At 42.7% G+C, this 144,179-nt stretch overlaps 1 protein-coding gene and 2 pseudogenes across 1 annotated transcript; all 3 read right to left on the bottom strand.

The window, feature by feature from the left end:
* Positions 1-24,826: 24,826 nt before the first annotated feature.
* LOC147432440 (AT-hook motif nuclear-localized protein 8-like) lies at positions 24,827-79,135 on the bottom strand. The gene is made up of 7 exons (XM_086492397.1): positions 78,391-79,135; positions 40,674-40,726; positions 39,188-39,319; positions 26,569-26,730; positions 25,502-25,699; positions 25,381-25,428; positions 24,827-25,218 (listed from the first exon to the last, which is right to left on the bottom strand). The coding sequence occupies exons 1-7, from the start codon at positions 78,887-78,889 to the stop codon at positions 25,123-25,125; spliced, it is 1,188 nt and encodes a 395-aa protein (XP_086348523.1). The 5' UTR covers positions 78,890-79,135; the 3' UTR covers positions 24,827-25,122.
* Positions 48,876-49,435, bottom strand: LOC147432441 (uncharacterized; annotated as a pseudogene).
* Positions 79,136-85,425: 6,290 nt separating the features above from the next.
* Positions 85,426-85,985, bottom strand: LOC147432439 (uncharacterized; annotated as a pseudogene).
* Between the last annotated feature and the right edge of the window lie 58,194 nt (positions 85,986-144,179).

The following is a 144,179-nucleotide window of genomic DNA, read 5'->3' as shown; positions in this document are numbered from 1 at the left end:
AGATGATGCGGCAAGAAAATTAAATGGTGATGAATTTTTTGGAGTTCGTCCCAGATTCTCCAGTCTTGCTCTACGCATTCCATTCCTACTCTATGGCATTCCAACAAAAGAAGTAGAGCTTCCTCAATTTTTCCTAGCTCTCTACTCCACACACCCTGATCCAGCAGACCAAAAATGATACATCAAGATAGTGGTTGGGCTCAGGGTTTTGGTATGAAGAGGAAACCACTGAATGGCTGGCCTGGAATCATGTGTTGCAAGAAGCTTTGAATAAAAATTAGGTATATGAACTAGTCAATGATCTTCATAACTTCTAGTGAAGGATGGGCCAATGCAAGGTGCAGCTACAAAGACTAATCAAGATCACAAAACAACTGCTACAACTCACATTTGAAGCTTTAAAGATTCCTAAGAAGGAACTTGCCAACAAAGCATCCTCTAAACCCCAATTCAGAGAGAGGGCAAAAAAAATTTGAGGCATGAATTAAATGCAATCAACCACTACCTCATGGGTGGATGCACACCATGGGACGTATCTCTCGCATCAAGCCAAGACAAAGCATTGACTGTATCCATGTCATCATGGCTACCCCAACTTTCTGAGTTACAATCCTCTTCAACATCCACGCGTGCATGTGAGTTTTTCCTAAGCTTTTTCACCCTTGACAATGCATTGCACACACTCACTTGCATCTCCTCATCCATCTCAACTTGTGAATCATCAAATCCCTAATCAAGACTACCATCACAACCCATATCAGTCAAAATCATAACTAGTAGGAAACTCAATGCCACCAATAGCATCATCATGTTACAAGTATCAATCTCAGCATCCCAAATGGGTCCACATTCCCACAAGTCATTTGGATACCATGTCAATTCATATGAATGAGGAGAGAAAATGTCAATTCATATGAATGAGGAGAGAAAATGTCACACATTTTCTCAATATGCACGTCATTTTCACCACCAGTAGGATAGCTGATAAGCATGTGATCCAAATACATAGAAGTATGAAAACCCTCATCTTCACAATCATTTTTATAGGAAACCAAATTAGCCATATCATTGCTCTCTTTGTCATACATGCACTCCGACATTTTTTCTTTCACAATACTACTTGCACATAACTCCTCATTAATATTGTTAACTGAGCCGATGTCAGTTAACAAAAGATGCTAAAGGCCCAATCCTTGCAAATGCACATCAAATGCAGGTAGGAAGAAGCATTGAAGATTGGAGTTAACATATTTTACATTTTTCCAAAATGGCCATGTATTATAATTTCCCGCTTTATTTCAAGCCATTGTAATAATTGTAATGTGTTACAAGCTCAATGAGAGTTCAAAGCTATAAATAATAGGTTAGGTAGTGTGCCTAGGTTACAGATTTAGTAATTTGTGGATCCCTAAAGGCCTTGGCACCCGGACATTGCATATTTGTACCCTAGGTATATAAGGCAGTGTTGTGTAATTGGAATTAGGGTTCTCATTATCATTTGTTGAGACCACTCTTAATTGAGAGATCACGAGGTGTGTGGCTATGGAGTCCTTGAGATTCTCCTTGATCATGTGACTTGATTAACATTAATCAATGCTTAATTCTCTTTCACTATGCCTCTCTCATACTCTCATGTGATTGTTGATGATGCTTGATTAGCTAGATTGCAACTAATTAGTGGTTAAACCTACTCTAATCTTGTGTGATTACCCTCTCTTCTTCGTGTGTGCATGTAGGTCTGATTGGAGTGAGGATGCTCAATAGATCTATGTGTGTGCGCTTACATGATGGGATTAGTGATGTGTGCATTGTTGCAATCATTAGTGTGTGCCATTGGGTTTATTTGAGGTGGAGAGAAGTGGATGTGGAGATTGCCAATCTTTGTAGCTTAGCTCCTCCATAGGCTAAGAAGCTCACATCGTAGAGTCTTCGCTCATGTTGCCATTATTAGATCACTAATTGTGTGAGTCTTTACATGCCCTAGCCGGGTAGCTCATCACTCTGGTTTGATAGTTATTGTTGGTCATTGGAGCTATGCTACAATGGTACCCCCCACATTTGGCATTGTTGTTGGGAAGCGATGGCCTATGTTAGTGTAATTATGGCATAATCGGATAGGTTCCTCACTATTTCTTGTGTATTTATTGTTTTGTGTGCATGAGGAAATGTGTTTTATTATCTCTAATTTGATACCAAATCTTGCTAATTGTGTGCCTACACACTCTAATTTCACACTAAACCCTTGCTAGATTCATGCTAACTTACACACTAATTTTTTGCTAATTTCACCAACATTTTGTGCTTATGCTTTGGAATTTTCCTAATTAGAGGCTTGGATTGCATTCTAACAATGCCGGTTTGAGCTAAGCACTTGACGATTTGTTGATTTTGGAATGCAAGATTAGGACTTTGGGGCTTCGACAAAATCGGCCTATACATTGTGTAATCAGCAATTGGATCGTGCCATTGGATTCAACATTTGTGTGATATGCATCATTGTTATCAAATTTGTTATTTTGAGCCTTTGATTTTGTGTGTTTGCATGTCGTCGTAATGCCGAATTTTTCCTAGATACAAATGTGCATAATTTGTTGGTTTCATGTGCTAATGTGCATCGTTTATTTGCTAATTGTATGCTTGGTTGGTCAATTGCAATTATGTGCACAAAAATTAAGTGTGTATGCACTCTAATGAGTGTGTGTACGCCTAATTTTAGGTGTGTGTGCACTATTTTTCCCTTGTGTGTGCACCTTAAAATCAATGTGTGCTTAGTAATTTTGCAAATGCAATGATTGATTTGTGATATGCTCATTCCCAATTAGAAATTTGTGTATTCAATTTGCAATTTCAACATGATTAACACTTGTCTGTAGGCACCTAAAAATTGCCAGTTATTAGCATGTGTGTGCCTAAAATTTAATCGATGAGCATGCTTAAATCGATGGTTGTTTGCAAATTTGATGTGTATAATGGTTAATTGCTGCATTTTTTAGCTCAAAATAGAGACTTACACACTCCGATTGTGTTATTTTTTTGCCGATTTAATTGCTTAGTTTTGGTTTTTATTGGCAAAATTAATTGGCAATTAAATTGATGTGCTAATTGGGTCTTGATGTGATTGCATTATTCCTCTATGTGGTGAGAATTTCCAAAAACAATTCGGATGTTTTTTGGATAATTTTTGGTAGTTTTTTACTAATTTTTGCATAAATTTTTTATTTATTTCATAAAAATTTGATAAAATATGATCTTGATGAGTTGTTTGGATGCGTATTTACGGCATGATTTTGAGCGCTTATGTGCCCTCATTGGTAGAGTTATGTGCATTTTGCTATTTTCGGATGATTTTGTCGTAATTGGTGTTTTTGGTAAAAACTTGTATTTTTGGCTTGCCTTGTGTATATCAAAAGTGTTTGAATGTGATTGTCGAAGATTTTCTAAGGTTTATGGAAATTTTAGATGATTTTCAGTGTTTTCGGCTAATATTCAAGCTAATTTTGGCATTTTTGTACATTTAAAAATTAAAAATTGAAATTTGGTTACGACTCCAGCGGTAGTTGTTTGTGAGCTTGGCTTACGCTTTGAAAATTTATCGACAGTCGTGCAGACTCGACGGTAAAAAAAATTTGAGCTCCGAGCAAAAATCAAATTTTGACAGCTTGTTTTGGGTGAGAACTCGCTCTTGTGGTAAATTAAAAAGTCAAAAAAAACCCTCCCCCAAGGCATCATAGGAGTGCTGAAGATACTCTCTCTCTTCCCTTTCTTTTTCTCTCTCATCTCCACTCTCACTCCCCCTCTCTCTTTGGTCGAAGAGGGATCCCCCTCTCTCATACCTTTGGACGCTAAGTAACACAACACACACACATTTTTTTAATTAAAAAAAGTGGTCGAATCTCTTTCTCTCTCTCTATACGCAGCGGCGCCCGTCGTGCGATCAAATCTTCATCTCTCTCTCTCTCTCTCTATCGTTTTCTATCCCTCTTGATGCACGCCAATAGGGTCAACTCTCTCTCTCTCTCTCTCTCTCTCTCTCTCTCTCTCTCTCTCTCTCTCTCTCTCTCTCTCTCTCTCTCTCTCTCTCTCTCTCTCTCTCTCTCTGCCCATAAACAAGGTAAATGGGCAGTCTATCGTGGCGGTAAGCCATCATCCAAGAGTTTTGAACTCCCAGGCCAACCCCCCCTCCACTTGACCCCCCTTAGATTTTGTTTCTTGTTTTTCCCTTCTTTCTTTTATCCCTTGATGCACCCTTAGTCCCTAACTGATATGTATGTGAAACCTTCACCTCAAAGAACTGATGTTATGTTTTGTTTTGGTCCCATAGGTCATATCTAACCTCCGTGGACGATAAATAAATCTCTCTCTCTCTCTCTCTCTCTCTCTCTCTCTCTCTCTCTCTCTCTCTCTCTCTCTCTCTCTCTCTCTCTCTCTCTGTGTGTGTGTGTGTGTGTGTGTGTGTGTGTGTGTGTGTGTGTGTGTGTGTGTGTGTGTGTGTGTGTGTGTGTGTGTGTGTGTGTGTGTGCACGTGGCATCCTCGATCTACACCCCCTTGTTTTTTTATTCAGTTGACTTTGCACACTATTTCATTTGAGTTTAATTTTAATCACTTTTTTTTCATTTTCATTTCATTTAAGTTTCATTTTTGTTTTGTTTCATTTAATTTAGTTTCATATCATCTCAATTTAAGTTGACATTTATTTATGTTTTTTTTATTTAAACAAATCCAAGAAATTTTTAAAATATCAACAAAACATAAAAACAAAAAGATCCAAAAAAAGGGGCAAAAATTTTAGAAACTTACCAATTAAAAATAACAAAAATTTCAGAAAAGAGCAATTTTTTAAAAAAAATGAGAATAATTCAAGAATTCAATAAAAAAGAAACAAAAATAGTATTGAAAAATGAAAAAAGAAGAAAAAGTAAGAACATCCATCAAAATACAAAAAGATCATCTAAAAGAAGTTTTAAAAATCAATAAAAATTCACCCAAAAAAATCATTTCCATTGGTACCTTACATACGATACATATTTAGAATCCCATTTTTAGCAAGACTTATGGATTAGGAAGCAAAGAATGCAAGTACTAATAAAAATATGATAATTTTCTTAGATTGTCCTGCATTCAAATATATCAATACAAAATGGCCAGAGTATGAAGAAAAATCACGACACATTAAGAAGGTGTTTGCTTGGACGGTGTGAATCCATTCTCCATGCGATGTCTCATAATTCCAAGAAAACGTCAAGTTAAAAACATTAACGTATATTTGACACCTCTAATTAATGACGTGGAAGAGTTGTGAAGAGGCATAGACGTGCTTGATATGTCAAAATCAAAGAATGAAAGAAGATTTAGAACTCGTGGAATTCTAGCATGGATTATACGCTTGATTTTTTTGGCTACAGGTTTTGTGTCGATACTGATTTGTGTGTAGCTAATATATAAAATTATTTTTTATTTTATTCTTTTTTTATCATTATGCTAGATATTTTACTATGGATGCAGGGTGCTCAACCAAATGTTATAAAGCTTGTCCCTCTTGTAGTGATTGGTTGAAATCTATGTATAGTAAGCATAGATGATTCTTACCAGAACATCATTTACTATGAGGAAGCACACAAACTAGACATTTTAATGGAAAGGTCGAGAATGGATGATGTCCAAAATGGATGAAATGTATTGATATGTATCAGAAGTGGATCAAAGGGTCCATCATCAATCCAAAGTCAGAGCTTGCAAGCAACAGAGATGATGAGTGATATTGAGGATGATCCACTTTAACTCCCTTTATCTCTATATGCTTTTCTTTGGAGTATTGGAAGGATTTGAAGATCACTCATCTTCTCGATCCTATGCATATATTCAAAAATGTAGGCTACCCTTTGTGGATACATCTTATTGCTTTGAAGAACATGAAAGTAGCTCAAAATGACTTAAGAGAAAAAAATTACAAGTGCAACTTATGGCCCCATGTTGATGATGAGGAGACAGGTCAAATATAATACACATCTGCACCACGGGTGCTTACCTCTAAAGAGATTAACATGATTAATCACACAATACAATATATCCACACATCCATGAGATATGGTGTCTCATTGAAGAATGTGTTCATTGTGGACAATACAAACTTATAGACACATGATTGATCTGATTTGATCAAGGTAACCCAATATATTTTTATTATAACAATTTCTTGTTCCAACCAATTGATACTAATTTGATCGTAAATTGATACATGTAGCATGTTCTCCCCCTTGTTATTGATGGATAGAGCCACAATGAGACAAGAACCATCTGGTTTTTGGTCAGTCAACTCTTCAAAACCATTACAAACAACACAAAAACTATTAGTCCAAGGGCCAGGACATGCAAGCAGTAAAGGAGTCTATATATAGATAGGGCCAAGGGCCTATATGTAGGATGCTTAGGTGGAGATAAGCATGTGGCAATCCCTATGTTCTTACATTGATATTAGAGCCCCATCAGAGCTTAGGGCTCTCTCTCTCTCTCTCTCTCTCTCTCTCTCTCTCTCTCTCTCTCTCTCTCACACACACACACACACACACACACACACACACACACACACACACACACACACACACATTGAGAAAGGAGGCAAGAGATGGGGGAGCAGCTTGGGTAAGAGGACAAGAGTTCAAGGTTTTCCTTGTCATGCATGAGGGTTGCATGGCATGCAATGACCTATTACATGCTCAAAGAGATTGACAGAAAACTATGCTTGCATGTTGGGGATGCTCAGGGGGAAGGGAATGACGTGGGAGTGGGGGCTTATGTATAGAATGGAGTCGTCATAGACCTACATCAAAGAGCACACAATTTGGCTCGATGGGGTACCTCCCTGTGCTCATTCAAGCTCGTCACAAAGCGGGCATGCCATCCGAGCCCCTTTAGAGCTGTAGTGAAACTCTCTCTCCCTCTTGTCATTTATAACTACACCATGGCCAATTTGGGATTACCTTAGTTTCACGCAAAGCTTCAAAAATATTTAGTTTTGGGCCTTTTTTATTGGCTAAGGGCCCAATCCCTCGCACATTCTTGAGCATCACAGTACTGAGCTTCTTAAGCAGGGCAAGGACCTCCGGCTTCGAGTTGATGGCCAGTATTTACTTTTGGCAATAGTAACAACAAAGAAATTGCAAATTTGACAAGAAGCTTCAGCAATTACAGATCTATGTATGATCTTTTTAGAACAAGGAAGGATGTTAAAGATTTTCCAAGTCATTTGGCTAGCTCAATCATGGGAAGATTGTCAATAACATGTTAAATTTTACCAAAACTTCACCTCAAACAATTGAGGCTCCTAAAGCTGCTAATTGATATCCAAAGAGGAATAGGAGGCTTTTTGGCATCATCATCAAAATTCCTTGGCAGGTTGCAAGAATAACGGGGTTTGGCATGGGCTGAGACAGCCACTTGACCTCGGTGAATAGCCAATAAGAAAGGTAAATTTGAAATTATTTTTAACATCTATACTTTCTAAATTTTGCAGAGATCTCCCAACACGACAAGCATGCATGGCATGGTTGATATGAGCACATTAGTATTCTACAGTTTCTTATGCTTCTTTGGGGCCTCTAAATATATAAGAGGCTATCTCAGTACTGATGCTAATGGTCTATGAATTTGCTAAGTTCTTCTACATGCCACTCAAAATGGCACAAAGTTGATGTGGTTAGCAGAGGCACTACGAAGTAGTTGGATTTATTTAAGAATCTCTACTCTTTTTGTGATGTTTATCGAACATAATCTATGAGACAGGTCATAGTATCCACAAAATGTCACAAAATCAGTATGCATAATTTCTTTGTTTTCATTTTTCATTTTCTATTTGATTGTATCAAATAGAAGACCAAGTTTTTGTTACCTCTTGGGTACAATTCACAACAAGCAAGACAAGTTTTCTTACATTATGGTTCTCTTGGCTTAGCCATTGAGAATTTAATCATGCATGGCATGTGAATCTCTTGTGAAGAATCAATAACCGTTTAGCATGGCAAGGAAAAAAAATGGGTTTGTTGAATCAATATGAAAGCCGTCGCGAGCTCATTAAGTCGATCAAGATATGATTGTACATTGTGAAGCATGGCTTCTCCACCATTAAGAAGTGAATGGGGTCTAGGAGGGCCTCTTTTATTTGCCAGTTTAAGGAAGTCAAACCTTTAGTATTAAGAAAGTAATCAAAGTAAAGCTTTTGGATTCAAATAGGCAAAACAGCTAGTTTATTTGAATTCAAAGTTTTCCCCCAAAATGGAATTTAAAATCTAGCGGGTAAAACCATATCATGTAAGCATATCTATGGAAAGAGATTCATGCGAGATTGCAGATCTATGATCTCCCCTCAAATCGGAGATCATATGTGGGAGCTATGGAAGGCCGAAAATCATAAAATTTTCCACCTCCTTTTTTGGGGGAAAAGTGCCTCCTTTGACCACTCTTACACATCTCTTACACACCCACCATTCTTGCACACATGGTGTACACCTATTTGTCAAAATGTTAATCACCTCCATAAGCTCATGGAAAATAAAGAGGCCCTCCTACACCCCATCCTCTTCCTAATGTATGTGAGGCATCCTGTATAGGCAAATCACACCATGGGGTGCTACGATTCCAATGCTAAGGTGGTAATTCAAGCAAGTCATCAATAAGAAAGTTAAATTTACAGTTTACACTTTCATTCTTGCAGAATTTTCTACAAAGCGATCTTGGCAAGCCAAAGTTGCTTCAGTCAAGAAGGGTTTTGCAGTCAGATGAAGTTTAATATCTAAGTATCATGAGCTATCTCCTTTCAATATTGGGCAATCTAAGGTACTTTTATGATTCTCAATAAGACGGACAATTCACTAAGTTTGATTATTTGTGAAAGATCAACATGATCGATATCAATTTGTCAAGATATCTCTATATCAACAGGAGCACCCGTTGTCTATGAGCATAGAGGCTTCATCATGTTTTATCATTCCCATGTACTTATGTGAAGCAAGGCTTAAATTTTAGGCATATTGCATAGAGGCTTCCAAAGTTTGGAATATGCTATCAGCATACAAATTTGGGGGGGGGGAGGGGGGGGGGGGGGTATATTTTCAACTTGTCTAAATAGTCCTTCTGTGGATGTCAGCATGAACCCAGCCAAGAAGGTTTATAGGGTACATATGATAGCTCTAAGTATATTAGAGCCCTTGGCTATGAGCTGGATTCAATCATAGATATTTTAGACACTATAACTATGAGCCAAATCCAAGGAAGAACAACAAAATTAGACTAAAATTCACTTTTAATTGAGCCTTTACTTTTGAATTTCAAGCCAGCTAGCCACATAGGAGCAACAAGGCTAGACAATTTTAAGCTATGCTTGTTTTTTTGTGTTTTAGCCTTTAATTTCGCAAAGATCTCCTATTGTGCAAAGCAACTTGCTTTGAAATACTTAATGAGATGCAAATCTTCTAGCATATTGTTGTGTCGTGGAACATTCATAGTGTGAAACATAATTTTTACCTCCCCTCTTATGAATTTGTTTATGTTGGATCAAGCACCATCATGTATATAGTGTGCTATGTGTGGGAACGGTTGTTGCCGTGTACATATCTTAACGGAGAGTTATGGCCCTCGATGCAGTGTCAAAAGTGTTTCTTAAATATAAATTATTCCTAATATACTGGAATTTCAATGGACTTAATGCAACGTGGTCGAGGACTCGTCTCACCTAGAAAGTTCAATGCAAACAATCTCAACCAAAAATTGCACGTTTTATGCGTGGCCGTAAAAGATATGTCCAAAGTTCTTTCCAAGTGCAAAAATGAGGTTCAACATGAAATATGAGACCATTGGGATTTTTCACAGATTTAGAGACTTTTCCTAGGTCGTTTGGGCATTTTTGGGCTAATAAGAGCTAAAATTGGCCATTCCAAAATTAGCATAAAATAGCTCAAAATTGTAAGGTGTGAGCTTTGTCCTAGAGTGGAAGTCTAGGAGAGAAGAGTGGAATTATCCCACATGCAATGATGCAAGGATGTAGAGCTACTTAAAGATCATTTCATAAATGAATAAACCCATTCCATTTTCCATTGCATCTCTCTTGTTTATGATGAGTTTGTGATGACTTAGCAAATACTCAAGATCGTGTTTATGAGTCCAAATTAATTGCTCTTGGAACCTAATTCCCTTGAGTGATAATCTAGCCAACACACACACTTGTGTGCACGATGTTTCCCTTTCATCCACCCTACCTAGCACAATTCCATTCTCATCAAGTGGTATCAGAGCTATGGTGTGCTAGCTAGGATTGTTGTTATGCATTTGTGTGTTAGGAATTAGCATTCCTTAATCTCTATTTTCAATAGCTTAATAATCCCAATCCCCAATCGTCACTTGGGCACGAGCATGCTCCACTACCCTCTAGTGATTACGTGAGAAGGAATTTTCATTTAGCATTTTGTGTGTGCGTGATTTTAGTGTGCACTTGCGTTCATTTTCAACCCACTTCGCATTATCATAATCAGTTATCATAAACATTATCACCTTGTGCAATTTATGTGTGGGCAAAGTCGTTGCCGAGAGCAATCCATAGAGTATCTACTTGCTTTAACCGGACTTCACATGCACAATTAATTAGCTAATTAATCAAGAATAGTGCTCTTCTCTCTCTTGAATTTTTGCAGAAGAGAAGCTCACAATTGTGTGTGTGTGTGTGTGTGTGTGTGTGTGATCCTTTTTCCTTTGCACATTAAATTTTGGGCATCCATTCTCTTTAAGTAACACCCCTTTTTCTTGCAACCCATGGTGGGAACCCCTGGTTTTGAGGAAGAGAGTCAACCCCTTTTTAAGGGGCCACACACGACATCGACCCAATTTTGAGCATCCACTGACTGGATTCCAAGCAAGCGATAAATTCCATTTCACTTTTTTTCGGGTCCGCCATAAGACGGGGCCTCGATCGGATCGTCTACCTTTGACCGTGCGGTGAATCTGTTGACTGCGCACCAAAGACCGGCCGCAAACACAGCTGCATCCCGTTCGATCTTGGACCTCGCTTGGGTGCCAAGCTGTTCTTGAACCCCAAATCGGGTCTCGCCTCATGGAGGTCCCCCTTCTCGCATGATGGCCTAGCATCCAACCTCCTGAGAGGTGCTTCTCCAAGGCCTGTTAAGCGACCAATCCCGCAACCAGAGCACCAGCCTCAGCCCATGACCTACAAAGGAAGCATCAAGACAAAGCCTTCAAAAATTTTAAGCTTATGCCGCTCACAGGGGCGCATTCGACGGGTAGGAGAATGAACTAAAACCATACCTTGGTGTCCAGTCACACCCACATCAAAACCTCGGTCTCAAAATTAGCAGCTACAAGCAAACAGGGACTCCAAGCCAACCTCAAGCTTCAAGTTTATCCTTCAGGCATAAAGCCAAAAGGTTCAAAAGGCTTCAGTGAGGATTTCTCAAAGGCCTTCAAAGAAGATCCACGGCTTCAAATTTAGGGCAAATTTTGGCTCAAGCTTCAAAAAGAAGCCAGTTTCCCTTGAACTCCGAGTCTCTCTTGAGATTCAAAGAATTTTTTCCCTCATTTAACTCCAAAACTTTGCTGCCAACCACAATTTTGTGCAATGTATGTCACTACATCCATCATTAAGGAGGATAATGTCATTGTGCTATTGTACAGAGTTCAAACACTCACCTTGGAGACTCTCCAAGTACAAAGACCGCTCCAAGGCACCATGGGAAATTTTCAAAATTCACTTCTAGGAGAGGGAAAATTGGCAACATCATCATCAGCATCCGCATTAGCAATTCTTTTACATGAGTATTTTTGCATTGCACTTGTTTTTCCAATAAAGCCTGATTGCACAACAAAAGGGGGAAAGAAGCACTTGTTTGAGGGGAGGACACAAAGACAAGACCATGAAGCAGTTGAAGACAAAGCATTGAAGAAGACAAAGGTGCTCTTGGATTAGAACGAAGCATACATTTTTCAAGATTTTGCTCTTGGATTAGAGTGTTTTTTTTTGCTCCTAGATTGGAGTGTGGCCGGATTAGAGTGTTATGTTGTTTGTCTCCTGGATTGGGGATGTATGTTGTATGTGCTCTGTGATTGGAGTGTTGTCTTTCTTCATCAAGTTGTAGCCCAAAGTTCAAGGGGAGGATTCCTCTTGTATTGACATCCTTAGTATCATGTGTCATACATCCTTAGTATCATGTGTCATACATCCTTAGTGAATAAAGAACCTTCATTGTATTGTCCTAGTCCAAACCTCAAGGGGAGGATTTGTAAGGTGTGAGCTTTGTCCTAGAGCATGAGTCAAGGAGAGATGAGTGGAATTATCCCACATGCAATGGTGCAAGGCTGTATAGCTACTTAAAGCTCATTTCATAAATGAATAAACCCATTCCATTTTGCATTACATCTCTCTTGTTTATGATGAGTTTGTCATGGCTTAGCAAATACTCAAGATGGTGTTTAGGAGTCTAGGTTAATTGATCTTGGAACCTAATTTGGTGGAGTGATAATCTAGCCAACACACATTCACTTGTGTGCACGATGTTTTTCTTTCATCCACCCTAGCTAGCACGATCCCATTCCCATTAAAAATGCCACATCAATGATGGTTTCATCCTTTCTCAAGCTGAGAATGAGTTTATAGAGCCAAGAATGAGCTCTTTTGGACATCTTAAAAAGGGCCTACAACAACTCCAAGTCAAGGTGCTAGTGCAGTCTCGTGCTATTTCCATTGCATGTTTGAGGCTATCATGCCACCAATTAGGGTTTTTCCTCTTGGAATAATCACTTGGTCTTTTCTAATAAATCTTTCAAGATCCTAAGAAATAATCATGATGAATAATTGAAGCGTAAATTTACGGGTTTTATCAGGGCAAAAAAGCACCATATCTATTTAATTGGGAGCGAGGCTATAACAAACCATCACACACACAAGAGTTTTGAGTTGATATTGGTTTTTTTCTAAAGTGATGATTTCATGGCTGGAGTTTTGGTCGTTTTGAGTGCGTTTTTAGCTTCAAAGGTTCTACAATTCACTTGATTTTGCTTCAAACCCTCATAGTCAAAGGCCCAATGCTTTCCTAGCCGCACAAAGCAAATCTTGACACATTTTAGGCGAACCCGACGTGAATTAGGTTAGGGTGAGGGCTCAAAAGATTCATTGAAGGTCTCAAATCAAAGATTCAAAGCTATGGGGCAACAAGAGTAACAAGGGATGTGGTTTGATCCGGTTACGATGCAAATGTTTCAAGGCTTTGTTGTGTTTATGCAACAACAACAAGCTGCTGAAAGAAGGGAGTTTTATTCAATCAAAGCCCTTCAACCAATGGTGAAGAAAATAGAACAATTTGATGGTAAATATGTAGCAAAGTATCTTTGTGGGTATGTAAAGAAGATGGAGCTACGTCGAGTGCCTAAAAGCAGATATGGCACAAAGTTTTGAGCTAGTTGTGGTTCCAAAGATCAGAGATCATATAAGGGAAATTAGAAATGAACATAGGGAGCATTGAAATTAGCCTTGAAAGAAAATTATTTCATGGAGGAATTTGAAAGGGTGACAAAGAGAACATTTCTAGAGTGGATAGCTCCGCCAAAAGAGAGACTTTCACCTACCAAACTTCTAAGGGAATTTAAACAGCGCTATGATCAATTGTCAAGGACTGAAAAGGCTACCCTAAACTCAGAGAAAACAAATCTCTTTTTCAGGCTATAGGGAAAGAGATTCAAGATAAGTTTGAATTAGTACTTGAGAGATTTTTTAAGACAAAGATGTTGAACAAGGACTTAAAGACTGATTGGAATGAGGTCAAAGATGTGGTATCACTACTAGCTAAGCAACAACAATGAAGAGACGAGATGATAGTCAACCCTACTCAAACCCCAAGTATTCTTGAGAGTTCCATAAATCCTCTTATTGTGGTTCCAAAGAGTGAAAAGTCCATCTTAGATGATATTGTTAAAAGGATGCAAGATCTAAATTTACCTTGGGTAAGGTCCTTGGCATAGCCAAGTGGGAGTTCCATGAAGAGATCATTGACATTATCAAAAGAAAATGAGTCTCTCTTACTAAAAATATCCATGTACAAGGTGAAGGAGAGACTTTAAATGCACAGAGTACAAATTTATGGTGAGCAAGGTGATGAAACCGTTGTTGCATATTGCGAGTCTAGAGGAGGAGTAAAAAAGGTTCGCTTCTTGGATGATGAAGATGAATTTGAGACAACTCACAACGGTTATTACTCAAGAGCCATTGGACAAGAGCAACAACAGAGACCCATATGAAGGAGTACGAGCGGAAGTGCGACGCGAGAGAGAGTGCGAGAGGAAGAGCACGACGATATGGTGAACTCGCTCTACTGTAATGTGTAGAGCATAGTGAGTTCTTATTAGGTTTTTTACAAAAGAATTTGTGTACATACCTGGCGGCCCGCCCACTTACCTGGGCGACCACATTGGGCTTTATACCCCAACAACCTCCCACTTAAAGTCCAATGTGGTACTTTAAGTGTGAGAGAAGCTACTATACAAGCTAATATACAAGAGATGTAGAGAAGTGATGTACTACCCTACACCTAACTGCTTGCGAAAATGCGCTAAGCTCTCTGAGGGAAGTCCTTTTGTAAGTAGATCAGCAGGATTTTCTGTGGTGTGAACTTTGACAAGCTGAATTTGCTTATCCTCGAGCATTTCCCTGATGAAATGATACTTCACATCCACATGCTTTGTCTTTGAGTGATAAACTGGATTGCGAGCCAATTGTATAGCACTTTGACTATCACAATATAACACAGGCATCTCTTCTTTGATTCCCAAATCTGTTACTAGTCGATTAAGCCAAATTGATTCTTTGCATGCCTCTGATGCTGCAACATATTCAGCCTCTGTAGTAGACTGAGTAACACAATCTTGTAATCTTGAACGCCATGATATTGCTCCACCAGCCAATGTAAAGACATACCCTGAGGTAGACCTTCGGTTGTCTAAGTCACCTGCATAATCTGAGTCTGTAAAACCCTTTACACTTAGCTCCTGATTCCCATAGCATATACGCATACTCTTTGTAGCTTTCAGGTATCTCAATATTCCTTTCACTGCCTCCCAATGTTTCTTGCCTGGGTTTGACATGTATCGACTTACTACTCCCACTGCAAATGCAATGTCTGGGCGAGTAGCAATCATTGTATACATCAAACTACCCACTGCAGACGCATATGGAATCTTATCCATTTCAGCCTATTCTTCCTCAGACACGGGACAATCTTGTTTGCTAAGTTTCACATATGGTGGCAATGGAACACTCAATGCCTTTCCCTTCTCCATATTGAAACGTTGCAAAACCTTGTCAATATACTCTGTTTGAGATAACCAAATCAACTTCTTTGATCTGTCTCTCTCAATGCGCATACCAAGTATATGACTTGCCTCCCCCATGTCTTTCATGTCAAACGATTTTGCCATCTTTGACTTCAAAGCTGAAATTTCTTCCAAGTGCTTGCCAGCAATCAACATGTCATCCACATACAAAATAAGGATCAGCCAACTACCATCCTTAGCCTTCTTTGTATATAGACAGTGATCGAACTCACTACGTTTGTAGCCTTGAGAAAGCATAAACTTGTGGAATTTATGGTACCATGCCCTCGGTGATTGTTTTAAGCCATAAAGACTCTTTAACAGCTGGCATACCCAATCTTCCTTGCCTTTCTCAACAAACCCTTCTGGCTGCTGCATGTAAATTTCCACATCTAAATCACCATGCAAGAACGCTGTCTTGACATCCATTTGGTGCAACACCAAATCTAATATGGCAACCAATGCAAGAAAGCATCTCAATGTAGTCATCTTGACCACCAGAGAGAAGACTTCATCAAAGTCAATGCCTTGTTCTTGCTTAAAGCCCTTGGCAACAAGCCTTGCTTTGTACTTTGGCTGACTATCATGAGCGGTGATCTTATACCTGTAAACCCATTTACAAGGTAGAGCCTTTTTGCCCTGTGGTAATTTAACTAGCTTCCATGTCTTGTTTTTATGCAGAGCTGTCATCTCTGACTGCATGGCCAATTGCCAATTCCCGGAGTCCTTCATTTGCACTGCTTCCTTGTAACATGAAGGCTCATTGCAATCAGTCAACATGACATAGTTCATAGATGGAACAAACCTATCAGGAGGTTGCGTGACACGTCCAGATCTACGCACAATAGGTGGCTCAGGCTCAGCCACAACCTGTGGTTCCACTCTATCTTGTCCTTGCTCCTCTTGAGCCCTGACATTTTGTCTTGCACGTGCAGGTCCATCTTCTTGGAAAACAACTCTTCTAATCTCCTCAACCCTCTCTGGTTTAGAATGATATTTGGATTCATTAAAGTGAACATCATTGCTGCGGACAACCTTTCTGAATTCGGGATCCCAAAGTCTGTACCCCATCTCACCAGAATTACCATAGCCTAGAAAGATGCACTTTCTACTCTTTGGCTCAAGTTTGTTCCTAAATTCCTTTGGAACGTGAGTATATGCCTCACAGCCAAAGACTCTGAGATGCTTGTATGAGGGCATTTTGCCTGACCATACCATCTCTGGCACTGAATCCTTCTGCAAAACCTTGCTAGGAGATCTATTTACAAGATGAACAGCTGTGGATACAGCTTCAACCCAAAACCCATTTGGCAGCTGTGCATTAGACAACATACTTCTGACCTTCTGTTGTATGGTCCTATTCATCCTCTCAGCAACACCATTTTGAGGAGGATTGTAAGGAGCAGTAAGTTCACGTTTTATACCTTTTGACTCACAAAAGTTCTGAAAGGCCTTTGAAACATACTCTCCACCATTGTCAGTGCGTAAGCATTTAAGCTTCTTGCCACTCTGATTCTCCACAAGTGTCACAAACGTTTTGAAAACACTAAACGCTTCATCCTTGTGCTTGAGAAAGTAAACCCATACTTTCCTCGAGTAATCATCTATAAATGTCATAAAGTAAGAAGCTCCCCCTAGAGATAGGTTAGGCATAGGTCCACACAAATCACTATGAACAAGTGCCAACTGTGTATCTCTTCTACTGCTTCTATGCTTATGTGGCTGCTGTGTTTGCTTACCATACAGACAATGTTCACAGAATTCAAAATCATGAAATGAAAAGCCAGGCAAATAACCAGAACGAGACAAGATTTCCATTCCCTTCTTGGACATATGTCCTAACCGGCTATGCCACAAAGAAACGTTCGGCTGCTCGGCTACATTGATTACATTTTTAGAGACATTTGATACATAAATCATGTAAAGTCCTCCAGACTTTACTCCATGTGCTACTGTCATAGAACCCTTGGATATCTTCCACATGTTCTGTCCAAAAGTGGTGACGTAGCCAGCATCATCAAGTAAACCTCTGCTGATCAAGCTCTTTGTAATTGCGGGAACATGTCTCACATTCTTCAGCGTGAAAGAAGAGCCATTCTGAAACTTCAATTGAACATCTCCAACACCTAAGATCTCACATGTCTGCCCATTGCCTAGCCGAACATGATCTTTAGTGGGCACGTAAGAGGTAAACCACTCCTTGTTTGGAGACACATGAAGTGATGCCCCTGAGTCTATAATCCAGTCACTCAGTGCATTTCCATCAGATGCTGTAAGAAGAGCTGAGTCCATTGTATTCTTCAAGAAGTAGATGTCTCCTGACACTAGACTGTCATCCACTGCAACAGTGTTTGTCACATTTATTTCTTGAATCTTCACTGAGGACTTGTTCTTCTCACCATGGTCTTTAGCTTTCTCTTTGCCTTTTTCTGCTTTCCATTCTCTGCAGTCTCTTTTCATGTGACCCTTCTTGCCACAATGGTAGCATTCTATGTCACTCTTGCCTTTAGCACTACGGGACTTGCTACGAGACTGATTCCTCTTTCCACCTTTGTACTTTTCTTTGGTCCTTCCCCTGACAACTAAGGCTGTTCCTTTGCCTTTGTCCATTGTCTTTCTATTGGTTTCTTCAGTAAGCAGACTTCCTTCTACACCTGCTATGTTCAAACCATCTGGAGGTGCAGAATTACTCAAAACTGTGCGAAAAGTGTCCCAACTTTTCGGCAATGTGATCAACAGGAACATAGCTCTAATAGGTTCATCAAACTTGACACCTTGAGCTGACAACTGACTGTAGATTGTGTTGAATTCATTCAGATGATTGGACATAGGTGTCCCTTCTTTCATCTTCAAGTCAACAAGCTTCTTAAGCCAGTATACCTATGAAGCTGCACTCTGCTTCTCATAAAGATCACTCAGCTTTAACCATGCTTGATAAGCCGACATCTCGTCTGCTACATTGAAGTAAACGCTTTCTGCCAAAGTCAGCATAATGGTACAAAGTGCCAATTCATCCATTTCGCTCCATTCATCTTCGTCCATATCTTCTGGTTTTATCCCCTTGAGCTTTATAGGTTTTATCTGCTTCTTTTGTACCAACACGTGCCAAATCTGCTTCTTCCACAATGGGAAATTGGTTCCATCCAGCTTCTTGATATTGTAAAGAGCAGTGTCCTGTGATCCAGCCATAGCTATGCTTCACAGTGGTTTACTTTCCTGGGAAAAATTCAGTAGAGTTTCCCCTGTAAACTGCCCTCTGAACCAATATCAACCTGTCAAATGAACCAAGAAAGCTTCAGATTCTGCATAAATTTCGGCAGAGTCTCCTTTGTAAAATGGCTCTGGTGTACTCAAAAAACAGACCAAAAAACAGCTCAAAAAAAACACTGTCTCTCTAACACTGTAAGCTGCCGATAAACCTGTCCTGCACCTGTACTGTCTCTCACTGTCCTGTCACTGTCCTGTAAGCATAGACTGTGACAATGCCTCAACGGCAGTAAAGCAAAGATGCAATCCCAACTGTCTAACTCACAGTCAATACATCCTAGCTGCCTATCTAAGGGTGCTCGAGGGATCGCTCCAAGACCTGTATCACCGAAAGGATCTCAACATTCGAGAATCCCCCAGCTCAATAAAACCTCACTCGACCCTCAACAAAGGCTGCAGTAAATCTGACAGTACATAGACTTCCCACAAAGTCATACATCCACAAATTTCCCATTATATGCTGTAACCGCTGCGGCGGTTGTTTGCTGCGTGACTCACAGCCAGCAAACCCTCAACAAACATACATCATCTCTGACAATACATCCCATGTGGAAGTACCTGCAATGTCAGGATGAAATCTGGAATATCAAGCAGCAAACACAAGCTACCTGATGAACTAGTGGATGTCGCCTACAGTCTGTGTGTAGATGCACCTGTGTCGTATGTGACACGCCTCCAGGAACTGTGAGTCGTCCTTCGATGTGTAGACAGCCACAAATCAACACTCTGGGAGTGTCGATATCCTCAGCACCTGCAGTCGTAGGCCGAAAATCCCAAATTTGCAGAGTCAGATCTGCACCCGCCGAGACCACGTAGTCAAAAATGGCCTACGCAGACCTTTGTCGAATCCGAACGGTGGCCGAGATGACCTCAGAATGAAATTCTGAGAACACCGAGCCCGTTGGGCTTGCCCACAGGATTTGGGGCCGTGTCTTCGCCTGTCGAATTTCACTCCAATCTGAGCTGGTGACTCTAGCCTCCTGCAGTGCTACCCCGAGCCTCGATCTGAGCTCTGATACCAGTTGAAGGAGTACGAGCGGAAGTGCGACGCGAGAGAGAGTGCGAGAAGAAGAGCACGACGATATGGTGAACTCGCTCTACTGTAATGTGTAGAGCATTGTGAGTTCTTATTAGGTTTTTTACAAAAGAATATGTGTACATACCTGGCGGCCCGCCCACTTACCTAGGCGACCACATTGGGCTTTATACCCCAACACCATATAAAGGCGGGAGACTTAGAAGATCCATACATTGCGTTAATAAATAATGATCAGAGATTAACCTCATGGAAAAGAGTCTATATCAAAAAGGAAAATGTTCAATCGATATAGATCATGAATGGATGACTAGTGCAACACATAACTCATCATGGGAGTTGTGTATGGAGCTTGTTCAAATGTAAGGGTACTATAGGGGATGTGAAAGATGACCAAAATTTCTTTGTCCAGGAGATGTCTACATACCCTCTTTTTCTTGCACAGCCACATGGAAACAAAGGTGATGGACGATGAATCAGCTTATACTAGGTCCTAAGGAGCAGGGATGGGAAGCATGCGATGCAATTCCTTGCTATTTGTGTGGACCATGAAAGAACCATGAAATTCTTAGAGAGAAACCCTTGCCAAAGACAAATAAAGAATTCAAGGACTACAAGGATATGAGGGGTTTTAGCCATGTATCATTGTAGAGGAGGATTACAGTGATACAAGAAGAGAAACGCTCTCGTGTGATGTATATGAAAAGGAGATGTTTCTATAGGTTTTGTAGGATTAATAGACTATGGATCTGTCTTTTTTAAAAAGTGTGAGGACTTGAAGCATGTTGAAAGACAATATGTAAATAGTGTACAAAAAGGTTTAAAGAATAATGGTTTGTTAGAAGATGATGAATGCATTGTAGGTTTGTTTGATGAGTTTTCATTTGTGGATGCCAAGGTCTGTTAGACGATGATGAATGTATTGCAGGTGTATTTGATGAGTTTCATTTGTGGATACCATGTGAGACTTGAAGTCTTACATGGTATCCATGTAAGACTTGATCTTTAGTGGATTGTTGTTTGTGTATGGGGAATGAGGTTGTGAAAGTATACCTATAAAATGTACAAATTCAATGAGAATTTTAGAAGTGCTCAAGGTGTTGATGTCCGAGGGAGTTCACTATGTATTCATGTTAATGTACCACGTGAGTTCAACAAGAGAGGTTTTAAAATGTAAAAACTTTGGGCAATTTAACATAGATATGTTAGAAAAAAGGGGTTTTTATATTCCACGCTAGAAAAATAATCCTAAAATAAGAGGTCATATTCATTCAAACATGTTAAAAAAGGGATTCTTTAATTATCCCATGAATGCATGTTATATAGGGGGTACTAAATAGTGCACCCCCAAGGTTGATGTACGAGAGGAAACCAAGTATAAGTCTGTAGAAAAGAAAGTGAAACCAGTGGCATTACCTCTACCAAAAGACCGCAAGGATAAAATGGAGAAAGCTGCTTTGCAACCTAGTGTTTGTGATCCCAGTAAGATTGGGCATAATTTTATGCAAGATTGTCTGAAGGAGTTAAAGGTTGGTTGCAAGGATAGTTTGAAAGAATATGCTTTGAAGAGATGCTTCTCAAACATGGAAAGGCTTTTGCATTTGAGCCACATGAGATAAGGTGTGTTGATCCTTTCGTTGTTGCTCCTATGGTAATCCTCACTATCCCTCATGTACCTTGGATCTTGTATCCTATTCTAGTTCCAATGCCTCATTTGTCAAAACTCATTGAGATACTTGACTTAAAGATCAAGATGGATTTTTTAAAACTTTTTTGTGCTTCATATTCAAACAGATGGTTCACAGTTCCAAAGAAAAATGGTTCTTTATGCTTTATCTAGGATGTGCAACCCACAAAAAAGGTAACAATCAGGAATGTGGGTAGAAGGCTAATCGTAGATGAGTTTGCAGAGGCATTTGCAAGAAGGGAAATATATTCTTAGGGAAACTATATCGTACCCATGTTCATCATAAACCTTAATAGCAGTTATCTCATTTATGCATACATCCAATCCAAAGGGTTCTAAAAGATGTTCGAGGAAGGGTTTTAGAATATACATTTTGTTCTTTATTGTCCCCTTCATTATACAATACTCACTTTGTAAATCACCACACTCAAATGTGGCACACATCCAAATGTATTTTTCTATTTGTAATTCTCCGATGCTACTTGAATCAAATTACTCAGCATGTGTCTTTGTGACATTTCTATAGGATTGGTCTTTTAGGTCTACCCTAGTAGTCAGTTTGCCATGCCGTAGGTAGATATGGTTATGAAAAACGTCCCAAAATCATGTCCAATTTTTATCCTTCCCAAAATCTAGTACGGCAAATGTATGTTTATATTCTATTCCACATAAGCTGACTACCTCTTGGTCAAATATTCCTATGGGTCTTTCAAGCTAACCACCTACTATGGTTTCATGCGGATGTTTTTAGGACTGATTTTTTCCACTTCTCTTATATTTTTTCTAAGCTATAGTTACACCTACTTTGCTATCTAGAATAGCTGTCATTTTGACTTCCCTGTATTCTACCGGTAGGGTGGTATTTCCTTTCTCTCCTTTGTAGTATTCTCCCACATTTGTTTTTAGGCACTGGCTTATGGCTCTTTGGTTTTGTTAAAAAAAAAATCCTTGGGTCGTGCTTTGATGATTTTGAACATAAAATTTATGCAAATTTTCTCTAGGTTATTACTCACTTTGGCCTGCACAAGTGGTTTAATTTTTAGTAACTTTGTTAGCATCATGGTACATTGGATTGGTGTAGACATCAATTCTTGTAAAGTACTTGAATCAATCATTTTAGAAGTTGCCTTCCATTGCAATGTTACAATTTTGACTTCCAATTTGGCCTCATGCTCTCTTGTGTATGAGGGTAAGAGTCTCAAGGTGCAAGGTTCACTTTCACTTGAAGCGAAAAATCCCATGTTCCCATAGAGAGACTAGATATCAAGGTTTAGATGCTCATGTTCCATTACTTATCTCAAGGATTGGAAGAGATTAATAGGTTGTGCTCCCCTCCTTTACATTCCTTATGGCTTTCCATAATTCATTTGGTCATGGTTCCTCAATCTTTGGGATAAGTGGTATTGAATATGTTGATTGTTGTCTGTGGTGTTTGCAACCACACATTTGTCGATTTGAGTTTTTGGTTCAATCATGGTGTGTGATTGTTTGTCAGGTTGTATTTTTTGCTCATTAGCAGTTGGTTTAGTTTCTTCCCCCATGTTTCTTTGTGGTTCTTGTTTTATTTTTGTTTGAGGAGATGCTTCCTTCGTTTTCTCCTTAGGTGCCTCAAGTTCAACTATTAGCCATTTTATTTCATTCTATTGTGGGTTTGGGCAGGTTCCATCAAGCCTTGGCAATCTCTATCAACTTATTACACATTTTCCACCTTTACTTCTCAATTTTTGCATGGGGATAAGTCATACATCTTTGTTACAGCGTTTGGTTGGTCTTAATTCTAGCCTCATATGCTTGCAATACAGCATCTAGTGGCTCGAAAACTGTCGACCCACACCGATCCTTCTGAACTAATTGAAGTGATTTCATTTGGAAATATAGCACCTTTGACTCAAAGACTTTGTCAACCAACACTGATCCTTCAAAACTAATTGAAGGGATTTTGTTTGGCTCCACTATTGAAGCTTCCTTTTGCTTGTGTTGTTTGCAGCCGTGGTTGCTTCTCTTCCCTCTCGTGTGGATCCTTCACATTATTCTCGTTTCTCTTCATGGAATTTTGGGCTTGAACTCATGTTACCACATCGATTGGATCAATTTGCACTAAATCTCATCTGCTAGGAATTGGCACGATGCCTATCTTGTTCATCGGTGTCTATCCTACTTTGTTAGGATTTTAAGGGGAGTCTATCCAATGAGGTATGTTTTGCCACAATCCAAAAAACAAAACAAAATGTATGAACATTTCTTCTTTGTGGACAATTTTTAGCCCAATGATCACCTTCACACCGATAACATGAACCACAAAGCATTGCCAAGCTCACCTTGTTTTAGCTTTCAGCCCAACTTCTTGCGTATATCCCACAATCAGTGTACTTCATGAGACAATATTCTAGATAGCAAGGTCCTCAAGCACTTTTTGTGCTTTTTGAAGTGCCACCACATATGGCACATATATCAAGTTCAACATCTATCTCCAATAAGCCCTAATTAGCAATCTATTTCGTTATTTCCCTTGCTCATGTCACACCTTACAAATGGACGGAAGTCTTCAAGGCCCTTGAGCAACCATGGTGCCCAAACAAATCAACATTGAGCATACATTAGATGACTTTGAAGCCCACGTTTCTCTACAAAACCCGAGTAGATGCAACTAACATGCTCATGCTCGGTGCCCTTGTAATAAACAAAGGCCCAAATTTGTTCTTTCCAATTTCTCTCAACCAACTTAGATATAAGCTAGGATGCACTCTTCTTGTGCAGTAGGCCAAACTCTAAATCTTCTGTTTTCCTCTTTGTGGACGCAGAGCATTACGACAATGAACGAACAAGACAATTAACACATAGATATTTATAACTTTCCTTATGAAAACACAAGCCTTTTTTATGTAGAATGTTTCTTTGGAAGAGGGGCCATGGATCAGGAGATGACTTCAGAGCTTGCGATGGTTGAGATTTTAGGCTGACGCCTGCAATGATGACATGATAACACGGAGACACCCACACGCAAGAGGAAAGCTTATTAACAGGTGCAACTGTCCATAACCTTTCGACATCGGAGTGCAATTTGATTTCAAGTAAAAGCAACACAGCTTCAGTTCACCCATGTTAAACAAGGATTTTTGAGAGAAACCTATTTGCGTGATATCAGCTCTAAAATTACAAGTTTTACCATACTTATTAAGGAAAAAAACAATGCTCAAATTCGCTATGGTTACCGCAGTACAGGCACTTATGAAGATGCTCTGCTCAACATGCTTATTGCATGCAGACATGCAGCACCCATCCAAGTTACAAGACTTTAACATCATGGAGACTTGCAAGCAATGCTCCAGGCGAGCACCCCACAAGGAAAAAAAAAACACCCGTCATTTTTAGGCCTTGATTTTGCAAAGCAAACAAGTGAAACAACCAGGATTTAAGCAAAAATCTAAGCTATTCACAGGAATTGATGCCCAAACCTTGACCTTGAGAATAAAGCTCGAGCAAAATTGACCGAGATTTTTTATTTTCAGCTAGGAAATTTGCACTACAAAGTTCAAACAAAGATATATGAGCATTTGCTTGCAAGAAGTCAGAGCGGATTAGTAAGCAAGGGCTGAGCAGCACCAATACAAATGCACATGGAATCCCTGGATAATTGATAGTGCTTGGTTTAATTAAAGCGAAGCAACTGGCAAGAACGCACCAATGAAAACATCCACCACAATTTCTGATACACAATGAGGCTATGGAACCGTTCTTCCAGAGTATGTTTCCAATTGAAATGTTCTACATTCAACCTACGACCTGTGATTCAATGGAACCCCAATCTTCCAAATCTTGGGACCCATTGAGTAACTGCTTTTCGTAACATGTGTCACTCCAGCAAGCCTGTGATAATTTACATTTGAATAGGACCGTACAAACCGTAAACAAAAGCGATGCGAGAATGGACCTATTTTTGACTCTTTTTCACAACCCCAACTTCTGGTTTAAAAGCAATTTTCCTCTCTCCTTCAGAAGTGTATGCACAAAAGGAATGTTACTACAAACCTGCACAAAATCATCCCTATGTCGCACTTGGAGAAGTGGCAGCATGATCTGTGTCATCCCTTGTCTCTGCATCAAATTGGTGGCCACCCCAGTCTATAGTGTGCATCGAAGGCAATGACACGTGATACGCACGTGACTGCTCCTCACCATCTGTGGGCCCACCCATATTATGATCATGCACTCTTTCGACACCATCCATGTTCATTTGCGGCAAACAAGGTTGTGTTCCACCACTGCCCATTGTAGACGGCTTGATGACGCCAGATGTGCCTTCACCTCCCATCTTGCGATTTTCTGTGGAAAATGTTCCCACAACTACCTGCAAAAAAGAATGTATTTACCGTTGTAAGGCAGCACTAAAATTTGAACAGCACCCTATACTTTCAAAGATGGATTTCACCCCAAGTTTTTCCCTTCCCTATAGTAGGGAAGATTTTTGTCAGCCCTTCAAAAGACAAGGATAAGGCTACTTTGCTCTTTCTACTCTCTTTCAGATTTCAATCTCGTTTTGGCCCTAGACCATTCTAATGGATGCTACAAGAGGACATTTTCCCAAATGTAACCCTTTTGTTAATGTGTCCAATGCAGTTAATTACTCAACTGGATATATGCTTGACTCTTTAGCAAGGAGACCATTGATTCTAAACAGCTACAACAGGAGAATGGACTCTATACTCCTTAAAAGAAGGTAGCACTTGCTTTTGGACAAGCAATATTCTTTATTGCCTTCAAAAAACCAACTCCCTCTTCCTAGCAAAAGAGTAAATTCTCTTGAGACCCTTTCAAAGACAAAAGTACCCATCCATTGACTCGTCATATGAAGGGTTGATAGCCATAAGAAAGGAAGATGGCCATCAAACCCTGTCACTGTTGTAAGGTTCAACAGATCTGAACTAGTAAACTAGAAGGGGACAGAAAAAGAAAGATAACTAGAACCTAACAAAAGGAACTGTAGGCATAAACTGTGAAGACAGCTTAGAAAGGGATAAATTACATGTGAACAGTTCAAACATGCAGGAAACTTCTGATTCGATGAGCAAATTATTATTTTAGATGCGTTTGCCCAGCCTTTGACTCAACTTTCCAATCAACAAAAGATCAGAGCAAATTTTTCTTAGTGCGATCAAACACCGGTAAAATCACGGCGACGAAAATTTGCACTCCAATGCAATGCAAGGAACTCTTTACCTGCACTGGACTAGCTGCCATCAGAAGTCCCGCCACCCCACCACCTATGACTCGACCGTCGGGCCCTGCCAGAGAGACACTTAGACCTCCAGTCCTGCTACGTGCTCCATTGCTTTCAGTCAGAAGAAAGGATCCCGACAGAGAGAGTATCTCAAATCGACCCTGCAGGACAGGAATCAGGAACCACTAAAAATAGTGACCAAATAGTAAAAGCCTCCCCAAAAATAACAAAAACAATGCAAGACAAAACGATTTTAAAGTCGTATTGTGTATATGAACATCTTTAAGCTTGGTTTTGCATTACAATTTCCGCTTCTTCAGAATGAAAGCATCAGCTAACTAGGAAAGAACAGTCATTCCAGGGAGCACCACTTTTGACCTGATTATTAGAGGGTGATAATAAATGCCAGTGATTTTAGACCCAATTCTTCAGCAGATGATCACAGGGGGTTGGCGGCTGGGCCGAAAAACCCTCTGCTCCACTTGCGTTTTCAACCAGATCTGCATTTTTGGGTAGATTTGCTGTGATTTTTGGACAGAAACAGCAACGTTTTTTTGCAAGAGGGGGGCAGCGCTATCTTGGCCTACTTGGATCTTGCTTTTGGCCCACCGGCTTTGGCATCCGGTGCCTTGCCGGGGCACATCCTCTCCATCATTTCACATGGTTTTCAGCCACTTGTACCTGCTGTTTTTTCTCTGTTTTCAGCCCACCTGGGGTTGTGACATTGATTCCCCACCCTCTACACCAGTCCGGACCCTGCCGGGAGCATACGAGCATGCTGAAAATCGCTCGACAGCAGCATTTTGATCACCTTGCAGTTGCGTTTTTGGGTGGACAGCAGCCACATGGTTTGAGTTTTTCAAAGAGGATGAAGTTACCTCCTGCCAGGACACCATCCAATGGTGGTCCATGCAATCTCTCAGTGATTACTGCAGTACACGGTATCTTCGACGTCGGCTTGATCATCTACTCGCGTGTGATCCTTGGGACATCCATTCATTCCAGCCATCATTCAGGGCAGTGTACAAGGGAACGGGTGGAACGCAGCCCAAACATTCCAAAACGGCATTCCAAACGAGTCCCATTCCCGAAATGGAGTCGGAATGGAACGTTGTTCCAGAACAACATGTAACCGTGGGGGGGGGGGGGGGGGGGGGGGGGGGGGGACACACGAGGCGGAACGAGCAAAGGTAGGCATTCAGGGGCAAAAAAGTAGGCATTTGGGGGACATATTTGGGGCATTTTGAGAGCGATTTTGGGGGCAGTTTTGGGGTTGTTTAGGAGTTGATTTGGGACTAAGCTGAATGGAGGTAATTCAAGCCTTACTTTAGCCAACCGTTTTGGCCCCGTTCTCGTTTCGGGCCCCCATCCTCGTCCCCCTTCCCGTCCCGTTCCGGACCCTCCCGTTCCCATTCCCCGTTCTCGTTCCACGTAACTATGATTCGGCGGTTGCGTACTCCAAAGGGGGAGGTGACTCGTGGTTTGCTATGGACACACCTATGCACTCATCAAAGCAGTTCATACGAGATATGGCCATGCTCATGGCATACGAGATTTCGACATTCCCAAAGAGGACACCACCATCTTGGGTGGACAGACACTTACCACTTGACCTCGATACGACAGATCACTTGCTTACACATGAGCATCTACATGGACTTCGAGAGAGGATCTTGGATCTCTTCTTGGAGAGGTTCATTGCTTGGATCTACAGACTAGAGTAGGACTTCAGTGCTTTGGACTCTTGGAGAGTTTACACACAAGATGTGAGGGATTAAGCATCCCACGACTACATCCGGAGTCACCCAGAGCTTGGCTTGGATGGTAGTGCAGTTGCTCTTCTGCACTCCTGATCGTTTGGATTATTACCTTCAAAGTTGCTTACACTCACCCTCGATAACCTTACAAGCGTCTTTGGCGCGGATTCTGTTTTGGTTGACACCAGAGAATTGGAGGCAGTAGATACAGGCAAGACGACGCAGACAGATTAGTCTGGGCTTTCCTCTTCTCAGAGGCCCTTCACAACGTAGACTGTTGAGTCTGGCTTTCCCCTCATCTTTGACTACCCTACCTATTGACAGGACACCATCCGGTGGTGGTCCGTGCGGTCTTCCGGTGACTGCTGCAACTTACGATAGCTTCCACAATGCAGACTGCTTAGTCTGGCTTTCCTTGTTTCGGAGGATGTTACGACACAGATTGCTACATCTGGCCTTCTTGGAGTTTTTTACAACTTGGCCACCTAGCCACACTGGGTTGCAGGTTCATGCATTTGATAGGCTTCCGGTCATGTCCTATAGGGCAAGACACTTGCAAGACTGTTGGCACTTCTTTCCCGACAACAAGTTGTTTTCACACTCAGTTCGGGACCTTCACGCAGTATCTTTGCCCTATATCCGCGGAGTACAGCAATTAGCTACACTGCTCGTGACGGCACTTTACCATGGAGATTTCTTGACGGTCGGGACACCCCAAACTACTCCTACCCTCGCGGAGTTCGTCGAAGCATGGTCCTTCGGTGGACATCGCATCAAACATCTTCATCCTTTGCCTCACATCTTCGGCTTCGTACGGTTTGTTCGACATCAAGTGCAAAGAGGGGGTGTTAGATTTACACCACTCTGCTGCTTCACACAGGTCTAGGGCACTTCCTTGTACGGCTAGTCTAGGTTGTACCTTGTACGGCTAGTCTAGGTTGTCCGACCGCCCAAGTTTGGGGCCAACAGCCCACTTGAGTTGGGCGCCCACCTTGGACACCTATATATGGGGCCAAGGGGGTGTAGAGTGCGCAGGTGATGGAGAAGGTAGGAAAGAAGACCACACACACACCAACACACATCGAGACACACACACACACATCGTTACCCTGCAGCAGCCATTCAACGAGCTGCTCTTCTCTTCTTCTCTTTTCTTGAACTATTATCCAAAGTATATTTACAACATAGTATAATCGGTGTCCAGCCGCCCATAGCACAATGGACATATTCTTTAACATCATATTCTTTAACACTCCCCCTCAAGCTCAGAGTGAGCTTGCATATGATGGATTCCCAATGCTTCACGAAAGTAGGAAAACTTCTCCTTTCCAAGAGCTTTTGTGAATATATCCGCAACTTGATCATTTGTCTTCACATACACCAAATCAATCTCATTTGCCAAAACTTTTTCTCTAATGAAGTGATAATGTACCTCAATGTGTTTAGTGCGAGCATGGTAGACTGGATTCTTTGCCAACATGATGCTGCTAATATTGTCACAATATATAATGGCACTGTCAAGATAGTCAAAACCGAAGTCTACTATAAGTACTCTTAACCATGACTCTTCACATGCTGCCAAAGCTGCTCAACGATATTCAGCTTCTGTACTTGATAATGCTACAGCTGATTGCTTCTTGCTACTCCAACTTATCATACCATTGCCAATGGAAAATGCATAACCACTTGTAGATCTTCTATTCATAAAATCTCCTGCCCAATCTGCATCTGAGTAACCATAAAGACAAAGTTTCCCATTCTTTTTATAAAACATTCCATAACTGACAGTCGCTTTCACATATCTCATAATCCGTCTCACTGCATCAAGATGACTTTTACATGGATTTTGAATGAATTGACTCACAACACCCACTGCAACTCAAATCTGGCCTTGTTATTGTCAAGTAAATAAGGCTTCCAACCATCTTGCGATACATAGTGACATCCTCAATGTAATGTCCATCATCAAACACCTTCACATTTTGATCAAGAGGTGTATCAACCGGTTTGCACGCTGTCATTCCATACTTCTCAAGCATATCCAACGCGTATTGTCTTTGTATCATCCAAATTCCTGATAAAGTATTGACAATTTCAATTCCCAAGAAATATCTCAACTCACCAAGGTCCTTCATGTTGAATTCTCTCAACAAACTCTTCTTGACATGCAAAATTTGCTCAGCATGACTTCCAGTGAGAATCAAGTCATCAACATAGATAACAATAACGACGATCTCTCCATCAACATGCTTCAAAAATAATGAGTGATCAGCAGTAGATTGTTAAATCCAATCTTCTTCAAGAATCTAGTTATCTTTTCACACCAAGCTCTAGATGCTTGCTTCAAACCATACAATGCTTTCTTCAACTTATACACATAATATGGAAACTCTCGATGTTGATAACCCTCTGGCTGTATCATATAAACTTCTTCTTCCAAGTCACCATTCAAGAATGTATTATCCACATCCATTTGCCGTAACTTCCAACCGAACATACTTGCCATTGCTATCACCAATCTGACTGTTGTCATCTTTGAAACTAGACTAAATGTCTCATCATAATCAAGACCTTTTGTTTGTGCATAACCTTTAGCAACAAGCCTCGCTTTGTATCTTTCCACACTACCATCTGACTTGCACTTGACTTTGTATACCCATTTTGAACCAATTGCTTTCTTTCCACTAGGCAAGCGAACCAAATCCCAAGTGTCATTCTTCACAAGAGCATCCATCTCATCATCCATAGCTGACTCCCATTCTGATTTTCCAATTGCCTCTTGAAAACATGTAGGCTCTTTATGTTGCACACGTGAAACCATGTATGCATAATGTGTACGCATGTAACCGTTGTATGTCAATCTATCAACTGGATAACGCACCCTCTCTGATCTTCTCAACTGTGGTGCACTCTTCTCTTCAACTCTTGCATATAGGGGTACATATTTCTCAATATGCTTACTGCCAGGTGTCCTCAAATGTGGTAAACCATGCTCTTCATTGAGGCTTTCATCTCCAAAACTCTCTTCAACCACTTTCTTCTTGTCTTTCTCGTTTTGCTTCTTATCTCGCAAACGACCGCTCCATGGGTTGACACTTCATGTACTCTCCTCTGCCATAAGTGGTCCTGAAATAGTTCTTGTTGATGGTCCTGGCTTATCAACAACATGACACACATTCTCTTGCTCTTCATACTCATCTTCTATCATCACTGGCTTTGGTTTATACCATGGTTCATGCTCACAAAATCTGACATCTCTACTGACATAAACTTGTCTTGTCGTAGGATCATAGCACTTGTAATCTTTCTTTTCAACTGGGTAGCCCAAGAATATACACTTCACTGCCTTTGGCTCCATCTTCTTTCTTGCTTCATTTGGCACATGAACATAGCAAACACATCCAAAAACTTTCATGTAGGAAACTGTTGGCTTGATCCCATAAAGTCTCTCATAAGGTGAAATTTCATGAATGACAACTGTTGGTGTTCGATTCATAATGTGTACTGCTGTATTCACTGATTCAGCCCAATATGTTAATGGCATATTCATCTCATTCATCATGGCTCTTGCAATCTCTGCTATGACTCTATTCTTTCTCTCAGCAACTCCATTTTGTTGTGGTGTGTATCTGCAAGTAATCTGTCTTCTTATGCCTTGTTCACGTAAGTAATCATCAAAACTGTGTGACATGTACTCTCCCCCTCCATCTGTACGTAGGAATTTAATTTGACAACCATTCTCTTTCTCAACCATAACTTTGAACTCCAAAAATACCTCAAATGCCTCTGACTTTGCCTTTAGAAAGTAAACCCATGTCATTCTGCTGTAATCATCCGTAAATGTGATAAAATATCGACAACCATTTGGTGTAGCATGATCACAAGGTCCCCAAATATCTGAATGAACAATTTCCAAAGGACTTTGGCTAATTCTCCCCCTCTTTGGAAATGGTAAACGAGATTGCTTTCCAAATTGACAAGCTTCACAAACATGATCAAAATTCAATCTGCCAAACTTTGGTAATCCACGTACAATTTGATTTGATTGCATATGCTTTAATCTTCTAAAAGTGACATGACCAATCCCCTTATACCATAACTCTGCCCAATCATCTTGAGTGGCTGATTTGTTTGCATACATACCACTGTGTAAACATGGATCTCCAGCTTCCAATGAGAACAAGCGACCTTTCTTTCTTCCACGTGCCAATATCTTGCCTGGTCTGCCGTTGTGAAACTCCTCTATGAAGCAACCATAACGATTAAAACGGACTTGCAACCCTTGATCTGTCATCTGTCCAACTGATGCTAAATTCTTTGTGATTGAAGGCACATATAGAACATCTCCCAATGTGTTGTATGTCCCGTCTTTTTCTAGCAATGGAACTGAACCAACATGTGTAATCCGATGCATAGTATCATCACCTATAGCGACAAACTCATCCTCTTCTAACTTCTCTTTTCTGTCAAACCATTCACCATGATATGTCATATGATTTGTGGCACCACTATCTAAATACCAATCATCTATATGATGTGGCTCCACCATGCTTCCAACAACATGCTCCATACGAAATAAATGTCCACTCGACCTATTGTCATATATATTTTGATCATGAGGATTGTATCCAACAAAGTTTCCTCCATGTCTGCCATAACCTCGGCCTCTTCCACCACGATCACGATTTTGATTTAGCTGTGTAACATTCTCTTTCAAAGTGACCATAAATGCCACATCTGTTACAATACCCATCTCTTTGAGGATGTACAAATCGTCCACCTCCACGTCCACGAGTTCGGGCTCTCCCCCTACCTCTTTGGCTATAATCGTTGTAACTTTGACTTTGTTGGTTTTTCCATTGACCTCTTCCAACATTGTTTCCACGACCATAGTTTCCTCTTCCACCTCTATTGTTTCCACGACCTCTAGAGTAAAAAACCTGATCTCTGGAATTGTTATTTGATGTAGAAGGACCTGACTTGCCTAACTTCACCTTTTCTTGCAAACAAAGGTTTACTAACACTTCAAAATCAGGCATGTGTCCTCGAACAAATATAGATGTATCCAATGACTTGTATTCCGCTCCCAAACCATTCAATGTCACTGAAACTAAGTCATCATCTGGAATTCAACATTAATGCTCGCAAGATCTTCCTGTATTTGCTTTATCTCTGTCACATAATCTGATATGGATCTATTTCCTCGCCATACACAATGTAACCTTTGCTTCAAGTGAACTTTTCGTGGTTCTGTATTGGAGCTGTTCATTCTTGCTAGTATCTCCCATGCTTCCTTTGGAGATTGAGCCTTCTTCACATGTGGTATAAAGAAGTCACTAATGCATAGTGAAATCCGATGCATCACTTTCCTTGAATTCTCGATCCACTTCTTGTAAGCTTCTACTCCTGCTTGCCATGTTTTATGTGCTTCAACATTCTCTCTATTTGGTTCCAAACCAACTTCGGGACACTCTTGTTCACCTGTAATATAATCCCATAAACCTTTGTCCATGATAAAGTTCTCCATCCTATAAGACCATATGTTGTAGTTCTCTCTGGTCAGCTTCTCTCCAACAATCTGTGTGACTTGAGTTGAACTTTCTATCATCTTCACTCTCAATTTCTTTCAAAGGATTTTAATAAAATTTCGACAGAGTTTCGTTTGTATTTGGACAATATCTCAAGTGACAATCTCAACCAAAGTGCTCATAAACACTGACAGAAAATCTCTCACTGCCAAGGGAAAATCCACTGACTCACTTTGCCACAGACTGACTCAGTACTATGCATAAATACTATAAAACAATGTCCACATGGACCTGTATGCAAATGCAATCCATACGTTGTCCTGTACCACATATCCATACATCCACCTTCTTCCCTTAGTCGTAAACGACATATGAGGTCTTTCGCGGGGCTAGTCGAGGGTTCGCTCCAGTACCTAATCCACCTTGCCAAGGTACCAAAGCTCCCAAGGCAAGGCTTCAAAAAACCTCACTCGACCCTCACAAAGGCTGCAGTTTTCCAAAATACATTGACCGCATATCCATACATAACCACAAAGTACTCAATCTGACAATATAACCGCCTCAACTTCTTCCCACAACCTTTCTTACATAGGCGGCTGTCCATAATGGACCCACAACAACCAAACATAATCTTCGATAACACAATATCATGATGTAAAAGCTCTATGTCGCTCTCCAAAACCTGTGTAAATGCTGAATTCTTCACCTGTAACCTGTAAATCTGCTGCCGAGTGCAAAACTGGACATCTCTTATGCTTGTGTGAGCTGGCTGTTTGCTGCACAAAATTGTTGATTTTGGCAAATCTGAGTATGCCAATGCGTCCGGAACGCCCAAAAACATAAAGATAGACTCCTAGATCACTGTATTCCGAGTTCGGGTGAGGGAGTTTTGACCAAAAAACCTCTCTTTTTTGCTGTTTTCCAGAGCTGCGGAAACCTGTGTATTGACTGTAGCTCCTCAAACTGAGCTCTGATACCACTAGTAGAGTGTGCAGGTGATGGAGAAGGTAGGAAAGAAGACTACACACACACCAACACACATCGAGACACACACACACACACAATCATTACCTTGCAGCAACCATTCAACGAGCTGCTCTTCTCTTCTTCTCTTTTCTTGAACTATTATCCAAAGTATATTTACAATATAGTATAGTCAGTGTCCAGCCGCCCATAGCACAATGCACATATTCTTTAACAGGGGGATTATCATATGATCATTGTACGAGTCCTCTTGCTCTAGTGGTCATGGGGGGTTGATCGACCCTCTTCCCCTACATCAACGTTTTGGTGTTGTGTCTACTACCTCTCTCTCTCTATCTCTTCTCTCTCACGCTTCCGAACACGCGCACTCTCACAAATACATGCCCCTTTAACCACAACCGTAACATTTACCCTCTTTGAAGTATTTGGCGCACTGCTTTGCTGACAACCGAGGGCCAGAAGGTTTCTTTTTCTGTTGCTTTCCCTTTCTTTTGTCATTGTTGTTCGATTCTTGTCTGGTCTAAACTGTGACCAATCTGTCAATAGGGTACGTAAGAGTACCCCTATGCATTGCAAACCCTTGCTTGGCATGTCCCATTAGTCGTTGCATGGACTCCGACTTTTGCAAAAGACAATAGTCCGATTCATTCGATTCAAGCTTAGGACATGTTCTTTTTATGTGACCCTTAATGTGACAATGAAAACGACCTTCTTTAGAATAAGTGCTTTGTTCTTCCGACGTGATGTATCCTCCTACAATTCCTTGTGCTACCTTTTCATCTGGAGTAAGCTTAGGTTTAGCAGTTGTGTTAGCCTTACCCTTGGATTCATTCGAAGAATTCTTTGATGAGATACTGTTGGCAGATTGGTTAGAAGAGTTATCATTCTTACCGTTCTTACCGTTCTGAGGAATCTGCGAGGTACTTGTGGAAGTCTTGTTCTCCTTAGGCTTTCCCTTGTTGTGCTTCAGCTCCTGTGCGAGAGCAATCGCTACCGCCTTGTTGAGATCGATTGGATCGAGTACCTCGACATCGTACTTGATATACTCGTCCAATCCAAAGAGAAAAGCCTCTTTGCGCTCTTCATCCGACATGCGTAATTGAGTACCTAGCTGCAAAACACGATTAGAAAAAGACATAACCGCCATATCATTTTGCTTGAGAGCACGCCAATCGTCCTTCAATCGTGCAAGGTACTGAGGTGGCATAAACCACGCCTTAGCTTGCCTTGGAAATCAACCCAACTAAAAGAGAGGGGCGTGAAATCGTCGACTGCCTCTAGGTGCGCGGCTAGCTGTGCCTCTTGCCATGCCTGGTACCACTTGATGGCATCACCGGCAAGGTACATAGCTGCCGTCAAAACTTTGCTATTCCTGTCTTTCTAGTTATCGCAAAATAAGCATTAAATTGATGCAACCAAGAATGAATAACTGTAGCATCCATCTTATCGTCATACTTACTGAAAGTCAACTTTTTTGTAACTAGATGGTTGGAATCCGCGTCATGACTTGCGTCACTTGACGAACTCCCACGATCTTTAGGTGGTTTGGTCTTCGAGGCTAGGATTTTGGCACTAAATTCTTGATTGCGAAGCTCCCTTTGCGCTTCACGCTCGGCATCCTTTTCTATTTTTCGTGCATTTAGTTCATCGCGCTTGCGTTCGAGAGTAAGTCGATTTTCTTCTTGTTTTGCGGCAAGAGCAATGCGCTCACGTTCCTGAGCAAGTCGATTTTCTTCTTGTTGTGCGGCCAATCTTGCGTTTCTTTCGTCGCGCTCGCGATCCTTGGCTTCTTGTGCACGGTCCTTTGCTGCTTGTTCTTCTGCTTTGCTTGCAAGTTGTGCCAATGCAACTCGATTCGTTTCTTGTTGTTGTGCCACCATGTCCAACATCGACTTGACCATCATCTCCATAGGAGTGAGGACAACTCGTGGCGTAGATGGCGAAGAGGGAGGGTTGAAAAAATCTTCTGGTGGGGAGAATCCTTTGTCGCCTCTCTCATGCTCATCACCTGAATGCAAAGTATCCATGCCGCTTCGGGTGACGACCATGCACTAGGATCTTTGGTTCTTAAGTTCACGAGGAACTTGGTTCTTGAGGGTCTTGAGGTTCTTGAGGTCCTTGATTCGTGAGAATTTTGGGTTCTTGAGTCTTGAGGGTCTTGGGTTCTTGGGGTTCTTGGGGTTCTTGAGGTTCTTGAGGTTTTCTCTCGCTTGCAAATCGCGTTGAGAAGGATCTTCTCCTCACCCGAGTTCTACTCTTTTTTGCAGCGCACCCCTTGGCAGCCTTGCGCTCACACCAAGGTTGCTTTTTCCCACCTCACGTCGATTGGCCGGCCGCTAAGTGCACGGTCCGCTCTCAATGAGTGAAAAGAGACACAAGGGGAGGCTGGACAAGCCCTTCTTTCTTGGGATTCCTGTCACTCTTCAACAAAACACGATTAGGAATCGCCACGTCCAAGTTCGTGCAATCGCAACAAGCAAAAAAAAAAATCTTGTGGTTCTTTCCTTGAGTAATGCAGAACACTTCCAAAGCTCGGATACCAATGTAAGGTGCAGCGGAATGAATGTTGTATTTTCTCAAGATTAGTGATCTTTATTGCTCAAGGTTCCTTTTAGTTCTTAGGGCTTTCCGTCTTATGGAGAGTGCTATGATCACGAACAAGTGAGAGGATTGTGCGTGCAAGTGAATGAGACTGAGAGGAGAGAGAAGAGATACGACACCCGAGAGGTTGTAAAACCCTCCTCCGAAGGCCCCACTCTCGTCGGCGAGAGTGGTCTATTCTTTGATTGCACAAAGGTGTACAATGCATATGCAATGGACTGATGCAAGGGGACTATGCCGATGACGACGACGGTGGTGACGACGACGACTCGATGGCTGAAATCTGTAGGCTTCTAATCGCTGAATTCGGGGACTGTTTCGGTGGCTGAAAATGACTGTTTTGGCTGCATTTTTATGGCCGAAAATGGGGGAACATTTGCAACCAACTTGAGATGGTTCTGCTACTGAGTCATAGGCTGAAAACTGCGATGATCTGCTGCTGTTTTGGGCTGAGAATTAAAAACGCTGATGCTGTCCTGTTCTTGCAAAAAACGCCAGGCAATTTGAGGTCAGAAAACCAAAAACGCTGGGCTTTGTGGCTGAGATCCTGGCGTTAGTAATTGGCTGCAAAAACGCTAAGGGCTGAAGGGATTCTGTCGCGGGAAACACAGAGGATAGGGCTGATCTGCAAGCATCTGCTAACGCTAGGGCACTGTGGTTGATGGCGATGACTGCAAGAGAGGAAAACGCCAGGGCTGCTGAGTTGATGCAAAAACGCCAGGATGGGGAGAAGATGCAAAAGCGGCAGGGATGGTCTGAGGGGGTACTGCTAAGAAGTTGCCTGTTGAGCAGGAAGCTCCTGCTGCCTCTTCTGCCAGAAAGTGCTAACTTGGGTTTGCTTATATATTAACTTAGCAAAATTGCCCTACCTACTTTTGTAGGAAAGTCACTTAAAAACAATAAGTGAAAATCCCAATAAATAGGAAAATAGGCTAAATGCACTGGAAAATTCCCCTAACTGATGCTAATGGATTCTGATGGGAATTCCGATGATCATGCTGTGTGCAACCGGAGGATATGCATCTATGCTAAGTGACTCGGCATGCACGGTCTACGAATAGACTCACAAAAGTGCCAGATCACTGCTAATCTAAACTGACTGGACTGACTGAACCTTGCTGTGGTGTAGCTTGTCCACGGACACATAGGGTTGGGATGTGTCACGTGACATATGTGTGTGTGTGTGTGTGTGTGTGTGTATATTAATACATTTTCTATCTCATCTCTCTGATTCTCTCTCAAGAAACTAAAAGGAACCATCAATAATGCAAAGTTACATTCATTAACACAAGGAAAGAATGAAGGGTTGTGAAAGTAAGAATTTTTTATTCTACCTATTCTCTCAATTCCGTTGCATCTAACACTAAAGAATTTTCGATTCTACCTATTCTCTCAATTCCATTGCATCTAACGCCAAGACTCTTCTTGAATGGTGAACATGAATGAAAGTCTAAAGAAGCTAATTAATTAAGTTTATTTAAAAAAGTTCAAATACACACTAACTCTATAGAAGGTGGCCACATTCTCCTTCAAACATCTTTTAAGACCCATGACAATGAAGCTCTACCATGTTCATAGCAAATGCCAAAGTAACTAGCTCTAGACAAATGTTTACAGATTTGTTCTTTTACTCAGCACAAAGCACTTATGGCTAGTGGTACTTAGAATAGCCAGCCTCTTCAACTAGTTAAACTTATTTAAAAAACCGAAGCGTGAATTTAATGTTTTGGGGAAAAACAAGTCAAGACCTCATATGTCACAGCACCACCAGAGACACCAGCATGACGAAGCGTTGCATTAGAAATGGCTCCATTAGCGGAAAGTATACAAACAGCCCATGGTCCTTGACTTGTGAAAGTTATGATTTTTGTAGACACATCCTGCAAGCAAACACTTCTATTAACAGAAGATAAAGTATCAACAAACTCATCTATTAACAAGATGTTAAACCATAACTTAACTATTGAAAAACAATACCAAAAGTTGAATGTCCTATTGGAACATCAAAAGTCTCCACATTGATTAACTAGATTCGCCATGTTCCTTGTGAATTACCATCAATCCAGATAATAAAGTAGCTTGACAAGGATGTCTTTACTACACCAAATAAAAAAATTGCATTCTACCAGAAAGTTGGTAGAAAGAGAGTTGTACGACTAAGTTTATGGAATGCATTCCCTTCTTCCTAAGGCATTGAAATGGCATTCCATATCGTTATGCCTTGCACTACCAAGCAGGGCAAAGTCAAATATTTATGCCATGTTTGTTTTTGTTAAGGCAATTCTAGCTTTTGTGGACAGTGGTACTTGTGGTGATTTCTCAAACTTTCGCGAAAACCATAGCCCAAAGTTTTTTTGTGAAAGCTCCGCCTCCCCCATTTACATGTATACATATCCATTTACATACAAACTGTGTGTGTGCGCGGGCGCGCGTGTGTGTGTGTGTGGATACACACAAATATAGCTAGAAATATAGAGATTTGTTTATTTATTTTATTTTCTTTTATTTTATACATTCAGTTATTTATACATATATTATGTGGTACATATATATACATACATGTTTTGTGTGCGTGTGCGTGTGCGTGTGCGTGTGTGAACAAGTATGTCAATATGAATGTATGCACGTGTTCCAATCTCTCCTTTGCCAATCACCATGGACTTTGGGTACAAGGTAGTTTGAAACGTTTCAAACCAACGTACTTTAAAACATTTGATACGTGATTTAAAATGTCAGGCTACATAAAGAAAGTTTAGAACATAGATCAAATTTAACTTAGAGATCACTTTCAGCTTGTTAAAAAGTGCCATAACCCATTAGAATTGAAGTAAGTGCTGATAAAAAAATAACGATAAACGAGATGCTAGCCACAAATAAGCTTCAAAGCCATTGAGCTAGTCTTCCAATTGCACAAAGTCGAGTACCACCAATGACTCCTCAACGATAGTAATTTGAGATCTCTAATCTTTACTCATTGCTAAATGATGGAGCGAACGTGACTTTAAACAATAAAAACATCAAAGTGTTAAATCATCCTTTTAAGAAAAAACTTTTTTTATTACTTCTTGCACGTATAAATGCAACCTTTTAGACTATTTTGATTACTTGGGCATAACTTTTCAACAAGAAATTTACAAAATGATGCCTTTCGGACCATACAATGCCAAAAAAGATACACACAGTAGCACAAAAAATATGCAAAATTTCCAAAATTGAAGATTTTCAACACAATACCTCGCCTGCAGCTACTGTGATAACATGGGGTGTGAAGTTTTGACCTGCAGCACCTGCCAAACAACCAAAATCTCTCTCTCTCTCTCTCTCTCTCTCTCTCTCTCTCTCTCTCTCTCTCTCTCTCTCTCTCTCTCTCTCTCAGCATGATAATCTCAGCCAAAGGGAGGAGAAGTTATCACTACATATGGATTTCAAACGGGCACCAATGTACATTAAAATGGTTGAGCAAAAATTATGGATAACAAAAATTCAACATGATACACCATTGGAAACTAAATGGGAAGCCTTCAAGAAAGTTATTTTTTCTTGTGTCGAAGAATGCTTTGCCATAAAGCATGCCCATGCTATCAACAAAGATAGATCACGCAAAAGGTGGTTTGATAAAGAATGTCAAGATGCTCAAAAGTCCTTGATAAAGCTTGATGCATGTCAAGTGGAACGGAAGAGTTTAAGGGTTTTGCTCGGATCTAGTACTCCACACAAACACAAGGGACACTTTACTCATTTAAAAGAAAGAGAGACACAAGGAGAGAAGAGAGATGACACAGGATGTCGGGTCCCAAACCCTCCAAGGGCCCCCTTGCTCTGTTGCAAGAGCAAGTACTTTCTTTATTCTTGCACAATGCTGAGACAATGATGCTAAATGCTGAGGTGTTGATGCTAATGGGTACTGATTAAGTGGAAGGTTAGAGGCTAATAGGTCCGCGATAGGGACGTGAAGCTTCTTTCAAGAAAAAAAATTGAGAGAGTGTAACAAACTGCTGACGTGTCAAAGCCTAAAGAATGGAGCCAACTTACAGATGAGAGTAGAAACCCTAACCCTAATTTCTGCCAAAAACCCTAATTGTTGAAACCCTAACCCTAAAACCTACAAACCCTAATTCTAGAAACCCTAAGAAGAACAAGCAACAGAAGAAGAAGTCCTACCAACTTATGGGGATCCCGTCCGATGGGGTCCCAAGTGGCATAAAGGCATTAAAAATAAAGCAGAACACACTCAAAAGACTTTGCACATCAAAATATGATGATGTGGCACCTGTACGGACGTCCCGGAAATCGCAGCGGATTTTTAGGGAAATTCCAAAATTTTAGGAAAGTGATTTTTTGGGGTCAGCTTTTCATATTTGATGCTTTTAGGCTTTGGGCCTTTAAATATGAGCCTTGGGGGCCCTCTCTGGCACTCTTCAGCGCACAGATTGCAGAGGAGGTGCTCCCCGGCTGTTGTACTTTGCGAATCAGCATTAATATAAAGAAATACCGAAAGGGGCGCCAAGGTTTGGGGCCAATACTCTCTGGGGTGGAATTTCGCCACTCCGTGTCGCGTGTCGTCTCTCTCTCTCTCTCTCTCTCTCTCTCTCTCTCTCTCTCTCTCTCTCTCTCTCTCTCTCTCTCTCTCTCTCTCTCTCTCTCTCTCTCTCTCTCTCTCTCTCTCTCTCTCTCAGTTCAGTTGTTATTGAACAGTTGTTATTGAAATGCTAAAAGTCTGTTCAGTCTGTTCTTTTCTATTGGCACGTGGTGCCCGCCTTGTGACAGTGGTATCAGAGCATCAAGCGTGTGCTTTTCTGAAAGCATACCGGTCCTACAAAAGAGCAGACAGAGCTATTGGAATTGAATTATATTTGAGGTATTAGCCACTTCCACCCTTACTTCATCGCGCGCTCATGTCTTACAGGGCATAAGCCAATTAAGATCCCTTGCAAGAGAAGGATCCAGATTTGTTTCAAGTCACTGTTTTTCTCAGAAGCAGTGCCATGCAGATGTTGATGTCTACAGCTACCAAGCAGCATACTCCAAGTACTTGGCAAGCTTTCAAGAAAATTTTTGCCCGAAGTTAGATGGTTTCTGACATCTTTCTTCGGAGTGCAACTTCTGGCAGAGTGGGGTATCCTGAAATGCTTGCCATGGAAACCCTAGCAAATTATAACTTGAAATTTCTCGACATCTTTCAATAGATGTCTCTTCACGAGCAGATGACCTTGGAGATCCAGTGCGATTGCTATCTTGAGACTACCATCGCCGCCAACAAAAACATTGTCTGTCCAAGAGCTGATGAACCATGATGTGCTCGGCTACGAACTTACGGAATGAACCTAACCCTAATTTTTGGTGCAGGTTCCAAGATGGAAAGTCGGTCGACTTTTCGAGCTCGACTGATGTCGAGATTGCTTTTTTTAAGTTTCAAATCTGTTTGAGAACTTGTTCGGTGATCCTGTTTGGAATTTGTTTGAAATGGATACTATCTGTTTTGAACCTGTTTTGGTGCCGATTTGAATTGTTTGACTCTGGTTTGATACTGGTTTTAATGATTGGTGATTTTACTCCCGGGTGGAGAAGTGAGAAATGATGTTTGAGAATGCTTGTTCATACTCATGGCCCGGACCCTTGTGGTTATTTGCGGGGGGAGTATTGAATGATTAAAAAGTGTTGTTTTTACTCATGGCCCGGACCCTTGTGGTTATTTACGGGGGGAGTATTGTTGTTGTCACTCTTGGCCCGGACCTGGATGGTTATGCGGGAGGAGTATTAAGAAGTCTGAGCAATGGTTACTCTCAGCAGCTCCAAACGATGCAGGCTGCGGTCTGGGGGGGCGTTTGGTTGTAAAAGGCGTCTATATCTCATGGCCCGGACCTTTTTAGGTTATTTGCGGGAGGAGTGATGAGGGAGTCGTTGAACAGCTCATGGCCAAGACCTGGATGGTTATTTGCAGGGGGAGTGTTCATTGGCGGCTTTATGTTTCTATGTCTTGTAACATGCATATGTGAGCATTTGTGTTGCATTGTGATGTACCAACTACTGAATATTCCTAATTGGATGAGATTGCCTGGGTATGTAATTTTAGTGCATCAAGACACCCGTGGAAGATCAGTACGGTCTGGGTGTGATGGCTAATTTTACTACACCGGATTATCAAGAGTTCCGATCTGGACGAAAGGAGAAGCTAACTCCTTGATCAAAACAGCCGATAGGAGCAGCTAACTCCTTGATCAAAAGAGCAGAAAGGAGAAGCTAACTCCTTATTAAAAGAGCAAACTGATTGTCCCTCGGAATGTCCCTCGGAATGACCCTCGAAAATTTTTTGAGCTAACTTGAGTTGTTTTGCAGATATGGTGTAATCGCGGACGATTACTCTTTCAAGAAGGGGAGATGTAACAAACTGCTGACGTGTCAAAGCCTAAAGAATGGAGCCAACTTACAGATGAGAGTAGAAACCCTAACCCTAATTTCTGCCAAAAACCCTAATTGTTGAAACCCTAACCCTAAAACCTGCAAACCCTAATTCTAGAAACCCTAAGAAGAACAAGCAACAGAAGAAGAAGTCCTACCAACTTATGGGGATCCCGTCCGATGGGGTCCCAAGTGGCATAAAGGCATTAAAAATAAAGCAGAACACACTCAAAAGACTTTGCACATCAAAATATGATGATGTGGCACCTGTACGGACGTCCCGGAAATCGCAGCGGATTTTTAGGGAAATCCCAAAATTTTAGGAAAGTGATTTTTTGGGGTCAGCTTTTCATATTTGATGCTTTTAGGCTTTGGGCCTTTAAATATGAGCCTTGGGGGCCCTCTCTGGCACTCTTCAGCGCACAGATTGCAGAGGAGGCGCTCCCCGGCTGTTGTACTTTGCGAATCGGCATTAATATAAAGAAATACCGAAAGGGGCGCCAAGGTTTGGGGCCAATACTCTCTGGGGTGGAATTTCGCCACTCCGTGTCGCGTGTCGTCTCTCTCTCTCTCTCTCTCTCTCTCTCTCTCTCTCTCTCTCTCTCTCTCTCTCTCTCTCTCTCTCTCTCTCTCTCTCTCTCTCTCTCTCTCAGTTCAGTTGTTATTGAACAGTTGTTATTGAAATGCTAAAAGTCTGTTCAGTCTGTTCTTTTCTATTGGCACGTGGTGCCTACCTTGTGACAGAGAGTTCTTTAGGCACAGCTTTGATACCAATGTCGGGTGCAGCAGAACTCATTTGAGCCCTCTGCTTCTCTCTACCGCTCCTCCCTCTCGCCTGCTCACGCCCGGACACTCACCTCGACGCGTGAAGCTCCTCAAAGTTCAACTTTTCACGATCGAAAAGTGCAAAAAAGCTCGTTTTCGCGTCACGCATTTCGCCATGGATTCTCCAGCTCGGATCCACAGCATGATGACACGGCAGGTAACATTCAAATTCCAATCACGCATGCTCTATATACATGGATCACAAGCACTTTCCAGAGATTTGACCAACGTATGTGTACACTAGAAAACCCGAACGTTCAGACAAACATTTGCTTGACCTCTCTCGAAGGGGTCGTACAGGGGTTTACCGCTCTGGAAAATACAGCTCAGTAAGGATTGCGCGTTTTTCCGAGGGTGAAACCCATCTCCCACAATTGCGGACGCAAGGTGCTGCTTTTGGGCGTTCATAGGGCGGTCCAACTGCCACGATTCCGTACAAAACCACAAACTTCTCAGGAGAAGAGAAGGAATGTAATGAATTGGTCGTAGATAACAGGCTTCACCAATGGACCACATACTTTGACCTCCACGGGAAGCATGATGGACAAAGGATTCAAACGATTCCTCTTAATCTGCGCAATGAGACGCTGACCTAGTGGAGCAACATGACACAAAAGCCTACGACGTGGACTGACTTCTGTGTGAATTTCAAGAGGGATTTCGCCAAAATGAATCCTTTGAAATCTTACGTCAAACTGCACAGTCTTTCAAGGAGTACACAACGGCTTTCAAAGAAGCGCTCACCTTTTGTAGGGTGGATTCCTCGCACGTTGTGCATATGTACTTGATGGGTTTCCATGAGGATCACCGTTGGGCCTTGATCAAAGACAAAGCCCCGACTCGCGTCGAAGATGCACTGGCAAAGGCCAAGATGTTCCATTTAATAAATGGAGCGAATTATGAGAAGAAAAGAACTTTAGACCATCAACCCAGCCAGGGCGCTTCAAGGAAGCAACCCTGATTCCAACAAAGGTCCAAATCACCGTCGAGACCTTCTCGAAAGAAAAAGAAAGCCAAAAATGCTTCAGTTGTTGATGCAGTGAAGAAGGGGGCTTGCTTCGACTGTGGCCAGACAGGTCACCAAATCAAAGACTGCCCTAAGAAGAAGACCACGAAATCGCACAGTCATCCCTCGGTTTTGATTCACAAATTTATTAAGGACTACTCCAAAGTTGTTGCTACGCTTACGCAACTTTTAAAAGGAGGGGTGATAGGACCGAAGACTTTAGGTCCTCACCGTAAAGGTAACCCCCCGGTGGTCTGGAATGAGTGTCTCGACAAGAGCTTTCGGACACTACAGCACTTGGTGACTACTACACCAATATTGCACATTGTGGATCCTAACAAACCGTTTGTGGTTGAAACGGATGCTAGTGATTATGACATTGGTGCGGCGTTATACCAGGATGGACGTCCTGTTGTGTTTGAAAGTAAGAAACTTTCTAACGCTCAGATGCGTTATCCAACGTATGAGAAGGAGCTTTACGCTCCAATCCACGCCTTGAGAAAATGGCAACATTACTTGTATGGCTCTACGTTTGTTGCATGGACAAATCATCACTCCTTGCGCTATGTCTATGATCAAGGTGATCTCAGAGGCCGGAAGGCTAGAGGGTTGTGAAAGTGCGAAGTAGAGGGTACCGGTAGGTGCGCGTCGTGATGTAGTGCAAGAAGCAGGAGGCGGACCTCCATAGAGGAAGCACTAGGGATCGAAGCAGAGAGAGAGAGAGAGAGAGAGAGAGCTCACGTTTTTGACGAAAACTCAAAAAGTGAGTTTTGGGTTCTCCCACTTTTATTATAAGTGACTTTAAAAAAATGTGTCCAGGTTCAATCTGAACCTCGACAAAGTATAAAGATGTACATAGCGGGGTTACTTAGACCTTTAACCCAACAACCTCCCACTTAAAGGCATGAATGACGCCTTTAAGTTAACCAACTCCCACCAGCTGTATGCAATGCCTCATGTAGAGCCTTAGCAAAACTCTTGGTGAGAACATCTGCAAGGTTATCCTATGTATGGATCTTAGTCAAGGTGACTAGACCATCCTCTAATACCTGACGTATAAAGTGGTACCGCACATCTATATGTTTGGTGAGCGCATGAAACATGGCATTTTTGGCTAAATAGACAACACTCTGGCTATCACAACCCAACACGGGTGTATGAGCACGCATGCCAAGTTCTTTTGCAAGTCTACCCAACCAAATGGCCTAAACAAGATCACAGTCAAGAATTGCTATCCCTTCCCTTGATCCCAGAGCTTCTTGAGCGCCTTGGCAAGGCAAGAATATTTACAAAAATAGATCTTCGTGGTGCTTACAACCTAGTCAGAATCAAAGAAGGTGATGAATGGAAGACAGCCTTTCGGACAAGGTATGGCCACTTTGAATATACTGTCATGCCATTTGGTCTCACAAATGCCCCAGCTATTTTTCAACATTTAATGAATGATATCTTTCGGGAGTATTTGGATTATTTTGTGGTAATATATTTGGATGATATCTTGATATTTTCCAAGGATCAAGAAGAGCATGAGCACCATGTACGATTAGTGCTTGAAAAGCTTCATGCATAAGGGTTATATGCAAAGTTGGAGAAGTGCTCTTTTCATCAATCTAAGGTGGAATTTGTTGGTTATGTAATTTCTGAAAAGGGAATCTCCATGGATCCAAAGAAGGTTCAAACCATCCTTGATTGAGAGACACCCACCTCGGTAAGAGATGTTCAATGTTTCCTCGGATTTGCAAATTTTTATCGTACCTTTATACAGGGATACTCCAAGGTGGTTACGGCACTCACAAGGTTGACAGGCCATAATAAGTTTGTCTGGAACTCAGAGGCCGCGAAAGCATTTCAGACTCTCAAGCAAGCTTTCACGACCGCACCCGTTCTAATTCATGCAGATCCTACAAAGCCTTTCATCCTAGAAACAGACGCTTCAGATTTTGCCCTTAATGGCGCTATTCTATCCCAAGTAGGAGAGGATGGTCGAGTACATCTAGTGGCTTTCCATTTCCTGCAAGTTCTCAGCTGCAGAAATCAATTATGAAATCCATGACAAAGAGCTCTTAGCAATCATCGACTCGTTTGACACTTGGCGTCACCTACTCGAAGGAGCTCCCCATAAGATCATTGTCTATACAGATCACAAGAATTTGGAATACTTCATGACATCCCGCGTCTTGAATCGTCACCAAGCCAGGTGGATTGGTATCCTATCAAGTTTGATTTTCTTATCTCTTATAGACCTGGCCGTCAACAAGCTAAGCCAAATGCCTTATCAAGAAGATCCTACCTTGCACCTAGAGAAGGCGACACAGCATTTGATCAACAAGAGTCAATGATTTTGAAACCTGAACAGCTTAAGCTAAACGTTGTCGTGCAGCTCCGCTCCCAAGCAAAGAAAGATGCCAAGAAAATGCACATTAAGTTTGTTTGAAGCTTGTGTGTTTAATGAACAGTGATCAAGGGCTGATTGCAGGCCGAGTTCAATGCTGAATGTATGTCAAATGCGGCTGAAAGGGAAAAAATATGCTTTAATAATGCTAAAAAGTGGTATGCTTGAAGTGGACACGGATGGGGTATTGTGCCATAGGATTACAGTGTTCAATGTGCTCTACCGGCCAGTCTTTACGGCTCGTCAATAGGAGCTACGGGTAAGAAGTTATGACAGTTTTAAGTTGAGTCAATAGCAGATCTGTACCGGATTGAGCACCTGCTGATAAAAGGTCAAAGGTGATAGGAATGCATCTTCGTCCCTTTGCATATACAAACAATGATCCGCATGGCTGCGTTTAAAGCCTTGAGACAACATAAAAGTGTCAAACTTCTTATACCATTGTCGTAATGATTGTCTCAAACCATACAGAGCGCTTTTCAGTTTGCATACAAGTTCCTCGCGTGTAGGAACTACAAAACCTTCAAGTTGTTTCATATATATGTCCTCTTCAATGTCACCATGCAAAAACGCTATCTTTACATCCATTTGATTCAATTCCAAATCAAGCACCGCAACAAGAGCAAAAAGGACACGTAAATTTGTAAGCTTTACAATAGGAGAAAAGATTTCTTAAAAATCAATTCCGTCTTTCTATGCATATCCTTTTGCAACCAATCTTGCCTTGTACTTGGGTTTCTCATCCACAATCTTAATCTTGTATACCCATGAAGAGCCTTTCTCCCTTAAGGCAATGGCACAAGATCCCCGAGTATCATTTGCATACAAGGATTCTCTTGCATTGAAGCTCCCACTTATTGCTTGACTCACATGTCTTAGCCTCTTTCTAAGTGAGAGGGTCCCCTTCATCTGTCAGCATAATATAATGCAAATAGGGATCATATCTACTCACATTCCGCCTTGGACGAGTAAAACACCTCACCCAATTATCCACATTATCTGGAAATGGGTCTACATTAGGTGGAACAATGATATCATCAACAAAGGGCTGTTGTACATTATTTTCAGCCCTGTTTTCAGCATTGTTATGTGGCTGCACATGCCCTTCAAGAGCCTCATTTTGCTGTCCAGCATCATCTGCCTCAAACACCACTGGTTCATCAACATTTTTAGCCATATGTGGTGCATCCCGAAGGTCAAAATTAGGCCTAATAGATGGCTGTACATGCTGAAATTTGACCTTCTTATGGTCACCAGTAGAGCCACAATTGTTTTTAAGCAGCCTTGCCTCGTTAAAAACAACATCCCGGCTGCGTACAACCTTTTTGAGCTGAGGTAACCAAATTATGTAGCCCATTTCACCTTCTTCACCATATCCCATGAAGAGGCCTTTAATGGACTTTGCATCCAACTTACTCCTCAACTCAGGTCTTACATGCACAAACGCTTCGCAACCAAAGACGCGTAAGTGATCATATGAAGCAGGTTTACCAGACTAAACCTCTTTAGAGATGTCACCTTTCAAAGACATGTGAGGGGATCGATTACATTCAAACCATAGTGCCCCTAGGATTACATCCTCATGCTTGAGAGGAGAGATAAAGAAGTCCTCTTTGTCCACATAGCTTTGGACATGGAGCCTTAATTTCTCGATTAAGGGAGTGACTGAAGCTTCTTGCCCCTTAAAAGCACCGTCTGCGGGTAGGACATCTCCCATCTCATAGGCTTGTATGCTTAGCTTGGTGGCCAACTCTGTGGATATGAAATTATGAGTAGAACAAGGGTCAAAGAGAATAAAAACATCATGTTCTCTTACCTTTCCCCAAGCATGGCATAGAGGAGATCCTTTGTGGTGAGTTTCCTCCTCTTGGATTTCGACCAAGGTAGCTCTAGGAGGCTCATGGCGGTTGTTCTTTTGGGGACAAGCGCGGTACGCATGCCCTTGCTCGCCGCACTTGAAACAGCGGTTATCCTTGCAATAACGCTCAAGCTCTTCAGTAGAGAGTTTATTTTTACTTTTGTAAAGTCCCTTCTCTTTAGCTTTGTTGGAGTTGCCCTTAGGAGACTTTTGAACATTGTCCTTCCCCTTGGGCTCATTGGAACCATAGTCACATGGGGACGGGGACGGGTCTCAAGGACGTGGCGGGTCCCGGGGACACGGACGTGGCAAAACAGAGGACGGTGGACGCGACAGGAGACGTGCTTTAAAAAACACTAATTCTTTGCAAATTTAATACTGAGACAATAGTGAACACTTAGAGCACAAGATTGCAAAGAAAAAGTGGTTTTTGCATTCAGAAAAAGTCGGTTGAGCAGGGGGTTGAGAAGTGGCAGCGGGGCCGGAGGAAGGAGAAGGAGGAGGGCTTAGAGAAGCTTGGGATCCATCTTGAGATGCCATTGATGATAGATATTAGAGAAGGGTTGAAGAGAAGGAAAGAGGAGTAGGAGAAATCTTGATGGGGGAGAGAGAGAGAGAGAGAGAGAGAGAGAGAGGAACTTCAAGTCTTCAAGGAAGTGGCCTTGAGCCTTGGACTTGGGTATGATAGTAGATACTATGAGGCTATGAGCCTTGAGGCTTTGAAGTGGGTGATCTTAAGTAGAAAGAACTCCCCCCAAAATGGGGGTTTGAACTTTGAATTTGAAATTTTGAATCCCCCCCCAAAAGGGTGGTTTTGAAATTACCCCCAAAGGTGCTTTTGAAGTTTGAACCCCCCCCCCCCCCCCCCAAAAAGTGGGCGCTTAAAAACGTTTTGAAAGTTGAATGGCGGCAGCCCCGCCCCCTGTCCCATAGTTACCCGGAACGCGGAACGGGAACGGCGACGGGATCCTCGCGGAACGGGGGAACGGCTAGGGGTCCATAAAGGGAACGGCACGGAACGGGAGGTTAAAAAACACCCAAATAGTGCATTTTTTGGCTCCTTGTGTTTAAATACAAGGAGTATTAGAGTGCTTTGACTCTAATACTCACAAAAAACTCGTTTTGAAGACCATTCAACCTTGCTATGACTAGATGAAGATGAGAGAGAGAGAGAGAGAGAGAGAGAGAGAGCTTGAGAGAGTGAGAGGGAGAGACTCGAGAGAGTGAGAGGGAGAGGGAGAGATTTGAGAGAGTGGGAGGGAGAGGAAGAGAGCTTGAAGGCTTGAAGCCTTGAGCCTTGAGAGAGTGAGTCTTAAGAGGGAGAGATCTTGAGAGTGTGAGAGGGAGAGAGCTTGACCCTTGAGGATTAGCTTGTGGAGAGAAAGGGGGAGGGGGGTGCATTTTATGAGTCCTTGAGGCCTTGCACACTTCAATAGAAGCCCAAACATTTACTTCAATTTTTCCAATTTTTGCCAAATTTGTTTGTAGCCGTTGGCCGTTCCAGAGGCATTCCGGAACATTCCGGGGGCGTTCCGAAACGTTCCAGAACGGCCATTCCGGTTTGCATTGGCCACCTGGAACGTTAGACGTTCCGAGACGTTTCGGAACGTTCAGGAAGGGAATTGTCCCCCGGAACACCGGAACGGGGGCTAGGGGGCGTTCCCCGGTAACTCTGCCCTGTCCGCGTCCCATCCGTGTTGGTCACCGGGGACCCGCGTCTCGGGACCCGTCCCCTGCCCCGTCCCTTGTGAGGGACGTCCCCAAGTCCCAAAAACAAGTCCCCGTCTGCGTCCCAACGTCCCCCGTCCCATCCCCACATAAAAGGGCCGCGTCCCCCTCGTCCCCTGTTTCTATGATTGAAACCCTTGTTTTCCATGGACTTAAAATTTCTTTTAGCCCCTGTTTGAAAATTGATTCGAGAAGCCACCATAGTATGGTGTATAACCGCCAATATGGTGTGTGGCCTTTGGGAGTTGACATACTCTGCCATTTCTTCGATTAAGCCCACAAAAAATTGTTGCTTTTGCTCTCCGAAATCCAACTTTTTGAAGACAGTGGCTTTGAGTTGTAGGTCCCAAAACTTATCTACATATTTGTGAATGGATTCGTAGAGAGAGAGCTTCAAGCTTCGCCATTCGGTGAGTACTTTGTCTTTGGCATCGGTGGCCAAAAATTGCTTCATAATGGAAGCTCTTAAAGCTTTCCAGGTTCGTGGAGCTTCACCGTTGGCTCGTAGGCTAGACCACCATTGCTTGGCAGACTTTTGAAAGTGCATAGCTACGGACTCCGTGAAGCCCTCATCGCATCGAATTGTTGGATAAAGGCCAAGACTTTGTCCGTAGCACCAAAAGTGTCATCATAGGTAAGGAAAGAGATGCTCTACCTCTTGAGCTTGGACGACCTCTTCCATGCAGCATAGGATTTCCGATGGCCTATTCTTTTTTATGGTTCAAAAGTTGCACTATCACTTTCTTCAGAAGATGAAGAATTTGAGGAAGATGGAGAAGAGGGTGACCTCTTTCTCGCCTTTTTCTTGCCTTGATCTTCTTGGTCTTCACCATCACTTTCATAAGAGGAAGAGGATGAAGAAGATGGAGAAAAGGGTGTCCTCTTTCTCACCTTTTCCTTCTCTTGCTTTTTATCATCCCTCTTTGAACTATGGTGTGGAGAAGTGTGCGATGGCCTTCTGCGTTTTGGAGGTGATGGAGAGCGTTTAGTCCGCCGTCTTCATGGAGCCATCTCCGCCGAGATGGCAAGAGACACTTCTTTCTCGTTCCTTCGGTGGGAGCTCTTGAATTCTCCTTTGGGAAGGAGATGCATCATCAAGGAGCAAATTTATGAGCCCTTCGTATGGATCCTCTTCTTCTTCCCGAATCGGAGAGAGACCTCTTTTGGAAGTCTCACAAGGAGGCTTCCTAGGTACTCTCTCGTCATGGTGGGGAGCTTGGAGAATCCCATGAGCACGAAGCTACCATTGAACTTCACTTTGGAGGGATTGCCCATGACTTGTTGAAGCCTAGAAACAAGGTAGTTAACAAGCATAGGGACATCATTAGTAGCCTGCTCATTAGCAAAATCAAAGTTATCAACATTAATTTCACTCTTTACTATTGTAAACCATTCTAACAACTTTTGAGGTGTAAACTTTTTAGGTGTACCTTGGCACTTCAAGCCCTAGCTATTGCTACTCTTTACCCCTTTAGAAAAAGCACTCAAGCTACTGTACCCATGGCTCAAATACCATTAATTGCAAGGAATAGAAGAGAGGGTCGTTCAACACCAAAACAGCACCGGCTCTTGTCAAGCTTCTAATAGCTCAATAGTGGTTAAGCCGTAGGCAAGCCCCGTAGGAGTCCACTATTAAGACCATAGCTCTCGACGGTGATGCCCCGTTATCTGCACAAAGACAGGCGCACTGCAAGGCTGAAAAATCCCTATTCTACTTACTCACATGCAATCAATAATACCAACCATTTATAGCTAGCTTGAGGATCTCCCTTCTTGAGCAAGAAAAGAGAAACCTTGTGCTCTGATACCAATGTAACATTTAATGGCCTAGTAACTTGTGTGTAGCGGAAAATAGCATGAACATAGTGAGCATTTCATTAGAATAGATTCCTAATGAGAATAACAAGAGTGCTTGGGTGGAGAGAGCAACAAAAAGTATAACACCTAGTTAGATAGCATGAACAATACTTCAAAACAGAGAGAAATTAAGCAATTGACAACAATTGAGGACCAGATTTGCATGGAGCCAGTCCCCTCTCCAAACGGCTTTCTATTATGGTTTCTTCCATCAAGAGAGACATTTTACAATACAATTCTTTGTGTTCCTTCAATACTAGCTAGTGCAATGAAGATGACTAAGCAAAACACTTACCAAACACAACATCAATTCCCTCACGGTCTCAGACCCAAGACCTCACACACCTTCGAAGATGGTGAGAGCTAGCGGGGTATGAAAGTAGATTGAGAGGAAGGAGTATTCTTACGAGAAAGATGTACATCTCCTCACATAATCACTCATATTAGCATAGCTTAGCTTAGTAATTAGCATGGTAGAGGAGATGAGGATGCATTAAAGCTTGGCTCTTGGTTGGATTTGCATCACAAAGCCAAGAGTTGTTGTGTAGGCCTCCCTTCTCACAAGCTTGGAGTAGATAATAAGCTTTTCATTAACGCTTGAGAAGAGAGAGAGAGAGTCTTCTTGCTCCACACATGAGATTGTGTGAGTGTGTAATGCAATAATCCTTGAGAAAACCAGTCCCTCTCTCTCTCTTGGTCGACCCCTCTTGCTAATTGCTCATGGTGCAACCCTATTGGACCTCCCCAAGCCTAGCCAATAGGATTTCAAGAGCATAAGTAAAAGCCTTCTGACATGTGTCCCCCTTTCCCCTTCTATAAGAGCTTTAGGAAATTAATAAATGCAACTAAGCTCTCATTGGATCCCCTTGCCTCCTGGCCAATAGGAATCATGCAAGCCATTGGGCTGTTGAATGCTCATTGGACCCCTTGGGAGACTGTCCAATAGTCTTCTAGAGAGCTTAATTTTTATTGGCTTTTTTATTAAGTGTTTTTAAATTAACTAAACTAGACTTACTCTAGCCTAATTCTCATTGATCCACCTCCAAGGCCATCCAATAGAATTTGAGTACACCTTGTGGGCATCTGGGCTAGGGAGCTGACATGTGTCCCTCATTCCCTTTGTGTAAAGGGAGCTTGTGTGTGTGTGTGTGTGTGTGTGTGTGTGTGTGTGTGTGTGTGTGTGTGTGTGTGTGTGTGTGTGTGTGTGTGTGTGTGAGTGAGTTTCTCTCTAATCTCCTACAACTAGGGCTCGCCCCCTCCTATGTAGGGATGCATGAAGACTTTTGGGACACACACAAAGCATCCAATTTCCCTAGTGTTTGGCCTTTGGATACAACCTTTGAATTTTGGAACCTTAGCATTTTGGAAGTCTTAATGGGCTGAACCTTAGGGTCTTTTTAGCCCACGTTGCACCTTGCTCTTTTGCAGATGGCCCCCCCCTTTGGACCCCTATTTTCCCTCCTTTGGATCCCTACTGTGGCCAATCTGCTAGCTTAACCAATATTCAAGCTTTTTCTCCCCTCGCACTTCCCCATATTAAATCATCAGTTTAACATGAGAAAATCATCTAGGAGAATTAGATATTAGTTATTATGACAATATTAATACTTGAGCAAAGTTACAGAGTACAAGGGTCTTCTCTGCTCAAATGCTCGTCAACACACCAAGTTCAGAGTGGCCCTAAGTTCATATTTATAGGCCCTTGGCCTTCAAAGTCAAAAGCAGTTACATGAAAAGCTTCAAACTCAAAAGCATTGGGCCAAAAAGCGACGAATGTGGGTCGCGGAAATCCGTACAGTCTGCCACCTTTCACAACGCAAAACACAGAAGTCCTTATTGCTGACACGCCAGCAAGTCAACGCAGTTTGCAAGATTTCCATACAGTTGTCCACGTCATCATCCGTCAACATCATCAGTTCGTGACACAAAAGAGGAGTGACAATGTGTAGGCTATGTAAACATCAAGGTAGTCTGTACAATGAATGTAGCATGAACAAATTTTGGGGGTGCATAATGCCATGCGATGTGTCCCTGATCTCGACGGAAAAGAACTGACAACCATGCCCATGAATCTGATGGTCACGCACCAAACACTTGTAGTATGTAGAGATCCAAACTAGGAGAGGTATGTGACAAAGCATCGTACAGAAACTATTTCCAAGGCTCTACCCCCGGAAACAATCCGCAAACTATCAGCTTTGCAAGTAACGCCTTGCTTTGCATCTCTGGATCAATGATCCCAAGTCCTCCCTCCTCACTACACAAAATGCTTGTCCCCCAATGGACTCGTGGTCAAGTGTAAGTAAAGCCATCTAGGCCATCCCACAAGAACTTGCCTACAAGGCGCTTCAAACATGCCATGATGCCGGAGTGAAGAGTCAAGTGAACCAAGCCATCACAAGAAGAACCTGATTCACCACAAGGTCTGCCAGCTAGAGATAAATGTAAGGATGACCAATGGCAAAGTTTCTTCCTGATAAGACTACAGTACGGGTGCAAAGTACTGCTCAATTGACACATCAGCATGAAAACCCAAATATCTACAAATCTGCCCTCTCTGTAGCCAAGTGAAATTATCCTACGCACCCCACTGACAATCCGCATCCACTCCTGCAAGACAACCAAAAAACCTGTGCCAATTTATGAGAGCACCATTGGCCAAGAGAAAGGTAGCAAGAGCATCCCGTAGACTGTCCAAGGTGGGTGTGTCATATTGTCACAAGACGGGCACCACGAGCCAATAGAAAAGAGCAGACTGAATAGACTTTTAACACTTCAATAACAACTGAACTAAAAGAGAGAGACGACACGCGACACGGAGTGGCGGAATTCCACCCCATAGAGTATTGGCCCCAAACCTTGGCGCCCCTTTCGGTTTTTCTTCTATATTGCATCAACACAGTACAAGCCGGTACTCCAGACTCTGCACCTACTCCAAGAAGCATGCCAGAGAATGAGCCCTTAACCTCATATTTAAAGGCCCTAGGCCCCAAAAGTAGTTTACAGTAAAAAATCTTTAAAACTCAAAAGCTTCTGGTCCAAAAAGCTGCCAACGTAATTTACGAAAATCCGTATAGCCTACCATGTCATCATGCCAACGCAATTTTCAAAATCTGCCACATCATCAGTTTTTGCGTGTGTCCGGATCCTGCTTTATTTTAATCCTTTATGTCACTAGGGCCCCCCTGGGCAGGGTCCCCATAAGTTGGTAGGACTTCATTAGTTTTTGCGTGAGTCCGGATCCTGCTTTATTTTAATCCTTTATGTCACTGGGGCCCCATTGGGCGGGGTCCCCATAAGTTGGTAGGACTTCTTCTTCTTCTGCTACTTGTTCTTCTTAGGGTTTAGGCCCCTTGGCCGACATCTACAAGTTGGCTCCATTCTTTAGACTTTGACACGTTAGCAGTTTGTTACATCGCCCCTTCTTGAAAGAGAGTAATCGTCCGCGATTACAGCATATCTGCAAAACAATTCAAGTTAGCTCAAAAAAAATAAGATTAAAAAAATTCCGAGGGACATTCCCAGGGACAATCAATTTGCTCTTTTTATTAAGCAGATAGCTTCTCCTTTCTGCTCTTTTGATCAAGGAGTTAGCTTCTCCTCTCAGCTGTTTTGATAAAGGAGTTAGCTTCTCCTTTCGGCTGTTTTGATCAAGGAGTTAGCTTCTCCTTTCTTCCCGATCGGAACTCTTGATATTCCGACGTAGTAAAAGTAGCCATCACACCCAGACCGTACCGATCTTCCACAAGTGTCTTGATGCACTAAAATAACATACCCAGGCAATCTCATCCAATTAGGAATTTTCAGTAGTTGGCACATCACAATGCAACACAAATGCTTACATATGCATGTCACAAGACATAGAAACATAAAGCCGCCGATGAACACTCCTCCCGCATAACCTAACAAGGTCCGGGCCAAGAGATATTCAACGACTCCCTCATCACTCCTCCCGCATAACCTAAAAAGGTCCGGGCCGAGAGATATAGAGACCTTTTACAACCAAACGCCCCCTAGACCGCAGCCTGCGTCGTTTGGAGGTGCTGAGAGTAGCCACTGCTCAGACTTCTTAATACTCCTGCATAACCATCCAAGTCCGGGCCGGGAGTTACAACAACAATACTCCCCCCATAAATAACCACAAGGATCCGGGCCATGAGTAAAAAAAACAAACAGCACTTTTCAATCATTCAATACTCCACCCGCAAATAACCACAAGGGTCCGGGCCATGAGTATGAACAAGCATTCTCAAACATAATCTCTCACTACTCAACCCGGGAGTAAAATCACCAATCATTGAAACCAGTATTAAAACCAGAGTCAAATATTTCAAATGGGCACCAAGACAGGTTCAAAACAAATACCATCCATTTCAAACAAAATCAAACAGAACTCAAACTTAAAAAGAAATCTCGACATCAATCGAGCTCGAAAAGTCGACTGACTTTTCATCTTGAAACCTGCACAAAAAATTAGGGTTAGGTTCCTTCCATGAGGTCGTAGCCGAGCACAGCATGGTCCATCAGCTCTTGGACAGATTGTTTCTTTGGCAGCGATGGTAGTCCCAAGAGATAGCGATCACACCGAACCTCCAAGGTCATCCGCTCATGAAGAGACATCTACTGAGAGATGTCGAGAAATTTCAAGTTATAATCTGCTAGGGTTTCCATGGCAAGCATTTCACGATATCCCACTCTGCTAGAAGTTGCACTCTGAAGAAAGATGTCAGAAACCATATAACTTCAGACAAAAAAAAAATTCTTGAAAGCTTGCCAAGTACTTGGAGTGTGTGGCTTGGTAGCTATAGACATCAACATCTGCATGGCACTGCTTTTGAGAAAAACAATGACTCGAAACAAATATCGGATCCTTCTCTTGCAAGTGATCTTAATGGCTTATGCCCTGTAAGACATGAGCGGTGAAGACGGGAGCGCACCCGATGCACGATGAAGTAAGGGTGGGAGTGGCTAATAAGTCCGGGTTGGAGGGCGAAGATACCTCAAATAAAATTCCATCAATAGCTCTGTCTGCTCTTTTGTAGACCCGGTATGCTTTCAAAAAAGCACGCGCCTGATGCTCTGATACCACTACCACAAGACGGGCACCACGTGCCAATAGAAAAGAGTACACTGAACAGACTTTTAACACTTCAATAGCAACTGAACCGAAAGAGAGACGACACGTGACGCGGAGTGGCGGAATTCCACCCCATAGAGTATTGGCCCCAAACCCTGGCGCCCCTTTCGGTATTTCTTTATATTGCATCAACACAGTACAAGCCGGTCTCTCCAGACTCTGCACTTTCTCCAAGAAGCATGCCAAAGAATGAACCTCATATTTAAAGGCCCTATACCCCAAAAGCAGTTTAACTCAAAAGCTTCTGGTCCAAAAAGCAATGCCAAAAGCTGCTAGCGTAATTTATGAAAATCCGTACAGCCTGCCACGTCATCAACCAGCACAAAACGTGTAAATCCATACAACTTGCCACGTCATCATGCCGGCGCTAAATAAGAAACACTGGCTGATTTAGCGCTAGCTTTTGGAGCCACTTGCTTTTGAGTTTGTCAGCTTTTCATGGTTTTGCTTTTCCCATGGCCAAGGGCTTTTAAATAAGTCCCTTGGGCTCTCTGTGGCTCATTGGGTGCTCACAAGCCAGCAAGTAGAGGCGACCCAAGGGCAATTGTACTTTGCTCAAGCATTAATACAAAAAGAAATACCGAAAGGGGCGCCAATCTTTGGGGCCAATCTCTCTCGGCGCGGAACTACGTCGGGCCGTGTCGACTCAATTGAACTGTGTGCTTTAAGGTGATTCTCTCGTGTGCCGTGTCAGATTCCATACTTGGGGTGTCTAAGTTTGTTACAGAGATAGACGACACAAGACGAGGAGTGGCAGAGTTCCACCCTAAGTGAACATCGGTCCCGAACCTTGGCGCCCCTTTCGGTATTTCTTTATATTGCTCGAACAAGGTACATTGTGGCTCTTGCTCTACATTTGCCCACGGTAGAATGCCAGAGTGAGAACCCACAAAAACCAGTACAAGCTCCCACATGGCAATTGTCAATGCAATTCGCGGAAATCTGTCACATGACAGTTGTCAACGCAAATAGCGGAAATCTGTACTACTCTGCCATGTCATTGGTTGGTTACGCGTTCAATTTTGTGTGTGTGGGGGTGTGGACTGCTGTACTTTAGGCCCCATCGGACGGAACCATAAGTTGGTTGGAACTTCTTTTGCTGCTGCTTCTCTTAAGGTTTAGGCTTCTCGACGGGGATCTTCAATGGCTTGACACGTCAACAGTTTGTGGCATCTCCCTTCAATTAGTTTTTTCATTCCAGATTGGAGCTCTTGATATCCTAGGTCGTTGGCTTCCCAAAAAAATCTCATCCAATAAGGAATATTCAGTGGTTGGCACATCACATATGCAACACAAATCCTCACATATGCATGTTACAAGACACGACGAACAGCGCCGTTGAGCACTCTCTTGAGTGCAAACGGTCTACAGTATGAAGCTACTCAACAACTACCTCGTCACTCCCCTTGTAAATAACCTAAAAAGGTCCGGGCCATGAGCTCAAAGGACTTGCACAACCTAACTCCCCCAAACCGCAGCCCATGGTCACGGGGGACACCCATTTTGGGCTTCCTGTCCCCACTCTTCCATCCCGCCCTCTTTTTTACACTTAAAATCCATTTGAGCCCCGTCCCCACTCCTCGGGACGCGTCCCTTGTGACTATGCCGCAACCTGGTTCGCTTGAAGGTTTAAGCATACAACTAAAAGCTCCCCAAACATCCCGTCTGCGTCGTTCTGAGATTCAAACAATACCAAAACAGCATTTCTCACTACTCCACCCGAGAGTAAACCTAAGCATCGAACCCAATATTAAAACCAGAGTCAAACAGTTCAAATCGGGACCAAGACAACTTCAAAATTAATACCATCCATTGAGCTGAAGGAGATAGACGACACGAGACAGGGAATGGCAAAGTTCCACCCCAAGAGAGCACTTGCCCCAAACCTTGGCGCCCCCTCTCGGTATTTCTTTACATTGCTTGAACAAGGTACACATTGTGGCTCTTGCTCTGCATCTGCCCGCGGTAGAATCCCAAAGTGAGAGCCCATAGTTCATATTTAAAGGCCCTTGGCAATTCAAAAGCAATTACATGAAAAGCTTCAAGTTCTAAAAGCATTTGCTGTCCAAAAGCTGCCAGCCCGCAAAGTTCTAAAAGTTCTAAAAGCTTCAAGTTTCGTATAGGTTGCCACGTGGCAACTGTCAACACAATTCGTGGAAATCTGCCACGTCAACAGGTCAGCGCAAATTGCGGAAATCCGTATTGTTCTATGTCACAAGACGGGCACCACGTGCCAATAGAAAAGAACAAACTGAACAGATTTTTAGCACTTCAATAACAACAGAACAAAGAGAGAGAGAGAGAGAGACGACACGCGACACGGAGTGGCGGAATTCCACCCCAGAGAGTATTGGCCCCAAACCTTGGCGCCCTTTTTGGTATTTCTTTATATTGCATCAACACAGTACAAGCCAGTACTCGAGACTCTACACCTTCATACTAAAGCATGCCAGAGAATGAGCCCTAACCTCGTATTTAAAGGCCCTTGGCCTAAAAAGCAATTTACAGTAAAAAGCCTTCAAACTTAAAAGCTTCTGGTCCAAAAGCAAAGCCAAAAAGCTGTTTCCAAAATTAGGGTTTGCAAGTTTTAGGGTTAGGGTTTCCAGAATTAGGGTTTCTGGCAAAAATTAGGGTTTCCATTCTTTAGGCTTTGACACGTCAACAGTTTGTTACATCTCCCCTTCTTGAAAGAGAGTAATCGTCCGCGATTACAGCATATCTGCAAAACAACTCAAGTTAGCTCAAAAATTTCCGAGGGACATTTCGAGGGACAATCAATTTGCTCTTTTTATTAAGGAGTTAGCTTCTCCTTTCAACTGTTTTGATCAAGGAGTTAGCTTCTCCTTTCGGCTGTTTTGATCAAGGAGTTAGCTTCTCCATTCGTCCAGATCGGAACTCTTGATATTCCGGCATAGTAAAATTAGCCATCACACCCAAACCGTACTGATCTTCCACAGGTGTCTTGATGCACTAAAATTACATACCCAGGCAATCTCATCCAATTAGGAATATTCAGTAATTGACACATCACAATGCAACAAAAATGCTCACATATGCATGTTACAAGACACAACAAACAGCGCCGCTGAGCACTCCCTCGAGACAAACAGTATGCGGTATGAAGCTACTCAACGACTACCTCGTCACTCCCCACGCAAATAACCTAAAAAGGTCCGAGCCATGAGCTCAGAGGATTGTACAACCAAACGCTCCCAAGACCGCAGTCTGCGTCGATCGGAGGTTCAAGTATACAACCAAACGCTCCCCAGGCATCGGTCTACGTTGTTCGGAGGTTTTCTAGCATACAACGAAACGCTCCCAAGGCATCCGCTTGCGTCGTTCCGAGGTTCAAACAATATCAAGACAGTATTTCTCACTCCTCCACTCGGGAGTAAAAATCACCAATCAATGAAACCAGTATTGAAACCAGAGTCAAACATTTCAAATCGACACCAAGACAGGTTAATACAGATAGCATCCATTTCAAACAAAGTTCAAACAATATTTTCTCAAACAATGTTCAAAAGTATATACCTAGATGAATCCAGGATAAGCCCAGATTCACCCTTGAAGGAAAGTGCAAGGTATAGACCCATGGTAGTCACCCACAAGACAATATAACCATCAGCTCCATCATGCATAGTATTGACTAAATACCACGACATCCCCACTAACGTCGTCAGTGCCCTCTGCATCATAATCAAAGTGCATCTGCTTCAAGAATTCTGGATGGATGAAGTTCTCTATAGCTCCGGGGTCAAAGAAAATAAGGGCTTTCAAGCCGTTGACTTTTCCATAAGCTCTGCATAATTCATTAAAACTCTCGAGGTGTATACCATAAATATCGGGTACTAGTGCAATAGCAGGTCTAGGCTTCTTAGCCGGAAGTGGCTGCGGGGATCTGTCTGTCGTGGGAGCAGAAGGTTGCACTGAGGACGTCGAGGGTCGCTCAGGACATGTACTGAACGTATGCCCTGTTTGGAAACATTCGAAGCATCGGCCTTCTTGTAACAAGGCGTCTCGTTGAAGTTGTGTCAAACAAGGCCGTTGAGGTTGGTTTTCACAGGATTCTCGAGAATTTGTTCGTTGTTGCCAGGAGTTCTGGTTAGTGGCCGAAGGTTCTTCTATGGTAAACTCCAACTTTCCTTTCATGAGCTTGTAGCCGACCGCGGCATGGTCCATAAGCTCTTGCATGGTAGAGACTTGCTTGGAGAGACAATATTCCTGCAATGGTGATGGTAGTCCAATGGTGTAGCGCTCGCACTGGTCCTCCAAGGGAATGAACTTAAAGGACACCGGAAGGTACACGTCGAGAAACCTTTGGTTATAGTCGTCCATGGTTTCGATGGCAAGCATTTTTAAGTTGCCCCACTCTGCCAAAATCCGGACTTCAAACATTGAAGTCATGTAACTACGCGCAAAAACTGTCTTGAAAGCTTGCCAGGTCCTTGGAGCATGGGGTTGTGTCGCGATGGAACTCCACCATTGCATAGCATTATCTTTAAGAAATCCCGTTGCTCGAGGAATCTTGGATTCTTCTTTATAGTTCCCCAAAGCATAGATGTTGTCGAATTGCTATAGGAACTGCAATGCTTTCTTGCGATCTTTCACCCCGGAAAAAGTGAAAATTTGACTGTCGTGCCACCATCTTTGAAATCTTTGGGTTGGTTAGGCGCATGTCCCGGGTATGGATAATAAGGGTATCCATATGGGCTCCAAACATTGTAGCTTGGTGGCGGTGGTGGTGGAGGTGGGGGCAATGGCGGTGGCAAAGGCGGTTGCACTGGATCAGGGTCAGATGGCTGCACCATATTCCTGAAGACTCCCCCGATCGGAACAAACGGCTGAGAAGGTTGCCGATTGGAAGCTCTCGTACTTTCTGGTGCCGGAGGAGGAGGTACCACCTGGGGCATCAGAGGGGGTAACATGTAGTTCAAAAATTCTTGAAAACTTTGCAGCATCGAAAGATTCTGCTTAGGATGTCGCGAAAGAATGTCGTGAAGCTCGTTGAGCAGAAACTGCAAATATTCTGTTGAATCGATGAATTCCAAGTATTGGGTTCTTAATTGGCTTATGCCCTGTAAGACACTGCGGTGAAGACGGGAGCGCGCCCAATGCGCGATGAAGTAAGGGTGGGAGTGGCTAATAAGTCCGGGTTGGAGGACGAGGATACCTCCCAATAAAATTCCAATAGCTCTGTCTGCTCTTTTGTAGGACCGGTATGCTTTCAGAAAAGCACACACCTGATGCTCTGATACTGACACAAGACGAGCACCGCGTGCCAATAGAAAAGAACAGACTGAACAGACTTTTAGCACTTCAATAACAGCAGAACTGAGAGAGAGAGAGAGAGAGAGAGACGACACGCGACACGGAGTGGCAGAATTCCACCCCAGAGAGTATTGACCCCAAACCTTGGCGCCCCTTTCGGTATTTCTTTATATTGCATCAACACAGTACAAGCCGGTACTCGAGACTCTGAACCTTCGTACTGAAGCATGCCAGAGAATGAGCCCTAACCTCATATTTAAAGGCCCTCGGCCTAAAAAGCAATTCACAGTAAAACCTTCAAACTTAAAAGCTTCTGGTCCAAAAGCAAAGCCAAAAAGCTGCCAACGTAAATCACGGAAATCCGTACAGCCTGCCACATCATCAACCAGCGCAAAACGCGAAAATCCGTACAACTTGCCACATCATCATACCATCGCAATTTTTGGAAATCTACCACGTTGCCCTTAGGGTTAAGGTTTCTGCAATTTTTAGGGTTAGGTTTTCCAGAATTAGGGTTTCGATAGTTAGGGTTTTTGGCAAAAATTAGGGTTTCCATTCTTTAGGCTTTGACACGTCAACAGTTTGTTACATTCTACCACGTCATCAGCTGGTTACGCGTTCAGTTCACAGTTACAAGGAATGGCCATTTTCAAGTTCCCGTTCCCATCCCAATTTCTCGTTCCGGATCCTTGTTCCATGTTTCAAACGTGAGTATCCGAAACAAGGAATGGCATTTCATGCATGTTGCCGTTCCCCGTTCCAATTTTCCGTTCCAAGTAACTATGGTTCAATTTTGCGTGTGTGTGGGTGTGGGCTGCTCTAAATATCTGTACTCGCATGTCTCCACTGAGAAAAACACCCTCTCACTTATAGTTCCTATAATTCATTTAGAATTATTTTTCCTGATAATTCCAATAATTCATTTAGAATTATTTTTCTTGGTGTCCAAAGCAACAAAACCCCTCACTTATGAATCCAATAATTCATCAAGCCAACACCCAATGTGCCAATGCACCCAAAAAAATGAACTCATGCTAGACCACTCTTATGCCATTCGTGTGGACTGCTTTCATTGGTGTGGTCCCAAGCAATTGAAGCAAAGTTGCTCGCACTTTGCCCTTTGAAACTCCGATTCGGACAATCTTTTCTTTGCTGGAATTTCATCCAAAAAGTTATCTTGCTCACACTTCCCCACTACATCTGGTGGTAGCTGAACATTGCATCCTCCACAGCTGGCTCGCCACTGGGAATTATCCCTTGGGTAATATACTCCCTCATGACCCAGGAGTGGACTACCTACTTCAAGCCATCTACTTCTTTGTTAAGAAGATGATGCCTGACTGCTAATCGCCGGAAACGGTCCTGCAACTTGTCGAACTCAATTCGGCTTACCGTGTCCCTAACCTTTAGCAGATGACTCGTGACATTCGGTATATCGTATATACTTTCCGAGCAGGGCGTGAGATCACCCTCAAAGTCGAACACTATGTCCAGCTCTTCCTCCATTTGGAGAATATGCTTCATAAGCAATGTACAGCCCTGCTATTACAAATTCAAGCCGTGCTTGAAATAGGTTAGAAAAACATATCATTCCTATCACCTTATGTAGAGATACTTCAACAATTGTATATCAATTTATGCAAACTTCAAAGAACAACAAATTAGGTATATCCCAATGTATTTACACCCTTGATGTAACTCAACGCAAGCCATGCTTGCCTGAAATGTTTTTGCAAACTTCAAACAAACAATGCATCATGGCATGTAATAAACAAGTTTTGCAAAGTTCAAGCATACCCCATAGGCATAATTCATATGCATGTGCAATTTTGAAAGTATTGATCACTCTTAAAATTAACGATCATTCATGCTTGCAAATGCATGCAAATGAATGGAGATTGCTAAGTCTAATAACAGCCCTGCTGTAACAACAATCAACACAAGCTTCAAGCTTGATAAGCTCACATTTACCCCTTGGGCGGTAATCATTGTGCAAGTTTCAATTCAAATCACCAAATTGAAAGTGAAACTGAAACTTGAAAATGAGTACTTAAATCTTGTCCATTGCAGCAATATGCCTCCCAATACGCGGCCATAGCAGCTAAAACACGCGTATTTTATTTAGAATACACGACGTCCCATATTGAAACGTACAATACGTCTCATAATGTTTTCTATTCTAACCTTCTTTTGCTCAAAACGTATGTCTTTTTCTAAGTGATCAATTGTGTTTTAGAGCTTCATGGTGCTTGTTTATGTATGCTATGGCTACATATTGAAGAGTCATTGAGGAGGCCATGAACCGCTTCATTTGTTCTTATTAAAGTATCATATCTAAAAAAGTTGACACATTTTATTTTTGATTCTCAAAAATACGTCTAGTACGCGTATTGTACACCGCGTATTAAACGTCACGTCCCGTACTGTAGCTGCTATGAATACGCCGAAGAATCCTCAAGGGATACCTTGCATGCAGGTGAAAAGAATCCCACCATATTGTGTCTTACACAATCTTTGAAAAAGATTCCAATCCATCCCCAAAGCTTGCTCCTAAAACAAATGTTTGGAAGACACTAAAAACAAATCTCCATCCCGGCTCCCTGTAAGATTCACCTTATTCAACTTGTTAGCCTTGGTTGGTGTCGCCTAAGCCTTGGAAATCTTTTTGTCTGTTTCAAGCCGTGTCGAAACCTTGTCTAGGTGTGCTTATACCCAAGGGTCGTGCCCTGGATGATACAATTCCTTGAAAACTGTTGAGCCTTGAAGGACTCCCAATCCATGACCTTGAAGGTTGCTGCTATGCCATTAGCGCGAAGCTCTAGTGGGAATGGCCCTTGGCCAATTTAAGAACCACTTAGGGCCTCAAGTGTGAAAGCCCTTGAAAGAAAAGCCATGACGCTGTAGAGAACCGCAGACGGAGAGAGTGAGAGAGAGAGAGAGAGAGAGAGAGAGAGAGAGAGAGAGAGAGAGAGAGGTGATGGTGTCCTCCATGGCCCTTCGCTACCCGAGCTGCTGTGACGCAAAGTGTACAACCTTCTCTAGCGCACTCAGCAAGCCCACCTAAGCTCATTTTCATGTCAGTGCTTGGTAGAGAGAGTAGCGTTCCATCCTAGGCGTCTCAACACCCCACCACAAGCATGACACCAACAAAACAAAACAAGAAAAATAAAAGCCAAAAATAAACCGAAAATCAAACAGAAAGCAAAGCCACACTACCAAAAGTTAAAAGAAGCTTCACATACCCACCCACACACAGACTCATCCATACATGCACCCAAAGCAACCCTTGCAAGTACCAACTTAAAAGAGAACAATCCACACATAATCCAAGCTCCACTTACCTACATCACACACATCAACGCACCCCACATACACACATATATATACCTTCATTAGGCCAAAAAAGACTAAAATTATAAATTATGAGACCCAAAACACTTGCAAAAGCAAAGGACACAAGAAGACGAATAAAGAAAACACTAAATCGCTTTATTTGTTTCTAAACAAAAATGGGTTAAAACAATCCATTATACACTTGAAAACGCTTTTACAAAAGGCAAGTACAGATAATTACTAACAAATCTTTCTTTCCAACCAAGGGATTTTTTAGACTACAAAACTTGGACTTCAAAAATTTACCTAAAAGTACTATGTTTTTTCTAAGGCCAAGGGGGGAGCGAGGGGGCGAGGGGTGGTACCCTTTACCTAATAGTACTTGTAATTGAGTACTGTGAGACTTTCTTAACTCTAAATATTCATGAGTAGTGCTCGAGGGCATACAAGAGCTTAAAGGAGGGAAAATTACCAAAATACCCCTGTACTTTGTGGAGATTGTCACAAAGTGATGATGTGGCGGACAACAAAAACCCTAATTTCTGCCAGAAACACTAAAATTCCTGCAAACCCTAATTTTTGCCAGAAACCCTAATTTCCGAAAATCACGGAGGCTAAGAGAAAAAAAAAATCGCTCATCATTCAAAAAAAAAAAATTTGAATGATGAGCGACGCGAATTTTGCTTTTTTTTATATAAAAAAAGAAAAGACTCTCTAAAGAGAGAGAGAGGACTATTGCTTTTGATTTTAAAAGCTTTTGGGGCTCTGCTTTTGGGCATCCCTTGTAACCTTTAAATTAGTGGTGAGGGCCTCACTTCTCAGAGCATCTGGACGCAGAGTCTGAGAGTGAAACCCTAGCCACTCTCTTGTACTTTGATCTGATTAATATAAAAGAAATACCGAAAGGGGCGCCAGTCTTTGGGGCCAATATCTCTAGGCACGGAACTCCGCCGGGCTAGTGCAAATCTATTGTGATCTGTGAATTTTGAAGTGGTTATTTGGTGCCGTCGCGGTTGATTCTTGACTTGGAGTGTCCAAGTCTGTTACAGAGATTCCCAAAATACCCCTCTAATCTCAAAAATTCCCAATGTACCTCTCATATTTGGCCAAAATTTACCAAAATGCCATTCAATTTTGCCGAAATTCCCAAAATACCCCTAATTAACCTTGCAAACATGCCTAAAAACAATTTCTTTTGCAACTCTTCATGGAAAGATTGGATCTCCTCAATAGAAGATGATAGAACTAGGACTTTAGATGGTATCGACGCTTCTTTAGCGGAAATTGTTCATCTTTTGAGCACAAGTGCCTCTATCTGTGAGCTCATTCGTAAATCTAAGACACTAGAAGATAGATCTCCATCGCCATAAACATTAGATTATGCAAAGATATTGGGGCAAATCCATCCCAAAATGATGCAAAGGATATATTGGGAATTTTTTAAAATTGAGGGATATTTTGAGAATTTCCACAAATTACAGGGGTATTTTTGTAATTTTCCCTAAACAGAATTCTTATACTATACGTCTCAAATACTTTATAAGAAAAAGAACCTAACTTCATGACTCTATCTAGGTGGTAATTCCTGTACATAACTCTATAATTGAAAGTACTAGAGCTCTCAATGCTGGGATTTAAGTCTTAGGAAAACCTTGCACTCCATAAGAAAACACATGCGCATAGTCCCCCCTCCCCCAGCAGCGAAATATACGAGCAGAGTGTCTACCTTGATAAGAGAGGGTGGATGACAGTGTTTTCCAATCAAGCCTTACTTGTGCATCAATCTAGCTTCTTTCTCTCCTTCTCTCTCTGTACCTCCATGCAAAAGCTACCAATGGCCATAGCTAGAGTTACATCCCGATTAAATGTCAAAAATTGCTCATTTACCTTCCTCAGTTGTACTTGTAACTATGCCAGACCTTGTAAATGATTAATGTATTTACGAGAAAAGAATTATCTAATTAGTTGTGTGCACATCATAATAGATCTAGCAGTTTCTGGGGCCTCAGGTGCGCCCAAGTTTGGGCCCTAGCACCTCAGGGAGACCCTAGCAGAAAAATACCCTCAAGCCCTAGTGATTGGGAAATCGGGTCTTCAATGAAGGGGTAGACAATAGCCTCAGATTTCAGGCTCAGGAAAATGCGCACGGTAGTGCAAGCACATGAATGAGATGGGGTCCTTAGAACAACAGTAACCCTAAGGTCTGAATTATTTTTACGACCTTAGGATAAGTCAATTAAATTATTTTAAATGATTTGCGTTGGACCAAATGGCCGGACAAGTGCGAACAAGTAATGCCAGAGCAGTGTCGGTACGACATTGCGTTGGGGAGCAGCTAACAATTTCATTAGTAGCATCTCTATGTGCAGTTGTGAGTTAATTTGCACATTTCATTAATAGCCTAGGGACTTTTAAAAGTGAAAGTTGAAGGGTTTTTTAAGTTATTAAGTAAGTGTGCCAAGTGGCACACTTACCAATGCAAAACTACCTCACACTCTCACTCTTACCCTCTCTCTTCCTAGCACCCCCTCTCCCTGATGGCTATTTAGGAGCACCCCCTCCCCCATTTCTCAGTGTTGGCAGTGCTCCTACCTCCCCTATTGTGAGTATACTCTACCCATTGGAGCCCTCCATGAAAGCTTGAGAGCAGCCCCTTGCGACATATGGGGTGGCCGCGTGCTCCCATTGTCTAGAACAAGGGTTCTCATAGCCATAACCAGCTTTCGGTAAAGTTTCATCGCGAGAAGTTGCAACGGGCACTCTCTCCGTAGAGTGTGGTGGCTGTAAATTCTCTATTTTCAGCCCCTAATCATCTCTTTTAGGGTGAATTTCAGCAAAATACACATAGAATCTAGTTCTTCTCTACCTACACCACGCATACACAAAGTTTGGTGCGATTCCATCGCGAAAAAGGTCTCTATTTCGGCTTTGGAAGATGCTCAGGTAACATTTTCAGGTTATGTGCACAAAATTACAGCAAGCATGTGTGCGTGCATTTTGCGTGTTTCTCTCTTGTTTTTGTTGGAGGAATGATTATGCAAAAAGAGACACAGTTAGCGGAAGGTAGACTCTCATTTTCGAGAGCTTCCGTTGAGTTTTGGTGGAAGATAGACTCTCGTTTTCAAGAGCTTCCCGAAATCTCATAGCAAAGGGAAAATCCTCTTAGTATTCTAAGAGTAGCTTTCGCACTCTCTCAATCAGAAGCAGAAAAGAAAGAATAGAGGACGGGCAATTGCCTCGTTCCTGTGCTTGTAAAGATTCTCCCTTAGTAATAAAGATAATCTCTTTATGGGGGGGACCAACCCATCTTTTGGTCCCCAATGAAGTGTCAAGCTCGCTCTCTCTCTCTCTCTCTCTCTCTCTCTCTCTCTCTCTCTCTCTCTCTCTCTCTCTCTCTCTCTCTCTCTCTCTCTAATTCTCTTGAGTATTTGAAGTACAATTAAAAGTCAGTTTACGCTTCCATATTTTTTGTGACAGTGGTATCAGAGCAAGGTAATCTCTCTCTTCCTTAAGGGATTGACGACTCTTGGCAGACTGCAGAAATGGGAGGACGCGAAATAGAGTTCTCTCTCCTTCAACAGCAAGTGGTAGAGTTGCAAAAAGCTCTCTCCCATCCAGAAGTCCAAAAGATTCTCCATACTCTTGAGAAAGGGAAGGAGAAAGTGCCGATGGGGTCGGGAGAAATCCCGCAGAACCCAAAGGCGCCAGAACCAAGGAAAGATCCTTTAATTGGAACCTACCGCATGCACGAGAGGCAGAGGAAACCTCCAGAACGTCATGTGCGGTTTAATCCAAAGGTTCAAGAGCAGGATCCTCTTGATTCCCCTCAGTTCTCTTTCATGAAGTATTTGGATGACATAGTCGCTCCGGAAGACATGTTTCTTGACGATCCGTTGCAGCAAGAAGTGCATTCAAGGGAAAAGACTCCTGTCCACAAGGAGTCTTTGCATAGAAAAGAAGGAGCACCATAAGAACAAACACCACAAGCAAAAAACATTCAAGTCGGGAGACAAAGATGTGAAATTCGACACCTACAATGGACGGTGTGATAATGACAAAGCTTTGGCTTTCATCCGCCAATTTGAAGTTGCATTTGCAGAAGGGAACTTTAAAGAAAGATCCAAGCTTCCCCATGTCAGTATGTACCTGAAAGGCACCGCCAGCAGCAGTGGTTAACCCCGATCTTGGAAAATCGCAAACCCCAAGATGGGATTGTTTTCAAGGAGGAGTTCTACGCACAGTTCCTTCCTCCAGACTATGAGGAAGAGGTAAAGAAAAAATAGAATCGACTCTCACAGTCAGAGAACGAACTGTTCCATGCTATGTGGATAGGTTTTGGACGTTCTCTTGAAAGTCACGCCATTCAAGAAGATTGACGATTCGGAGAAGATGCACAAGTTTGAAGCAGAATTGCATGAAGCCTTGCAAAAGGCTATGAAGCTTTACCCTCGAGGTAACTTGCAGATACTTATGGAATCAGCTCGCATAGCTGATGGAATACATGACAAGGGTACTCCTAGGAAGATGGAGCAAAGCACTTATCATGCCAAGCAAAAGGCTCTCCATGAGCAGCCTACCTCTACTTCTTCTTCTCAAAAGAAGAAAAGAACCGCCTCTGAAGCAGAAGCAAAGCCAAATCAGCCCAAGAAACGGAGATATCTCTCTCCTGCTGAATTGAGAACCTACATCAGCGAAGGAAGATGCTTCAAGTGTGGACAAGTTCGACATATGAAGGGTGATTGTCCTACCAAAACTCCGCAACCACCCTCTTCCAATGCAGTCCCAGATGTACAAGGAAATACAACTAAGGATGGAAAAGAAAGAGCTCTTCTCAAAGCATGGGGTAGTATCAACAACCAACGGGCTCTTATTCTGTTTGACCCTCGTAGTACAGACAAATTCATCTCTACAAAGTTAGCCGATGACCTGAATTTACAACCCAATCGTTTTGGAGTTTCTATTCAAGCACAATCTACTTTCAAAGGGCAAAACTCTAGGTCTACTCCAATCATAAGGAAGCTGAATTTAAAGGTCGACAGCTACAAAGATCAAGAGTCTTTCTTACTAGCTTCACTTGAAGGGTGTGATGTTATCTTGGGAATGCCTTGGCACTACAAGATGCATCCCATTCCTGTTATGTTCAGAAAACTTTATCCTTTGAACATAAAGGAAAGGAATATCTTTACTTGCAAATGCAGGATTGGCGTATCCCTATCGCCAATCACATTGCCATCAAGAAAGTAATGAAAAAGTGTGTTTCAACGCACTTGATTTTTGCAAGAGAGAGAGAGATCTGTCTGCTTCACAACTTTCTTCCTCTATAGAGCAAAAAAGACTTAAGTTATTAAAAAGTTTTAAAGATTGTTTCGCAGACGAACTTCCAAATGAACTCCCACCTCCTCGACCTAAGGATCATACAATTGATTTGATTCCGGGGAGTTCTCCTCCAAATCAGCCCCCTTATCGAGTTAGTCTAATGCAGCAAGAGGAAATTCTCAAGCAGGTTAACGAACTTTTGGAGAAGGGCTTAATAAGGCCTAGTACTTCTCCATATTGTTCACCTGTCTTGCTAGTACAGAAAAAGGATGGCACATTCCGCATGTGCATAGACTATAGATCTCTAAACAAGATCACAATCCAAAATCGATTTCCAATCCCTCCGATTGACGACATTCTTCACAAGTTACAAGGAGCAAGTGTCTTTAGTCGTATAGACTTGAAGAGCGGTTATCATCAAATCCGCATAGCTCCTCAGGATGTGCATAAGACTTCATTTAGAACAACCTTCAGGTTGTATGAATTCTTAGTGATGCCTTTTGGACTCACTAATGCACCAACCACATTCAACAGAATCATAGTTTTTTTCTCACGTGCATGATTGACCAACCATGCTTCTGGACGCGTACGAGCCCGATTGGGGTTTCCATACATGGGGCAGCGATTTTAAAAACTGGCCAGATTTTGGGCATTTTTGAACCGAATGGCCATTCCGCCCATGTGCGAACCCTTTGCCCTATAGTGCTATTACAATATACCAAGGAGTGGTTTGTTGTATTCTGTGGTTTTTGTGCTACTCTCTAGTGTTTTCTAGGGTGCCGTATGGTATCCCACGTATGGAATCTTCAGGGGGTCTGAACCGGGCTTGTGGCGGGCTTCCATACCTGCCCGCGTATGCCGCATGGTTGACGTTAGATGAACAGAATGATGGATAGAATCTTCCACTCATATAGAAGCTTTACAGGCGTTTTCTTCGATGACGTCTTAATCTTCTCAGAGACCGAAGACGAACACTATAAGCATCTCGCATTAGTGTTTGAAGAATTACGCAAACACAAATTATTTGTGAATGCTAAGAAGAGCGATTTCTTTCTAAAAGAAATCCACTATTAAGGCCATATAGTATCTCACAACCAAGTGAGAATGGACCTTGATAAGATTCAAGCGGTTATAGAATGGCCTGTACGAAGTTTCCTCGGCCTCTATTCCTATTATCGGCATTTCATTGGAGCCTTTGCCACGATAGCAAGTCCCCTCCATGACCTGACAAAGAAGCGGATTCCATTCCATTGGGGGTATGGACAAAAACGAGCTTTTGAAAAGCTTAAGTATCTACTCAGTCATGGACTTGTTCTCACCGTCCCTGATCTTCGCAAACCTTTTGAGGTATACTGCGATGCATCTCGAGATTGTGTAGGAGCAGTTTTGAACCAAGAGGGTCACGCCATAGCCTACGAAAGTCGGCGCCTTAAAGATGCAGAGTTGCATGTTTCCATATACGAGAAAGAGCTAATGGCAGTAATTCATGCTCTTTCCATTTGGAAACACTATCTGTTAGGAGCTGATTTTATTATCAAGACAGATCATCAAAGTCTTCGTTACTTTCTCACACAGAGAAAGTTATCAAAAAAGCAAATGAAATGGGCCAACTTTCTTTCAATGTTCCATTTTCAGATTTTACACACTCCTGGAACAAAGAATGTAGTTGCAGATGCTCTCTCCAGGCGTCCAAAGATCAATGCACTGACAACAATTTATCATGAGGAATTAGAATCTCTCAGTGAGATGTATCCTCAAAATCCAAACTTCACTACAATTTGGGCAGATCTTCAAGCTGGTCACTCAAGGCCACCTTATTCCATTAGGGATAATACGCTCTATCGTCAACAAGCAATATGCATAGCTCAGCCCTTACGACAGAAGGTGATGGATGAAGCACATAATTCTCCTTATGTCGGACATCGGGGAATTGCTGCTACCACTAGTGCCCTCGAAAGGTATTTCTTTTGGCCAACACTCCGTGTGGACATTGAAAAACATGTACGTGAGTGTTTAGTCTGCCAATAAGTAAAATATGACAGACATAAAGTTTATGGCAAGCTTCAGTCACTCCCTGTGCCTAACACGCCATGGGAAAGTATTGCCATGGATTTTATAACGGATCTTCGTAGATCCAAGAATGGAAATGATGCAATCTGGACTATAGTATACAGATTCAGTAAGCAAGGACATTTCCTTCCAATAAAGAAGACAATCAAAGCTGATCACATGGCTAGAATATTTCTAGCTCAGATTTTTAAACACCATGGATTGGCAAAGACTATTGTCAGCGATAGAGATCCCCGCATGACTAGTCTATTTTGGCAGGCATTGTTCGAAAACTTGGGAACTAAGCTTGATTTTTCATCAGCTTATCATCCTCAAACAGATGGTCAAAGCGAAATCGCTAATGCCACTATTTAGATTTCCTCAAGTGCTATGTTTCGGAACGACAATCCAAATGGGAACAATACTTACCGATAGTTGAGTTTGCGTATAATAATACCATCCATTCCTCAACTGGTAAAGCTCCCTTCGAAATTATTTATGGAAAGCCGCTCTTACTTCCTATTATGATTACCAAAGTCTTCGCTGCAGATGAATTTGTGCACAATATTGATATTGCCTATCAACAAGTAAAGCAAGCGATTCTTCGTACTCAAGAGCAACAGAAGAGAAAAGCAGACAAGCACAGAAGAAATCTCAATCTTGAAAAAGGACAATGTGTCCTGCTTCGATTTGAAAAAGCGGGTCGGGAAAGGGAAAGTTGTAAAACTTTCCCATAGATTTTACGACCCTTTCAAAATTACAGATAAAGTCAATGATGTGACTTTCACATTGGATTTGCCTTCTCACTGGCGCATCCATAATGCTTTTTATGTCAGTCTCCTCCGACCATATGTTGGACCTCCTCCAGTGGCGCCAATACAAGAAGATCCTCCAAGAGTCGAAGAGATTGAGGAAATCCTTCAACCTAAACACATAATACACCACTCTGAGAGACAACTAAAGTCGGGGAGCCTACATCGAAAGTATTTAGTCAAGTTCAAGAATTACACCCCTTTAGATGCAAAATGGATGACTGAGTTCGATCTTAAGGACTACCCAAACATCTTGCACACTTATGTTGACGCTCTACAATTGAGGTCAACTATTTAGAACCAAGAGGCATGTAACTATGTCAAACCTTGTGAATAATTAATTTATTTACGAGAAAAGAATTATCTAATTAGTTGTGTGCACATCAAAATAGATCTAGCAATTTCTAGGGCCTCAAGTGCGCCCAAGTTTGGGCCAAGAGCACCTCAGGGAGACCCTAGCAGAAAAATGCCCCGAAGCCCTAGTGATTGGGAAATCGGGTCTTCAATGAAGGGATAGATAGTAGCCTCAAATTTCAAGTTCAGGAAAATACGCGCGGTAGTGAAAGCACATGAATGAGATGGGGTCCTTAGAACAACAATAACCCTAAAGTCTGAATTATTTTTACCACCTTAGGATAAGTCAATTAAATTATTTTAAATGATTTGCGCTGGACCAAATGGCCGGACAAGTGCGAACAGGTAATGCCAGAGCAGTGTCGATACGGCATTGCGCTAGGGAGCAACTAACAATTTCATTAGTAGCATCTCTATGTGCAGTTGTGAGTTAATTTGCACATTTCATTAATAGCCTAGGGACTTTTAAAAGTGAAAGTTGAAGGGTTTTTTAAGTTATTAAGTAAGTGTGCCAAGTGGCACACTTACCAATGCAAAACTACCTCTGACACTCACTCTTACCCTCTCTCTTCCTAGCACCCCCTCTCCCTGATGGCTATTTAGGAGCACCCCCTCCCCCATTTCTCAGTGTTGGCAGTGCTCCTACCTCCCCTATTGTGAGTATACTCTACCCATTGGAGCCCTCCATGAAAGCTTGAGAGCAGCCCCTTACGACATATGGGTGGCCGCGTGCTCCCATTGTCTAGAACAAGGGTTCTCATAGCCATAACCAGCTTTCGGTAAAGTTTCATCGCGAGAAGTTGCAACGGGCACTCTCTCCGTAGAGTGTGGTGGCTGTAAATTCTCTATTTTCAGCCCCTAATCATCTCTTTCAGGGTGAATTTCAGCAAAATACACATAGAATCTAGTTCTTCTCTACCTACACCACGCATACACAAAGTTTGGTGCGATTCCATCGCGAAAAAGGTCTCTATTTCGGCTTTGGAAGATGCTCAGGTAACATTTTCAGGTTATGTGCACAAAATTACAGCAAGCATGTGTGCGTGCATTTTGCGTGTTTCTCTCTTGTTTTTGTTGGAGGAATGATTATGCAAAAAGAGACACAGTTAGCGGAAGGTAGACTCTCATTTTCGAGAGCTTCCATTGAGTTTTGGTGGAAGATAGACTCTCGTTTTCGAGAGCTTCCCGAAATCTCATAGTAAAGGGAAAATCCTCTTAGTATTCTGAGAGTAGCTTTCGCACTCTCTCAATCAGAAGCAGAAAAGAAAGAATAGAGGACAGGCAATTGCCTCGTTCCTGTGCTTGTAAAGATTCTCCCTTAGTAATAAAGATAATCTCTTTATGGGGGGGGGACCAGCCCATCTTCTGGTCCCCAATGAAGTGTCAAGCTCTCTCGCTCTCTCTCTCTCTCTCTCTCTCTCTCTCTCTCTCTCTCTAATTCTCTTGAGTATTTGAAGTACAATTAAAAGTCAGTTTACGCTTCCGTATTTTTTGTGACAGTACTCCAACCCTAATTGGCATCAAACATTACATGTGCCCAAAAAATTTGGCTCCACTAGTGCCTGAACAATGAAAACTAAATGTTGATCACCACATCGACAACTAGTTGCTTCATCGACTGGAGATCATCATCAGAGGACATGGGTGTCGTACTACTATAGCAAATATGGTAACTCCCAAACTATGACGCCTTTTACCCTTCACTTATTACTCTGGAACAGCTTGGAGGAGGTTTTCGCGATGGTGTTAGATTGGAAGAAATGGTTTTAGAGCCTCACATATACAGGAGCAATCGGTGACATGACTGGACAAAGAAAAATCTTTGAATTTAAGGCTTTTTTTGACAGCATGTAGAGACTACAAATCTATAAGTTAGCATGTACTATAAAGACGTTGGTCTCAAAGCCCTGGTCAAGATTAATTAGCTAGGAGCTTAAATGTACTCATCCTCCAAACAAAGTCAAAGAAGAAGTATTTCAAGAGATGGAAAGGCAATATGCTCTCATCCTCCACAGCAAAGTCACAAAACAAGCTTCTTAAGGTATCAAGACTGAAATTATACTGATTCCCTTCCACCCAAAGAACACATAAGAAAGAAATGATTGCGGTTAAAATAGTGGTACAATTTCAGGTTAAATCAAGTTCAACCCAAAATTCAATAATTATAAATAAGAGTAAACAATTTTACATGTCACTGTAAAGTAGATAATCCATCCATAGAGAATGCTTCATTACATCGGGTAATCCCTCCCTTCCTGTGTAACACAACCATAATCTACAGCTCGGTTCCTCTGGGTCCAACTTTCTCAGTCTGCAGATGTGACCGACTAGCTCATGTCAGAGCATTGCATCACTAAGGGGATAGGCTTGCCACTGCTCATGTCTCTTTCTTATTACCCATAGAAAAGTGCAGCTCACCTCCATGTAAGTGAGTTTGATCTTACGACAGCACAAGAGAACGGCCACAAGGATAAAGCAAGTGTAGTAGTACTAAGATAACAGCACCTTAATTTGTGTTCATGAAACAGAGATGACGCTGAAGATCGTGACTCATACCAGAGGGTAAGAAAAGAAGAGGAAAAAACACATTGCAGTTGACCAAAAAATGAATTACCTAGTGCCAAAAGTTGAGCTTTCTTGCCAGCTGCAGGTCCCTTCTTCTTTTGAGATGCAGGCTTTGGCGACTGTGGGAGGGTCACTATGACCCCATTCTCATCCTTTGCATATTTGCGAGGCCTTCCTCGCTTTCGTTTCGCAGTTTCTAAAGAAGATCTTTCGCTTATGTTAGCCATCAGCCCAAGAGGGGGGGTTTGAGCAGCAGGAGAGCCTGCGTCAAAAAATGCAGAGCTCGACTGGTTGGGATTGGGTATAGCATTAGGGTTAAGATTGGGTACTACGCAGTTAGAATTAGGCTCTGAGTTGAGATTAGGGGGAAGATTAGGGTTAGGACTAGGCAATACTGTGTTGTGCCGCATTGCTGTGGGTGTAATTATGGAGGGTGGGTTGCCCATGAGCGAGAAACCTGCTTCTCTGTTGAAGAATGAAAAGGGGCCGTGGGCGACCTGCGATTGTGGACCGCCCCTACAAGGGCTTTCCGAGTCTCGACCCTCCATGAACGCATGTATGTGAGTGTTGCCCTTCTCAGAGCTCCTCCCCTACACAAGAGAGAACAAATCGAAGTTCGAACCTTCGAAAGACAAACTTCCCCCCAAAATTCTGACACTCCCTTCACAAGAGAAGTGCGTGCGTGCGTGCGAGAGAGAGAGTGAGAGAGGAAGGAAGAGAGCGCTTAGCTGCTCTTCACTCTCTCTCTCTCTCTCTCTCTCTCTCTCTGTTCAAGAAACGCTAGGGGCCCAACACCGAGTAGCATATTTCACTCTCTGCCTCTCAGTACAACATGTGCATGCGTGTTAGAACTGCGAAGTTGCGAGGTGACATTTCGTATTTCAATTTCCAGAATCCAGCCCTAAAGCTATCGCAAAAAACCGTTTATTATCTAAGACCCCTGTCACACTGCTCGCCCATCGCCCCCATCGCCCAAAGAAAGCTCTCGGGGTCAAGGCTCAAGCCATCTAAGTTGACTTCTATTGCTGCTAAGAGCTCAGAGTTGACTCTTAGGGTGCGCACATGCACCCAAAAGCAGCCGCCGGTGGAGGAAGATTCGTGGCTACCCCACCAAGAATTTGGACCTTTGCGTACCGCCTCCTAAACGTGGTTCCACCGTAGGAACCGGAAAGGCAGGCCTCTCCCCTAGCCGTTTGAAACGGTATTGTAGCAGCGCACTACTATTATTAGCGCTATTTGCATGTGACTGCCAGTGGTCGATTACGTACATTGCTTCGCCATAGCGCGTGTAGATAAAAAGCCTCCTTGCCTGCCTGCAATACACAGCCCATTAACATCACCAACCTACTGCGCCCTTGGCCAAGCTACTACAACGTTCCCTGCTCGGCATTGCTACTGCAGGATAACAAAACGCATTGCATTATTGAACCTGCTTCAGCAGGTCGCAAGGTAACTGCACCCTATATTTATTTGCGCGTATTACTTAATGCTGCATAGAACCTGCAATGTTCATTCCCAAAAGTTGTTCTCAGAAAAGTTGTGAAATGCAGCATGCATGTGTGGTCTCTAGTTATTAAGTTCAATGAGAGCTTTAAGTTGCTTGACCAAAGACCCGGGCTGGTTGACGATATTCCCGTCGGTTCTGGGCCGGACGTGCCGCATGTGCACAGTCAGACGGCCGATGGCCACCGGTGAGGCTGCAGCCAACGTTACATGTGCGCAAAAAGGTCACCACCATGATCAAGGTCCACGGCTCCTTGGAACGGTCGGCAGCCATGCATGTGCGCAGTCTATGTGACGAAGACTCCAACAGATAGCTCCTCACTTCATTTACCCTGCATTTTAGAGATTTATTGGGTTGACTTGAAGTTTATTCATCAGTTCGTTATGAAGATTCCATTTGTCTTAAACTTTTCTAGGCTTCACAGGGCCGAAGCTGTTGTTCTCATGACTTGTCCTCTACCCCCACTAGCCATCATTATCTACCTTCTTCGCCTCTCTCAATTGTGCACTGCTTGGTTCTCTTTCTAGGCTTACCAGCCTCAGGTCATCCGGTCCAATCAATTTGTCGCCTCCTCCTGTACTGCTTCTCTACAGAAGCAAGCCCACGTTCTCTGCTCATCGGCGACCCTCCCTTCAACACCAGCTCTAGCTCCCCCAAAGACCCCTACCAACTTGAGTCTTCCGAGTCATGGACCTACCTCTCTCTCTCTCTCTCTCTCTCTCTCTCTCTCTCTCTCTCTCTCTCTCTCTCTCTCTCTCTCTCTCTCTCTCTCTCTCTCTCTCTCTCTCTCTCTCTCTCTCTCTCTCTCTCTCTCTCTCTCTCTCTTCTCGAACCCTAAGCCTCACCTGCTCGTCGAAACCTAAGCCTCGACCCCTGCACGTCTCCCCTAGGCGAGGGCAGCCCTGTGGGGGCATTAATGTCCGAGCTATGTCCCACGTCCAAGCTGCCTGCTTACGACGACTGTCATGGATGCTTGAGAGTCAGTCGTTGCCTGCATCATCGCCTATGCCATCGCCTACATCATCGTTAGAAGGCTCTAGAAGAATATAGAAGGATCTAGAAGATTCTAGAAGGTCTAAAAGTACCAAGGAGATTCTAGAAGTTTTTAGAAGGATGGAGAAGATTCCAAAAGAATCTAGAAGTTTCTGGAAAGCTCGATCTAGAAAATTGAAGAAGGATCTAGAAGGTTCTAGAAGAACTAGAAGGATCAAGAAGTTTCTAGAAGCTTGGAGAAGATTCCGAAAGAATCTAGAAGTTTTTGGAAAGCTCTAGAAAGTTGAAGAAGGATCCAGAAGGTTCTAGAAGAACTAGAAGGATCAAGAAGGTTCTAGAAGATTCTAACCTCCTCAAGAAGAACCTAGAAAGTCCTAACCTCCTCAAGCAACCTCCTCAAGCACTAGTATAAATAGGGGTCTTGGGCCACAAGCCCCTCAGTCTTGCCAACACCAGTTGTGAGCCTCCTATGAGGAAATCCCTCTTCTAGTTCTTATGTTCAAGTCTTGTCTTGCAATCAAGCCTTGTCTTGTACTCAAGTCATGTAATCCAAGTCTTGTATCTAGTTCTCTTAATAAAGTATTAAGTCTTGTAATCAATATTAAGCTTATCATCAAATCCAAGTTCTTGTACATTGTGAGCGCCTCCTCTTGCTCTCTTCTAGCTCTATACGCGCTCATAACAGTTTGGCAAGACCACCATCTCTTAATCTTCTCAAGCCATCATGGAGCCTATAATGGAAGGTGTCATCAACGCATTGCAAAGCATCCAAGCTCAGTTACAAGAACTTCGTGAGAGTAATGCTCAACTTTAAGCAAGGCAACCCCTAATCTTGGGACCCACGCTGCAAAATTTTCAACGTCAAATTCAAGAGCTTCAAGAGACAAGCACACATCAAGCACAAGCTGCAATATCTAGCTATTCTCAACAACATAAGAAGGAGCCGAAGGTCAGCATGCCTGAAAAATTTGATGGGACTAGATCAAAGTTTAGAGGTTTTCTCCAACAAGTGCGTCTCTTCATTCGAATGCAACGAGAGCGTTATCTAGATGAGCCTCTCAAGTAGGCCTTATTGGGATCCTCCTCTCGGGTACGGCTCTCTCTTGGTTTGCTCCCTTACTTGAAAAAGAATCTCCTCTTCTTCATGACTTTGAAGCTTTTGTGCGGGAGTTCTCTTCAACCTTTGGGGATACTTATAAAGCAAGGGTTGCTGAAACCAAACTTAGAAATCTCCGCCAAGGATCAAGGCCTGCATCCATCTATGCATCCGAATTTCAACAGCTCACTTGTGATCTGACTTGGCATGAGGAATATTTCATTAGCCAATTTCAGTGGGGATTAAAGGATGACGTAAAAGATCTTTTATTGACTATGCTAAAGGTTCACACACTAAGCGAGTTCATCTCTCAAGCAATAGAATGTGATAATCGACTATTTGAGAGGAGACGAGAGAGGCGTCTTGGGGCACCATTGCGACCCCAAACAGAAGTGACACGTAATGGCTACACACCTCAACAGGGCTATGAATCAAGCATTGAGCCCATGCAAATTGATTCAACACGGTTTCAACCTCTCTCAGCCCAAGAGAAGCAAAGGCGACGCATTAATGGCTTATGTATGTGTTGTGGAGAGCAGGGGCACATAGTTCAACAGTGTCCAAGGAAGAGAAGGATGAAGATTCATGGTGCAACGGCCTCAACATGTTCGAAAAACATGGACATCCAACCCCAATAGAGACCGACTGGTTGGAAAAAAGACAAGCAAAAAAATGTCTCTTTCTTCCCGTTGATTCCACTTCAAGTTTTATGCTACCAATCAAGATTCGTATGCCGGGTAGGCACATGGATTGTGAAGCATTACTAGATTCAGGCGCAACGCCATGCTTCATGGACAAAGAATTTGCAAAAGAACAAGACATACCACTTGTGGAGAAGTCTAATCCAACAACTGTAGAAGTCGTTGATGGTCGTCCCCTCGCTTCAGGGGATGTCAGGTATGAAACTCGCCCCATAGAAGTAACATTGCAGGAGCATGTTTCAAGAATAGCGTTCAATATTATATAAAGCCCAAGCAGTCCAATTGTTATTGGGCTACCATGGCTTGAATTACATAATCCTGACATTGTTTGGAGGGCTCGGAGAATTGAACCCCGAAAAGTCCAAAAGAACAAGGGAAGGCATAATAGGCCTATATATCTTGGAACCAAGGTCTTCATGCGTGCAGCCAAAAAGTATCCAACTTTCCTGATATTTGCAACACCAACCGACACGTCGACAACAAAAATCATGGAGGCATTGCCACGTCAATATCAAGATTACAATGATGTTTTTGAGAAGAAGAATGCAGACCAATTACCAGAGCATTGACCCATGGTTGTGCTATAGAGCTTCAGGAGGGAACCCAACCCCCTTTTGGCCCAATATACAAGCTATCTCAAGATGAATTGGTAGAATTACGGAAAAATATTGATGAGAATCTTGCTAAGGGGTTCATACGCGCGGCATTCAAAGTCCCCAGCAGGAGCTCCAATACTCTTTGTAAAAAAGAAGGACGGAACTCTCTGGATGTGCGTGGATTATAGGGGCCTAAACAAGATCACCGTCAAGAATTGCTATCCCCTTCCCTTGATCCCAGAGCTTCTTGAGCGCCTTGGCAAGGCAAGAATATTTACAAAAATAGATCTTCGTGGTGCTTACAACCTAGTCAGAATCAAAGAAGGTGATGAATGGAAGACAGCCTTTCGGACAAGGTATGGCCACTTTGAATATACTGTCATGCCATTTGGTCTCACAAATGCCCCAGCTATTTTTCAACATTTAATGAATGATATCTTTCGGGAGTATTTGGATTATTTTGTGGTAATATATTTGGATGATATCTTGATATTTTCCAAGGATCAAGAAGAGCATGAGCACCATGTACGATTAGTGCTTGAAAAGCTTCATGCATCAGGGTTATATGCAAAGTTGGAGAAGTGCTCTTTTCATCAATCTAAGGTGGAATTTGTTGGTTATGTAATTTCTGAAAAGGGAATCTCCATGGATCCAAAGAAGGTTCAAACCATCCTTGATTGGGAGACACCCACCTCAGTAAGAGATGTTCAATGTTTCCTCGGATTTGCAAATTTTTATCGTATCTTTATACAGGGATACTCCAAGGTGGTTACGGCACTCACAAGGTTGACAGGCCATAATAAGTTTGTCTGGAACTCAGAGGCCGCGAAAGCATTTCAGACTCTCAAGCAAGCTTTCACGACCATACCCGTTCTAATTCATGCAGATCCTACAAAGCCTTTCATCCTAGAAACAGACGCTTCAGATTTTGCCCTTAATGGCGCTATTCTATCCCAAGTAGGAGAGGATGGTCGAGTACATCTAGTGGCTTTCCATTTCCTGCAAGTTCTCAGCTGCAGAAATCAATTATGAAATCCATGACAAAGAGCTCTTAGCAATCATCGACTCCTTTGACACTTGGGGTCACCTACTCGAAGGAGCTCCTCATAAGATCATTGTCTATACAGATCACAAGAATTTGGAATACTTCATGACATCCCGCGTCTTGAATCGTCACCAAGCCAGGTGGAGTGGTATCCTATCAAGTTTGATTTTCTTATCTCTTATAGACCTGGCCGTCAACAAGCTAAGCCAGATGCCTTATCAAGAAGATCCTACCTTGCACCTAGAGAAGGCGACACAGCATTTGATCAACAAGAGTCAATGATTTTGAAACCTGAACAGCTTAAGCTAAACGTTGTCGTGCAGCTCCGCTCCCAAGCAAAGAAAGATGCCAGGAAAATGCACATTAAGTTTGTTTGAAGCTTATGTGTTTAATGAACAGTGATCAAGGGCTGATTGCAGGCCGAGTTCAATGCTGAATGTATGTCAAATGCGGCTGAAAGGGAAAAAATATGCTTTAATAATGCTAAAAAGTGGTATGCTTGAAGTGGACACGGATGGGGTATTGTGCCATAGGATTACAGTGTTCGATGTGCTCTACCGGCCAGTCTTTACGGCTTGTCAATAGGAGCTACGAGTAAGAAGTTATGACAGTTTTAAGTTGAGTCAATAGCAGATCTGTACCGGATTGAGCACCTGCTGATAAAAGGTCAAAGGTGATAGGAATGCATCTTCGTCCCTTTTCATATACAAACAATGATCCGCATGGCTGCGTTTAAAGCCTTGAGACAACATAAAAGTGTCAAACTTCTTATACCATTGTCGTGATGATTGTCTCAAACCATACAGAGCCCTTTTCAGTTTGCATACAAGTTCCTCGCATGTAGGAACTACAAAACCTTCAGGTTGTTTCATATATATGTCCTCTTCAATGTCACCATGCAAAAACGCTATCTTTACATCCATTTGATTCAATTCCAAATCAAGCACCGCAACAAGAGCAAAAAGGACACGTAAATTTGTAAGCTTTACAATAGGAGAAAAGATTTCTTAAAAATCAATTCCGTCTTTCTATGCATATCCTTTTGCAACCAATCTTGCCTTGTACTTGGGTTTCTCATCCACAATCTTAATCTTGTATACCCATGAAGAGCCTTTCTCCCTTAAGGCAATGGCACAAGATCCCCGAGTATCATTTGCATACAAGGATTCTCTTGCATTGAAGCTCCCACTTATTGCTTGACTCACATGTCTTAGCCTCTTTCTAAGTGAGAGGGTCCCCTTCATCTGTCAGCATAATATAATGCAAAGAGGGATCATATCTACTCACATTCCGCCTTGGACGAGTAAAACGCCTCACCCAATTATCCACATTATCTGGAAATTGGTCTACATTAGGTGGAACAATGATATCGTCAACAAAGGGCTGTTGTACATTATTTTCAGCCCTGTTTTCAGCATTGTTATGTGGCTGCACATGCCCTTCAGGAGCCTCATTTTGCTGTCCAGCATCATCTGCCTCAAACACCACTGGTTCATCAACATTTTTAGCCATATGTGGTGCATCCCGAAGGTCAAAATTAGGCCTAATAGATGGCTGTACATGCTGAAATTTGACCTTCTTATGGTCACCAGTAGAGCCACAATTGTTTTTAAGCAGCCTTGCCTCGTTAAAAACAACATCCCGGCTGCGTACAACCTTTTTGAGCTGAGGTAACCAAATTATGTAGCCCATTTCACCTTCTTCACCATATCCCATGAAGAGGCCTTTAATGGACTTTGCATCCAGCTTACTCCTCAACTCAGGTCTTACATGCACAAACGCTTCGCAACCAAAGACGCATAAGTGATCATATGAAGCAGGTTTACCAGACTAAACCTCTTCAGAGATGTCACCTTTCAAAGACATGTGAGGGGATCGATTACATTCAAACCATAGTGCCCCTAGGATTACATCCTCATGCTTGAGAGGAGAGATAAAGAAGTCCTCTTTGTCCACATAGCTTTGGACATGGAGCCTCAATTTCTCGATTAAGGGAGTGACTGAAGCTTCTTGCCCCTTAAAAGCACCATCTGCGGGTAGGACATCTCCCATCTCATAGGCTTGTATGCTTAGCTTGGTGGCCAACTCTGTGGATATGAAATTATGAGTAGAACCAGGGTCAAAGAGAATAAAAACATCATGTTCTCTTACCTTTCCCCAAGCATGGCATAGAGGAGATCCTTTGTGGTGAGTTTCCTCCTCTTGGATTTCGACCAAGGTAGCTCTAGGAGGCTCATGGCGGTTGTTCTTTTGGGGACAAGCGCGGTACGCATGCCCTTGCTCGCCGCACTTGAAACAACGGTTATCCTTGCAATAACGCTCAAGCTCTTCAGGAGAGAGTTTATTTTTACTTTTGTAAAGTCCCTTCTCTTTAGCTTTGTTGGAGTTGCCCTTAGGAGACTTTTGAACATTGTCCTTCCCCTTGGGCTCATTGGAACCATAGTCACATGGGGACGGGGACGGGTCTCAAGGACGTGGCGGGTCCCGGGGACGGGGACGTGGCAAAACAGGGGACGGGGGACGCGACAGGGGACGTGCTTTAAAAAACACTAATTCTTTGCAAATTTAATACTGAGACAATACAGAACACTTACAGCACAAGATTGCAAAGAAAAAGTGGTTTTTGCATTCAAAAAAAGTCGGTTGAGCAGGGGGTTGAGAAGTGGCAGCGGGGCCGGAGGAAGGAGAAGGAGGAGGGCTTAGAGAAGCTTGGGATCCATCTTGAGATGCCATTGATGGTAGATATTAGAGAAGGGTTGAAGAGAAGGAAAGAGGAGTAGGAGAAATCTTGATGGGGGAGAGAGAGAGAGAGAGAGAGAGAGAGAGAGAGAGAGAGAGAGAGAGAGAGAGAGAGAGAGAGAGAGGAACTTCAAGTCTTCAAGGAAGTGGCCTTGAGCCTTGAGGCTTGGGTATGATAATAGATACTATGAGGCTATGAGCCTTCAGGCTTTGAAGTGGGTGATCTTAAGTAGAAAGAACTCCCCCCAAAATGGGGGTTTGAACTTTGAATTTGAAATTTGAAAGGCCCCCCAAAGGTGGGATTTTGAAATTTTGAATCCCCCCCCAAAAGGGTTTTTTAATGAACAATGATCAAGGGCTGATTGCAGGCTGAGTTCAATGCTGAATGTATGTCAAATGCGGCTGAAAGGGCAAAAATATGCTTTAATAATGCTAAAAAGTGGTATGCTTGAAGTGGACACGGATGGGGTATTGTGCCATAGGACTGCAGTGTTCGATGTGCTCTACCGGCCAGTCTTTACGGCTCGTCAATAGGAGCTACAGGTAAGAAGTTATGACAGTTTTAAGTTGAGTCAATAGCAGATTTGTACCGGAATTAGCACCTGCTGATAAAAGGTCAAAGGTGATAGGAATGCATGAGTCCGAAGTGCTCACTTTCAGGAGCATGTCGGTCTTTTCAGTTCATCAATCAGGGTTTCAGTTGGCAAGATATGGTCAATTTAAGTATCACCGGGGGCCGGGTTCGAACTACCCTGGTCGGCTCGATTGGTGTCTCGGCCGGAAGTTTTGTTTATTGTCCAGGGTTGGGATGCGGGAGCAAAAATAGCTTGATGAGTCTCATGACCGGGATGTCGTTTGATGCAGTTCTTGGCCGTCAATGGTCGTATTGGTATTACCTGGCTGACAGAAAAGTAACTCTGACATTTTTATCGGATGTGATGGAAAGGCCTTGCTTCAATGCAATCACTTGTATTTGCAGCTTAAAGATATGTATGCCAAATGTGATTCCCTTACGATGCTTATGGCCGCCAATGAAAAAGCCTAGCAAAGCTTCGGCCGACATGCGTATCGGACACGAAGTCCCGAGCTTTTTGGTCGATTTGTATGCCAAATGTGATGCCGTTACGAAGGCCGACTGCCTAATTGATGTGCTTGGAATTGCCTTTGCCAACATGTATGTCAAATGTGACGCCCTACAAGGACATTAAAACCCTCCAAGCCCAAAGGCCCAAGGCCCAAAAGTCGCCCGCCCATGGGGTGACCACCCAAAACAAAAAGGGTTTTAAAATTAAGTGTGAAGGGGGAAGAAAAAACAGAGAGTGGCATGGCGGCAGCGCGCAGAAGACGCAGGAGGGAGGAAAATGGCTCGCGCTGGGCGCTACAGTCATCGGACGCGCACGACGTAGAAGCGGAAATTGATCACAACGCCAGGGTGCTCCGTTTTGGTGCTACTCGCGCTGGATTTGGTGCTGGCCCAGTTCCGGCCCTGCCACATCATCGGGACAGTTCCCGCCACGTCAGCCACCCATTAGCGATGTCGCTAATGGGTAGGCTATTTTTAGAAAGGGGGGGCATGCAACTTAGAAAAGAGGGAAATCATCTTGAGTTGAGGGCTCCTTCTCATAATCTCAAAGGGCTCTCTGAAGCTCTCCTCTTAAGCTCCATCTTCGGGGAAGCTCCATAGCTTTAAACTCTTAAGCATAATCTCCGAACCTCCATAGCCGGAAATTCTTAACCTAATCCTCCTCATAATCTTATGCTCTTCTAGCCGCCTAATATGCTCGGAAGCTCTATACTCTTAAGCTCTGGATAACGGAAGCTCCATTTTCTTAATCTCCATAGCCTTAAGCCATTCATAATCGAGATTTTCTTAATCTCCATATCCAAATCTCCATAACCGGAACAAAGCCTAATCTCAAACTGTTAACAGTGTCCATTCGAAGCAGGAAGCAGAAGGCAGAGCAAGCAGGATTCCATCAATTTTCTTGTTTAGCACCTGGTTTTAGGCAGGATTTCTTCTTGTTAAGAGCATTTAAGCTCTATTAGTGATCGATTAATCATGGATTTTGTCAATTAACTCGGGATTAAATGGACTGCCTGTTTTAAATACTGCTGTCGATAATTTGTATCTGCTACACCTTGTTTTCCGCACCTCTCACAGCCAGGGGCCCGGTGCCTTCTTGGCTCACCTTTCGCACAATTATCCCCGACATAATTGGTGAACCCGACGCGAAACGAGCCGGGGTGAGCAGTGTGGTGAAGAAGGATGTTGACACCGCAAGAGGCTGCCATGCAGCAAATGATGCAGCAATTTTCTTCTTACATGCAACAAAAGCAGGCTGCTCAACAGCAGTACAATTTGCAGGAGAGGATCCGTAAAGCTTGGCACACAGTTACCAAGAAATTACATCGATTTGAAGGCTGGGATATTAGCAAATTCTGCAATATCTATGAACAGGCAATGGAAGAGAATAAAATTGATGATCAGAACGCAGTAGAAGGGTTCCATTTGATTGCTGAGCCGGAACTTAGGAGTCGAATTAAAGAAATCCAGGTGCTTCAAGGTGCAAATTGGCAGGATTTCAAGAAGGCGCTTCAAGAGGAGTACTTCCTGGAGGATTCTCAAAGAGTAACCAGGCAAAGTTTCATGTAGTGGGTGCAGAAGAAGAAAAAAAATCCGTCTGCACGAGAGTTAATGCGGGAATTTGAGAAGAAATTTGAGCAACTGTCTTCGACAGAGCAACGTTCAATGAGGGATCAGAAGATTGAGTTGTTTATTCAGGCTGCTGATCCTCGACTTCAAAAGAGTTTAGTGCAGTTGCTAGAGGATCCAAGTGGAGAATTGGGCTTAACATCCGACTGGAAGGTAGTCACCGAAGCAGTCAACATGATTGTGAAACGACAGATGAGAGTTGACAAGATGATCGTGGCTGACATCATGGATGTTACGGAGGAGGAACCTAAAGAGAAAACAATCTCGGCAATACCTAGAGTGGAGGAGCCAGTTCTTGACGAATTGGTGAAAGGTATTCAAGAATTGAATTTGAATTTTAAAGCTGTTAAATTTGATGGTCTAGTTGCAAAGGGGTCTACATCGGAGCCTAGGCAGCAGCCACCACGCAAAGGCAGGGATCGATGCATGTGGTGTGATAGTGAAGACCACAAGTATGTTAAGGAGTGTGATGAATTTGACGAAGCATATAAAAAGAATGTGGTGTTCTGGAAGGACAAGAAGATACACCTTAGGGAAACAGGTGAGATGCTCCGCCTGAACTTCGGTAGGGGCGGCATGAAGAAGATAGTTGATGAGATTCAGCATAATGTTGCTCTTGTGGAGGCAGCTACCTATGGGCTGCAAGTCTGCGGGAAGGGTGATGAAGATGGTGCTGGTACCAAGGGTCAATTATGGCCTTATGCTTTGAAGACAGTAGAAACTAGACAGGTAACTTATGGGAAGCTGCGGCAAGTAGGGAATTCAATTCGAGAAACCACAGGGTGGGCTGATCCAATGGATTCCCTCTCAGTGTATGCATTCATTGCGAAGTCTCAAGCTAATGAGGCTATGGTGGAGGAGAAGCGAAAAAGAGATGAAGAAACTCCTGGGACATCGAAGAGGACAACGAGGTTCAACAGCAAGAAAGAAGAAAGTCCTGCTCCAAAGCCCGCTCCTGAAGTGGTGATGGAGGATGCACCTAAGGACAAAAAGCAAGGTAAACCCAAGGGACCCTCTTATAAGCTCAAGTTTGACATTGAATTAGCTACAGATTTAAAGAAAGTCTTTGAAGAGCGAATTTTGAATAGCAAGGTGGAACTCACATTGGGTGATATATTGGGGATTGCCAAACGTGAGTTTCATGAGGAGAATAGATATCATAAAAAGGAAGCGGCAGATACCAAGTGAACAGGAGCCGGAGTCAGTGAAAAGCCAGGTGGTACGCCACATTGAAGCAATTCTAGACGACTATGAAGAGTATTTGGCGAACCTTGAAGAAGAAAAAGAAGAGTCGAGGTCTGTGGTGGTGTCAAATCCAACTGTATCTGAGGTAAGGCATGTTCATTTCAATGAAGATGAAGATAGTGAAAGCATACCAAGGAGTCACTTTTCAAGGACTCATTGGGCAAGAGCAACAACCGAAACTGTTGTAAAACTTGGTGACATCGAAGAACCGGTCTTGGCACTCATAGATCATGGATCGGAGATCAATTTGATGGCTAAAAGCTTGCACAAAAAGGGGAAATGGCCTATTGATGTGGACCATGGTTGGCAGATTCGAGCTGCCAATATGCTTCCAGGCGACCTCTATGGTGCATGTGCCAATGTTAAGGTAACTGTAGGGGATGTCTGTGATGAGCAAAATTTCTTTATACAGGAGCATTCCTCTTATCCTTTAATATTGGGGCAACCATACATTACGGCTGTGCGAATGGAAACCAAAGTGATGGATGATAGCTCGGCCTATGCTAGGGTCCGGAGTCGTGATGGTAAGAAAGCAGTGCAATTCTTGACTGTATGTGTTAACCATGTTAGGAATAAGGACAGTCTACGGGATCATCCAATGCCGAAGATACGCAAGGAGTTTAGAGAACACGGGTTTGCATAGGATTTTCTCGGAGTGCCATTATAAAGTGGGACTATGGTGGTACAAGTGAGGAGAAGTTCTCGCAAAGAGAAGCTTTCTCTTCGGGGTTTTTGGGGTTAACATCTGAAGGTTCAATCTCTTTCACAAAATTTAATGATTTGCCGAAGTGGGAAAAACCGTATGTCTCAGGTATTCAAAGTGAATTGCAGGGTTGTGATGTGCTTGAATCTGATGATGTGATTTCAGGAGTCTTCGAAGAGGTATCTTATGAAGATACTATGTCAGTGCTTGAAGAGATCAGGCAAAACAGGTTACAAAGTGTAACTGAAGTAGTCAAGGTTCATTCAATGGACATGTATGATGAGCTAAGTTCATATGAAGCACTTATGCATATTGAAGATGAATGAAGTGACACTGTTGAAGCACAGGTAGAGACCAAATACAAAACTGTTGCCAAGAAAGTGAGGCCAGTGGCTACACCGCTGCCAGAAGGAAGTAATGGAATGATCAAGGAAGCTTCTCGACAGCCTATACTCAGAGATCCGAAGAACATAGGGCATAAGTTTACTAAGGAGACACTACAGCAGCTGAAGGTTGGTGAAGATGGTTTCCTCAATGAAGAGGAGATCAAATGTTTTCAAGGTATGCTCGAAAAACATGGTAAAGCTTTCGCTTTTGAGCCAAATGAGATAGGGTGTGTGGATCCGAGTGTTGTTTCACCAATGGTTATTTTCACTGTTCCACACATGCCATGGAGCTTGCGTCCTATTCCAGTTCCTAAAGCTCACTTGCCAAAGCTCATCAATTTGCTCAATGAAAAGATTCAAATGGGAATTTTGGAGCCGTCATGTGCTCCGTATTCTAATCGATGGTTTACTGTTCCGAAGAAAAATGGCACATTAAGGTTCATTCAGGATATGCAACCGGTTAACAAGGTAACAATCCGCAATGTGGGTACTGGTCCAATTGTGGATGAATTTGCTGAGGCCTTTGCAGGTAGATCTATTTACTCCATGGACGATCTTTATTCAGGATATGATCAATTCCAGTTAGCTTTGGAGAGCAGGGATCTTACTACAATGCGTACTCCTCTTGGTTTGGTAAGAATGTGCACTCTACCACAGGGTGCTACTAATTCAGTAGCTCATATGATGAACGGCATGAATAAGGTGTTAAGGGACTTTATCCCACATGTTACCATGCCTTTCATTGATGATCTACCAATTAAGGGTTGTGAAGAAGGCTCAAAATATGAAACAAAAGATAAGAGGGGGTGTAGACAGTTTGTTGCTCAACATATTGCTGACTGTGATGCTATATTATCAAGGCTTGAAGAAGTTAACTTAACACTTTCAGGTCAAAAATCGACTTTTGGAGCTAAAGAGGTCTTAATTGTGGGACACATGTGCAGTTCTGAAGGAAGAAGGCCAAGTCCTGCAAAAGTTGAAGCAATCCAAAAGATGAGGGACACATCTGCTTCAGTTACTGAGGTTCGTCGATTCTTAGGCGTGTGTGTGTTCTATCGTATTTGGCTGCCACACTTTGCCCATGTTGCAGAGGTGCTGTATCAATTGCTACGAAAAGGTAAGAGGTTTGTTTGGGAAAAATTTCACACACAAGCTATTAGGAAATTAAAGAAGATGCTTCTTGAGGCTCCGACCTTGAGGAAAGTTGATTATAAATGCGACAGGCCAGTTATTTTCACAGTTGACACTAGCCCAACAGGAATTGGATGGGCTATAGGTCAAGATGATGCTAAAGGACATAGGTATGCAGTGAGATTTGGAGCCAAGGTGCTCAATGCTCGTCAACGAGTATATCCACATGTTAAGAGGGAACTTTGGGGCGTTGCTACTGCTCTAAGGACCGATAAAGAATATTTTATTGGAGCTACCGTTGTGGTAGAAACAGATTGCTTGCCACTAATAGGAATGATTGCAAATTGCTCTACTCCGGACATTGCCATGCTACGATGGATAGCGTATATCAAGTCTCTTAATCCTGAATTTTGTCATATTGCAGGTAGAGATAACCCTGTTGCAGATATGTTATCGAGAGCCAGATTTGAAGATGAAGAAGAGATGCTGACCACGAGTGATGATGTTGGTTTGAAGTTCTACACGTCTTCTTATCTACATGCCAACTGCGGTAGTATTGCTCATGTTTTTGAAGTCTTTTCTGAAGAGTTGTATGATGGAGAGTGGCTTATGATTGGTCGCTACCTAAGTACTCTCACTAGACAAGAAGGATGGAGTGATCAAGAATTCAGGAAGATCAGGAAAAAGGCCTATGGCTATTTCCTGAAAGACGGGCATTTATGGAAGCAACCGAAGCGCCCGGGAGGGGGGCACCATAACGAGTTATTTGCGACAAAGCAACCCAACAGCAGGTGATTAAAGAGTTTCATGAAAGTCTATGGGCTGGACACAGAGGAGTCTGGGCAACCTTTGTCAAAATTAAAGACCGATATTGGTGGAGAGTTATGTATAAAGATGTGGTTCAATTTGTGGAATCATGCTTCATATGTCAACAGTACTCTAATGTGCGACATAGAGATGGGTTGCATCCCACCTATCCACTGGCTATGCACTACAAGTGGGTGGTGGACCTTATTACAATGCCAGTAGGAGTGTGGCAGATGAGATATATTGTTCTTGCCAGGGAAGATCTTACTAATCAGGTGGAAGGCAGAGCTTTGCGTACCAAAGCTACCAGTTCAGTATGCAAGTTCTTGCTTGAAGATGTTATCTCTAGGTATGGATGTGTTGGCAGAATTACTGCAGATAGAGAAGAACTGGATGCAAATGCAGCTCGAGAGTTTTTTGCTCGTATGGGCATTAAACTCGCCCTCACCACATCATATAATCCAGAAGGTAATGGGAAGAGTGAAAGGGGACATCCGCCTATTGTTAAAGCTTTAGCAAAGGCGTGTGAAGGACATATTGGTGATTGGCCTAAAATCTTGCCATTTGCTTTGTGGGCTGATCGCACTACTCACAGTTCAGTTACAGGATTTATGCCATTCGAATTGATGCATGGGCAGAAACCCATCATGCCTACGGAGGAAGCAGTTACAACTTGGACCATAATGCCATGGGAAGAAGGTATGTCTACTGAAGACTTGCTTGCTCTACGTATTCGGTAGCTTGAGAGGCGTCAAGAGGATATTGAGCAGGCTAAAGAGAAGCTTAAGGAGGCAAGATTGAAGAACAAGGCAGCATTTGATGGAAAGCATAGACTACGACCACATGCTATCAAGGAAGGTGACTGGGTACTTGTCTATGACAGTAGCTTGGAGAACCAATACTCTGCTATGCGGAAAATGGTGAAACGGTGGTTTGGACCATATGTGGTGCAACATGTTTTTGATAATGCGACATATCAATTGTGTGAACTAGATGGTACTATGCTTAAAGTGCCTATTGCAAGAAAAAGAATCGAGTTGTTCAAGAAGCGAGAAGGCGAGATTGTTCTTGAAGATTCTCGTTCTGATCCACCTCCAAAGGATCATGTTATGTATGCTTCAGATGATATGTCTGATGATGATTTTAATGAAGCTGATTAAGTGCAATTGGCACAGACCGGAGGCTATGCAAGTTCAGAGGGGGTGAATGTCGTGCAGCTCCGCTCCCAAGCAAAGAAAGATGCCAGGAAAATGCACATTAAGTTTGTTTGAAGCTTATGTGTTTAATGAACAGTGATCAAGGGCTGATTGCAGGCCTCAATGCTGAATGTATGTCAAATGCGGCTGAAAGGGCAAAAATATGCTTTAATAATGCTAAAAAGTGGTATGCTTGAAGTGGACACGGATGGGGTATTGTGCCATAGGACTGCAGTGTTCGATGTGCTCTACCGGCCAGTCTTTACGGCTTGTCAATAGGAGCTACGGGTAAGAAGTTATGACAGTTTTAAATTGAGTCAATAGCAGATCTGTACCGGATTGAGCACCTGCTGATAAAAGGTCAAAGGTGATAGGAATGCATGAGTCCGAAGTGCTCACTTTCAGGAGCATGTCGGTCTTTTCAGTTCGTCAATCGGGTTTCAGTTGGCAAGATATGGTCAATTTAAGTATCACCGGGGGCCGGGTTCGAACCGCCCTGGTCGGCTCGATTGGTGTCTCGGCCGGAAGTTTTGTTTATTGTCCAGGGTTGGGATACGGGAGCAGAAATAGCTTGATGAGTCTCATGACCGGGATGTCGTTTGATGCAGTGCTTGGCCGTCAGTGGTCGTATTGGTATTATCTGGCTGACAGGAAAGTAACTCTGACATTTTTATCGGATGTGATGGAAAGGCCTTGCTTCAATGCAATCACTTGTATTTGCAGCTTAAAGATATGTATGCCAAATGTGATTCCCTTACGATGCTTATGGCCGCCAATGAAAAAGCCTAGCAAAGCTTCGGCCGACATGCGTATCGGACACGAAGTCTCGAGCTTTTTGGTCGATTTGTATGCCAAATGTGATGCCATTACGAAGGCCGACTGCCTAATTGATGTGTGCTTGGAATTGCCTTTGCCAACATGTATGTCAAATGTGACGCCCTACAAGGGCATTAAAACCCTCCAAGCCCAAAGGCCCAAGGCCCAAAAGTCGCCCGCCCATGGGGTGACCACCCAAAACAAAAAGGGTTTTAAAATTAAGTGTGAAGGGGGAAGAAAAAACAGAGAGTGGCATGGCGGCAGCGCGCAGAAGACGCAGGAGGGAGGAAAATGGCTCGCGCTGGGCGCTACAGTCATCGGACGCGCACGACGTAGAAGCGGAAATTGATCACAACGCCAGGGTGCTCCGTTTTGGTGCTACTCGCGCCGTATTTGGTGCTGGCCCAGTTCCGGCCCTGCCACATCATCGGGACAGTTCCCGCCACGTCAGCCACCCATTAGCGATGTCGCTAATGGGTAGGCTATTTTTAGAAAGGGGGGGCATGCAACTTAGAAAAGAGGGAAATCATCTTGAGCTGAGGGCTCCTTCTCATAATCTCAAAAGGTTCTCTGAAGCTCTCCTCTTAAGCTCCATCTTCGGGGAAGCTCCATAGCTTTAAATTCTTAAGCATAATCTCCGAACCTCCATAGCCGGAAATTCTTAATCTAATCCTCCTCATAATCTTATGCTCTTCTAGCCGCCTAATATGCTCGGAAGCTCTATACTCTTAAGCTCTGGATAACGGAAGCTCCATTTTCTTAATCTCCATAGCCTTAAGCCGTTCATAATCGAGATTTTCTTAATCTCCATATCCGAATCTCCATAGCCGGAACAAAGCTTAATCTCAAACTGTTAACAGTGTCCATTCGAAGCAGGAAGCAGAAGGCAGAGCAAGCAAGATTCCATCAATTTTCTTGTTTAGCACCTGGTTTTAGCCAGGATTTCTTTTTGTTAAGAGCATTTAAGCTCCATTAGTGATCGATTAATCATGGATTTTGTCAATTAACTAGGGATTAAATGGACTGCCTGTTTTAAATACTGTTGTCGATAATTTTGTATCTGCTACACCTTGTTTTCCGCACCTCTCACAGCCAGGGGCCCGGTGCCTTCCTGGCTCACCTTTCGCACAATTATCCCCCGACAACGTCACCATGAGCCAAGCTCCTGAAGATTCTACTTTTCTTTCTAAGGTGAAGACGCAAATTGCCAAAGACCCACTTGCTCAGAATATTAGACAACAACTACAAGGACAAGAGGCTAATGAGGACTTTCAAAAAATTGATGGACTAATTTACTATAAGGGTCTTCTCTATATTTCGCCAGGACCAACACGCTTGGAGGTACTTCCGCAACGGCATGATCTTCCATTAGCAGCAGGCCATTTTGGGGTTAATAAGACAATTGAGCTTCTCTCCCGTGACTTTTGGTGGCCTCAAATGTGGAAGCTTGTCAAGGAGTATGTAGGCACTTGTGACACTTGCAATAGATCAAAGGCCCCTTGTCATCGTCCTCATGTGTTACTCCATCCCTTGCCCATTCCAACCAAAGCATTGGATTGGTTTACAAAAATGGCACACTTCATTCCAACCACTAAAACCGTCACCAACGAAGGTACGGTCAAACTCTTTCTACAACATATCTATCGTTATCACGGATTACTGGATGACATAGTTTTTGATCGAGGCCAACAATTCATCTCTAGCTTTTGGAAAAGCTTATTCAAGCTACTCGGAGTACAAATCAACCTCTCCTCAGCCAATCACCCACAAAGTGATGGACAACAGAGAGAGTAAATCAAGTTTTGGAATAGTATCTCCGTTGTACTATCAATTATCACCAGGATAATTGGGTCGAGCCCCTACCGCTAGCAGAATTCTCCTATAATAACAGTTTTCATGCCTCCACCCGTCACACTCCATTCTTTGGTAATTATGGTCAACATCCCAAACAGGAGATAGCAATTTGGCTTTTTGTACAAACAGTTCATTTTGCAAAATAAAATGCATAAACTTATGAACTTAAATGCACTGAGAAATCTATGGTTTAATGAGTTTTGCTTTCAAAAATTAAGAAGGAAGTTGGGTATAAGCCATGAATGTTGAGTCGTAAACCTCCCGTGGAGGGTCTCATTGTGAGATGGCACCAATTGAATTTTTCAAAATTTGTTTGATTTACAAACATAATGCTATCCGATTTTGGTTAAGCAGGTAATGATAACCGTACATATTGAGAACTTGGTCTCTTTGATTCAAGTTGGAGTGACATAGTGACTCCTACTAAAGTGACAATGATGGTTAAGCGGTATAGATGATGGCAAAGACCAGTCGTAGATAGAATCTTTGGTAAATTTGATACTACTTATGGTTTTTTATTAAACCTAATCCTCTTGTTGAGAGCCTGAAGAAAAGTCGAGTTCATAGAGCTTTGAGAAAGCTATTTCAAATTGCACCAAACTGATGCCCTAAATGGCTTAGATTTGCTTACATAAAAACTTAATGTTTTGGAACACACTTAGTTTTTATTGAGATAATTGGTGGAAGGGTAAAGACATTGCATTCATATTCTGGCATGGTGATTGACATTACATAAGCTGAAAAATCATTGATACTGATGGGTTCATGAGGACTATTGATTCTCATGTATGATTGAACATATATGATATGACGGGATGTTTAAAAGGAATTACTTGCAAAGTATATTAGTCTCCAATATGTTTTGAAGATGCTACCATATTTTGGAGCTGGTAACATGTGATATACTGCTAGTTTTTGATACATAGATATATGCTAGTTCTTGAAGCCGTAAACCTCCGGTGGAGGATCTCGTTGAGAGATTACTTTTTTGAAATACTACTCAAATTACAAAGAAGATGCTGTCCGATTTGTGCCAGGTGTCAGAAATACATAGATATTTGCATCATATATGGTAATCGACACTTGTAGTTTTTTGAGAGAGCAGTATTGGATACACATGCATATACATTTAGATTTTATCTTACTTGAAATCTTAACTTAATAGTCAATCCTAAGGATAAGCTGTAAACTAGGTCTACAGGTGTGACATGGATGACAACTGAATCCAGTGTCGACACCTGCAAAATGCACAAACATAGCCAGTTCTAACTTAATGTTTTTGTGTGGATGCAGGTAACAGCTGGATCCTTCTCCATGTAGATGTAGTGGAAGCTCATCCCAAAGGATGGACACATAGAGATACAACACTAAGATATCAATAATGATCAAAGATCAAATTTTTGATCTAAATGACTGTATTATGCATTAGATACAGAATTTTGTATTGGTGTATATGAAATGTTAATTGAGTTATATGACATCTTGTTTTAAAATATTGTTATTTAATATATTATTTAATACAATTGTCTAAGTATGGTTCAATTATGAGGGGATTTTCATACTTAAACACACACACTCAATAGAGCATACATCGAGCTACCGCAAGTCTACAAGCATCATTTGGACAGAGACAGAGAAGAAAATTGATTTTATTTTTTTGTCCTCTTTAAGCATGTGTACACACATGAGAGAGAGAGAGAGAGAGAGAGAGAGAGAGAGGTGTGAAGTGCAAGCATCGAGAAGCAAACAAAGCGTTTTTTTCTTAACACCTCGAAAGAGGTAGAGAGTGCCAGATTTGAGAGAGGAGATTTTTAATTTATTTTTTCTTCGGCTAGAATGTGAGAGAGAGTAGCTCTTGAACGGCTACACTCCCGCCCGGCAAGCAGGAGGCAACACCGACCTCATTGTTGGAATAAGGGTTGCAGAGAAACACACATAGCTTGGAGAAGATGAAGGAAGCTCAAGGCACACAATAGAGAGTGTGTTTCTTAGTGTGCTAATGGAAAGATAGATAGCCCTAGAGTGATGGGCGTATACATAATGCACGGGGGATAAAACCTTCTAAAGAGGGAAAAAATGCCCCGGCGGTCCTAGTGTGTTCACACACATCACTACCACATGTATAGGGTAACAAATCCCCCCTGGAGTGATGTGGTGAACGAGAGCTGGCACATGAGTAAAGGGAAGTCCCATGCCCTGAGGACATGATCAATCCACAAAGGGGAGTAAGCCCAAAGCTTTGCGGAAAGCTTCAAGCTTCTCACGAGACAATGCCTTTGTGAAAAGATCTGCAAGGTTGTCTTGTGTTGGCACATAAGCCAAGCTGATCTCTCCTGCTGAGAGCCTCTCCCTCACATAGTGGAAATGTACCTCAATGTGCTTTGTGCGAGCATGAAAATCTGGGTTCCTCGCAACTGCCAATGCGCTCTGACTGTCAGTGTAGATAGTGTTGGCAGTGTCTTGTCCAACACCCAAATCAGCCATAAGGTGTCTGAGCTATACACACTCAACCGTAGCTGTGAAGACTGCCCTGTACTCAGCCTCACAACTCGAAGTGGCCACAATAGGTTGCTTCTTGCTCAACCATGATATACATGAATTGCCAAGCATGAAACAAAAACCACTTGTGGACACTCGCGTGTCAAAACAACCAGCCCAATCTGAGTCCGAAAAAGCATGTAAGTCTGGTGGCAATGATCCCCCCTTGGGATAAAACAAGCCAAGGTGTAAAGTGCCACTAAGGTAGCGGAAAATCCTCTTGACAGCCTGCCGATGCTTAGACCCTGGGCTATGCATGAATCTGCTGACCTGTGAGACTGCAAACTGAATATCTGGCCTCGTGTTGCATACATAAATGAGGCAACCAACAACAGTTTGGTAAAGAGTGACATCAGCATGATTGCCAGCATCATGTAGACTCAACTTCAAACCTGTTTCCACGGGAGTGGCAATAGGTTTGCAATCCTCAAGTCCAAACTTACATAGCAATGTCTCTATGTAACTTTTCTGACACAAGGCAATACCACCATCACACTGCTTAAACTGTATACCCAAGTAATGATGCAACAGCCCCAAATCTTTCATCTTGAAAGTAGCATTCAAATCAGCCTTAAATTCAGCAATATGTCTCTCATTTCGTCCAGTGATCAGCAAATCATCAACATAAAGAACCACAATGAGAAGTACATCACCCTCACGCTTTACATACAATGTGCTTTCTGTTGGACTGTTATGAAAGCCTCGTTTAACCAAATGAGTGTCAGCTTTCTCATACCAAGCACGAGGAGATTGCTTCAACCCATACAAAGCCTTCTTACATTTGCACACTTTGTCCTCTTGTCCTTTTATGACAAAACCGCGAGGCTACGTTACATAAACTTCCTCAAATATGTCACCATTCAAGAAAGAAGTAACAATGTTTGATTGATGTACATCCCAACCAAAATGAGCTGCCAATGCACATAGAAACTGCACAGTAGTCATACGACAAGTGGGAGCAAAAGTCTCTTCATAATCTATGCCTTTTTGCTGTTCATAACCCTTTGCAACAAGTCGAGCCTTATGGCGATCGATCTCACCATCTGGCTTGCGTTTCAACTTGTAAACCCACTTCGTGCCAATGGCCTTTTTGCCAGGAGGCAAATCACATAAATTCCATGTGTCATTTTCTATAAGTGCATCATATTTTGATTGCATGGCAGCCATCCAATTTTCTGAATTCTATGCTTCATCAAAAGACAGAGGCTCCTCAACATCATGTAAACTAGACACAGCCAAAGCATAACAATCTGATGCATAAGATGCATGGCGAGAGCCTGAACGAGTACGACTAGACAAAGGTGCATCAAATTTACTGTCACGCAAACTGTGCAGTAGCCATTTTGGCATACCTCTAGCCTGCTCATTTTCAGCCCTTTCCTCATCAAGTACATCATGTATATCTGCATCAGTAAATAGGCTAATCGGTAACATTTTCAGAAACCCCCATAGGCTGTACATTTGCCTCATTGGAAATTACATTCGTATTTCCACCACTGAAAAGAGGCAACAAAGTGTAATAAATGTCCTGTGAGCTTACATTACTGTCTCTAGTACATGACAGCAAGGGTTGAATAGAATCTTCCACAAACACTACATCCCGTGAAACCAGAATACGTTTTGTTTCCGGATGATACAACCTATAACCTTTGCTTTCAGCACTATAACCAACAAAAATACATTTGACAGCCTTATCATTCAATTTTTTCCGTTGTGTTTGTGGCACCAAAGCACAACCAAAAACACGCATGTGCTCAATAGAAGGCTTTCTATCATGCCATGCTTCATATGGAGTAATAGACTGCAAAGCTTTCGTAGGACACCTGTTAAGTACATAAGTGGCACAAATGATGGCCTCAAGCCAAAAAGAATGCGACAAAGCTTGACTTTTGACCATACATCGTGCCATTTCCGTAAGTGACATGTTTTTCCTCTCAGCAACACCATTTTGCTGAGGTGTATAAGGCACTGTATATTGGTGTTTCATCCCACGACTAGCCAGAAATGCATTAAATTCATGAGACATATACTACCCCCCTCGATCGGAACGGAGGGTGCCCATCGTACATTTTGAGACATTTCCAGCCATAGCCAAAAATTGTTTGAAGCACATAAAAACTTCGGACTACGCTTTAAGCGGAAATACCCATGCATGCCTCGAGTAATCATCAACGAAAGTCACGAAGTACAGGTAATTGCCCAAGGATGGAGTTTGCATGGGCCCACAAACATCACTATGCACAAGCGGCAACCTGCATGTGGCCCGAACTGAACCATCCTTTGGAAACTTAGAACGCTGCATCTTACCCAGAATACAGCCTTCACAAACATGTTTGACAGGTGCTTCAAGAGGCGTCAAAGAAGCAACCATATCAGATTTCTGCAAACGCAGCAAACTGGCAAAATTCAGATGACCAAAACGTGCATGCCAAAGTTTTGCATCTGAAATAGCCCTTGAATCTGCAACAACATTTGCAAAATTTTTCACACACTTGTCATACAAAGTGAGCTTATACAGCCCACGGCACAAAAGGCCAGATGCAACAATTTCATCACCAAAACTGAGATCATGAATTGTACATCTGTCATCCACAAATTTGACTACAAGTCTAAGTCTAACAAGTGCGGATACAGACAAGAGATTCTTCTTGATCCCAGGTACATAAAGTGCATCAACAAGTGTAAAAGAACTTCCATTAGCAGCAGTAAGTACAATCTTTCCAACTCCTTGAACGGGATAAGAGGCATTGTTGGCACAAGTGACTGAATTCCCATGAGGGACAGACTCGAGAGAGGTAAACAATTCACGATGTGAGGTAATGTGCTTTGTAGCACCACTGTCGAAATACCACACATGTGAATCTGCAGCAACTGACAAGCATGCATCATGGACAACAGGATTGTAAGTGCACTCATCAACATCAGCATTACAGTCTCCTTTCACAGAAGACTCAACAATGGCTGCATTTGTAGTGGAACCAACATTTGCAGTGGAACCACCCTCTTTCTTCTTAGCCTCTTTGGCCTTCAACTTAGGACACGACTTGATCAAGTGATTATTAGCTTTACAATAATGGCAATGCATCTTCTTTTTGCCCTTATCACCAAAATTTCCAGACGAATTGCTGCCAACAAAAGCATTAGGAACATAATTTTTGCCACTCGCAGAAGAACCATAAGAAGTGACTGCCTTACCGTTACCACCCTTTCTTTGAGAAGCAATAAAAGCCTATTCAACTGAACGCTGCCTAGTCCTGTTTTTTCTAGAAAGTGACTCTTGCAACAGCAATGTGCATAATGCATCAAACTTGACAACTTCAGGATTTCCTTGGGTCATTAGTCTCCAAGTACTAGCAAAAGTCTGGTAGGAATCTGGTAAGGCATCAAGAACAGTCCGCACAAGGAAACTGTGGGAAATGACTTCACCTGCAGAAATAAGTTGCTCATTGATATCCTTGACACTAGAAAGGAAAGTGTCCATATCATCTTCCTCATGCATAATCTTCGGCTCCATCTCTTTACGCAGCAAAGCAATTTTAGCCTCATTGTTGCTGCTTGAATAAATTCCTGCTAGAATATCCCAAGCCTGTTTTGCAGATTTTGCTGAACGGATGTGAGGAACAATGGTGCGCTTCACAGACAACACAATCAATGCATGAGCCTGCGCATCCTTAACATCCCAACGAGGTTGTTCTGCCATAGGCAAAACAACTCTAACAACAGCAATCCCTGCAGCAAGACCTGCAACATCCTCAACATCGCCTACATCCTCAGAACCAGGACGTACATCAATGCCCTGCACAATGTTCGAGACGCCCTTTGACACAAGAACATGTTGCATCGTATAAGTCCACATAGGGTAATTGTCCCCATCCAACCTGTCCTCAGCAGCAAACATCTTGAACACATATGTGTTGTTGTTGTCAGCCATGGTAAATGTTGCACCTGATGTGAAGACTGCTCGAAAATAGGAGAAATGGAGCGGGAACAACACGTGCTATATAGCACAAACCGTAGAAGACTGTAAGGCACCTGTTATGCAGAAAACGACACTGACAAAAATTTTGCACAAAATGACGAAATAGACTGTGCAGTACTGCATGTAGTGGAAACGGAGGCCAAATGAGCCCAAATCAAAAATTTGAGAACTCCAAGCTCTACGAGCTTGTCCGAAATATTTGTCGACCTGCGAACGCTCGCCAAAGCTCACTGAAATCGGAGAAAGTGAGTAGGCATGTACTGGAGCAGCTGGCGACTAAGCCCGGGAGGACGCAACCTGCTCTGATACCAATTGTTGGAATTAGGGTTGCAGAGAAACACACACAGCTTGGAGAAGACGAAGGAAGCTCAAGGCACACAATAGAGAGTGTGTTTCTTAGTGTGCTAATGGAAAGATAGATAGCCCTAGAGTGATGGGCGTATATATAATGCACGGGGAAAAAACCTCCTAAGGAGGGAAAAAATGCCCTGGCGGTCCTAGTGTGTTCACACACATCACTACCACATGTATATGGTAATACTCATCTCGACAATTTGGTGGTTTTGTTTTGCATTGGCTCAGCATCGATGATTTGCGACAACTCTCGGCACGAGAGAGCTAGGATATCCCGGTTGAGAGAGTTTCTTTGGGAAGGCTTCACTTCTTCTTGGCATCGACTCGACTCTCGATGATTTTTTATTCTTCTTGGTTTCACATTGGCTGCTGGGCATTGGCCTTGACCGATTTGGTAGCTATTCGGCTAGTGTACTTCCGTTCGACGATGGACGTCGGTATCAAGCATTCTTCTCTGCTTCAAGAGCATGAGAGCAAGAGAGAGCAGCATCTATTGTCCTCTAGGCCCGCATCCGAAGTGGCCCTACTCCACACCTCGATGGCATTTTGGCTTTGACAAGTCTCTATTTTCCTGTTTTGTCGGCACACATCGGTGCATAGCGGCTCCAGCCGACCATTCCGGAGCAACATTTTGGCTTTGACAAGCCCCTATTTTCCTGTTTCGTCGGCACACATCGGTGCATAGCAGCTCCGATGGACCATTCCGAAGGGCATTTCGGCTTTAACAAGTCCTTTTTTTTTTTGGCACACACTAGTGCATAGCAGCTTCGATAGACCATTCTGCAGCAGTTTTTCCCTTGAGCAAGCTCGACTCTTGGACGGAATTTACGAGCATGGGTTGTGCTATTTGTCTGGTTTACAGTCAATGTTCTTTTTGATCAACGAAGTAGTGTGTGCCAGATCCCTGAAAGTTTTGCTCACTGTTTGCACATACTTTTTAGTGCCAATTATGAGACACATGTAGTGCTCGGGGTATGATTGTGTGGGGCATTCTCGAGTGGTTTTTGCATGGTATTCTGAAGCTTATGCTATGTATGCATTTGTGGATACTGCTTGAGCTAGGTGCGGCTCTCAGGTTGGCAGATTCACAAGTTTATGTAAAGAATGAGGATGCAAGAGAGCTACACAAGGCAAGCACAAAGCACACAGAGATGGAAAGCTTCTTCTTCTTCTTCACAGAAAAGAGAGTACAAAATGACAAAGTGCTAAAGCTGAAAAGTAGGACATATGTACATGCGGTCACTAAGTGTGAACTCGCTAGAAGCGTACTAGGCTGGCACTATAAGTGTAGTCCAGCTGTAGAATCACTGGCAGAGATCCTCCGTGTCGGTCACCTAACGCGCTAGTGAGTAAATGCCGTAAGCGGCCAAGACCCGTAGTGGATGCCAGCTCAAGGTGTAGAGCTCGACATCTCAACACTCCCCCTCGAGCTCTGCATGTCGCAGAGTCCAAGCATAGTTCGGAAACGTCGAAGCTTCTCAGCTCCGAGGGCCTTGGTAAAGATATCCGCTATCTGCTCCTCTGTGCTGACGTAGACCAAGTCGATGTCGCCCGCCAACACTCGCTCTCGAACGTAGTGGTAATGGACCTCTATGTGTTTGGTGCTCGCATGGAACACTGGGTTCCTAGCCAATTGCATGTTGCTGAGGTTGTCACAATGGATGAAAATCTGTTGGTCCACCTGCACTCCCAAGTCCTCAAGTAATGTGCGTAGCCAAGCTACCTCGCACGCCGCAACTGCTACACCTCTGTACTCGGCCTCTGTGCTTGATAAAGCAACCGTAGGCTGCTTTTTGCTGCTCCAAGTAACAGCAGCACTCCCAAAAGAGAACATGAAGCCACTCGTAGATCTCCTATCAACAATGCTACCTGCCCAATCTGCATCTGTATACCCATACAATGCTAATGGTGCATCTGCTGCATAGAACAATGCGTAGTCAAGAGTACCTTGCACATACCTAAGTGTGCGTCGTACTCCATCCAAATGTGGCTTCCTCGGAAGCTGCATGAACTGACTCTCCAAGCCTACTGTGTAGCTCAAGTCTGGCCTCGTGATAGTCAAGTAGATTAGACTACCCACAATCTTCCTGTACATGTTGACATCCTCAACAACATCACCCTTCTCTGCACTCAGCTTTGCATTCACATCCAAGGGAATAGAAATTGGCTTACAATCAGCCATACCATACTTTGACAACATGTCCAAAGCATACTGTCTCTGTGATAGCCATACACCCTCTGGAGTCCTGATCACCTCAATGCCAATAAAGTAGCGCAACTCGCCTAAATCTTTCATTTCAAACTCCTGTTTGAGAAGACCCTTCACATGGTCAATCTCCATAGCATTGTCACCAACAATAATAAGGTCATCTACATATATGGTAATGACCACAATCCCCACATCACTCTCACGTACATAGAGTGAATGATCAGCATGAGCTCTCCTAAAACCAATACTGACAAGATACTTGGCAATCCTGTCATACCATGCTCTAGAGCCCTGCTTCAAACCATACAAAGCTTTGAGAAGTCTGCATACATAATCTGGGTAACCTGGATCGACATAACCAGGTGGTTGATCCATATACACTTCCTCTTGCAACTCACCATTCAAGAAGGCATTCTTTACATCCATTTGATGCATAATCCATCCTCTAGATGCAGCCACTGCTATGACAGCTCTCACAGTCGTCATCTTTGCCACTGGAGCAAAGGTCTCCTCATAGTCTATGCCATACGTCTGTGCATAACCCTTTGCGACCAGCCTTGCCTTGTGACGCTCAATGTTACCATCAGCCTTATGCTTGGTTTTATACACCCATTTACAGCCAATAGCTTTCTTGCCACTTGGCAATGGCACCAACTCCCATGTGTCATTTGCTTCCAATGCAGCCATCTCTTCATTCATTGCATCATCCCAATGCACATTTCCAACTGCATCCTCAAAACATGTGGGCTCCACATCCTGTATCACCTTAGCCATGTAGGCTTGGTGATGCGCTAGATACCCATCATAAGTCAATTTCTGAACTGGATTTCTGACTCTATTAGATTTGCGCGGTCCTGGGTCACTCCTTTGCCCTCTAGCATCTTCTTGTACTTTCCTTACACCAGGTGTCCTGACAGCCGGAATTCCAAATTCCTCATCAAGACTTTGTTCAGAACCATCTGAATCCATGTCTACATGTGAAAAACCTGATGATGCATCAGCCATAAAGGGAGGTTCATCAACCTTTTCCTTTCCTTTTCGTGATACATTCCCTGTACCTGTTGGTGGAGTAACCTGCGTACGTAGTCTACCATTCCATGGTTTCTCAACAGAGCCACGAGAAGAGGACTCTTGTGGTCCACTCAAAACCTGTGACTGTGGCCTCACATTTTGTACAACCACATCATCTTTTACATCAGCCCCAATAGTGCCATGTGCATTACTGTACCAGCTGCTCATCTCATCAAAGACTACATCTCTGCTCACTCGTAATTCTCGTGTAGTAGGATTGTAGCACCTGTACCCCTTTTGTTCAAGGGAATATCCCACAAGAATACATTTCTCTGCTTTAGGATCCAATTTCCTACGCAACTCATCTGGTACATGCACGTAAGCTATGCAGCCAAACACTTTCAAGTGTGCCAAATCAGGCTTTGTACCTGTAAACTTTTCCTCAGGTGTTACATCATGCACCGCAGGTGTAGGTGTCCTGTTCATAATGTACAGAGCTGTATTTACAGCTTCAGCCCAGAAATGATGAAGCATGTTCTTCTCATTCATCAATGCACGTGCAACCTCTGCAATGTGCCTGCTTTTCCTTTCTGCGACCCCATTCTGCTGTGGAGTATATCTGCATGTAAACTGCCTGTGTATACCATGCATTCGCAGAAAATCTGAAAAATCATTGGAGAAGTACTCTCCCCCTCCATCTGACCTCAATGTCTTGATTTGCATATCTGTCTCCTTCTCAATCATGACTTTGAAGTCTTGAAAGTGACCAAACACTTCACTTTTGTTACGCATGAAGTAGACCCATACTTTCCTTGTATGGTCATCAATGAAAGAGACATAATACCTGCAACCATGTATACTTGCAGTATCGGTTGGACCCCAAACATCTGTGTGCACCACCTCAAGTGGCCTTTTACATACATTGCGCTCATGTGGAAATGAGCCCTTTGACTGTTTTCCAAACTGGCATGCTGCACACACTTTATGCATACCATCCACCTTGAATTTGGGCAAACCTTTTACAATCTGTTTTGATTGCATGCTGCGCAATCTCTGCTCATTGACATGGCCAATGCGTTTGTGCCAAATGTCAACATCAGCCACAACACCTGTGCCCTGTGCAAATAATGCAGCTTTTACCTCAGGCATGTCTACATTCAGCGTAAACATTCTGCCCACACATTTGCCCTCTGTGATCAGCTTACAGCCATTCTGGAAATCTTCTACATAACAGCCATTTGGATTGAAGCGAACCTGCAAACCCTGCTCAACCATTTGTCCAACAGAAACAAGATTCTTTGTAATGTTTGGGACATGAAGTACATCTGCTAAGTACTTTGATTTCCCACTCTTCGTATTTAGAGATATGTCCCCTACATGAGCAATGGGGTGAGCTGTGTCATCTCCTGTCTGCACATAGCCTGACACATCTGGTTTGCGCATATCTCTAAACCACTCTCCACGAGACGTCATGTGATTAGAGGCACCTGAATCCACATACCAAACATCATCTTGGGTGGAATTCTCTGCAGTCATTGTATTCATTACATGCTGCATAACAAACATGCGCTCGTTTTTGCTGTCATCTGCATCTCTGCTAGTAGATGCATAGTTGCCCTGTTCTCTCTTTCTACTTGCTTTTCCCTTTGGACAGTCACGTGACATGTGACCTCTTTCACCACAAGTCCAACATTCTCTACTATCTGGAGTATGTTGCTGCCTGCTTGATCCTGCACCACGACCTCTTTGACTCCCCCTGCCTTGAGACTGGTTTCCCCTGCCACCTGTATTGTTTTGATTTGATTGACCTTCCAGAAATTGGCCCCTGCAACCCCTTGGGCCTCGACCACGACCTCTATCTCTACCTCTGTTGGAGTTAGAATAGAAGGCCTGTTCAGAATTATTTCTGCCATGAGAAGAAGATGTGTCAAGGTTCTTCTCCTCAAGAATAAGCATAGAAATCAAATCTTGGAACACGGGGATGTCGTCTCTTGTATTCATGGAAGACCTAAAATGTACATACTCATCTCCTAGACCATCCAAGCATGCACGGACAATGTCATCGTCTTCCACTGAGACTTTAATAGATCCAAGAGCCTCAATGATACTCTTGATCTTCAAGGCATAATCATTGATTGAGAGGTTGTTCCTCTTAACCTGATTTAGCTCCGACTTTAGTTGAAGCTTCCTGGCCTTGGTGTTCACCTCGAACACTCTGCCTAAGTTTCTCCATGCAATGGCGGGGGTTTCAGCATCCTGTAGATAGCCCATCATGCCATCTGTGATGCTCATAGACAGCCAATACATCACTTTGCTCTGGCCTTGTTGCCAGTCCCTCAAAGCTTTCCTTTGTTCTGCTGTAGCATTTGCCTCGGGAATCTCTGGTTCCTTTTCATTGTCTCCTTCTACATAGTCCCAATAACCTTTTCCTTTTAGGAAATTTGTTATTCTGAACTTCCATGCAGGGTAGTTATTTTTCTCAAGCTTCTCAGTAACAATCTGACTGAAACCGTCAGACATCTTGAAGCACTAAGACAAAATAGCTGCAATCTGCAAAAACCTGCAAATCTGCTGAACCTGCTATCGTGGTTCCTGTAACGCTTTCTACACTCAACGACTGTCCACAATCAAGCGTTTCACAACCACTGTACTTGTACAGTAAATCTCTGTATACTTGTCGTGGATTGCGAACGAAGGGATTGTGATGCTCTTGCTCTCTTAGCCTCTCTTGCCTGCACCAGGCTCTGATACCATGTAAAGAATGAGGATGCAAGAGAGCTACACAAGGCAAGCACAAAGCACACAGAGATGGAAAGCTTCTTCTTCTTCTTCACAGAAAAGAGAGTACAAAATGACAAAGTGCTAAAGCTGAAAAGTAGCACATATGTACATGCGGTCACTAAGTGTGAACTCGCTAGAAGCGTACTAGGCTGGCACTATAAGTGTAGTCCAGCTGTAGAATCACTGGCAGAGATCCTCCGTGTCGGTCACCTAACGCGCCAGTGAGTAAATGCCGTAAGCGACCAAGACCCGTAGTGGATGCTAGCTCAAGGTGTAGAGCTCGACATCTCAACAGTTTACAGGTACTTTGGATAGGCGCACTCGCGCATAGAGCCACTCGCTTAGGAGTGAGCTAGTTTGCCAGGCTTTTGGCAGTGTATGTAGTTACTAAGACACCGAGTGTCTATTTTCATGTGTTTTTGGTGAGATTTTTTGAGTTTTTTATTCAATTTTCACAAAAAAATTCTATTGGATTTTTGCCAGATTCTTGCCATGTTTTATGCATATCTGTAGTTTTTCTCTCTAACGGCTTAGTGGTCGAGTTTGACTTCCACTTTTGACAGGTTTTGTTAGTGTGGACACAGTTTAGTGTTCTTGTACCCACTCCTAGGAGTGAGAGTTGCATATGCTTGTGTTGCTATAGACAGATAGTCACAAGTGCTACACGTTCAATATGTTTATTGGTAGATCTTTGCAGGCCTACTTGAGGTGTGTTTTGAGCATTGTTTGCTCACTACTTGTGCATATGGTTATGTGCTTTACGCTCGGTTGAGTTGTTTGTCCCAAACATGGCTCACTTGGTTTAGTGATGTTGTTTATGCTTGTAGATTGTGGCCCTTTGTTTAATGCATATATGAGCATCGATTATGATGCAATTGATCATGGTTTTCTTGATTGTGTAGTGGTCAAGTGATCTCCCACTCTATTTGCTAGTTTGGTATGGTTTATGGTGGAGATTGTGCTTGATATTTTGCTCAGTTTACGGAGACTTTGTCAGATTTCTCATGGGATTTCTCGCCGTAGTTTGGTTTCTTGGCATCCGGCTAGCAGACATGTGTCACAGTTCAGAGTTGAGGTGATTACTTGTGAGATACGACGGTCTCGTAGTTGTCGATACATGCGATGTTGGCATTGTGGTCACATAGGGCACATCAGGTGTTGTTGTTTCAGAAGTATGAGACATCAACGGAGATGTATGCAAGATGAAAATGAGGTTTTGACACATGCTAGAGTGGTGGCTTCATATGCCAATGGCAGTGATGTCATGTTTCCCTTTAGTGTTCCTCCTCCTTACATGTCTTCTAGAGGTGACACACCTTCCCATTGGTTGCTAAATGAGGATGCATTTTTCCACCTCACATCGCATCGTGAGTGGTTCAACAGTTCCTCTAGTGGGAGCTTTCACCATGTACACTTGGTCGATGGTTCGATGTTTGACATTTTAGGTGCAAGAGATGTTTGCTTGTCATTGCCCAATGGAGCATCATATATGATACGACATGTGCGCTATGTTTCTCAGTTGAGACAAAGCTTGATCTTAGTGAGGTGGTTAGCAGATTGTGGGTGTCATACACTACTTAAAGAGTAGTCTTTCTAGATGCATTGCAGATTGTTAATGATTGCTAGGGGAGCCTGTTGTGTCTTGGTTTACCCTATGCATGTATCTGAGGTACGAGACGACCTAGTCTCAATTTTACTGTTGGCATGCGTTGAGCGAGAGACGGGATGTGTCTCCTTCACAAGTGAGCTCCACCATGGGCCCGAGATAGAGCATTTAGCTGGGCAAGATGTTTCAATAGACTTGTCAGAGTTAGTGCAAGTAGAGGTAGAGCGGGTTTGCTCCCTAGAGACACAGACTGAGATGATGAACAAGGAACTCTTTGATATGCCAGGACACCCATATACTAGAGGTTGATGAGTTGATGCTAGGACACACAATTTTGCATTAGGGTGAGAGGGACGTAGCCACCCTAGTGTCCGTGATGGCACATCCATACATGACGAGTAGTCATGATGATGTAGTGCATGCAGGTAGCACAAGGGAGGCTAGGATAGCCAGGTTTGCATAGATTTTGTTAGCGTTCGAGCGTCTCATGTATGACCTACTAGTGTCGAGGCTCGACCTAGTAGCTAAAGTGGGAGCATTTGCAGTAGGGATTGTCAATTGTATTGTCACTCATACGATGACTAACACTAGCATGATGCATAGTGTAGTTTTGTAGACCATACAAAGTTTTATGCGAGATTTACATGAAGACTCTATCGTGGATAGGCATGCTCGCCTATCACTAGAGAAATATGACTGCATGTAGATCAACTGAGTGAGCTGGTGGGTGTAGGTTGAGAGAGTCTCTCAACCATTTTCTTGTACATACTAGTTTGCTCGAGCCGACATCTAGTGTACATCCAGTGACCGCCCACTAACCTTATTCTTGTACATATACAAAGAATAAGGGGCAACTCACCTTGAGATTTGCTCCACCCACACACCACCTTGCACTCTCTCCTTCTCCCCTTCCCGCACACACACAAACCGCACTGCACACATATATTCCACACACTACACTCTTCAATATGAAGTTTGGCATTTGGAATTACATGCCCCAAATAGTGAATCTCCTCCTTGAGAAAATCACACTTGGATTCCTTGGGATATAACTTGTTTTGTTGTAGCAATTCAAACACTTGCTTTGAGATGTTGTAAATTCTCTTCCTCAAAGGCATTATACACTAGAATTTCATCGAGAAAAACAATAAAAAACTTGCCCAGATATGGTTTGAAGACATTGTCTATAAGCGTCATGAAAGTAGCTATTACATTGGTCAACCCGAAGGGCATAACCAAGAACTCATAGTGTTCAAACCTTGTTCGGAAAGCAATTATGGGTATAGCAACAAGCCTAATGCATACTTGAAGATACCATGACCACTAAAGTTACGATCATGGGTGAGCTTATCGAAAAGTAACACATCCACTGTAGGCAATGGATACTTGTTCTTAACAGTAACCACATTCAGGCCACGGTAATCTACGCACATGCGCATACTACCGTCGTTTTTCTTCACCAACAAAATGAGAGAGACCCATGGTGAAGAACTGGGTTGTATAAAACCTCTACTAAGGTAGTCAGCAAGTTAACATTCCACCTCAATAGATCTAGAATGATTCATTCGGGCTTACTACTCGCAACCATGTCTTTGCTGCATTGCACAACATGTGTAAGCGATAACCCTAGTGGAGCAACATTCAAAAACACATCCTTGTATTCTAATTCACTAGCAACATTTGCTTGTTCTGGTGATAGAGAAGTAGCCATAGATGGAAGATAAGAGAGAGAAGAATGTGGAATTGAGGAATGGTCATTTATTAAAACATCATCAACATTTGAAAAAAAATGACACATCAAGTAACACAGAAAGAGTTCTTCAATTTCATCTTGAGAAGAGAGTTTTATAAGCTCGATTGTAGAAATAAATGGGGAGAAAGGAACATCCTTTTCTCCCAACAACACCACATGCATGCCATTGGATTTGAACATTAAAGTATTATGCTCGTAGCTACGCTTTAATGATGGCCCTATCCCATATAAGTACTCTCGACTAAGTCCCAAATCTCCCCAATTTTAATCCATATTCATGACTTAGAAATTCAAGGACGTATGATACTTTTGAATCTCCAGTGTTAACATCGTTTTCTTGTGTATCCCACACCTCGGCATCATGGCCGTTAATCATAGCTACCTTGTAGTGGTGGAAAGTAGAAGTCTGGGGCAAATTGAGCCATTTCACTAACTTGTAGTCAATGAAATTGTGTGAAGCACCATTGTCTACCAAAATTCTCACCTTGTGACCTTGTTCAAATACATGCATGCGCACCATCTCGTATGGACCAAAGGTTGGCTACCACATTGAGGCCATAATACAACACTTGTGCACCGCTTTGGTGTGTGCTACATCCACATTGGAAAAGCAAGAAGAGGGATCGAGAGGTAGCAACTCCATCATGTGCACCGCTTTCCTGGTACCTTCACAGCAAATTTTCCCTTGAGGCAATCCTTTTTGTCGTGCCCACTTCTTGAACAGTTAAAGTATAGATTTTCCTTCTTTGCTTTCTCAAATTCTTCACTAGATAGATGGCCCCTAGGCCCCTGGGGCTTCTTGGATGCATGGGATGCAACTGCTATAAATTTTCTCTTATTATGTCCATGTGGTGTTTGTGCATTTGCATATGTAGTTTCAGTCATCTGTGTGTTGTGCAATGCTTTTTCATTGGGACCTTCATGTACATGCACCTGCATTATAACTTCCTTAAGCGTCTTGGGGTCCTAGGTTTTAACGTGCTTCTTAAGCTCTAGTGTTAACCCAACCCACACACTTGTTGGAAGGTGTTTAGACACTCAAGCTTGAGAATTACATCACAATAGTGCAAGATATACTCTAATAGTGTTTTATGTTGATGCATAGAGCACTTGTCCCATGCAGACCAATTTTTGTCCGCTTCATTTGTGGACATAAATAACACATCCTTGAAGGCCATCCATATCTGTGGTATGATACCCTTCTCCTTGAGTGACATCCACCATTTATAGGCCTTACCATCTAGTGTTAGACTTGTTTGCAATGCCTTGACTACATCTGCGTCTATGATCCCGAACACTATCCCATTTTCTCAGGTGTATATTCATAGTATCTTTGTTGTGCTCCTTTTTCTCTCCTCAAAAAATCAATGACTTGGTATTCTTTAACAAGTCATCCACCTCTTTTGAGAGAGAAGGTGTAACCCCTCTAGATTAGAGCCTTGCTCTTGTAGACCAAGGGTGCTCCTGCCAAGCACGGGGGTTAAAGAAACCCTATTCTACTCATTAATTGAGCCCTTGGACAAGTGTTGCATGAATTGCACAAGCATATCAGACATCTTGGTGGCATTCACATTCAACTGTGCAAATTGGACTCTAAAGCAGTCACATATGTGTTTGCTGTCATAAAATCTAATATCTAACCAACCTAAACGATTTTCTCAGATTAAACTAATGATTTAATCTGGGAGAATAGTCGGGAACAAGGGTTATAATATATACATGTGCTCTTGGGTCTATCTCGACACGGGGCCAATGGTAAAGGGGCCCAAATGAGAGATGATATGTCAAAGAGCAAGGTTAGCTAATAGAGATCAAAGACCTTAGGGTTAGCTTCATTAAAGACCTCCAATGGCTAGTGTTAAAAGTCCTTTGACCTTAGGTAAGCTAGGGCTGTGCTTGAGGTGAGAATCCGGCCCAAGCTTGAGTTGCTTATCGTGCTTGCTGACTAAGGTGCTTGTTGTGCAAGGTGCTTGAGGTGCTTGTCGTGCTTGCTGACTAAGGTGCGTGCCGTGCTTGCGGACTAAGGTGCTTGAGGTGCTTAATGACTAAGGTGCTAAGGTGCTTGAGGGTAAGGTGTTCAAAAAGTCAAATCTAATCCCTACTCATGAGGGGACGAGCCCTAATTGTAGGGGCTAGAGAGAGAACACACACACACTCACACAAGGCAAGCTTGGTACCAAGAAGGCAAATAGGACACTTGTCAAGCTCCTCCTCATGTTGCCCTCATTGTGTGCCTAAAGCCTATTGGTTGTCCTCCCAAGGGGTCCAATGATAAATTAGTTAATTTAATTAATTGTTTTTGCATTTATCAAGTCCTCTCTCTCAGAGGGGAAAGGGGGACACTTGTCCCAAGCCGACCCTTGTTGATTGATATACCTCTTGCATGTGATTGGCTAGGCCTGGAGGGGTCCAATGTGACCTTGTCCATTTTGATGGAGAAAGAGCCTTCAATTCAAGTGTAGCAAGAAGATCTTGCTTTCTATGTATGGCCAGCTTTGACTTAGAAAAGAACTTCGTAAAAAAAGAGAGAGGCGAAATCGGAAAAAAATTGCGACATTTTTGTGTGTGCAAATTGTCAATGTCGAAGGCCGGCGTACTCGGCTCACCTTTCCCACAAAGTCCCCATCAAACACTTCATTTTCCCAAAACATGTTATGAGGAGGGTGTTCTCGAGGCGGGCACATTGCCTTAAAGGATTTTTTGGGGCTGATTAAGGCCCCTTGGGTGCCCTCCCTGTTGGTGAAGTGCACACAAGGAGCCTGCAAATGCTCAGTATTGTAGAGGTTGCTTTTGACTGTTCCCCCCTTTGCAAGTGGCTATTTTTTTGTAGCGCTTGATTAAGTTAGCTATGCCTCCTTCTCTAAGGCTACACACATGCAAGATCGTTTTTTTGCATCGATTATTGCCTATTAAGTTCTTTTGTAAGGATACTCTTGATTTCCTATGCTTTGTGGCTACTCTTGCCTTGCTCTCTTATTCTAACTTTTGTGCAATGCATGATGATTTATTTATTGTAGAAACTCTTCCTCTTACCTTCCTACACTTCAATATGGATGTCGCCTCTGGGGATCTAGATCCACAACAACGTAATCATCCCAAGAAGTGGTATACAATCTATTTCTACAACCACACATGCACCAAAAAGGTACTCTTTCCCATTTTTCAAGGCTGTAACCATATCCCATAGCTCTCTCTTTATTTGTGGATAGTTTCTTTAGCGAGCACTTAGTACCTTCGCTCCAAATCTTACCACATACCTGCTTCCTTCTTCTTCATCTTGCCCTATTGCCCATCCAATCCCTGTAGGACTGGTGTCTACTGTCACAATTACTAGCCTTTGACACTCATAGTCTACCTTTCTCAAAGTTGGTGCTGACTAGAGCAACTCTTTTAGCTTTTTCATGGATTTTACATGTGCTTCTGTCCATTTAAACTTTTGATTCTTTCTAAGCAACTGGTAAAGAGGATCAACTACATGTGCATAATGTGGAATCCAAATAACATAGAAGACACATTCTTCCAGAAACCTTCTAACCTCAGGGATGCTAGTGCATGTTTCTTTCATTATTTGGATGGAATCTACCTTTGATGGACAAGGTTTCCTACCACATGGCCCGCACATGTGCCCCACAATGAGCACTTCTTTGACACGAAACATAGAATTTTTCCCTGACAATGTAAGATTCACTTCTTCCAACCTAGACAAAATTTTATCACAATCATTTATGTGATTTACCACAAACCTGCAACATCCCTTGAGATCCAAATCTTCATCTTTGTCACTTTCTTCACATCCTTTGCTAGGCAAATCGTCAATGAAAGGCATTGTGATTTGAGGAATAAAGTCACATAAGACCTTATTCATCCCATTCATCATATGTGCAACCGAGTTGGTTGCTCCCTATGGCAAGGTACACATCCTTACCAAACCCAAAGGTGTCCTCATGGTTGTCAAGTCTCTGCTTTCGATTGCAAGCTGAAATTGATCATACCCTGAGTAGAGATCCCCCATTGAGTAGATTGCCCTCCCTGCAAACTCCTCTGCAAACTCATCCACAATTGGATCTATACCTACATTTCTAATTGTCACCTTGTTCATTGGTTGCATATCTTGGATGAAGCGTAGAGAACCATTCTTCTTTGGAACTGTGAACCACCTGTTTGAGTATGGAGCACAAGAAGGCTCCAAGATTCCCATTTTGATTTTCTCATTCAGTAGCTCTACTAACTTTGGCAAATGAGCCTTTGGAACCGAAATAGGCCGCAGATTCCAAAGCACATGAGGTATTGTGAAAATTACCATAGGAGCTACAATAGAAGGATCAACACATCCTATCTCATGTGGCTCAAATGCAAAAGCCTTACCATGCTTTGAAAGCAATTCTTTGAAGCACTTTGTCTCCTCTTGTGTTAGAAACGCCTCACAACCAATCTGCAACTCTTGAAAAGACTCATTTGTGAAGGTATGCCTGATCTTTTTAGGATTCCTCAAACTTGATTGTAAAGAAGCCTGCTCAATCTTTTCCCAGTTGTTGGGTGGTGAGGGTGAAGCTACTGGTTTCACCTTCTTTGCTACAGTCTTTTATTTAGTTTCAACATGGACTTCTGGGCCAACTGTTTGGCTTTCTTTAAAGGCTTCTATTACTTGATACATTTCCATAGAGCAAACTTACACAACTTCATTTTCAAAATACAAACTAGACCTCATTATAGCATCAAGCTCACCCATAGTATCTAGAAAAGAAACTTGTTCACACAAACCCCAAACATTTTCAGTAGGCTTTAGCAACCCACTCTTTTTCATGCCTATTTGTACATTATGCACATATTGCCTCTCACATCTCTTCAAATCTTCAAGTTTTGTAAAACATACTGATCAGTTCCTTGTTACCAAGGAGCTCATTGAGAAAGTTTCACCTATTTTTGGATCAGGCGAGACCCTTTTTCTTTCTGTACCACTGCAATCCCACTTTACAATGGTACTTGGTCAAAACCCATCATTTCTCTATGATCATGAAACTCTTTGCTTACCTTTGGTAGAGGATGTTCTCTGAGGTTATCACGATTTCTTTCATGGTTTACACAAACTGTGAGAAATTGGATAGCTCGTTTACCATCTTTTCTGCGTATCCTAGCATATGCTGAACCATCGTCCATTACCTTTGTTTCCATTGAAACTCCCATAATGTAGGGCTGTCCAAGGATGAGATGATATGAAGATGTATCTTGTACAAAGAAGTTTTGGTCAATCTTTACATCACCTATTGTCACCTTCACACCTCGACATGCTGCATACAATTCACCGGATGAATTGTTTGCCACTTTTACCATCCAGCCATGATTTGTGTCCATCGGCCATTTGCACTTGTTGTAGAGACTCTTTGACATTATGTTTATTTCTGAACCATGGTCAATCAAGGCAAAAAATGGCTCTTCAAGATCACCTACCTTGACCAAAGTTTCTGTAGTAGCCCTTGCCCAGTGACTTTGTGAATAATAGCTCCTAGGAATATCTTCAACTTCTTCATCATCATTTGAGAAATGCACTTGCTTCACCCTCCCACTAGATTGGTAGCCTCCTACCACACCTCCATCATCCTCCTTATTTAGCAGCTGCATCCCTTGTGTCTTCGAGGTTTCCTCTTCAACCTGTGGACGAGAAACTTGGAATTCACGCTTTGCAATGCCAAGAACTTCTCCCAGAGTAAACTCAATCTTTCTATTCAAGATCCTTTCCTCCAAGACTTTCTTTAAATCTGTAGCAACCTCAATATCAGATTGTAGTTTATAAGTTGGACCTTTTGTCTTACCTTTTGTTGGCTCTTTCTTCTTTCATGTTGTAGACTCCTCCATGAGTACTTCAGGTGGAGATGCTCCTTGTGTTGAGGGTGTTTGAGAAGGCATTGAGTCGCTTCTTCCCCCACTTCTAGAAGCTCTTTTTGATGGTCCTCCATCAGCATTCTCACGTCTGCGCTTCTCTTCTACAATTGCCTCATTTTGTTGGCATTTTGTAATGTAGGCATGCACTGACAATGAGTCCACTGGATCATTCCATCCTGTTTCTAGACGTATGCAATCACCTGCTTCATGTAGAATCTTTTTTGTAAGCTTTCCCTTTTTAGCTAATTGCATGACATTTGGCCAAATTTGACCATGATGGTCACTCACCTCTTTATCACAAAAATGTTCAATTTTTACTCCATAAGTAGCTGCCTCAACTGAAGAGGTGGCATGCTTAGTTTCCATATCTTCAACTAAGGTTTGCATTCCCCCCTTCCCAAAGTTAGTTCTCAAGGGTAGATTTGTCTCTCTTAAGTGGATTTACCATCCTTAAAAAAGACAACATCTTTTAACAAAGCATCACTAAAATCATCACAATCCCTTCTTACATGGTCTGTACTATCACACCAAATACATCTATTAACAAACCCTTCTTTGGGCTGTTGTCTTTGTCTAGGAAGTGGCTCTGATGGTTGGCCTTTTTCTTCAAGCTTTGCAAGCTTCACCTTCAAGTCACGCATTCCCTTCACAAGCTCATCTAGAATGGACTCATCAAACTTAGGAGCCATAAAAGTAGACTTTACCATTTTGTCAGAAGTTGAGGTTGAAGGACTTGTAGTGTTTACTACCATCTTGTCCCTTCTTCTTTGTTGTTTGGCAAGCAACGAGACAGCACCTTCAACTTCATTCCAGTCGGTCTTTAGTCCTTGCTCAACATCTTCATCTTCAAGAAGAAGCTCCAAATTTTCTTGAAACTCTTTACCTGCAGCTTGTAAGAAAAGATCTGTTTTCTCTGCATCCAGTGTGTCCCTTTCAGTCCTTGTGAGTTGTGCATAGCGCCGCTCAAATTTCCTAAGTAGCTTTGTTATTGATAGTCCTTGCTTTGGCTTGACTTCCCATTCTAAGAATATACTTTTGGTTACTCTCTCAGAGTCCTCCATGAAATATTCCTCCTTTAAAGCTACTTTGAGTTCTTTCCAATTTCTCCCATGCCCATCTTTAATTGCCCTAACATGCTCCCTAATTTCTGGAGCAACAACTAGCTCAAAGATTTGAATCATCTCACCTTCTGACACGCGATGTAGCTCCATCTCCTTCACATACTCGCGTAAGTACTTGGTTACATATTTTCCATTGAATTGATCCATTCTGTTGATGACCGCTTATATGGCCTTTGTTGCTGAAATCTCCCTTCTTTCAGTGGCATGTTGTTGTTGCATGAACATTGCAAATGCTTGAAACATTTGCATTGTTGTCGAGTCAAAATGCATACCTTGTTGCTTAACATGATCACCCATGGTCACACACAAACTCTCACCCTGGCAGTTTCGCATCGGGTTCACCAAAAAAATATGTCAAGAAGTAGGCGGTCTTGCCAGGAAGGCACCGGGCCTCTTGCTGTGAGACTTTGTGAGGAAGCACAAGGGTTATGAGAAAGAGCTAAGATGTAGATAACATAGCTTCTAGAGTTAAAGGAGAAATATAGCCAAAGAAGCCGCTCACTTTTCCTTACAAACACACACGTGATGGAGAGAACTCATGAAAGATAGTCAGAACAAAACAAAAATGAAAACATCAAGATTATGATCATATTGTATCATGGGTAGGATAAAAGGGTTAATGGATGAGTTAATGATATTTAATCTTTGTTGTCCAAATAAGCTGCAGATTGCTCTTTGGAACTGTAGCTTTGTGCTTACTATAATGTATATGTTTTGTCTAGCGATTGGGATTAGTTGTGAGTACAAATCCTCTTGATTCATAATAAAATAACCACATTCACATCAAAAGAGAAGTCATAGTCAATAATAGGTAGTATGATGAGATCTGGTGAGAGAAGTATTTCGTTGAGCCTTTCAGGACCAAATAGAAACACTATGCATTGCTGAAAGTGAATCTTTCGACTAATCCAAATGTTGACCCTAATAGATTGCACTCAATGGAATTGAAAGAAATTACCTCTATGTGGATTATGGTTATTCATCAATGATATACTTAGTATGTTCAAAGATAAAGGTGTGAAAGAAGTGAAAGGAGAAGAAGAAGAGAGTTTCTGTCCCAAGCCCTATTGTTGCCCTTAGGCAATAAGGATACTGCGGGGAGAGAAGTACCTGTAGCAAGGAGATTCTAGATTTTGTGGAAGATAATGAGAACCTTAAGAGAGAGAGATGCTTGTGGAAGATGAAGATATGGTTACTAACCTTGTGCTCATAATTGTTTCCCGCAAGAAGGTTGTACCCATTACATTGACAAGGTTACTGCTTGAATACCTTCCAATGAAACAATTAGGACACAACAAGAGAGATCAAAGGAGGATTAAGATAGAATTAGAGATAGATCTAAGTGTGGTGGTGGTATTAAAGATAGATAATGAGAGATAGAGATAGAGTTAGAGACAAGAACTGGACTAGATAGTAAAACTAGCAACATATATCTTACATGAGAGCAATCACCACCACCTTAATGGAGAGAGAAGGTGAGGCAAGACTTCAGTCTTTCTTCAAGAGAAAGTGTGGCACTAAGATGAGTGTGTCACTATGGAATTGAGCTATTCTCACTCACTCATAACTTGCCCCAATGAAGAGAAGGTTGCCCTTTTTATAGGTGAGGGAGCCATGTTTTACATAATCACTTGATTAGGCTAAAGAGTTAGCCCAAATCAAATGTTCTTTGGATATTTATTAACATGGGAAATATTAGGACTCAAATATCATGAAATTCAGCTTTTTTGGTCGTTGAGGCTCCATGTGGGTGCATGATGTATGTGGGTCCCACCTAGGCATCTTCTGTGTTGCTCCAGCAAGGGGGTCCCAACTTGTGTGTCTTGTCCTTCAAGGCATCTTTGAGGTGTCACATTCACATGCTTGTGTCTTTTATCCTCCAAATATCTTATTTTATGGAAAAAGACCAAGATTACTTCTTTTCACTTGATTCACCTGTTTACCATCTCTTCTTGCTGTGTAGTTGTGAGAGGATTTTTCACTCTTTTCCCTGTAACTTTTAACCTGTAACTCGGATTGATGTGCTTCAAGAGGAAAAATTGGCCTACTAAAAGAGCTTGACTTGGTTTTGGACCTTTCTCCACGCCCTTAAGTTAGTATTTTCAAATTGGGATGGTCCAAGAAGCTTTGGATCTTCCTTTTCATAAAGTCTTGTAGTAGCCCCTTCCCTCTTGTATGTATCCAAGAAGGTATGCATTATTGAAGGGTTATAATATTAAATAAATGTGAAAAGAAGAAAATAATTTATATATGGTAGGGTATAGCTGAGATATTAGAATAAATATACAAATGCTTTTCCCCCAGACAAAAAGAGGCACAATCATTGATACTTCTCTTGCAGTACTTTCTAATAGTAATGTACATTTATATTACTTCAAAGGTAATACTAAGGTATGATAGAAAGCTTTTATTTATGCATATGAGTATTATATGAAGTATACTTATGCGTCAAAAAGTCACAAGATAAATCGTTTAATGTCCGTTCCCACTATATACGTGCCACAACACGACAACGCCTTGTTCTTATGCTAGCATGTGTGTGTTATGTTGTTGTATTATAAGTGTTGGACATCATGTATCCTTTTGTTCCATGTATTGTGTGCTATTTTGTGTGTGTGTGTGTGTGTATCTTGAACAGTGTGTTTATACCTAAAATCTGTATGCATTGAGTTGAGTATGACAAACATAGAGCAGAAAAAAAATTTGGTTATAAGATGTCGAACATATACCAAAGTAGGCTAGGTATGCGATATGTCAGTGCGTGTTCCATAGATTTGTGTGTGTGTGTGTGTGTGTGTGTGTTCAGTAAAGTGTGTGGTCTAAGTGTAAGTATAAGTGCATGGTATGCCAGTGTGTGTACAATAAAGTGTGTGTGTGTGTGTGTGTGTGTGTGTGTGTGTGTGTGAGAGAGAGAGAGATAGAAACAAAGGTAGAGAGAGATAAAAGAGAGAGAGAGAGAGAGAATTATGTGTGATCCAAGAAGAGGGAAAAAAAATAAAAAAATAAAAATTAATAACTATGTTCCATAAAATGTGTGTGTGTGTGTGTGTGTGTGAGAGAGAGAGAGAGGGTGACACGGTACCAATTTTCCAAAAACTCATTTTTCCAAACATGCAAAATTTTTTCCATGAATTTTTCAAGAAAAAATTCTAGAAAACTAGGTTATGTTTTTGGTTGTTTACAATATTTTTCTCTATTTAGGGGTGGAATTTCTCCTTTTTCCCTTGCCGTCAACCGGAATTTTTGAAATCGAAAATGGTACGATATTAAGTTGAGACACGTTTTTCCCGGCCATTTCATGGTATACCCCGCTCGCCTATCTGTTTGGATAGAAATAGTGCGCATAAGATAGAGAGAGGGACAGAGAGAGAGCGTTAATGCTTCAAAAGATTTTTTTCCAAAAACCTGAACAACCTAGAGAGGAGTAAGTTGACTATATTGAAAGTTTTTAACACTAAATTTTGTAGGTTTTCTCACCTTCAAATAAAATGTTTAGCAATAAGTCTCAAAATTTGTAGGTGGGAATGCACTAAAACTACGGTCTTTTCAAACACTACCGGTGGGAGTACTCAAGAGAGAAAAAAAGGGTGAGAGCACTTGTGTTATGAGTGCACAAAGATAGAGACACAAAGCGACAACGAGGCTAAGGAGTAGTGCTCTCGCCAGGAGAGAGAGAGAGAGAGAGAGAGAGAGAGAGAGAGAGAGAGAGAGAGAGGAGAGGCAAAAATCTCCCGCCAAGATCTTACTCCCATAGGCAATGGAGAGAAAGGTTCAAAGTCGCATTCGATGACAACCGACGACTGATGGTGATCGACCATAGCCAAGAAGGGACGCCTCGTATCAGGACGAATGGCACAAGCATCCATCTCACGTGGTGAACACGCTGGTGCAGCCAAAGTGCGTTGACTCTAGAAGATGGCATGGGCAGATATATGCAAGCAAGCGGAAGCATGGCAAAGGGCTCGAGCAACTAGGAAAATCGTGGGAAGGCAGGTAGGAGCGGAAGTGTATGCCTGATGCGGCTTATAGGCCAAGAAAGGCTCCATGAGGGGCTAGTTTGAGGAGCACGTGAAGGAGATGCAAAGTGCATCTTCTAGGTCCAGGAATGAAGAGCTTGAAGTGCTGAAGGATCAGGTCTAGAAGGCTCATCAAACCGAGCTACGGAGCCCAAGATATTGAAGGTTGAGGTTTCAGTGGTTGGCAGATTCTTGCCGGACAGGGCAGCTGGGGACAAGTGGTCCAAGTGGGACTCGAGTAAAGCTCAATGCATGGAGCCTGCTCGTCTTTTCAAATTGCGTATCAGAGCCATGGTTTGATTTTTATGGCCAGTTGAATTTTTTTCGGGGGCCAGGTCTGAGCCCACTTGGCCGCAGTGGAGAATGCGCCATCTGGCATCTTTTGAGCGTTCTACAGCAGGGTATGCATCATATGGAGCTAGTAGGAATTGACACCATGCAGATCATCCCATATGCGATGGCGGAAGCAAGGAGGCCGCGGTCTAACAGTAGGGCCGTGAGCTCTCATTGGGTATCAAAGGGAGGAGAGAGGGGAGCTCCCACCTCGTTGTCTATGGCGCATGAGTGGGTAGCCCTGCTGGGCGCTGCGCGTGGTGCAGTGAGGTGGTTTTGGCTCGTGGCGGCGGTGCAGAGGCGCGTGCACTTGTGTGGTGGGTTGATGATGTGGCGTACCCACGTGGCTGTTAAGGGTCTTATCCCATGGCCATAGAAGCCCTCTTTTGAAATCAAAAGTGCCCCCCCTCCCCAATAGCGAGGTTGCTATTGCATCGACAAGGGGAGGGTCCCGCGAGGAAAAAGAAAGAGAAGGAGACAGTTTGAGGAGGAGATAGGGGAGGAACTCAAAGCCCCAAGAGGAGCAAGTCGGGGGGCCGAGTGGGACAGACAAAGAACCAAGGTGTACACCATGCAAATGTTTTCAAAAATAAAATGTTCCAAATGGTGGCAATGCAAGGAAATTCTAGTTGGAGTTCCAAGTGAAGAGCACGACGTGGAAGATCACCTCTTATTTCTTTTTTGAGTCTCTTAGAGACAGCCTTATAAAATAAGAAAATGTTCATTTTTTGGGGTCTTTTGACCAAGGTTATCTTTTTTGCCATGAGGTTTTTTTTGCCAAGGCTTTTGGGCCATTGTTTTGGGTTGGCAAGGTTCATGCCGGTAGGGTGTTGGTTGTATATGGAATTGCATATGCTAGAAGGCTATTCTCTATTGTTTCAGGGCGTCATTCCCCCTTCCCCCTTCTCTTTTCTGCTTGTGTGCATGTGTTTCCGGGCGTGTGTAGGCGTGTATGCCCCCCTAAGGTTTATCATGCAAAGAGAGATAGAGAGAGATTGTGTGAGTGTGGAAGGCTGTAAATTGAGCGGAGCGAAGTGATTGAGTCTGTTTGGTGCATTACAAGGCGTATGTGCGTATGGTTGCGTGAAAGTGGTGGTTTGCTTGCGGGTAGTGTTGAGTTTTGAAGGTGAACTCTAGTGGATTGGAGCACTGTGTATACCCTGGGCTATAGTGAGGCAATGTGTTGTGTGCTAGGTGTGTTCCCCTTTTCCCCTCTCCATCTTCTGGTGCCCCCACTGAGGAGCTGTGTGATGCTCCAAGTTGAGGTTTGAAGCGGTGGTATTTAGCCGACAAAATGGTTGGCTGATGGTCGAGTTTCAAGCTGACAGAGATGGTGGAGCCAGGTTTTGGCCCCATATTTACGAGCATTGAAGATCTCGATGATTGGTTAGCAGATTTTGAGTTATGGCTGTTGTCGATGCGTATGTCAATGGACCAAAAAAGGTTGCAGACGGTTCCGCTATTGATGAGAGGACGAGCCAAGGTGTGGTTTGATGGTTTAAAGATCAGTGATTGAGAATCATGGCAAAGGTTGCAGAGTCTGTTTCTTGAGCAGTTTCGAGAGGTGATTACGACGGAAAAAGCTGGTACAAGGCTGAAGGCGGTACACCAGGATGTAAGTAAAGGTTTCTCTATTTTCATTGAGCAATTTGAAGTCTGTTGGAAGCAGTTGGAGATTGCTACTAGGGTCAAAAGAAATAAATCTTTGAAGCTGTCAAAGCTGTTAGAGTGCTTTCATCGGAGATTAGAGAAAAGGTCAAAGATGGTGCAGAAACTATGAAGACATGGTTTATCTGGCAAAGATAAAGAGCAGAAAGGGGAAGCGAAAGTTGGAGTTGGGCGTGTTAAAGCCAACAGATTATATGCCTGTTGCGGAGGTAGCGAAGTGCTCTTTGGTCCGACCAAAGGTGATTCCAATTGTTCAAAATGCAAAGCCTGTTGACGTAAGACATACTATTGGTTATGTTCCTTGGAGATTTCCAGTTGGTGATGTGCATGTGCCGAGAGTGGAATAGCTTTTCAATGAGGAGAAGCTCCATGTCGAGGCTTGCAAAAGAGGTAACAGATGTGGAGGTTCCCGTACCGATTGAAGAGGTAAAGCATGTTCTTGTGGAGATTTTGCATGAAAAGGTAGTAGAATGCAATCGTGATGCAGATACCGAGGGTGCAAAAGCTGATGAAGAAAGTGACCAAAGTCAGGATGATGGTCAAGCTTTTGTAGAGCAGCAAGTGGATGCAGATGTTGATACGGAGTCAGTATATAATGTCGATGCTGGTGAAGATACAAGCTCGATTACCTGGGAGAGACACGAGGAGAATAGTGCGAATGAGTCCACATCCTATGATGAAGAGACGGAATCTGTCATAGGATGTGGACTGATTCGCACTATTCTGGGAGAGAAGCAAGGAGAATAGTGCGAATGAGTCCACATCCTATGATGAAGAGACGGAATCTGATGAACCTGAACTAGTAAAGGTAAAGCTTCCCTCTTATGTGTTTGATGACATGGTAGTAGCCCATGTGCAAGAAGAGGTGGGAACAGAGCAAGCCGAAATGCTTGATAAAAGCCAAATGGTGTGGTCTAGACCTATAGATGATGGAATGCAGGTAAAGGTAGTGTGTGGTGCCATGCTAGTGGATGTGCTGATGAAAGTAGCGGTGGAATGTGCCATGGTGGTGCAACATGTGCAGAATTTTGCCCAAGGTGATAGAGCAGTAGTGTCTATGGAGGGAGTCGAGGTGGATGCAGTAGAGAACAAGTTTCTCTCTTCCATGGAGGAGCATGATGCAGAGGTAGAAGAGGTGCTTAAATATCAGGTAGTTGAAGGTGAAAAGCGAGAGGTGTTGGTCGACCTTGAAGGGTTGGTAGATGAGGAACGGCTCGGTGATGCTGGAATTGAGTGTGTGGCCAAAGAGGAGGTTGTGATGCCAAAGACGAAGGAGATTCCAGCAGACATGTCCAAAGGTGGAGAAAGAAGAATCCCAAGCAGTGGCTTTGCTTCCAGTGAAGGTATGTGTGAGCGGGATGAAAACACACACAGCGCCTCTATAACGACCCGACACACACTCTTGGGAAGATACACACACACACTATGGGGCACCACTCGGCTTAGATAACACATCTGGCCGAGACAGGGAACACACCTCTAGAGTGAGAGGAGAGAGACTATCCACTTGCCCACTCCACACACACACACACACACACACACAAAACTCAGCTCAAAAGAGGAGAATTTCTAATGTTTAGATACAATTGAGCTTGGGCCAACACCAATGGGGCAAATAGCTCACACAATATGGGTAAAATAAGCCAGATACAATCACAAACTAGAGCAGAAACTTCGCTCATAGGAGAAACTTACACAGAAAAACAGCAAGAAAAGAGTGAGGAATTTGGCAACATAAACAGCGCCATCGCGTCCGGAACGGCCCAAAACCCCAGTCTACAATGTCAAAGTGCTCAAATCCGACCTCGGATGAGCAGTTTACTGCCAAAACAGGATCCAAAAACCCAAAAAACATACCTGCGGCTGTTCCTCCTCTCTTCTCCACGTTTTTTCTAGTCTTCTCTCAGTTTTTTCAGTTCCCACACTTAGATTTTATTAGTTGGGCACCCTTGGCCTTTTAGATGAACTCAAACGGACCCCGAACAGGCCAAAAACTGACCTCGCAGTGCATAGTTCTCACCTTTTTGCATCATCCGCACACCTGGCACTCAGCTTTTTTCCAATAATGCATCTCGCCACCACGTGAAGTGGCCCCAAAAAGTGGTCCTAATGATGACCTTTCCGCGTAACTCTCACAAGAAAACACCCACGTTGTGTCCGTCCTCATCTGCGTGCAAATATTGACCTCGTTCGTCCTCCTGACGCCACTAGATGCCATCTGACGCACCTGCTGACCTCATGTCGTCGGCCCGCGGATAGCTTCCTTGAGAAGTTTTATGCGCTATAAACTCCTCATTATTGTAGAAAAAACATACTGGTATTGGTGATAGTAAATATCGATGCACTATGTACACACTGTCCTACCTGTACACATGTGGGCCCCACGTAACCACCTGGCTATGGAAATTGGGCAATCCTTTATTTGATGCACCATGCATGTATATGTACATATGCGCAATCCCTTGCTCCAAAAAACTCCTGACATAATTTGCCCGTCCCCTAGCCTGCTAGATCATTCATGATCAGCAGCAGCAAAGAGAGATATGAGACTCGCCGCATCACAGGTCTCCTCATCCCTCACCAACACTACTTGATCCACAGACAGCTCATCTTGCTCCACCATCATCAATCTAGCATGATACAATTTAAGACGCAACCCATTTACCTTTGACTTATGTAGAACACCATCCAGGTAAGCCAGCTGATATGTGCCATTTGGAAAACACTCCACTACCTTGAAAGGGCCTTCCCACTTAATTTGAAACTTCTTTTGGAAGGTGTTGTCCAGCTTACTATTGTAGCGCAAAACCAAGTCATGTTTCTTGATACCCTTAATTTTAACCTTTTCATTTATCTTTGCCAAAGCCTTATCCTGCATCTGCCCATAATGCTCCAATGCGCTCATCCTATCCAACTGGACCTCTTGTAACTGCAAGAGCCTCTCTTTGAATGCATCACTAGGCGACCCAAGAAACTTCTCTAGCATCTTGACTGCAGGAAACTCTACCTCCACAGGCAATAGTGCTTCCTTTCCATACCCCAAATGAAATGGAGTAAACCCTGTACCTGTCTTCACCGAAGTACGGTAAGCCCATAATGCACTAGGCCATTCCAAATCCCAATTCTTTCCTTGGTGCTCTGTCACTTTAGAAAGAATTTGTACCAACTCACCATTGAATCTTTCATTTAAGCCATTGCACTGCGGGTAATAAGGAGTGTTATGCTGGTGCCTAATCTTCATCTTTGTGCATAAGAAGTCTAGCAGTTTAGCTCTAAATCCTGGCCCCTTATCTGAAAGTAGCTCTAATGGCACCCCAAACTTGCAACATATTTCATCATACACAAATTTTGCCACATCCTTTGCAGTGATCTGTTTTACTGCTATAGCCTCTGCCCATCTAGAGAGATAGTCCACTGCCGTCAAGATATAGCTTTTGCCCCTGCTTGTGATAGGTAACGGGCCTATTGCATCAATCCCCCACTTTTCAAACACATCAAACGCCATAATGGTTTTTCATAGCTCTGGCTTCAACACTCTCTTCCCAAATGCTTGACACCTATTGCAAGACCTACACCAATGGTGAACATCCTTGTGCAAACTAGGCCATACATACCCCTCTTGCAAAATCTTATGCAAGGTGATCTTTAGAGCAAAATGGCCACCACATGCGCCTTCATGATTCTCTTCCAACACTCTGTAAAGCTCCTCCCGCCAAGGTACATGTCTCAACACAAGATCAGCCCCTTTCATGTATAAGACATCACCAATCAATTTGTACCTGTAAGCTCTACGCACAAAGCCATACTTCTTAGACTTCTGAATCTCCTTTGGAATGATTCCTGTTAGCAAAAACTCCTCTTCTTGAGCCAAACTTTCCCAGCCATGATAAAGAGGTAAATTGGTCCTCAACACGAATAGCTCCCCAATCATGCCTTGAGCTGTTTCATGTGCCTCTCCATTTAGAGCACGTTCAATGTGTTTGATGCTCCATGCTTCAAACTTTTTTAACAGGCCTTTAATTCTAAAGCACATTTCCTTCAATGAGGTGTTCTTGCTCTTCCACACACCCAGCACTTGCTTCACCACTAACAAGGCATCACCTTTTATGCTCAACCTTCGAACCCCATGCTTCAAACAAATGTGTAATCCGGCTTCCAATGTAGCATATTCAGCCTCATTGTTACTATGCGCATCCAATTTGAACCCTCTCTTGCATACTAGCTTCCCCTCTGGATCATAAAGTGCTATACCCCCTGAAGCTGCATCATGGATCTTTCTGTATGAACCATCAAAGAAAAACACATGTGCATTGCTGATCTGTGGCACTTCTTCAACTACCTTTCTCACCACCTCTTCCTTAACAATAAGGGGATTCTCCTTGTAGGTCAACAAATCAGCTAGGGTAGCCCTTGTACTATCTTCCACTAGAAAAGAGAACTCAAACTCTTGCAACTCAATTACCCATTTCTTCACCACATTTGACATGCTAGTACGATTAATTAACTGTGGCAAAAAGGCATAACTCGTCAAGAAAACAAAAGGCCGTGGTAGCAAGTAATGAGGAAATCGTCGACAAGCAAATATTACACTGGCCATCACTAGCTCTACTTCCAATAACTTTCTCTCCGCTACCAACTTCACTCGGCTTGCACAATACACTGGCCTCATATAATGGCTGCCCTTCCCCTTTTGCAATAGCATGGCTCCAATGGCATCATCCCCTACTGATGAATTTACATAAAAAACTTTCTCCCAATCACGAGCCTGCATGGCTGACAACCCCCCTAACCCCTCTTTCACCTCTTGAAACACTTCTTCACACTTGTCATCCCATTGCAATGGATCATGCTTTGCCACTTGCTGTAATGGATAAAGAAGCTGTGAAGACAATGGAATAAACTGTGCCATGTACTTCACTTTGTTTATAAAGGTTGCCAATTGCTTCGTACTCATAGGTGATGGAAGAAGAATAATAGACTTCACCTTATCTGGATCAGCCTCAATGCCATTTTTTGACACTTGGCTGTGCTAGATGACATTTCTTTGGATTTAGTTGTCCTCCACATTCATCATATCGAGCCAACACCATCTGCAGCTTCTCATGGTGATCAGCCCTACTGCTATAGACACAGAAGTCATCCATAAAAGCTTTAACACAACTACAAATGAATGGTTTCCAACACCCAATTTGCTCTCTCTTGATAGAAGGAAGGTCCATTTGACAACCCAAATGGCAATACTGTGTAGCAATAGCAGCCCCATGGCGTAATAAAAGTTGTCTTTGTGCGGTCTTTAAGAGCAATCTTCAATTGAAAATAGCCTGAAAAACCATCACACACACTGTACCTCTCATAACCTGCCACTAAATCTAAGATCTGATCGATGAATGGAAGAGGATATGGGTTCTTCTTAGTGGCTGCGTTTAAGGGTTTAAGATCCACACAAATTCTCCACTTCCCATCCTTCTTTGGACTGACTACAACTGGACTCACCCATTCTGTGGTCTCCACTGGAACTATGAACCCTGCCTTCAATAACTTGTCCACCTCTACCCGCAAGACTTCCATTTGCTCTTGACCCATCCTTCTTAGCCTTTGCCGCACTGGCTTAGCACCTTCTTTCAGCTCTATATGCATCTCTTCACCCTTGAACCCTCTGATCTCTTCATATGAAGTAATGAACAAATCAGGAAAACTAGCCAGCATATGCAAATATATATCCTTCTCCATAGCTGAGAGGTCTCCACTAATCATTTGCGTCATTAATTCCTGCTTCTTTGACAACTCAACCTTGGTTTGCATCAGCCCTTCAATCACTTCATAAGGCCCTTCACTTTCATCTTCAACCTCATTCGCAAATGCAACTAAACCAATCTCCTGGATTTCTTTGTCCATCAAAAGAAATGCAACATCAGCATCCTCATCACTGCTCGTAGTGCTATCACTGTCCTCATCTGTCACCGTGGAAGAGTCTTCATCACTAGACTCATCCTCATCTTCATAAAGCTCCTCTAATCGTTTCCTTGTGTCCATATTATAAAGCTTCTTGGTACCTGTCTTTCCATAGAGGCTAATCGTACCATGTCGCCAATCTTGAACAACTCCCACTGCACGTAACCATGGTCTGCCCAGTATAATAGGATATGCTCCCAACCCTGCTGGCATCACATGAAAATCAACCACTGCCTTTGCATCATATGCCTCCACTTCTAATCTCTTTACAACACCTAACCATTTTACTTTTTGATGGTTTGCCAATCTGATCCGAAAACCTGACACCCCAGCCACTGTGAGACCCATCTTCTCAACGCATGAGTGTGTTATGACGCATATTTGGGCTCCGTCATCCACATAACCTTGTCCCAAATGTTTCCTTTTATGCCACACATCTACTATTGGACAAATGTCTGGTAGCTCATCCATTGCCAACACCTTCACTGAACCTCTCTCTGGCTCTTTCTCCATTGGGTTAACCATCCTCTTCCACTGTCGCTTTAGCTTAGGCACCATCTCTATAAGCTGCCCAAAAGTAACATCTGCCTTCCTGCTCATCAGATCCTCCTTCAAGTCATAGCTTAATTGCCCATCCCCTAGTGGAAAATCTGAAACATGAAACTTTCGACGAGCTCTCCTTTTCCTCTTGGCCTTGACATCCTCGCCTTCATGGCTCTTTCCTTTCTTCTTACTAGGACCTGGGGCACTTCTTCCTTCCTTATCCTCTGTGGTCCTCTTCCCAATAGGCATCACTAATGTATCCTCTAGCTTTGATGCCTTCTCCAAGGTGACTACACTTAGCACTTTTGTCTTTCCCTTTTCCTCCTGGGTCAGTCCGCTGGTTCCTTCGTTTCCCTTAATTTCGATGCCATAATCATTTGACCTAGTTAGCACCTGTCTTGGCAATGGATACATGTCTCCCCCCATCCTTGGTGGCTTATCAAATTGCGGGCTGATGTGACCCAAATCTCCACAATTATAACATGTGGGCGTCTGCCTCCAGTACCTACCATTGCTTTGTCCAACACCATTCCTAGGCCTTTCTTCACCTCTTGGCTGATTTTCAAACCTCCCTCGACCTCGATATTTTCCCACTTGACCTAGCATGTTTAGGCTGAGATTCTTCATCAAATCTACCACTTGCCTCATGTCTTGCCTTAGCCCATCATCTTGCACCGATGTAGTGACCACTGCTGGCATAACCTGAGTAGTAAGAGGAACCACTGGTTCATGATGAACCCCTCACATGAGACCTTGTAAAGACTCTATAGGCTGAAATTCAGACCTCATTGGCAAAGACTCCACCCCTAACTGGCTCATTTTCCTCAGCTTCCACTCTTTGTTCCTTGCTACCTCTAGTGCATCTTCATATGGCCTAGGCTTCTTTAGCTCCACTCTCCAACGTATATTCTCCCAAAGACCAGCTAAGAACCTTTCCTTCTTCATCATGTCAGGCGGGGGTACCTGTGGTGCTAAGGCCTTGCACATTCGCTCCCATGCCAATGAAAACTTACGTATGTATGCATCTACTGGCTCACCTTACTTTTGCACCAAAGCCTGTACTTCTTGCCACACCTTCGAAAATGGCTTCTATGCCTACTGAAACCATCCGTAGTCCATTAGGTAGTCTCAAGGCAATGTCAAGAGTGTGTATGGCAAGCCATAGGTCAAATGGATAGAAGAAGCGTCAAATACACAAGCCGTAGGTCAAATCTGGTTGCGTTTTTCTACGAAAAAATACAGACGGTCTTCAAAAACTGATTCTATGCCTATCAAAACCATTCGTAGTCCATTAGGTAGTCTTTAGGCAATGTCAAGAGCGCGTATGGCAAGCTGTAGGTCAAACGGATAGAAGAAACGCCAAATACACAAGCCGTAGGTCAAATCTGATTGCGTTTTTCTAAGAAAAAATGCAGAGGGACTTCGGAAACTGATTCTACGCCTACCGAAACCATCCGTAGTCCATTAAGTAGTCTTAAGGAAATGTCAAGACCATGTATGGCAAGCCGTAGGTTAAACGGATAGAAGAAACGCCAAATACACAAGCCGTAGGTCAAATCCGGTTGCGTTTTTCTATGAAAAACGCAAACGAACTTCGGAAATGGCTTCTATGCCTACTGAAACCATTTGTAAACGATTAGGTAGTCTTTAGGCAATGTCAAGAGCGCGTATGGCAAGCCGTAGGTCAAATGGATAGAAGAAACGTCAAATACACAAGCCGTAGGTCAAATCCGATTGCGTTTTTCTACCAAAAAACGCAAACGGACTTCGGAAATGGATTCTATGACTATCGAAACCATCCATAGTTCATTAAGTAGTCTTAAAGCAATATCAAGAGCGTGTATGGCAAGCCGTAGGTTAATAGGTTTGAATTAACGCCAAATACACAAGCCGTAGGTCAAATCCGGTTGCGTTTTTCTACGAAAAAATGCAAACGAATTTTGGAAATGACTTCTATGCCTACTGAAACCATCCGTAGTCCATTAGGTAATCTTAAAGCAATGTCAAGCGCGTGTATGGCAAGCCGTAGGTCAAATGGATAGAAGAAACGCCAAATACACAAGCCGTAGGTCAAATCCGGTTGCGTTTTTCTATGGAAAAATGCAAACAGACTTTGGAAATGGCTTCTATGCCTACCTAAACCATCCGTAATCCATTAGGTAGTCTTAAGGCAATGTCAAGAGCGTGTATGGCAAACCGTAAGTCAAACAGACAGAAGAAACGTCAAATACACAAGCCGTAGGTCAAATCCGGTTGCGTTTTTCTATTGAGAGAGAGATAAGGAAATAGGAAAATAGAGAGAGAAAGAGAGATAGCGAGAGCGAAATCGAGAGAGAGAGAAAGGGAGATAGCCGTTGGATGTTGAAGAAACTATGGAACTAAAAGAGGCAAAGGGGTTTTGTCCGCTACATGCATTGCCATGTACACCTGGGAGTGCACATATGTGTCTACCCATATAGGATTTGACCAATAAAGACGAGATTTTGACCCGATGGTCCTGATCTCCGTACACCTCTGGACCGAGGTGTACGGAGATTGGGCAAGACTAGAGAATGCGAGGTAGTTTACAGTGTGAGGAGTATATATATTAAAACAAGATTCATAATCATTGTAGATGGCAACGTCATCAACTAACATGGAGGAAAAGATTGCATGCTAGTGCACGCTCTGCAAGTATCAAATCCTGGGCAAGCGTAGGATATGTAATGAGCATGTGCACAAGCACGAAGATTTTGCTAAAGAAACCGTACAGAATCTACGATACGACTCCTACGGAACGGGCATTGATTTTTGCGACATACCACCTACATCTGAGAGAGAGAGAAAAAGGATTATGCGTGAAGGTCCGACCAATATAGAGCCAAGGATGAAAGCAGAAAAGGACTTACAGACAGAAGACGACAGCATGGAGGAGATGCTGGATGCCTTCTTCCAGACAAGCGAGGAGAACGCTAACGAAGCAGCACCAGAAGCTGTGCACCTATCTCCTGAAGACATGTAGAGTAAGTTGGCACGTCAACCAATTTATGAAGGCGCCAAAATATCGACGCTTCGTACTTGTCTAGCCTTTTTGAATCTTCAGTCAATGTACGGGTGGTCAGATGCAAGCGTCATTGCTTTGTTTAGGTACGTAATTTATAAAAGAGACTTTCCGATTGCAACGGTAACGTGCTTGGAGAGCTTTTTAATTTAATGTGGCTTAAATAGGTTGTTGCGGGAGCAACTTCTCCCGGCTGCCAATGAAATGCCCCCCTCCAGGCCAGACACAAAGCAACTATTGACCTCAGTTGGCTTGGACTACAACAAGATTCATGCATGTCCAAATGATTGCATTCTTTTTCGCAATGAATTCGCAGATTGTCTGTCGTGTCCTAAGTGCGGAGCAATGCGCTACAAACAAGATACAGTTGGCAAGACAGTGCCAGCTAAAGTGTTGCAGCATTTCCCTATTATTCCCAAGATAAAAAGCATGTTTCGTTGTGGTTCCATTGCAAAGTTGATGCGGTGGCATTCTACGAATAGATCCACTGACGCAACATTTAGGGTGCCTGCTGATTCAAAGGCCTGGAGGCACATTGAAGATACCTGGCCACATTTTAAGAGTGAACCACGCAATTTGCGTTTGGGCATGGCAATGGATGGAGTCAATCCATTTGGCTTGAGAAGCTCGTCATGGAGCACTTGGCATGTGTGCCTTATCAATTACAACCTCCCGCCGTGGCTTGCCATCAAGAAGGGTCATTTGATATTAAGCTTGATTGTACCTGGTAAGTTCAAGGCAAAAAACATGGATGTTTATCTAGCTCCACTAGTTGACGAGCTCCAGGAGTTATGGCATGGGATCGACATAGCAGATGCGGTTGAACCAGTAGGACAAGACAGTGAGAGCAGCTCGACAGATCGGAGAACTCATATCTCTAGAAGAGGAAAAGCCGGCTATTGGATGTGACTGGAAGTATCATACATACATGGCATTGTGGTCGCATGGAAAGCATTTCAGAACACAACAAATTGACAACAGAAGAAACACGTTTGACAGTGGGGTAATGGTTAGTTTCATGCAAAAGAGCAGGGCTGACAGATATACGAGGGATGACGCAGACGAGCCAGAATTGACACTTGTAGATGAAGATGCAATGGATGAAGACAATCTGCCAAAACAAGTTGGGGCAGAGTTATGTTTGCAATTAGAGATAGACGATGAAACGGTGCAAGATCTTATCGATGATGCCTCACTCGTCGAGGCCTAGGCCTGTAAGTATTTGTGTGAAGACATTGATTTAAAATTAAGCTTAAAGTTAATTTAAACAACTGTGTTTTGACGCTTTATTTTACTTTCTTTGTGCAGGACTTTAGTATGGCAGACCAGTTTCCAGATCCTGCTTCTATGAGTGCAGATGCATTCATGGGCTTCGTTACACGGATGACGCCTGTTCAGATGGCAGAGCCTTCTTAGTACTGGGTAGCCAGAGGCATGGGTACTATGCCTCCGGGCTTAACACCCGAGGGTCCGACGCCTAGGGGGGGGACACCTATGGGGGTGGGGACGCCTATGGGTACGACGCCTGCTTCTCCCATCACGGCCGCTTCGACAGCTAGGGGTGGGACAGAGGCCGGTACGTCTTCATCTCTGCAGCACAGGCGCACTCGCCGATATCGGCGATCGTCAGGTGGAGGTGGTGGTTGCTGTGGAGAGGGTCCACAAATGCTTCGACCCCTCCTCGCTCACGACCCCCGTCCTACCCAGGCACACCTCTCGACACACTTCTTGGCACACCTCGGACACCTTGGGGGGCACACGATAATGTACGTACAAGCTCTATAATGTACGGCCAGGTAGTTCTGTTGACATGGATAGAGTCAGGACTGAGATGAGACAGCGGATTCGCTAGCTCGCGGAGCTACAGTTTTCGACCAGCATTCTTACGTCTTGGGATCAGCAGGAAAAGGACAAAGTCACTTACATAGTGGAGACCATCCTGAGAGAGTACCAGCTTGCTCCGGGTTTGCTCTGGGTTCTCACGTTGTTCCGAGGAGGTGGATCAAGGGTGTTGCACGGGACACCGTGAAACATGGATGAGATGCAGCTCGGAAGGCTTTCAGGACCGGCTCGCCGAAGCCTTCGGGCATCCCACACGAGACATGGCTGCAGATCAGGGAGGATGAGCGGACAGCGGCCACGCGGTTCAGACAGCAGCGTGAGGCCGCGCAGATACGACAGATGACCAAGGGGACATCTCATCTTGGCAGCGGAGGCTTCGACACCTTTCGCTATGAGTTTGTGAGTTTCTAATCCAATCTTAACTATGGCGTTTTTTAAAATGCGATGAATCATGTATTCTTATTACTCTGATTTTTGTATAAACGCAGAATCTTACGATGCATTGAGCCCCGACACGTCAGGAGGAGTCAGATGGATATCGCAGAGGTATCTATGAAGTATTGAATGATCTTGATGCTTCAAGAGAGCCTGTAGACTGGGCGGCCTTACAGTTTCGCTGATTGCTTGAGGTGAGACGTTAATATGTGTGAGTTGATTTAATTAAGTAAGTATATGTGAAGTAATATCAATACTAATTTTGTGAGTTGTCCTATGTGTAGGTTGTGACGCCTAGTCATCAGTGGATCGGATTTCATATATATGCTTTGTGAGACACAGACACGCTTCTGTGTCTCCTTTTGGATAGACATATATATATATGGTTATGATTATTGTTCAGACAGTTATTGTTTTCCTTATGGTTATGGTTATTGTCATTTTCATTGTATAGACATGGTTATTTCTCATATTCTTGTATAGACATAGTTATGGTTCAGGTTTTGTTTATGGTTATGTTTAACTTTCTGGTTATGCTTATGGTTATTGTTAATTTTGTTTCTGGTTATGATCAAAGTGGTTATATTGGTCGGTTATGGTTTTAAGTTATAGTTACGATTTTAAGTTATGGTTATGGTTCGTTATGGTCATTGGCCTTAAATCTCATGTGAGATCCTACATGGATAGCATGTAGGAGGCGTATACATGATATATTTTTTTTGAAAAGTTTATGTAAAAACGAAGGGAACTCTGCCGAAATTTCTACGGGAGCACGGTTGATTTTAGTGCTGCTCGCTTTCTTGGGCAGAGGGCAGGAAGTCTGGCTGTGGTGGCTGTGTCCATCTTTTCACTGGGTACAGGCCAGGCTACCTACCCTCTGCCCAAGAATTTTTTTTTATGTTATGGTCGTCGATATATGCGTCTATATATCTGTCAATATCTGCGTCGCTATCTGCGTCGCTATCTGCATCTATAACTGCGTCGCTATCTCCGTCCATATTTGCGTCGCAAATAAAGCCTTTCCACCCATATATCGAGGCAAATAGCGACAGTTTCACAGGGACGTAGATATCGACATCAGGCATCGATATCTGCGTCGATGAAACCTTTTTTTGTTGTAGTATATTTACCAAGTCCCCTTCTTCCCACTTTGCCATGGTTTACTCCACCAACTTAAGTTTTCAAGCCCAATGTTTAGAGAGTTCATATCTTTGAGATTGTATTCTGTCGTGATGGGACTCTTGAGGCTGAAATGTGGACCTTGCGAATTTTGATCCCCCTCCCCTCTTATTTTTTCTCCTCCTTGGATTTTTTTCGTTCTTGATACTTCAAATTTTACCGACCATATATACACATATCACATACTTTACCGCGTGAGCTCTTGCTACCATGTTTATGACAAACAAATTCTTTGAATGTGACCACTTGAACTTGGTAGAATATTTATCATGTCCATTGGTGTGCTCTTGCTACCATGTTTATGACAAACAAATTCTTTGAATGTAACCACTTGAACTTGGTAGAATATTTATCATGTTCATTGGTGTCTTCACTACTCTATCGAGATGTTTGAGACAATCCAAAATGAGATATTCTTTACCACACTCTAGACAAAATCCAAATATTCTCACTATATTCCCCTTTGAGTGGGTAATTTTTACCCCAATGATCATCTATGCACTCATAGCATGGTCCTAATTATTGAGGTTGTTATGGTAGTGATAGTGGATACCTTTGTTTGGTTGGATATGCCTTTGGTTCGTAATTTGGATTGGCTATGAAAGTCAAAGTGTTCTTACCTATTAAGTAGTGATTTCTCATAGACCGAGGTACATGTGACAATTGATTATTTGGCTCAATATTTTTCCATGGAGAATAAGATCATGGCATATTTGCAACTATAGGTTTTTTATGTGTATAGCATTGGATGGTAGGTTGAACGCCTCCACAAGTGTCACACTTCCTCATTTGAGGTGTTCTAACATTCTGTGCTTGCCTAAAAACTTGAACCATCCTGCTAACTACCGTGTCTGATTGATCTTGTTAGCACTAGCATTATGTGTTGCATTCATCATCTAAGTTGCAGTTTCACTTGTAGTGAAACTTGGATCATTGATTGAGGCATCCGCTTCTTCTAATATCTCTCCATAGGCTTTGCAATTGTCCACAAGGTACAGAATTTCTTTCGTTAACCCCTGTAGAAATGAAAAACCCTTTAAATGAAGATCTTTTTTTAGTGTTTTGTTTTTCAAACCTTTAATGAGGAGTACCACCAACCTTTTTTGCAGCAATATCCCTCTAGATGGGTATCTCTGAAGATATTTGTTTGAATGTTAGTGAAGCTTCCTTCACCTTATCATTGTCCTTTTGTTTAAAAGCATACGAATCTGCAAAATAGTATTATGCTTTATTGCCCTTTTGGAAAAATCCTCTGCAAACTCTATTTACTAGGCTTTAAATCATGCCAAACCTCTTCTCAATTCAATGGTTAGAACCATGTCAAGGCTATCCCATGAAGGATTCAAACCGAATCCTTCATACTAGGTACAAAAATAATGCATTTGGTCTACTCCTAAGACTTGCTTAAATAGCAGTACATGATCATGAGTATCCCCAAATCCACTATACTTCTTGCTCACTTATGTTGTATATTTATTGCACTTGGTATGGAGGTTATTTCAATCTTCTCTTAAAAATCCAAAGGAAGAACCTCACAAGCTTGTAAATGGTCAAGGAGATGCTCACATACAAATATCTCCCAACTATGGGAAAACTTAACAAAGAGCAAGCAAGATAGAACAACATGCAAGAAATGGAATAAAAAACAAGAATCTTTAATCATCATAACCATCTCAATGAGAAAATTGCCTATATACCCAACATATCTTTTGCAAATTATGTAGCTTTAGACCAATAAGCCTTCCTTCCTTTGTGAAAATTGTTTTGAGAGACCTCTAGGTGTTTGCAATTTAGATTGTACAATATTTTCCACCTTGCAAACTTGGGCCTTGGACAAAACCCAAGAAGCAAGAGGCAACTTCATCCCCCCATTTGCAGTAGTGTGCAGCCAAAATTCTCTACCCAAGCATATCTTTCTTCCAATGAGATGGTGTATTGACAAGCTTTCCACATTCTTGGATGTGTGCATTGGATCTAGCAAGTAGTTGATTTTCCATCTCATCCAATAGGGCAATTGGAACAATCTCAAGAATTTGTTCATTCCCTCTAGATATCCTCATCCATCGGTGATTCACTAGTTTGTTCCGTATGGTACCATGTGCGTGTACATCAAGTTGGGTTTTTAGAAGTGTGCATAAGCGTGTATAATAGGGGTAGACCCCCAAAACTTGCATACACATACGATCTACCCTCATAGTAGGGTCAATAAAATTTAGTGGAAATAAACATTCTTAACCATAGAAAGTAAAACTATGTTGAAAACGCTTTGCACTAAGAGCATCAACTAGCATATTATCCTTACTTGGGTTTAACTTGATGTCAAATTCATATTTTTGGTGCAATTATATACATCATCTTTGTATTATATTAAGGATGGGCTGAGTTAAGATCTACTTTAGGCTCTTGTGGTTGGTTACAATTTGAATTTGTATCAAGGAAACAATGTCTTCATAGCTTGGGAGCATAATTGATTGCTGATAATTCTAGCTCATGGTTGGCATAGTCGACCACATGAACTTGGATCTTATTGGAGGTGATGTAGGCTATGAAGTTTCTTTAAGGGATTAAGACCCATCCTAAGGGAAGGGTAGTAGCATTTGGTATTACTTGAAACTCTTCCGTGAATTTCAAAAGCTTGAGAATAGGGGCTGAAGTAAGATACTCCTTAAGTTTCTTAAAACCAACGTTGTGTTGTTCTTGCCAAAATATCTAATAGCGAGCTTGTAGTAGCCATAATGAGTGTTGAAGATTTTTCTTTTTTGTGGAGATATCAATCCCCTACATTTGGATTTGGTGATATCCAGATCAACATTAATTGATGTAAACATCTTGGCCCTTTTTAGCATGTAAAACATCTCTTATATATAGGGAATTGGATACTTTTTCTTAATTTTCTTTTACCTGATTAGGATCTCGTTATTTGATGAACATTAAAAAAAAATTATCTTACATATATTGGAAGAGAACAAATGGGGCTCATGGAGAAATGCTTGGTTGTATGAATCCCTTCTTAATAGGTGATTGCCTTGCTCAAAAGGGATGGACCCATAGATAATCCATTGTAAACTTAAAAGTATTTCATTCTTATATATGCAATAGACAAAGTGCTCTTGCTCCATCTCCTTCTCCATCATGTGCTTGTGGCTGTGGGAATGTGTGAGTGTGTGTGTGTGTGTGTGTGTGTGTGTGTGTGTGTGTGTGTGTGTGTGTGTGTGTGTGTGTGAGAGAGAGAGAGAGAGAGAGAGAGAGAGAGTGATCGAGCAGCATTGCATGTCAACATTGGCGATGGCGAGGCAGTTGAGCACCAATAGTGAGCTCCCTCTTCACTACAGCACGAATCCTAGATGGTGACACATTAAGGTGAGTGACGCATTTTCTACATTTTTTTAGCTTACCTATAGAAAGATTGTGTGTTTGTAGCCTTTGTGGCTCACACACGGCGCATAGTAAGGCCCCTACACTTGACAGGTTTGGTGATGCTGTTGGGAACTACTATGCACCAAGCTCTAGTTGCACTTTGTGCGGCTTCTAGATGTTACATTTTTTTCATTGGAAAGGGCGCATTTGCTATTGATTTTGGTTCCTATCTGTATAGATATGGTCATTGGTAGTTTAGATTTGTTGATTTTGTTTGTGTGTGTAGTGTCATTTTGTTCCTTTTGATTTATCACCATAATAGGAAGCATGCAACTCACCTACACATTCACCCGTAGCTACAGAAGTGATAAGGTTCTTTTTTTTCCTAAAATTTATAAGTTTTAGAAAACAAGGAAAAATATATATTTAAAAAACACCAACACAAACCAAAAGAGGGGAGGAATCGTTTTTGTTTCTTGAAAAGAAAAACTTCCAATTGTCCCCAAGCCCAAGCCCAAGCACAATCTTGGTCTTCGTCTTAAGATAGAAAATATGTTTGAAGCTATATATATCCCCTACTCCTACACGGGGTGAATGAGGCATGTGGGATGAAGTCTCCACCTTTCCCTTCACAAGCCTCCCTTAAACTTTCACTTTCATCCACTTGCTTAGGTAGAAATCGCTTGTTTTGAGGGTTATCGAGCACCTCAATTAGT

This window comes from Adiantum capillus-veneris, chromosome 20, assembly GCF_014529385.1.
Source record: "Adiantum capillus-veneris isolate H3 chromosome 20, ASM1452938v2, whole genome shotgun sequence".
NCBI lineage: Eukaryota > Viridiplantae > Streptophyta > Polypodiopsida > Polypodiales > Pteridaceae > Adiantum > Adiantum capillus-veneris.
The sequence above is the reverse complement of the archived record's forward strand: the minus strand, read 5'-3'. Positions and strand labels throughout refer to the sequence as shown.

What these genes read in the sequence shown, in the direction of transcription:
- LOC147432440 (XM_086492397.1), bottom strand. Translation starts at nt 78,889, where the DNA reads ATGGAGGGTCGAGACTCGGAAAGCCCTTGTAGGGGCGGTCCACAATCG. An exon ending in TGGCAGCTAGTCCAGTGCAG is followed by an intron (nt 25,700 to 26,568) that starts GTAAAGAGTTCC and finishes TCTTTTTTGCAG; the next exon opens with GTAGTTGTGGGAACATTTTC. An exon ending in AGCAGTCACGTGCGTATCAC is followed by an intron (nt 25,429 to 25,501) that starts GTGTCATTGCCT and finishes GGGATGACACAG; the next exon opens with ATCATGCTGCCACTTCTCCA.